Here is a 105924-nt window from a genome sequence, read left to right on the forward strand (position 1 = left end):
TCTAGCGACTTCTTGGACAAACCTTAGCAAGTCTCTGTGATCGCTGGTACTGCCTCAAGAGTGTGATGTCAGCACGCACGTACTTTTCTCACTCTCTTTAGCCTGTGTTATACTTTCTGCATGTCTTCCGGTTCCCAACAGAAGTGAGGAAAAAAGTGTTTATTATGTTTGAAATCTGGATATTTATCTTACATAAACACATGGATACGCTACAGGGGGCCTTTATTCACCCCCCACCGAAGCCATGTGAGGGACGTTTTATTACAGATGTGCGCACTTTATTTCAAGTGTTCTGAACTGTTGACAACAAACACCTGATTACCCCATTGAAAGGATTAGAAGACCAAGGACAATTTTTAATATAACTTCGATTGGATTATTCTGAAAGAAAATCACATACATCTATGATGCTTCGAAGGGAAGATAATGCATGGTTTTTCCTTCTGGAGCATCAGTGAGCGTTTGAACATTCTGTAATAGTTGCATATGAGTCCCTCAGTTGTCCGCAGTATAAAAGCAGGCATCTCAAAATCGAGGTCACTTTTGGAAAAGTTTCAAATACCAAAACCCAAACAGTGTGCAGTTGAACTGTTTAGGACCAACGCAGGACTTATGAACCACTATCACAAAATACAAAAACAGTTGTTTTAACACACAGTATTAAAGGGTTAGCTCACCCAAATAGCAAACTTATGTCATTAATAACTTACCCTCATGTTGTTCCAAACCCGTAAGACCTCCGTTTATCTTTGAAACACAGTTTAAGATATTTTAGATTTAGTCTGAGGGCTCTCAGTCCCTCCATTGAAGCTGTGTGAATGGTATACTGTCCATGTCCAGAAAGGTAAGAAAAACATCATCAAAGTAGTCCATGTGACATCAGAGGGTCAGTTAGAATTTTTTGAAGCATCGGAAATACATTTTGGTTTGTGAAATCCGGTTCGTGAATTAATCATTCGATGTAACCCGATCTTTTTGAACCAGTTCACCAAATCAAACTGAATCATTTTAAACGGTTCGCGTCTCCAATATGTATTAATCCACAAATGACTTAAGTTGTTAACTTTTTTAATGTGGCAGACACTCCCTCTGAGTTCAAACAAACCAATATCCCGGAGTAATTCATGTACTCAAACAGTACACTGACTGAACTGCTGTGAAGAGAGAACTGAAGATGAACACTGAGCCGAGCCAGATAACAAACAAAAGATTGACTTGTTCACGAGTCAAGAACCAGTTGAATTGGTTTTCGGATCACCAGTACTTCTTTCGGACAGTTCAATTCAATAAACCGGTTGAAGAAAACGGCTCACCGGTTCTTTTGCGCTCAACATAATAGCGTTATTGGCGATGATTGCCCTCGATTCAAGCCTTTGGTTTACCTGCGCTCATAACATTAGCAGAGAATCAGTTCAGAATCAATCACCAAAAGAATCAGTTCAGTTCAGACGCACTGTGTGTCAGTCTGCTTCACGCTGAATCACACATGCGCAGTATCATCAGCTCCTCGGTTTTCGAATCGGACGCGTCCGACAGAAATGGTTCTTGACTTGAGAATGAATCAGTCTGTTGTTCGTTATCTGGCTCGGCTCAGTGTTCATCTTCAGTTCTCTCTTCACATCAGTTCAGTCAGTGTACTGTTTGAGTAAATGAATTACTATGGGAAATTGGTTTGTTTGAACTCAGAGGGAGTGTCAGCCACATTAAAAAAGTTAACAGCTTAAGTCATTTGTGGATTAATGCGTATTGGAGACGCGAACCGTTTAAAAATCGAATCGAAATCGCGATTTGAGACGTTCCGATTTGCAAATCTCAAAAGCCTGCGATGTGGACGGGATATTACTCAGTTCCAGAGCATATGCATGACTGTCAGCCTTCAGTGACAGTCTTAATAACCAATAGAGTGAGCGCACCTCCGTTCTCCCCAATCAGCACTGCTCTAGCAAGCTGTGTAAATGGCCACCATTAAAAAAAAAACAAAAAAAACAAACGGAAAGCAGGAGCGAGACAGAGTGGGATTATGGCGTCTACAGGGTCAGGTCAATAGTTAGGCAAATTAAAACTAAAGAAAATTTTTCGTTAACTTAAGCTTTGAAAAGACAGAAAACAAATAAAAAATATAATTTACAAGAGCTGCGTCACAATGCATATCAAGAGCATCTCTTATTGCATGTTCGCTATTCCCAGTTCAGAAGACCGCACACACATCTTGTCTCTCTGAATGCTTCTCATACTCGCTCATCTCTTCCCGACGCGGCGTGAATCCCATATATTAAATTGCAGATAGAACAGCCGGCACTTAATAATCAAACTCCACCAGGGGTGAGCAGTTTTTGCAGATCACAACAGTATCATGGCACCACGCGTCACTGATGTAAACACAAAGCTCGCTGCCGCGGGTTTTTCCTCCCGCGATGAGAGCTCTGTCCGCTCGATAGCACGTCAGCTGGTCATGCTGAATAGCGCCGTCTGGAACGCTGTTGCTGAACCATGTTTCCGTGAACACAAAAACACAACAGTCTGTTGTGTTTTACATGTTACACTGTATTTTGGATTTTAAGAACAAGTGGAAAATGTGCTGAATGTTTCATTTCATCCAAGTAAAATTAGCAAGCAGCACTAAATGAACTGCACCAGCACATCAATGAGCAGCAGACAGCACACCCCGATGCTTTTCTCATCATAGCTGGGGATTTCAACCATGCTGACCTAAAGAGTGTGTTTCCAAAAATACACCAACACATTAACTTTCCAACACGAGGTAATAACATTTTGGACTTTGTTTACACCACACAGAGAGGAGTTTAAAAAGAAAAACCATCACTGTCCGGGCCAACCAGAAGCCATGGATGACAGGGGAGGTCTACAGACTCCTGAAGACACGGAACGCTGCCTTCAGAGCTGGAGATGAGGTGGGCCTGAGAACAGCAAGGGCCAACCTGTCCCGCGGCATCAGAGAGGCTAAGAGACAGCACTCCAGGAGGATAGCCCATCAATTTAGCAACAGCAGAGACACTAGGGACCTGTGGCAGGGGATACAGACCATTACGGACTACAAGCCCCCATCACGGACCTGTGACAACAACATCTCTCTGCTGAATGAGCTGAACACCTTCTTCGCTTGCTTTGAGCAACAAAACAGCACCACTGCACAGAAGACTCGACCTCCTCCTGGCGACCAGGTGATGACGCTGACCCCAGACAGCGTGAGGAGATCCTTCAGCAGGATCAATGCAAGCAAAGCTCTGGGTCCTGACAACATCCCTGGGCATGTACTGAGAGACTGTGCAGCAGAACTCACTGATGTCTTCACAGACATTTTCAACATCTCACTGAGTCAGGCTGTTGTTCCCACATGTTTCAAAACTACCACCATCATTCCAGTTCCGAAGAAGCCATCTCCATCCTGCTTCAATGACTACCGTCCTGTTGCACTTACCCCCATCCTCATGAAGTGTTTTGAACGGCTAGTCATGCACCACATCAAGTCTGCCCCCCCCCCTCCCTGGACCCCTTCCAGTTTGCATATCGGTCCAACCGGTTGACCAATGATGCCATCTCCACTACCATCCACTCAGCACTCACACATCTGGACAAAAAGGACTCATATGTCAGAATGCTGTTCATAGACTTCAGTTCAGCATTCAACACAATCAACCCTCAACAGCTCATTTACAAACTGATCCAGTTGGGGCTCAACACTTCGCTGTGCAACCGGCTGTTGGACTTTCTGACTGGAAGACCTCAGGCAGTACGGGTTCGGCAGCAACACATCCAGCACCATCACCCCCCAAGGCTGTGTGCTGAGCCCCCTCCTCTTCACTCTGCTGACCCATGACTGCACACTGTCACATAACTCCAACCTCTTTATTAAGTTTGCAGATGACACGACTGTGGTGGGTCTCATTAGCAACAAAGATGAGACAAACTACAGGAGTGAGGTGAGCCGCCTGGCCAAGTGGTGCAGTGACAACAATCTCTCTCTGAACGTGGAGAAGACAAAGGAGATTGTTGTAGACTTCAGGAGAGCACACACTCAGCACGTTCGTCTGACCATCAATGGTGCGACTGTGGAGAGAGTGAGCATCACCAAGTTCCTGGGTGTGCACATCACAGAGGACCTCTCCTGGACTGAAAACACTGCAGCACTGGCCAAGAAATCACAACAGCGTCTCTACTTCCTCCGCAAACTGAGGAGAGCCAGAGCCCCACCCCCCATCATGTACACCTTCTACAGAGGCACCATCGAGAGCATCCTGTCGAGCTGCATCACTGTGAGGTATGGCGCCTGCAACACGTCCTGCCAAAAGACTCTGCAACGCATAGTGAGAGCAGCTGGGAAGATCATTGGTGTCTCTCTCCCCTCCCTTCAGGACATTTACGGAACCCATCTCACCCGCAAAGCCCTCTGCATCACAGGTGATCACACTCACCCATCACACAGCTTCTTCAGTCTGCTACCATCAGGGAGGAGACTGCGAAGTCTCCAGGCCAGGACCAGCAGACTGATGGACAGCTTTATCCACCAGGCTGTCAGGAAGCTGAACTCCCTCCCGAACTTGCCCCACCTCCCCTCTTCTGCCCCAGGCACCACTGAACTATGAAACCACCCCCCAGATCCCACATCCCCAGCCCCGAAGTGTTGTTCACTTCATTGATTTGCGCTCTATCTGCCATTTGCCTTGCGCTGCTTTATTTAACTTTATTTTTAATTTTATTATATGTCTTTTTTTACATTCCCTTATTGTATAGTTGTTTACATTTTATATTTGATCTAGATTTTTAGGCTTTAATGTTAATGTTATCTGTATGCACCGGTGTCTGAGAGTAATGCAATTTCGATTCTCTGTATTTATGTACTGTACATGTGGAAATTGACAATAAAGCAGACTTGACTTGACATGTAATACTTTAATGATTGACTAAAGAAATACAGTTCTTCATTTATATAGAAAATAAATATTTCCAGTGAAATTCAGTAACTAAGTTAATTCTATAAAATTAGTTATACCATAATAATCTTGTCTGCTGAAAAAAAAAAAAAAAAAAAAAATATATATATATATATATATATATATTTTTTTTTTTTTTTTCTAATTGGATAGAACAACAGTAATTCAACAGTAGAACAACATTAACAAGAGAAAAAAAAAGAAAAGAAAAATATATATATATATTTTTTTTGTTACTGTTGTTCTACTGTTGAATTACTGTTGTTATATCCAATTTTATATATATATATATATAGTATTGGATAGAACAACAGTAATTCCTATTGGATTACTAATTTTGTAATGGTTTCATGGAAACTAAGAATTTTTTAATTTTTTTAATTTTTTATTTTTTTCAGCAGGGTAATGATAATCATACTGTGTAATCATACGGTGCTGCACACTATTGATAATATTAAGCTGAAGCTTGACTTTGCCAATTTTAAAATTGCTAATCAAATAGCAATCGCAATATCTGTCAAAAAAATCACAATTAGATCTTTTCCCCATATCGCACTGCCCTAATGGACAGTATACCATTCACACAGCTTCAATGGAGGGACTGAGAGCTCTCGGACTAAATCTAAAATATCTTAAACTGTGTTCCGAAGATAAACGGAGGTCTTACGGGTTTGGAACAACATGAGGGTAAGTTATTAATGACATAATTTTGCTATTTGGGTGAACTAATCCTTTAAGATTTGAGTGTACAGTATGTATACTTTTGAATGGGGTAATCTTTATAAATTCAGTTATTATTTTTCTTGTGGAGTATATATATACATATGTTATGTAAAATAGCTTATTCAGGACAGTACTAAATAAAAAAATTACATTAAGTTTTTATGAGGTCTCTTATTTTGTTAAAATGATTGACATATTTGTATCCTGCAGTAAACTTATGAGTACAACTGTGTGTATATGTGTGTAATATATATATATATATATATATATATATATATATATATATATATATATATATATATAATTTATTTTTTTACTTTATTAAGTACAACTAAATATAATTAAATGTAATTTGGGGGAGTTGCACCATATGACATTTTTCATTCTGAACTAACATTGCAATGCCTTAAAAAGTAAAAAGTCAAACCCGGATACTATGTGGTGGAAGTCTAAAATTACATAAATTCTAACCAAATATAATTACGTTTTTAGGGAGACATTACCACATTTTAGAACCTGAACTAATGTTGCTATGTTATAAATAAGTCAAATTATCTTACTGACGTTTAGTGGAAATACTGTTAAAAAAAATAAAAAGAAAAGAAAATTTCAGAAACTTACCCATCTAGAAAAACTAGACTTTTCTGTAATTAATGTAATAATAATAAAATAATTATACTGACTCTGACATGCAATCATGATGGTCTGCAGACTTTCTTATCATGATGTGCGGGACAAATGTTTTCATACAGTAATAAACAGCAATGAAAAAGTGTTGTATACAATTGAATGTATTAACTGAATTTCTAATGCACTTTTTAATAATTAAAATTACATTTGTTTTGTGCATGGGAAGTATTTCAACAGTTTTTGTTGCTATATGTTTAATCCTCACAAAAACACACAACAGAAATGCCACACACACACACACACACACACACAGTCTGTGCCCTCTGAACTCCCAAGGCCGTAGTCAATCAGCAGGACTTCCTGTTTCCAAGGAACCCAGCATAACCTCTACTCATCGTTCTGCCATCTGCCCTGATAGCACCAATGCCTTAGATCCTCTGAGCCAGCATTCACTTTCAACACACACACAACAACACCGCTACCACTTGAGCTGCCTCAATTAAATAATACTCAAACCCAGGAAACACTCAAAGCAGATAGCTGCAGCATGTTGTTTATTTCTCCTTTCGCACAGTTAAAAGAGTTCTAATATTCTTTACAAATGAGTATGATTGTGATTACCAGCTGTTTGTTTTGATCAAACTCTGCTATGTGGTATACGTGGAAAAGAAATTAAAATCAGAATGATGGAACATCAACAAACTTAAATTGTAACAGAATGTAAAATAAATTGCCAAGATCAGTAATGCCAAAGAAAAACCACAACATCAAAGAGATGACATTTAGCTCTTTGGATAAGGCAGATTACTGAATCCATGACTAATAACAATGAGCTCTGGAGATAAATCTCAATTCTTCATGGCTAGAGTATTTACAATGGCCCTAAGAGTACATGGACAGTTCACTTCAAGGAACAGTTCACTACATAATGGAAATGTGCTGAAAATGTACTCACTCTCAGGCGACACGACATGCAGATGATTTTATTTCTTCAGGTAAGTTTACACAACAATAATGCACTTTTCTTTTCTTTTTTCTTTCTTTGTGCTTTTGAAGAATTTTGCATACAGAAAACAACGTTGTCCAAATGTTGCACACACACACACACACATACTGTATATACATAGACTGAACACATATGCGATTGACATAATTTTCAAAACTTGCAATTTTGTAAGTTTATACAGAGACAATAAAACACATGCACTTTGAAAGTCCCAAAACCGCAACAATGCATAAAAATGTAACCATTTTAAGTTGTAAATGGTGTTGTGTAAACACCGACTCAACCTTAACAGTTTTGGAGAAATTAAGCATTACAGTACATCAGTTGCTCACTGAAGGATCCTCTGCAGTGAATGGGTGCCGTCAGAACATATTCCATAACCAAAAATAACATTGTTTTATTTGGTGTTTGAAATCTGTTCTGAAAATCTTTAGTAAATTTAATTTTTTTTGTGTGTGAACTACTTTAGGACCCATTTAGGATGTAAAATATCAAACCGAACACATTTAAAAAATATATATATATATTTTTTTTTTTCAATTTATCACAAGCAGATTTTTCAACAAAACGCTGCACAAAAAGATGCTTGTTAAGTTTTAAAATGTTAAAACAGTAGATATTCTGTTCAGTATTTGGTCACTTTGGTTGTCTAACTTTAAGTGGAACATAATGTGATGGACTGCACCTGCTCTGACACCTGCGTGAACTTGAGGTGAACTGACTTCATACATCCACCAAAAATGACATTGACACCAGTTGGATAAAAATCAATGCAAAAATGTGAAGTCAGTTCAGAGAAGAACACTTGCCACTTAGTTTGATATTTAATTAAATAACATTCAAACATTTCTAAATGTGACTGAAGTGGCCAAATATTTTGGGGGCCACTTTGGTTACTTTCTTAGCTAAATATGTTTATAGTGAATGTGTCATTTGTCAGATATTTCCATGTTTTTTAACAGCAGTAAATGAGAAACTTGGTTTCCTTCCTTTACTTTACATAAATAATTATGTCATTTCCTAAGGTGAGAGCTTATGCATGCATACTACCATCTCAGTCCTCATGGTAAACCCTGTTCTGACAGCCCTCTTCCAGACATTTACATTTAGACGGGAAGGGAGAGAGCTGAAATTAGTGTTTCCATAGCAATAGTTTTATTTACACTGTTCAGTGCAGCTGTAGGTCTCACCAACACTTTGTATGGGTTGCTTTATTTTTCTGGTGATCTTAAATTGTATCTGTCATGTGTGTGTGCTGTACATATGTGTAATTTACCACAGGTGTGGATTTTAAAATAGTTGGACATTCTATATGGACAAAAACACATCAATGTACACTTCGCAATTCTCCTTCATCAACCAAAACACTCCCTCACTCATCAGTGCAAAACTCTGCCATAATGTCTTGCAGGTGTCACACTTTAATACCTTGTTCACTAAAACATTTGCACATGGTGACTGAGCAGAAGACTCCAGCTCATTCTAATTGTAAAACATCATCATCACGCACACACACACACACACACACACACACACACACACACACACACACACACACAACACTGCTGTCTGCCTCAAGCACCTATTCAGTGATTACAGCTTTCATGTTCACAATATGATTCATGATTTTCCAGGAAAGCAGGAGCATTTTCCAGGACTTTTTCAAGAAAGGCTAATACTTTGATGTATGATCACAGTTAACAATTTTGTTGTAGTAAGAATGTTTTCATCAGGTTATGAAATTGTTATTTGCAAAAGTTCTTGGAACGTTTAACATTCTTTTAAATGCATTTTAATGCTTTAAAATTAAGATTTTTTTTTTCTTGATTGTGCACACATTTTGTTTACTTAGTGTGAGAACACTTGTTTTAGAATAGCCTTTACAGAACACTAGCCAAAGTTACTTCAGTGGACAAATAGAAGAAATTGTTTGGCAAATGTAAATCAATTTTAGTTATGTTTAGTGTTTAATTCAGATACATTTTACAGGAGTTCAAGGAACATTCAAAACTTTTTTTTTTATCATTTCACCATGACTGAATGACAGTTTTATCAACATGCATCTATTTTTTTATAAATAGCATGCAATAATATCAAAGGTTGTTTGCTTTTCAGATGCATGCAAATGCAATAAAACCAATTCTGGAAACGTTTTAAACTTCTTTTTTTATGTTTTAAGATCATTCTTGTCATGATTTTTGTCATGTCACAACGTTGAGAAAACATTTACAGATCTTTAGTTGAAGAAAGTTACTTAAATATACAAATAGCAGAAATGTTACAAATACATCTACAAATTGTTTAAAACATTCCCAAAAAAATGTCAATAATAAAAAAAAGCAAAATAATTTCAGTGTTGTTTAAATGTAAATTATATTCTGATATGTGCAAATGCAATAAACAGAAGTTATATTAGAGTTATGAAGACATTATTTGCAAAGGTTCTGGGAACATTCAAAAGATTGTTTTTTTCTTCTTTTTTTTTTAAGCTCATTTTGGTCTTGATTATATAAATATATAGTTCAGCCATGAAACTCTAGATGGCGCAGGCTGACGGGGTGTTAATGTAACTAATGATATTCAGAGCGTTAAATGACTTGGCATAAGCTGATTGGTTCATGCTGCATATGCAGCCAATGAGCTTACTGCCTTGCATTTATATGGCTGGCTAGCTTTCACTTGAAATACTTGCAATGCACTTTAAGTTTAATAACCAACAGCAATAGCAATTCAGTGCGGGAATGTTTTGGTTATAACTTTGGAATAACATTTATAGAACAAAGTAAAGAAACTCACTGAAAATTTCTTGAATGAAAAATCGCAGAAATGTTACAAATGCAATGTACCAAAACAAGTTTACAGATTCATCAACATGATAATCAAGTTTTCCAAAAAAAAACAAAAAAAAAACCTTTTGGTCAAATGTAAATGAATTTTTGTATTGTTTGATGTAAATGAAAATTATATACATGCAAATACCATAAACATTCATAATTAAAGTCATAATAACAGCACAATGCATCTTTAAATAGCTTTAATGGAACATATAGAGCATTTAATATGCGATGCCAGGATGTCATGTGATGACATCAACATGTGAAAGAACTGTTGAATCATTTTCAAAGCAGATAATTCAAACGAACTGTTAAAAATAACGGATTCGTAGGTCAAATCTCCCATCATTACCTTATAAAGTGAAGACAGAAATGTTGCCTACAGAGAAACAGCTTCAATGCTACCATGTACAATTTGTGATAGAGTCTGGACTGTTTGATATTACATGTGGCATGAATTCATCTAATGGTCTCCAAAAGCCTCCAATGTCACTGAAATATCCATTTTGTTGTTTGTGCAGCTGAATTGTGTTGATGAGACCGCCATGCTTTGCCTCTGCTTGTTTTGATCACCACTGGCAGTCTTGTACAAGATGTTCCTGAATGTTACAAGACCATGTTTACACTGTGGTAAACAGCTGGGTCTTATGAATGGAAGATGCAACGGCTTCTCAGACCAAGACAGATTCATGGAGAGGAACCGAGATGATCAATTATCCAATAAGGAGCATTGCATGTACATTATGACTACAGATGTCAGCAGACATATCTAGAGCAGCAAAACTTCTCATAAATGCTACTTATCCCCAACTTTATTTTCACAAGATGCTAGGTCTTTTGCACAACAATGGCTTAGAGTCTGTGGTGAAATCACAAACATAAATTATGCTTCAAACTTAGGTTGTTAAATTGGTTCTCCAAAAAAAGAGAGCTGTCAGACATGATGGATTTTAAGTACATATTTATCATGCAACTGTTTTTGTAGCTGCTTGTGAAATTGAGCGTATTCAGGGGGAGAAAAAAAATGGGCCTAATCATACTAGTAAGAAAAATAAACAAAGTTGAAATCTGAAATCATTTAGAATTTTAAAGGGCCAAAAATTAGTACGAAGTTGATTTAAAACTTCGTAAAAATGAGAGAGTGTGTATATATATATATATATATATAATAAATTCTTAGCAGTAAACATACTATACACTATATACATACTATATAAGAATTTTAATGCATTAATCATGTATGTAATGCAGTTTGTATTTACTGTATGATCTTGTTGGCAATTGTAATTACAAAGATGACTTAGTATTTAACTGTTCATTGTTACACCTTTAAAATGCATTTTAACATTGGTTACAGTTATTTATAAAATATATAATCCATCACAATTTACATTATATGTCAATTAAGGCTTCAATTAAGGTGTTACTAAAAATAAAATAAATAAATAAACATTTAATTTCATTATAACTTGAAATTATTTTGCGATTACTTGTGAAATTTTAAATATTTTGGTCGCTATTTTCATTCAGGGCAGTTGAAAAGTTGTGTGCTTTTTCTTGTGTGTGTTGTCCTGTTTCTAAATCCATTCCTTGGGTATTTCATTATAAAGAGCCAACACTGAACAGAACGTTCTACCACAACAGCCGAGATGCCAAAAATACATCTTAAATCTTTCCTCATACTATTATTGTTCATGCATTGAACCTTAACCTTCATTAGACCTTCTTTAAACTCTCGCTAGACCCACGACCCACCCTCATCCTACAGCCACAGGAAACCCTTTGCACACTGCCATTCATCAACCATAACCTCATACAACCATTTTCAACCCAAAACACTCCAATCCCGTCTGATTCCAAAACATTATCTGATTTGGCCAGCTCTCAGACAATTAAAAGAGCAGAACTAAACAGATTTTGGCTTCTTAGACCTACAGGAATGGGAGTTTCCATGACAGATAGTGACAGAGCAGTTGGTTTTCTGACAGGATGCTTCAGTCACTCTGTGGCTCTGTGGTTAAACCCTCATAACCACTAACTGGAGGGTAGATGGTTCGAATTCTCAGTGTAACACCACGGATGTGGAAGTCATGGCTGAATGATCTCATGTCTATGACCAATATGTCAAACAGAGTGAGGTATTAAGCATGTAGTAAGCTGGCATTTGGTGATCATTTCAACACAGTTTATTTTTATTTTATTTTTTTTACAGTTTATGTGACGAAAATATCTTTTATATTTAGTTTTTTTGTCATGTTATATTCAATTAAATCAGTTTACACTGAGAAAATCTAAACTACATATTCTAAGATTTTAATTAAAATGATCAATTTAAATGGGGGGGGGTGTACTGTATATTCAAGGACTAGTTAACCTAAAAATGTACATTTCCTTCACTTGCTCTGCAACACTTATAAATCATTTGCAGTGAATGGGTGCCGTCGGAATGAGAGTCCAAACAGCTGATAAAAAGCATCACAATAATCCACAAGTAATCCACACATCTCCAGTCCATCAATTAATGTCTTGTGAAGAGAAAAGCAGAATCCACAATTCATAAAAATCTTTCCTCTATGGTGAAAAAGTCCATCCCCTTTTTTCTTGTAAACGCTGCTTGATCTGTGCATATTTATACATGAGCAATGGTTTAAGGTTAAAATGTCTTAGTGGTGGATTTGCTTCTTACAGACAGGCAGTGTTTCACTTTACAGGAAGTGAATTGTTGGACTGAAGTCGTCTGGATTACTTGAGGATTATTGTGATGTTTTTGAGATTGAGATTTGTTTTTTACAAACACAAAGCTTTTCCCTTCAAAATATGTTAATTGATGGACTGGATTACTTGTGGATTATTGGGATGTTTATATCAGCTGTTTGGACTCTCGTTCTGATGGCACCCATTCACTGCAGAGGATCCAGTGGTGAGCAAGTGATGTAATGCTACATTTCTCTAAACCTGATCCAATGAAGATACAAACTCATCTATATCTTGGATGGCCATTTTTTGGTGAACTACTACTTTAAACTTTAGGTTAGGGGGTCGTTTTTGTAGGCAATCAGCATTGTGATCGACATTGCCAATTAAGTGTTGGAATTGACTTCATGGTGGGGTTTGAAAAAAACACAAACCATTTTAGTTCATTGATAATATCTTGCAGTGTTATTTTTTTAAAAACATATTTACATTATCAGTTTGTTTTAATTAAAATTATTGAATTATCATTTTAACGAAAACCTTATTTTTGTTTTATTTTATGAAACAACTTCTGTGCTTTCATTTCATGTATCTCTGAATATCAACAACAATCATTATCCTATTAATATACATGAAATGACTTACGGCTATGATCAGTTTCTCTGAGTGATCACTCTTGATTGCATGTTTTTTTGACATATGGGCTGGACATTTGGCAACCTCAGCACCTCGAAGAGCCAGAAACACCCATATTTTGACGTAAAAGAACTAGTGAAGTAATCGGAGTGTAGGGATAAATATTTGCCAGACATTTTGAAAGGTTGGGCAATGATGTTTATTTCCCAAACTAGTGGGGTGTGGAGACATTTGAGTTACCAAACTGATTGCAGTACACTCATCTAGACAGACCAAACTATGTGCTTCGCTTAATTTAATTTGAATCTGAAACTGTAGCAGAAAGACAGATCCCCACAAGAACTGCCAAAGCCCGGAAACAAAGAGCAAGCTTTTCATGTGAGTAAAGTACAATCATCTTTCAAGAATGTGAACCGTACTGATTGCAGATTTTTCTTCCATCTCCATTTAACATGCAAATAGAACAATTTTAAGGGAAATAAGCATACAAATTGGCTTACTTGAAGTGTAAACACTGGTAGTTTTATAGCTGTCTCTGATAGTTTTGATCTCCTCAGCAATGCTGAGTCTGGCTGGTGTCCCATCGCCTACTCCTCTATCTCTGCCATTAACACATTCTCACATTACCATCTTCCCTTTGGCTGTCTTTAGCAGGTTTACAGTAAGGGCCTTTGATCCAGGAGGAGACCTGAGCTAAAAGAGCCATTGCTATGACACAGGAGCAACCCACATGTGGCACAGGTATCAGTTATAGAGCGAAGAGGAATAATATTAGTTTGCACCTGTCAGAGCAGAGAGAGTTTTTTCATAGTCACCAAGGAGCCATCTATCATACCCTAGTCACTGAGTCTAGTCCACTGACAGAAAGGCAGAAAAGAGTTAACGGAGACAGCGAGGGTGGGCTGATTACGCTGACCTCATGTGTATGAGCATGTTGAAGCTACACTGGCCTCGTAAAAATCATTTGTGTTTATCCCCTTCCCTGGCTGGCATGTAGAAACTGGGCCTCTTGTATTACCAAGTATGATCAAACTGACTTATGCAGGATGAAAAGTAGGAGGGAAACTGCTGTTTTTCTTACAAAAACAAACAAACACTTAATAATACACCTATGCCGCATTTACACCGAAATTTCCCGGAACAATTGTACCAGGAACTTTTTTTCCCCAGGAACTATTTCCCCCCCAGACCTGTTGCTTTCTGTGTTTCCACCGCAGTCTAAAGAACCGGGAAGATTATGTAAATAGTCTGGTGATGTAGGTCTGCGCGCGTTTCTAAATATAAATTACACAAATTTAAGACTTTCATCCTCGGTAGTTCAGACTTTGTGCATTCGACTCGGGAGTGTGATGTCCGCGACGACATAAATCTGGTAATTCTGCAAACAGCAGCATACAGCTCGCCTTGACTACTGCAATTTTCCTCACTGTATAATTACAATAAAACGAAAAAGAATATGAAATACCACTGCCTCCTTTTGTTTTTCATTTAAACATAATAATAGCAGCATAAATGTACTTAGTTCAGTGAAATGTGTATATATACAGCCATAACAATGAAACTAAATATTATATCAATTGCCTTTTTTTATTTAAATTTTTACATATAAATTGAAATTGAATAAATTTAATACAGACCAAAGATGACCTGTTAGATTTACCCAAAACAAATTATATGTTATGTTTAACCACTAAAGAGACATCAGAGCCAGCGGCACACATCAGATGGTCTAGCCGAGGTGAGGCTGCTTCTCGGCGGATACATGATCACTGAGCTTTCGCTAATCGCGTGGAGCTCACCGTCTCCGAAATCAGCCCAACATTTTTAAATAGGCACTGTCTTTATAAAAAAAGCAAAGATTTGAGTTTAAACAACTACATTCTCGCCTGAAATACTTTTAAAATTACATTTCATGACACAATAAAAGTAATATTTTGAAAATGATCCGAATAAATGGTGGTTGAACTCAACCAATGCTACGTGAACTCAACCAATCAGGATGTTTAATGCCCAAGTCCCGCCCCCGAAAGTTCCGGAACTTTGAAAAAGTACCACCTCGCCAGCAGGGACTTTCTGAAGGGCATTTTTTTACCCGGAACTTTATTTAGTTCCTGGTTCCTGGTTGGTCCTGGTTCTGCGGTGGAAACACACAGAGTACCAGCTCAAAGTCGCTAGTTCCTGGGTAAAGTTCCTGTGGTGGAAACACGGCTCTAGTGATTTGATAAATCATCTTAAAATGTTACTAGTTTCAGTCGTAAAACTTTCTGAATTAATGTATATTCTATGTTAATTTAATCCTCCATCACCAATAGGCTCATTTTCACCAATTTTAAAATATTGGACTTTTAAGTGATAGTTCTCCCAAAAAAACAAAAAACAAACATGATTTACTCACCCTTGATCCATCCTAGGTGTATATGACTTTCTTCTTTCAGACAAATAAAATTTAAGTTAAGTTAATTAACTTGGCCCTTTTATAATGGTAGTGAATAGCTGTTGAAATTTTGAAGCCCAAAAAAGTGCATCTATCCATTATAAAAAGTGCTCCACATATCTCTGGGGGTTAATAAAGGCCTTCTGAAGTGAATCGATTAGTTTGTGTTAGAAAAATATCAATATTTCAAACTTTATGAACCAAACTTTATGGCCCTTTTATAATGGTAGTGAATAGCTGTTGAAATTTTGAAGCCCAAAAAAAGTGCATCTATCCATTATAAAAAGTGCTCCACATATCTCTGGGGGTTAATAAAGGCCTTCTGAAGTGAATCGATTAGTTTGTGTTAGAAATATATCAATATTTCAAACTTTATGAACCATAATCTCTAGCTTTTGCTAGCTGTTGTATGCCTTTTCACGAGTCCGAAGACCGAAGTTGTAAACAGGGAAGTGCAAGAGAGAGAACAAAAACAAAACACTGGACACAAATTAGAAGCACAAAACAAGGATTTGTAAAGAAAAATGTCAGAGGAGAGGAGACTGGTTTTCCTTTGCTTTAAACAATACTTGTTTCTCTTGAGACTAGCATATTCTCATGAGCTTACACTACATCTACATCCGACATTATCCGCTAGAATGCCACTCTCTCGTGTTAGCAAAAAAAAAAAAAAAAAAAAAAAGTTAGCAAAAGCTAGATATTACGGTTTATAAAGTTTTAAATATGGATTTTTTTTGTACACAAATGCATCTCTTTGCTTCAGAAGGCCTATATTAACCCGCCGGAGGCAGGTGGAACACTTTTTATGATGGATGGAGACAAATTTTTTGGACCCACATTCACTGCCATTATAAAGCTTGGAAAAAAACAGAACATTTTAAATATAACTCTGATTGTATTCATCTGAAAAAAGAAAGTCATATACACCTAGGATGTCTTGAGGGTAAGTAAACCTGACTTCATTTATTCTGCAGAACACAAAAGAGGATATTTTGAAAAATGTTTCAGTTTTGATGCTGATGAATATGAATCTATTTGCTAATGTAATTGTAAAAAAATAAATCAGCTAAATTTTCTGACAATGAGTGTATGAATATGCTGCAAGAAGCACTGATGCAAAATATATCATAGATTGGCAGAAGGCAGTGCTAACTCTGGTTGTAATATTTTTGTACATTTAAGAATAATACATAATTATGAATCTCAAAATAGGAAGCTTTGTTTTTATGTCCAAAATAATTTGATAAGTTACCAGAACTTTCAGGGACTTTAGCTGCTTGAAGAACTGAACCACTCCAAAAGTGTTTGCCTCACTAGTTGCCTCATCAGTTTCCAAAGCCAAATGAAAATCTCAATATACTCCCGAGCTGGTGACCCAGAAATCCAAGCAGCGAACAAAATTTAAAACAATACTCTACAGGGTTCATCTTAGTCCACTGCGCACAGGAGGAAATGCCATGTTTGTTGATTCATTTACTCAGCGGAAAAAAACAATAAATCTCCATAACAAGAAAAGACCTCCTCGTTGGTCATCCAATTTCTGTGCACCCCTGGAGTCTGAGGGGCCAGAACAACCCTCAGGCACATGTTGTGGTCCAGCTACTCTAAACTTACATTGTGAATTATGAGAAAGGAGTGTGGCCGGGATTGGCAAGTACAGAAACAGATCCAGTTTGAAGACAAACTTCTTTGTTTTTTTGTTGCAAGGTTCATGGCATTAAATCTTTTAAGCCGAAGTGTGACATTTTTTAATGTGAAATATTTCTCTTGCCACCCAGATGACCCATTGGCTCAACCAATAGCAGGAAGCTGTCTGTTTGTCTTACCAATGCATTACTTTAGTCATTGGGTGCAGCTAATGGAGCAGAAATGGCTTTAAAATATAGTTTGATTTGAGCCAGAGTTTAAAAGCCCAGGCTGATAAATGAAAGGTTGTGGGTTCAAACCCTGCAAGGGGGGTTGATTCGTGAACAATCTTCATTGAGGCCTTTAGCAAGACACCAAGCAGAATTAACCTGAAATAACTGTAAATCATTTTGGATAAAATAGTTTAATATAATGGCGAATTAGTATTTATGTACTGTAGCATATCTTACGGTGGCCGAGAGAGCTCGACACACTGCAACTTAAGAGAACACATGCAAATTGAAAAAACACCAGCAAATGAGGAAAACATCTTCATCAGTTTGACAACACAAGTGTTGCAAATCATCACGACACATGCATAACAAAACATGCAGCAAATCCTCACAACACATGCACATTAAGAAACAATTAATGAAGCATTGCAAATTTACTTTCATTTACCTTGAAATTATATTTAGCTGGTTATATTAAAGTTTAAGTAACGTTTTACATTTAATCATGTGTTTAAAAAAAAAAAAACCCTTTCCGTTCACCAACAACTTCACTGACGAGTAGCCACTGCACGGTAAGCAAATCCCAGCAGGATCCGACACTTTTTGGGGTCTCCTTGAAACATTTCCATTGTGGCCAGTGCTATTTGAAGCACGTTTGTTAATTTGCATGTGTTGTGAGGATTTGCAGCGTTTCTTAATTTGCATGTGTTGTGAGGATTTGCAGCGCGTTTCATTATATGCATGTGTTGTGAGGATTTACTGTGCGTTTTGTTATATGCATGTGTTGTGAGGATTTGCAACACTTGTGTTGCCAAACTGATGAAGAAGTTTTTTTTTAATTGCTGGTGTTTTTTCAATTTGCATGCGTTTTCTTAAATTGCAGCGCGTTGAGCTCTCTCGGCCACCGTAATATCTGCTGGAAAGGGGAATTTTAGGAATATAGTAATATTTTTTTCATGTATTAAAAGTTGAAAAAAAAAATCTAAAAAAAGTGCAGCAATTACAAAATGTTACACTTTTTTACTGTGTTTTTTTAATCACATACATGCATCCTTGGTGAGCATAAGAAACTTCTTAAAGGTTATTTAAGGGTATAATGCAATATAATTATTCATAATGTGCAATGTAATACACTATATCTTGTCACAAATAATTAAAACCAAATTTAAAATGCATAGTGTAACAATGAATTGATAAGTGTTATAATGTTACTGTGGTTACAATTATTCATGAGACTGTACTGTACAATGCATTATAAGGTGCATTACAAGGAATACTTAATGCATTAAAACTACCTTTATAATGCATTATACATACAGGCTTCAAGTAAAGTGTTAACAAAACTTATTTTGAAATCATCAAAAAAAATCTTGCTGTATGATTCATTTAATTCACACTCCCCTATAAGTCATTAAAACTTGAATGTTGAACATTGTCATTGTTGTCAAATTTGACGCTTCCCATCCAGAAAAGGCTACAGTATGCACCAGATATTATGGTAAAGTTCAAATGTCTGGTTTAAGAGACGTGTTGTCACTGATACAGAACTGCTGAGTCTTAAACCAAGAGTGCATTATACTCAATAAGCCATCTTTACAGGATCTACTGTATCCATCAGCCGAGACAAAAACAAAAACTGAAATCGATCCTCAAGAAGCCCAAATCAGAACCTCTCCTAAGCATCAAGGCCATTTTCATAATCTTGAGACTACAAGCATTATCTGGTGTTATTTCAAAGGGGTCAAAAGTACAATGTAGGCTGAGAACCAAAGCCCAACTAATACCTGGTGTGCTTAAGAAATCCATCACCTGCTGACAAAAATTCTGTATGTTACTCTGGGTATTTTCTATGACTGGTGAAAAAAAAACACCATCTGAGGCTCTAAAAAGACCTTAACATGTCAAATCACAAATCTACTGCCTCAAGGCTTCAAAATCATCTTAAACTCCCTCAAAGTCTCCCTGCTTTGCATCACAAGATGAGTATTCCCAAAACAGCACATCATTTGTTCATCAGCACATTGGAAACACAGGCCTATCTGAAAAACTATTGTTTTGGATATCTCCGGTGGGGCATTTGCTTCACCAAGTCTTGAAACATGTGCTCCTCAAACGTGAACCATATGTCCCGAATGGCTGTATTTATCCAAAATGAGAAACAGGGGTGTCATGGAACCTACTGGCATGTTGGTGCCTTCGGGGCAGGTCCAGTCTTATGTTTTTACTTTAAAAGCATCTCAAATACAGCTAAGTATGCACAGTGAGGAGAGTAAGGCCTTTTTGGGGAGAGCGTAAAGAATCTAAATGTGCTGAAGAATTGGATTTCTAGCTTTTGGTCATTCGAGGTACATGCATTTTGCATTAAACATTATATACTTTTAAACTGGATTTAATGTGATTTATAGTTCAGTGACCAAAGCGGCTTTTAATCTCCACCATCAGAAATGTCACATGGTGTCATATTGAACTTATTTTGGAGGATTCCATTACCGTATTCAAGACTGAACTTTTTGATTTCATCATATACTCATTGTCACGCTGTGCTGCATGCAAAAAAGAAGCCACAATATCAATACATATAAATATATGTATTTGTATTACTCAAGTGTATGTATAATACCAATATATTTGAAGCACTTCATTTGCATTCACATACTGCCATGCTGCTCAGTCATCATCTACATGCTGTATGGAAAAATCATCACGTGAAAGTCAGTTGATTGCCCGCGATGAACCAGTGAAACTGCCATCCACAGAATCAGCACACAAGTCAAGCACTGCCTCCCCGACTGCAGCACAGGTTAACTGAGTCCCTCTGTTGAGTCAAAATCACTTTACACAGGGAAATGAGTTTCCACTTTCTGTGGATGTGTTTGCTGTAATCAAAGGCAGTGCAGTTCCCATAAAAAGGAGCGAGCGTATGTTTCACCTAATCACTGTTTCTCTCCAACTGGCTTAGTGAATAATTGGACCACTGTTTACAGTTTATTTGGCCCGTCTCGAGTGTGGATTATACGACCTCCACAGCTGTATACTCAGAAATATGGATCTATAGATTGAGACCAAGAATAATAATCACGGAGCATAAAATTCCAGTTGGCTCTAGCATACAAGAATGTAAAGTTCATTATTGTAAACAGTTTTTGGCCTAAACACATTAACCCACATTCAAAACGAACACACATCCATGTGTATACTATATTCCAACCATCATAAACATAAACATGGCACGCTAACCATAATCAGCATATTACACATTCTAATCAAGCCAAATTAGTTTTAAAGGAATAATTTTAATTTGCCAAAAATTGTCTCACCCTCAAGTCATCCAAGATGTAGGTACGTTTTTTAACAGATTTGGATAAATTTAGCATTCCGTCACTTGCTCATCAAAGGATTCTCTGCAGTGAATGGGTTCCATCAGAATGAGAGTCCAAACAGCTGATAAAAACATCACAATAATCCACAAGTAATCCACACATCTCCAGTCCATCAGTTAATGTACTGTAAAGCGCAAAGCGGCTTTTTTGCAAAACAAATCCAACATTAAAATGTTTTAACTTTTTAAACCGTAACTTTAGGACAAAATCTATAATCAATAATAACGCTTCCTCCAATGATAAAGCCCATCCCCTGTTGTCCTCTTACATACAAATGCACAGACATACTTGTACACTGCTTGTAAACAGGGCTTGATCTGTGCATATTTCTCTCCTGATTCAGACAAGATGGCTGTTTCACTGTAGAAAGCAATATTATGGATTACTTACTGGTATTTTGCTCAGAAATAACATTAGAAATGTCTTAGTGGTGGATTTGTTTATTACAAACTCACAGCTTTTTGCTTCACAAACAGGCCATCTAAGGGAGAATTCCGAGATCTTAATACATTGTCAACCAAATGGCTTTTATTATTCTGTTAAGTGTACACATTTAATAACAGATGATTTCCATTTTTCCATTTCTTTATTGATTCCACACACAAGCCTTTTTTTGGCGAGGACGTCTTTTGTAAACAACAAGCATCTAATGGAATAACGATGGTGCAATTAAGAGTGTGAGAAAGCAAAGAGCAGAAAGAGCATGAGAAAGAAATGTGTGTCGACGAGCGTGAATTTTCCCTGTGCATGATGGGTAGTTTCATGAGACAGCACGTCTGGAGCACAAGTTCAAAGTTCTACATGATAGACCAAGTGGGGCAAAAGGAGTGGATGGCATAACGTAATGGCCTAGATAATTCCTCCCATCCATCATGGTCTGTCGCTCTACTGCAGTAATGGAAGGCTGGTGTATGGTAGTTGGGAGCAATATCACTTAAACGTCTACATATGCTTCTGGGCCTCCAGCGATACGCTAGATTTCATCATTTATAGCAAAAACACTGATGTTGGGCAGGTCAGTTACACATTCAACATGCATGTCACTTCTTATAGTAAACAAGACAAGGTAGCATTCTTAAAGCAACAGTTGACTCAGAAATGAAGTAAAACTATCATTAAGCCATTGTAAAACATTTTTTCAAATTTGAAAGCAATATTTTTGGATTGGGGACTCCTTAATTAAAGATTTGTTTATTACAAACTTGTTTATATCAGCTGTTTGGACTCCCATTCTGATGGCACCCATTCACTGCAGAGGATCCATTGGTGAGCAAAGGATGTAATACTAGATTTCTCCAAATCTTTTCTGATGAAACAACAAAACTTAGTTAAGTGTCAATCAGCATAATTACTTATAAATACAATGTAACAAGAACAAAGAAATACAAAAATGTGAGCCAGATGTTTAGTACAACTACTGAATTTGTTTATGTTGCAGTAAATGTCTAAAACTGTAGAACTTGTGTAGCCTAGCTCTAACCCTAAACATATACATCATAGTGGGAAGTTCACTGAAAAATAAACATCCGACAATCACAAATATAAACCATCAACGGTACAAAGCATCCATGCTAATGAACTGCACTGAAATAATAAAATCCTTTTGTTTAGAACAGCTGAAATTCATTATGAGTCACTTATTTACATTATTTCTGTCAAAGTCTTTGCCATTTTAAAATTAAATATGACTTTGGCATTCCGTGTACAAGAATAATGACGTTTAAATGTTACACAACAAACACAAGTGCTTTAATATCCACTTGATTTAAACATTCAGATTAAAAAGCACTTGCAGTTGAGATGTGTTAGAACTTTCCTGAATAACTGTAGCAACGGCATTCATCGAACAACAGTTTTACTGTATCTGATTCATGGTTTGTATAGTCTAAATCTCTCTTAATCATTCACTCTGTGTGTTAGTTAAGGGATTTGTGACGGTTGGAAGACAAGATTTCATACTTGTACACACACATATAGATTTATTATTATGTTTAGCTTCAATCTGAAAAGGCACTTCATTTTTTTTCAGCTAAAGTTAAATATAATTACCACAGACTAACTCAAACCATAATCCTAGCACTCAAAGTAATCCTAGCACTTTTTTTTTTCCAAAACCGTGGTACAGCAATACAAGACATAATCAAAACTATAAGGGCTCTTGCAGAGTTGCAATTTAAAGAACACATCAAATGTAAAACTGTAAATAAATAACAAATAAATGTAGATTATAACATGTTCTATGGAGCTTCATCATGCAGTCCAGCTCAGAATCTCTGGGTGTCTGACGCAAACATTAGGTAAACCACATTAAAAGCCTTACCTCACTCTTCATGTTTACAGGACCATGAGGGTTTGAATGATTTTTCTCTGTAAACAGCATAAATTTTCCCCAAAGAAAAAGGACAATGGCTGGGGAAATCTCATGGACATCTCATAAAATACAACCACAACAGCATAAATATTGCAGAATGAACAGAATGGGCTACATACCACAGTAAACCAATGATTGTTGAGTGGTGAGAGAGTATTCATTGTAAAACATAAAAAAAAATGTGACCATGGACCACAAAACCAGTCTTAAGTCGCTGGGGTATATTTTTAGCAATAGCCAAAAAAACATGGTATGGGTCAAAATTATCGATTTTTCTTTTATGCCAAAAAACATTAGGATATTAAGTAAAGATCATGTTTCATTAAGCCATTTTGTCAATTTCCTACCGTAAATGTCAAAACTTAATTTTTGATTAGTAACATGCATTGTTAAGAATTCATTTGGACAACTTTAAAGGTTGATTTTCAAATAGCTGTATCTCAGACAAATGTTGTCTGATCCTAATAAATCATACATCAACGGAAAGTTTATTTATTCAGCTTTCAGATGATGCATAATTCTCAATTTAAAAAAATTGACACTTAAGACTGGTTTTCAAAATGAAATACTAACAAAATGTGTAATAAAGCTATATGTAGAGAGGATGTGCATTACTGTGGTTTTCCTGTAGGGTTTTATTCAGAATATCCAGGGATGGACAAATAAATATCCGTAGCTTCTATGCTAAAAAAAGTCCAAAGCAAATAATATCTCACTATATTTGCCACTTATCACATTATAATGATTATGTAGATTATGACATTTCAATAAAATAAAATAAAATAAAATAAAATAAAAAAGGCAGTCGTTGCCTGGAAAAAAAGTTTTTATTTATGATTATATTTATTTGTCCATTTACATGTACAAATGGGGGGATTGTGTATAAAAAGTGTTATAATTCCTAAGCTTTTCATGTATATATATACTTTTTTTAAAGGCTTCAAGTCATAGTACATTCTATTCACAATTCATTCACAATAATAATAATAATAATTATTATTATTCAGTTTTCATTATATTAAAGCTTTCCAGATGCTGTAGTATTACTCTTCATTGTAAAAATGAAGAGTATGATAGACTTATATGGTTGGAGTATGATAGACTTTTAATGTTCTCATCTTCATATAAGCCCTGCAGTTCTACTGATCTATGAACATCTCAATCTGTGGAATGCACAAGTAAGCCAAACTCCGTAGCCTTTACGATCATTCTGTCTTTCATCATCTTACATTCTAACATCTAGTCCAACAATTCCTTTCACATTTCGTGTGACCTACTGATTGTCTGTGAGTGTTGAAGGCCTTTAACCCTGTTTTATAAAGTGCGGTGTTAAAAAAATAGACTATGAAACTGTTTTCCTACTCTGTGCCAGCAAACACTAGTCATTAGAGCCGATAGGGTTTTTTTTTTTATTCTTTACTGGAGCTCTGCCAGTTTGGCTACAGAAACCACAGCAATTAATGCCCTGGTGATGTAATCTGTAGGGAGCCTCTCCCTGTTGGCTGGTGTTAAATCACAGATAGCGTGGTGATGCTGTGGTTTGGCCCTGAACCTCTGTGGGCCTTGTGTACTCCCTGTACATAATCCACACACACAAGTTTTCTCACACACAAACACTCACACAAGACTAGGCCTTTGCAGCAAAAAATGTGTAATGCTTAAACTTCTGTAATACTCCACAGAGTCTCGGATTATGGAGATTTGTGCTGATGGAACTGTGAGTTGCAGCTGCTGAGAGGAAGAGATGAATGGATGGAAAGAAAAGCATAGTAATTTGCATTTAGACATTTGGATATTTCAGAATTTGTATGAATAGGTGAAAACAAATATATAAATATACAGCTGAAGTCGAAAGTTTTCATAAACCTTGCAGAATCTGCAAAATGTTAATTATAATTTTACTAAAATGAGAGGGATCATACAAAATGCATGTTCTTGTTTATTTAGTACTGACCTGTATAAGATATTTCACATAAAAAAAAAATGTTGAAGGACAACTGAGTGACTCATATGCAACTATTACAGAAGGTTAAAATGCTCACTGATGCTCCAGAAGGAAAAGAACATGCAATAAGAGCAGGGGGTGAAAACTTTTTGAATTTGAAGATCAGGGCAAATTTAACTTCTGTTGTCTTCTGGGACACATGTAATCTTCTGTAGCATCTGAAGGACAGTACTGAAAAAACAATTAAAAATTTCACCCCGGTTTTCACCCCGATCTCTCAAGATCATTATTCAGGTCAGTGTGCTAAATTAACAATAACATGCATTTTTGTATGATCCCTCTTATTTTGGTAAAATAATTAACATGGCAGATTCAGGTGTATGCAAAATTTTGACTTCAACTGTATAAAAAACTGATAAAATAGCACTGCTTAAAAGAAGACTTACCGGTAATTTTAATTATCACAAAAAGTGAATTAACCCATAATTCTGGTTTACAACAACACTATTTCAATGGAAGCAAATGGCACCAATCTTCAAACTTGACTCACTGTCTCAGTAGTACAGCCACAACAAATAAGTTAGCATTATTTTAGCACAAAACATATTTATATCAAGTTTAACAAGTTTTTTTTACCATTGATGAAAAACTGGTGAGAACAACTTTTCAGCTCAAATAACATCTCTGTTACGTATGGTAACCTTCGTAAGGAGAGAACAGATACGCCATGTTGGTGACCGACGAATTGGGATATCGTTTAGATAGACTAATCTACTTTGAGTGTAAACTAGATGAGCCAATGCACATTGGCATGCAATTATTGCATCCAGCTGCCACTAATCACAGCGTGAGTAAAATAAGGCAATGCAGGTGCAATGCATACCAGGTTTTCACTGAGGAGCCAAGCCGGTGACCCGGCAGCTCAGCAGTGGTACAGCAACTGTGGCGATGGGACGTGACGTCTCCGTTTCCTCCTTCAGGGAACGAGGGTTACCATACATAACAGAGACGTTCCCTTTCAGTTGGTCACTCTCGATGTCACGTCAGTGACCGAAGAATTGGGATCCCTACCAAGGCACCATGGGTGCTGCACCTTCCAGTGCCCTGTGCGATAACACTGGGAAAACGTACCCATTCCACTGGGTACAGGGACACTGCAGAAGCCTCATCCTTCCTGGAGGAGTTTTCGGAAGCAAAAACACATATAGCATCTGTTTAGGTGTATATGGAGAAAGTGGAGGTGATTATAACCCACTGTGGAAGGCAGAAGTCGGCTGGGGAAACATGGGCTCTAAGGCTATACCGTGGACTATGCACATATGAGTACCACTTAGGTCGCAATATGGGACCCAGCCTTATGGTTCTAATGGATTTATCGTGAAGGACTGGCGCCGGACATTCCTCCACGTCTGGCTGCCAAGGGTGCTTTTTTTTTCTCAACACCTGGCGAACTGAATCACATATCAGCTGATGGTCCGTATAAGCCAACGAGATGGGCTGGCTAGCGCTGACCAGGCACCCAGAAGCCGCGCAAGGGGGACCAACTGAACCACAGCCATACCCACAGTGGGGCAGCGAAGTGGAACACAGGGACCCAACTCGAGCGGCTTGTGAGTGGGCCGGAGAGGGGTGTGAGTGTGGGGTGCAAGGCTCACCTGTTTCCACAGGTTGGCAGAGGTTGCGTGAGTAGGGCCTTTATTGACGCCAGGTTTGTTGGGGGCCTGGGCAGGCTGGTCATTCTGGCTCCACGATGCTACTTAGCTGGAGGATGCTGTGGATGAGGCACAGGAAGCGGGGGTGAACGTGGGGGCCCGCCCTCGGCGACGAGCAGGGTGGAGGCAGCAGCTGCCCACCAGGGCAGAATGTGTCAGATCGCCTCAGTGGGAACATGACTCATCCATGAAGGCAACCTCAGCATGTCTGATGCCCAGACATATGAGGCAGCGATCGTGACCATCACCCAGTGCAAGGTGACGACCGCACCCAGAAACGCACGGGTGAAAGAGCATTCTTATAAGGATGATCCATCGGCTTTATAAAGATACACCCCTGGAGCTCTTTTAAAGAAATTTGCTCTTTAGGAAATGCTCTTTTAGTGCTGAGGCAGACAGGGGAGATGGCCTCTTACAACACGACAGGGGGTAATGCAGCCTGAAGTGAGCAACCCACTCGACTCTGGAATGACCACCGCTGAAGCGCCGTCTCGCCAACATAGGAAGCTCCCGAGAGCGTGCTGAACTTGTAGTTCACAACTGGTATACAGTTGAGCAGAACAATACTGTCACTTGGCTCCAAAGCAAAACGCTGGTATGCATTGCACCTGCTGCCTTATTATACTCACAGGGCTCTAGACTTGACTCTTGTAGTTTGGCTTTCTTGATCTTTGGCCTTGGCTAAACCAGCTGGCCACCCTCTCTCCAGCATCAAAATCTTCCAGACTTGGCCCCTCTACACTGATTCTCATCTGATCTTCCACTGTGTCTGAATGAAAGGATGCTCTAGTGTCTGACTCATACTACTGTTTCAGCTATTAAAATAGTTCAGTTTTGTGTGTAATAGCAAAGTGATTATATTTCATTATAAGTTCATTTAGAAAAATGTTTGGAGCATTTTTTGTTTGTTTAATATAAGTTTTAATTTTTTTTTTTTTTTTTTTAAGTAACGACCAAGCTGCCAGCAGCAGACAGTGAGCCTATGTTTGATCAATTAAGCCTTCTCAAACCATCACGACTTGCCTAAAATAAAATCTATAGATATAAAACAGTTCAAGCATATAACAATGTTTAAACGTTAGACCCAGATAAATGTGCTCTTGCATTTCTTTTCAGTTGATACACTGTCATTTTTGCTCATAAGAGTAATACATCATTCGTAACTGCAAAGGGTCTAATTTTATTTGTGTGCACTCACAATATCAACAAAACATTGCTCTTTCTGCCATGTCATCTTTAACAGGAGTATAAAAATTAACCGAAACTGCCTCACAGACATGATAATCATATCTACAAAAAGCTTTAAATGACTACTTAGCAAGAACAAAAAACTCTTTCATTATAATCATAATCCATAAAGATGCACTTCTTTCTAAAGGTAAAGATTGCAAGTCAGGATCGACAACTTCATCCTTGCGACAGACTCAGAAAACATTAGTTTATTAGTAAATAATTAAAATATCTCCTTCCTATTTCCCCCTGTCACATTTATTGTAATTACTTTTTTTTCCATCACTAATCGATGGATGTCTAAAATATAAAAGTAAGGAGAAGTCTAAAATACGCTGGAGGCCCGGCCCACGTCTGAACATGAAGCCTGGCTCGAGGGGCGTAAAGAAGGTTGGGGGCCGTCGTGCTCTGGCTGAAATGCAGGGCTCTAGTGTCTGTTGTTGAACCACAGGGAGACTTTCAGCATCACAGAGACTCCCCGGAATTAATGCATGTACTTTTATGAAGTTATAAGCTTAAAAATGTATTTATTTATTTTATATCTTCCAAAAAAAAAATGGCCCCATTCATTTCAATTGTAAGTGACTCAACATTATGCCAGAAATGTTTTAGTTGATGGTATCTGTAAGTGTTTTAGCAATATTGACAGAATCAACTATTTTATTTATTTTATTTTTTTTTCATTCAATAATGTTAATGTTATAGTCAGGTATATTCTGTAAACCCCACCGTAAGAAAACAAAATGTAGAAAAACAGAAAAGGTACTGGTAATTTTCTGCCAGGATTTTATATGTTTAAGGGATATATCATCCAAAAATTAAAATACATACCCTCAAACACAGTTAATGTTACCATTGACTTTCATAAAGTTTTTTTTGTTTGTTTTCTTCCATACTATGGATTTCAATGGAGACTAGCAAATGTTGAACCCTATATTACTGACTTTCTTAGAGTGCACAATAAAGAAGAAATTTCTGTTTCATGTTTACTTAAACGTATTAAATTACAATCTTTACCACAAATATACCATAACTGTCCTTTTCTGCCACATTGCTATTAGTTCATTTAAACATGATCATTAATCAAAAGCTTTTGGTTGCTGGCCAGACTCACTGGCATAATTACAGAATGAATGCCTAATGAAAACTTCACTGTATTAACATTTACAGTCGCTCTATTTACACTGCATCAATAAGACACACTGGGCCGCCTCATGTGCGGCTGACCGTCCTTGTGTGTCTGTGTGTGTTCTATGCTAATATTGACTCTGTCAGTTTGCTGTGAGCTCTGCTAATGGACTCTTCACATTGCAATGTAAGCCACATGGATGGAGAGGAAATGCTTGGATGGCAGTCCTCCACATGGCCTTCATTTCTTCATGAATATGGCGCCCTCTCTATTTAGGTGATCCTAGTTATTTCTTTGGTCTGCAATGCCAAAATTTCACTTGTCATGACTTGTCAAATCTGATGCATGCATCAAGCAGATTTCATATCATCGCCCAAACATCCATCCAGTCATCCAATTATTCTTTCAACCATCCATCCTCCAAAATAAGATAAGATACAGGTTTGAAATGACATGAGGGTGATTAATGTATGTTGGAACTTCATTTTTTGGTGAAATATCCCTCAGACTCTGAGACTAGATTAAAAACTGAAAATGTGTGACATCTGCAACATCCGAACCTTTTTTCCACTGTGCGTTTGTGCGTGTTTGTTACTGGAGAGGTCATGGCAGAATTAAAGACAGTCTAGACAGGAGGACATCATCCCCATCTCAGGGGCATTGTGTCAGACTGACACTGTCAGCTAGCCTCTTTTTGACACAGACAGTATGTAAAAGTGTGCAACACTGAACTAGACGTGCCCTGTGTAATCCTGCATGAAGAAACATGGTCCGTTCGGCACTGCAGGATTTCAGGAGTGAGTTAAGATCATATCATAGCCATGGAGAATTTCCAGAGGCACAACAATGGAACAGGAAAGCCTGCCACAGCTTACTTTTTCTCACATAGACTCACTCTAGAGAGCAAACTCAAATCCGCCTCTGGATCCATCCAATAACCCATAAACAGCGTTTTATGTTACTCTGAGACTGACACTTTTATGGGTTTTATTGAGGGCCTCTGTTCTACAATAATGCTGTAACTGAATCACAAAACAATAAATACAGACAGAGTGAGACGTTTGGCTGATCCTCTCGGGGGAATTCACTAAGAACAACATGCAGTTGTTGTTTGTGTCGTTTTACGTCTAGTTCTCTAAAGATCATATGCCACGTTATGGTGCAAATATGTTTACAGACTCTGTGCTGTATGGAATCCCATTTTCAAGAAAAAAATAAAAAGAAATCATGCTATAGTAAATCATAATTATGATAATTATAATACAATTATGAGATAATGAGGCAATTATGGGTGAGTTTTGAGGTTAAAAGGCTGAATTATGAAGTAAATTTTGAATTTTCAAAGAAATCAATACTTTTTAAATCAACATTTTTAAATTATGGGTGTGTCAAAATTGCACAGTTGAAATCATCTCCTAAAAATTCAAAATTATGAGATAGTCATAATTATAAGATTTTACATTTTGATATCGTTAATAATGTTACACAATTTAGAGTTTTTGTCTCAATTTCAGCTTATCCTACTTTTCATCTTTATCTCATAATTGTTAATAGTATCTCCTAATTTGACTTTTTAATCTTGCAATTATGACTTTTGTGTGATAATTACGATTACCAAAGCATAGGTTTTGTCTTGTGTGGCACAAAAAAAGGGCTTTTATGGTGCTGAGCACCGTTCCAGATCCTGCAGGTCGATTCAGATTGCAATATCTGACTTTTTTTTTATTTTTTTATCAGTTCTAAAAGTGAGATTTTCTACAGTATGTCTGCATACGTGGTTCTGTTGCTTTTCTCCATCATCTGATCATCATTTGCTGAACAACTGTTGGCATGATTAACAGAAAATGTAAACAAGCATTAAAATTCCTTTCTGCTTTTTATGGGCAGCAAAAGAGCTGAATTAACTGTGCCAGCCAAATACTCCAATTTGGATAAAAATAGAAAAGAAAAAGAAAAAAGGTGTTTGTGTAGAGACAACAACAACCAAATGTAAATACAAAATATGAATTCAAGTATGTTGCAAAAACATACTTACATACTCAAAAACAAAGTAGGCTATGTTGCAACAACATGATTTTGTGTTGAAAAACTGTGTGCAAAGATGACGCAACTGTTTAGTGAATATGCTCTTTGTTTTTTTACCTCTTCTTGCTCAGATGCATCCAGGGCTTGGGATATTTCCTCATCAATACCTCTTGGAATATTATATGCACTTTTTCCATTACAACACTCGTCATTGTAATAGCCACTGTATTTACTACATTTCCAGGGATTGGCATGTACAATGTATCTGTACAGTTTCTCTCTGCGTCCCACCCTTTATGTAATTTCCAGTGACAAAATACAAGATACAACAGTCAAAACATTTTCCCATAAAAAGGGAGTACAAACATGGAATGTAGTCCCTTGCACATTTCTCCAGTTTGTAAAGAAACCACAAACTTTTGAGCAAAATGGAAAATGAAGTGTTTGTTAGTTAAACGAATTTGAGATGACTGGAATTTGTAATGCTTTCTAACACATACAAATATCCCAAAAAGATGTAGAGGTTTGCTGCCAAACTCTGCTCAGAGATGGTTTGGACAGTGGTGTTTGGCTGTGGCTTAGTGGTTAAGCCCCAGATTAAGCATGCTAGGTTATAAGTTAGAACCCCAGAAGGGGTAATTGATGAGTTACCACCATTAAGCCCTAAGTCAAGGCTCTTTACCCAAAGTTGATCAGGGGAATGCTCCTCATTGTGTAAAAAAACAACAACAACAAAAAACACAATTCTCTTTGAGTTCAAGCGTCTGATAAATGAATCAAAGTGAACGTAAACAGACCTGTATTTCACCAATATAATATAACCAATTTGGTCTCTAGCATTCAGTTCCGACGGGCAGTCCTTTTCCTTGCCAAGATTGGAAAAAGTAAACATTTCACATCCTAGACAGCAATGCAGACCTCTGAGACGTCAAGACAAGGCACGGTGGAGGAAGTGGAGAAGGATGCTGGACATCCATTCTCTTTCCATCAGGTTACCAGCGACGCAAAATGACACTGAAACTAAGTTTAATTTCCTATTTAAACAAAAAAAGCAACAGTGACACATTGTACTGTCCTGTTATTTTTAAATGTGTGGATGAGTGTTTTGTTCCTGTGTTTACAGTGAGATCGACGCTAGATGAACGTTTGCACTCTGAAAAGGAAGTGGATCTCTGATAGCATCAGAGTCTGTGGCTCACATGGCATGAGAGGAGAAAGATGTGTCTCCTGCATTTCTTCAGAGGAAGAGAGATGCAGTACAGTACAAATTGATTAATAAATAAACACACACACACACACACAATATAGAGAGAGTAATGAACAGAGCCCTAGAATAATGAATATCGCATTGTACATATTATAGCGGCCAATTGCAGTACCCATAACAGCCACATGGCGGATCAATACATTGAAAACGTTTACAGCCAAAACTCACTTATACTGAGAGCTTGCCATTCCTCATCCATCTTATATTCCTTAAAATATAGTCATGTCGTCCAACTGTCACCTGGAAAAAAAAGTGAATGATAAAAACACAATTAGGCATCCAAATATTTGCATTATTTGTAAGCAGTAGAAACACAGCAGTGAAACTGTTTATGAGAAAACAGAGAAAGCTGTAATTTGACCTGAAGCTGTTTTGACTGAGAAACTGTTTTTGTTTTGTTTCTCAGTGAGCTCAGTAGAGAAAAAGAAAAAGACAAGCCTTAATTTGTTTTAAAATCTGCACTCAAGAGTTTCAGTATGTTGTCTTTGAACAATGATGTTTCTGAAGTATTACTGGGGGAGATTATGACGGATGCCAAAGACACAAATGTGAAACATATGCAACATGTGAATCTGGTTATATGTAAATTATGTGTGTGTTTGTTTGCTGAACGTCATTACTCTATGACACTATGGGAAATTCACAAGCTTCTTACCAAAGGCGTTATATAACAGCAAGCCACAAAGAAATGACAATCCAATTTTGAGACTGAAAACACTTTAAATCCTGCACACATAAGCATCTAAGATGAATTGAGTTTGTATAATAAAAAAATAAAATAAAATAAAAAAAATAAAATAAAAAACGAAACTGCATGCAAGATGTAAAACTTTCAGCATTGACTTATGACTTTTTGTTTCAATGGAGCAAACAGAAAAATGTTTATCAGAATGTTCATGCTGCTATTCTCCATACAATGAAAGCATATAGAGAATGTCGACTATAAAAGTACACTCTTAGGAAAAATGGTTCTTTGGCTTGTAACAATAGCAGAATAAAATAGAACCCGGTTTTATAAAGTTCCATAAAGAACCATGCTTTGAAAGTGCCATTTAAGAACTTAATGGTGTTATGAATGACCATTTTCATAAACGTTGTCCATCTAATTGATGTGCTATAGCAGGTCTCCAAAGAGAATTCTGAGAACACATTGTTCTTTCAAGTCAGATCTTTTCAGTGAACTGTTTACATCAGTCACAAATGATTCATTCTTAAATCAGAGTGATCCAGTTTCCAAATTCAACTAATTGAATCAGCAAAACCAACCACTATAGTAAAAACTTTCAGTGAACAATGACATGAATTTTACTTCATAAAACTTTGAATAGAGTACATAGCAAGCTGTTATGGTCTTATTATACGGTACTCTTATGGCCCTGTCTACATTAAACATATGAAATTAGTCAATGATAAATAATCACAGAATATTAATTTTTGAGTGAACTATCACTTTAATAAAATCAGTGGTGTAAAAAAAATTCCTTGAACTCAAACTACTGTGTAAAAGTTGCATTGCCATCACTGGGAAAGCAACTTTCACTTACAAGGAAGCCCTCCATGAGTAATCTTGAGATAAAGAGGAAATTACTGCATCTGTACAAGTGTATCTGTTCACTTGAATTAAGACGTGTTCCTGGAAGGTTATATTGAGTTTGTCTGCTGTCTTCATGCAGCCCAGGTGTGTCGGTCTCTGTCTTTGGACAAGCTTCTAATAGCACCAATGTAGTCCAAATCGTTCAATGATCAGTGTGCTTGTGTCCTTATATGAACACAGTGGAAAAACAGTGGATCGACAAATTAACAGACAATGAGAAAGGGACAGATAGAAAAATTGTGTGCCAGACTAGCCTGTGGTTAGCAACACTCTGAGAGCACTCTCTCTACCTCTGAATCAACAGAAGTCAACTGTGACATGTGCTTGGAGTCTCCGAGCCAGAGAATGCGAACTGCCCGCCAATGAAAAGTGTGTATTCCTCACTGTGGAATGAATCAGACAGAATATCATTAGAGATCAGCAAAAATTCAACAAATCTCTTAATCTGATCTTTTGCTGACATTCATCACACTGTATTTGTCTAGTCGATCTAACGTTTCAGTCGATGACAGCTGCGTCCTTCAGTGTGACATGCTCAGAAAGTTTAGAAACAGAGATAAAGTAGGCAATATAAAAAATAAATATTATATAAAATATAATAATAATATAAAAAAAAGCTTATATAATTATTATCCATGCAGTTTTTTTGCGACCTTACACGCTTCTCAAAAAATAAAATAAAAAAAGAATTAAAGGAACACTTTTTGAGGAGTATAGCACCAAGTCAGTTAAACTCCTGTGATATTGATCTGGTCAGTTAAGTAGCAGAGGGGATTGATAATCAGTTTCAGCTGCTTTGGTGTTAATGAAATTAACAACAGGTGCACTAGATGGGCAACAATGAGACGACCCCCAAAACAGGAATGGTTTTAGGCTCGTGATTCGCTAGGGCGCCACGTGGGACTGGAGGAAGGACGGAGTAGGAAATGATGGAGGTAGAGGGTGCGGGTGTGAGTGGAAGTAAGCGGAAGAAAAAGAAATCATTGGAAATATCAGATGATTATACTGAGGTAAAAGATAGGGAAAAAGTAAAAGAGTTTAATGTGTTTATCACACTGGTGCAGGAGGGAGTGACTTTTGATGGATGGAGTCCAATACAACTTTCGAAAGCTATACATAAGGAAATAGGGGATGTAAATAGTGTGAAAAAATTAAGGAATGGATCATTATTGGTAAAGTGTAAGGATGAGGTGCAACAAAAGAAGGCAGTAAGGGCAAATGCATTAAATGGACAGAAAGTAAAAGGGGAGAAAGTTCAAAGCCGAATCAGAGGAGTAATAACAGGAATCCCTGAGAAGGAATCAATGGAAGGAATGTGTACAAATATAAAGAATGTAAAGGTGAGTGAGGCAAAAAGATTAAAAACAAAAAGAGATGGTGTAGTATGTGATAGTCTCTCAGTACTGCTAACCTTTGAAGAAGAAAGACTTCCAGAGAATGTTTTTATAGGGTACATGAGCTACGATGTTAGGATGTACATACCACCCCCTTTGAGGTGTTTCAACTGCCAACGATATGGGCATGTGGCAGCAGCATGTAAAGGAAAAATAAGATGCAGTAAATGTGGCGGTGAACACAAATATGATGAATGTGAGGAAGGGGGAAGGAAAAAATGTTGCAATTGTGGTGGAGAGCACAGTGCTGCATATGGAGGGTGTGAAGTGTACAAGCGAATGCAAGAAGTTCAGAAGGTTAAAGTGAATCAGGAAATCACGTATGCTGAAGCAGCCAGAAGAGTACCAAAGATACCACAAAATGCAGTGAACAAGAGTAAAGGCAATGACGGATGTGTAAAGTGTAACAGGATTCAGGAAGAAACATTGATAGTGAGCAAAATAGGCTTTGTGCTTTTCATGGCAGAAATCATTAACTGCACAGCCCAGACGACTAGCAGGACTGAAAGGATTAAGATTATAGTAAAAACTGCTGAGAAGTATTTGGATGTAAAAGGGTTACAGTGGGAAAATATTAGAGAAACCCTTGAGGAAACTCAACAATCTCAGTCATGGGCTGGATCCTCTTAATGGTGTTGATAATACTCCAATGGAATGCCAGGAGCTTAATTGCGAATGGCCAGGAGTTTAAGAAGTATGTGGAAGATGTTAAGGAAAAACCCAATGTTATATGTGTCCAAGAAACGTGGTTAATTCCCAGGCTAGATTTTATCATAAAAGGGTATAATGCAGTAAGAAGGGATAGAGAGAATGGGAAAGGTGGAGGGATCATGACTTTTATACAGAAAGGGCTGCAGTACAAGGAAATTAAGAAAGGAGAGGAATTGGAATATGTCACTGTGGAAGTGTGGGCAAAAGAGGGTAATATTAAAATTATAAATTTTTACAACCCATGTAATCAGTTAAAAAGCAGCCAGCTTGAGGAAATTTGGAAAGATTTGGAGGGCAGAGTTATTTGGTGTGGGGATTTTAATGCACATAGCACTTTATGGGGTGATAAAGATGATGTAAATGGGAATGTGTTGGAAGAATTTATAGAAGAGAAGGAACTAGTATGTCTTAATGATGGAACTTGGACAAGGATAGATGTATCTAGGGGAAAAGAGTCAGCAATAGATTTAACCTTGGGCACAAGAAATGTGGCAGACAAATGTGAATGGGAGGTGTTAAGAGGAAATACAGTGGGTAGCGATCACTACCCTATAAAGGTACACATAGGTGTGGAGATGGAGAAAGAGAAAGAAGTGAAAGTAGAGAAGTGGTTTGTGGAGAAAGCTGATTGGAATAAGTTTGAAGAGCTAAGTGAGGAATGGCTATCATGTATTGATGGTAGTGAAAGTATTGAAGTGTTAACTAGAGAAATAAGGTCAAGCATTATAGCAGCAGCAGATGCCACTATTCCAAAATCCAAACCCAAACGCTTGAATAAAATAGTGCCATGGTAACATTATGCCAAATCTTATAAAAACAGACCAGACAGGGTTTATTCGACAGAGGCAGACCCAGGACAGTATTAGACGGACTCTGCATGTCATACAACACATCCAAAATAATAACATAGAAGCAATGTTGATAGGATTGGACGCAGAGAAAGCTTTTGACTCCGTGAGGTGGTCATTTCTTTATCAAGTTTTAGCTAAGTTTGGTTTTCATGAAACCATTATAAAGGCAACCCAATCAATTTACAATAAACCAACAGCTAGGATTAAAACAAATGGCAGCTTGTCAAAGCCATTTACATTAGAAAGATCCTGCAGACAGGGGTGTCCTCTCTCCCCAACCTTATTTGCTCTGTTTATAGAACCTCTCGCCCAGTGTATAAGACAAGATGATCTAATTAAAGGAATAAATATGCAAGGAGGGGACCAAAAACTATCTTTATTTGCAGATGATATCTTGATTTATTTAGGCCAGCCAAAGGAATCGATACAGAGGCTGATGTCAACACTTGAAGAATTTGGGCTATTCTCAGGATATAAATTAAATATTCAAAAAACTCAGGTTTTGACTTTCAACTTTGAACCTCCTAGAGAATTACAAAACAAATATAATCTTAAATGGGGCCAGAATTCTATTAAATATCTTGGGGTAATTTTATGTAGAGACACTACAACACTATTCAAACTTAACTATGAACCATTAAATTCAAAAATTAAGTCAGATCTATCAAGATGGAGTCTTATCCCTTCTCTAGGGCTAACAAACAGAATTGAATCAGTAAAGATTGGCATATTGCCACGTCTCTTGTACCTTTTCCAAACCCTCCCTATTGAAGTTAATAAACAACAATTTGCTGAATGGGATAAAATAATATCTCGCTTTATATGGCAGGGGAAAAAGCCAAGGATAAAATACAACACGTTACAAATCACAAAAGATGGGGGAGGCCTGGCACTGCCATGTCTAAGAGATTATTATTACGCTGCTCAGTTAAGACCCCTTGTATGCCTATGTAACCCAACTTTTACAGCAAGGTGGAAAGACATAGAGGAGGCTACCACAAATGGCCCCCCAATACAAGCCATGGTAGCAGATAAGAGATTACTCCCTCACCTGACAAATAAAGATAATCCATGGATAAAACTAACTTTTAATATCTGGCATCAAGTTTGTAAAAATAATAAACTAACCAAGGAAGTTGCGATGTTAAGATGGTGTGCCTATGACACAGATTTTACACCCAATAAACATGATAAAAGATTCAGAGAATGGACAGAGAAAGGCCTCACCTCTTACTTCACATTTACACATAAAGGACAACTAATAGACTTTCAAACTCTCAAGGGAAAACATGGCCTAGTAAATCGGGACTTCTATCGGTATTTGCAAATGAGAAATAGATATGAGGAAATTACAAGGAGAATCACAGACAGAAGGGACAACATCATTCTGAATATATTTCGGTTAGCTTATAATGTGAATACCATTACAAAAATCATATCAAGGCTGTACCAAGGTCTCCAAGCAAGCAAACCAATAAACACGCAATACGTCAAAAGGAAATGGGAAAAGGAAATTGGCACAGCAATAGATGAGAATGACTGGGAAGTAATGTGTAAAATACAGTGGAAGACAACTTGTTCGTTAACTTGGAGAGAATTTGGATGGAAAAACATAATGAGATTTTTTATTACCCCCGCCCAGAAATCTCACCAAAACATAGGAACAGGGTGCTGGAGACTGTGTGGCGTCAATGACGCTAATCATTATCATATATTCTGGGCCTGCCCAAAGGCTGTACCCTTTTGGCAAGAGGTACATAGATGCTTGGAGAATATTTTTCAAATTAATATTCCTTTTGATTTCTTACATATGTACCTAGGTATGGAAACCCCAAATCTGACTTTGGCAGCAGATAAGTACCTGCTTAGGATTCTTTTACTGTCAGCCAGGAAGGCAGTGACAAGAAAATGGCTTCAACCAGACCTACCAGGTTCTGATGAATGGTACAACATTATAAACCAAATATATATAATGGAGAGACTCACTATGACCTTAAGATTAGAAAAGGAGAAATTTATAGGTTTATGGTCTAAGTGGATTGCATATATAAGTGCAATAAGACTGGATCTTGTCTGAGGTCTGAGCAGCGTGGGCAGACGACACAGGGTTGGGAAGGGGGTGGTCAACAGGAGAGAGAGGATTGAAATAAACTGTAGTTCGGTTAGGTAGTCTGTTTGTAGTTTTGTGTAAATGAAACAAAACCTTATCCACTTGCACCTTTTGTATATAGTTTTTTTTTCTTTTTTTTTTTTTTACGTTTTGGTTTACATGTAATCACAAAAAGGTCAATATATATATATATGTGAGGCAATTATAATCTTTTGTTTTCGAACCAAATGTCTCATTTGGAAAAGTGCATAACTAATAATATAAGTATAATTCACTTTTTTTTTTTTTTTTTTGCCTCCAATGTAAACTGTGAAATGTGAAAGATCCTTATAATAAAAAGAAAGTGAAAAAAAAAAAAAAAATAGTGCCATGGTGGTCAAGAGAGTGCAAGGAAGCTGTTAAAGAAAGAAATAAGGCATTTAGATTACTTAAGAGGACACACAATTTCCAACATTTGATAGAATACAAGAGAACGCAAGCAATGGTAAGACAAAATGTCAGGAAAGCAAAAAGGGAGTACTGGAGGACGTTTTGTGACTCTTTAGGACGAACTACTCCAATAGAGAAGGTTTGGGGGATGATTAGGAAAATGAAAGGAAACGGTAGGGAATATGGATATCCTGTGATAATTGATGGAGATGGCAGTATAACTTCTAGTAAGGAGAAAGCAGAAGTTATAGGAAAAACACTAGCTAAAGTACACAGTTCAGAAAACCTTAGTTATGAAGAGAGAAAAGGGAGAGAAGAAACTGTGTCTAAATATCAAAGGGTGTTTGAGAATGGGAATGGGGAAAATGATAGTTTGAATGAGAAATTCACAAAAGGAGAATTGAATAGAGCACTGAAGAAGTTAGGAAAGTCAGCCCCAGGAAAAGACACTATATGCTACTCAATGTTAGAGAATCTGAGTGATAGTGGTAAGGATGTCTTGTTGAAGTTGTATAATAAGATATGGATGGAGGGAGTTATCCCTAAAGAGTGGAAGGAATCTATCATTGTACCAATTAAGAAGCCAGGGAAAGACCCTCATAGTCCAAGCAGTTATAGACCTATAGCATTGACATCGCAGATGGGTAAGACAATGGAGAAAATGATAAATGATAGGCTGATGTATTGGGTGGAGTCAAAAGGATTGTTGCAATGTTACCAGAGTGGTTTTAGAAGGGGAAGGGGTACTATGGATCCAGTGGTATGCCTGGAGGAAGCCATTAGAAAGGCCCAAGTGAATAAAGAGACTGTAGTGGCAGTGTTTTTTGACATCGAGAAAGCCTATGACATGATGTGGACAGAAGGACTATTAATTAAATTAAATCAGATGGGAGTTAGGGGAAGGATGTATCAGTGGGTCAGAGACTTCTTATCTGAAAGAACAGTGAGAGTTAAAATTGATGGGGAAATAAGTGAGAGTTTTAGAGTAGAAAATGGAACCCCTCAAGGAAGCATTGTGAGTCCTTTATTATTTGTAATTATGATAGACCAGATATTTAAAGACTTGCATGGCCTAGATGGAGTAGCGTTATTTGCGGATGATGGTGCAATGTGGAAGAAGGGAAGGAACATTGAGTTTATTGTGCGTAAGATGCAAGATGCTGTGAATGTAGTTCAGCAATGGGGAGTGAAATGGGGATTTAGAATCTCAATAGAGAAGACAAAGGTTATGTTCTTTACAAGGAAAAACATTTGCAGAGAATTAAAAATAATGGTGTCAGGTAAAGAGTTGGAGAGGGTTGAGATCTTTAAATATCTGGGAGTCTGGTTTGATAAGAGGTTAACATGGGCATGTCACATCCAAAAGATGGTAGAAAAATGTAAAAGGATACTAAATGTCATGAGGTGTCTATGCGGGATAGATTGGGGTGCTACAAGGTCAGCATTGAAAACCATCTATACAGGTCTAATGAGATCAGTGTTTGACTACGGCTGTATAGCATATGGATCAGCCTCCAAGACAAGCTTGAGCAAACTTGATGGTATGCAAAATCAAGCAATGAGGATAATTAGTGGTGCAATAAAAACTTCTGCAGTAGCTGCAATTCAAGTAGAGGTGGGTGAGATGCCACTGCATTTGAGGAGGGACCAGCTAGCACTGGTATACTGGGCAAACATCAGGGGTCATAAAGAGAACCACATGTCTCAGACAGTATTAAGAGAATGTCAGGAAAAAGAAAGTATGAAAGTTAAAAGTTATGGGTGGGTTATAAAAGATAAGGTGAATAACCTTATTGGGTCACTGAACATCAGCCCTACAGTGGCATATCCAGTAGTGCCTCCTTGGATGTTGGAAGAATTGAGGGTTGATTTAGGACTGTTGGAGGAAAGAAAGAAAGATGGAGTGGATAAGTATGGGGTAAGAAATTATATAACAGGAAAATACAAAGAGTGTGTAAAGGTTGTTACAGATGCGTCTAAAAATATTGAAAAGAGAGTAGGGGTAGCTTAGGTAATCCCTGAGATGGGAATAGCAAAGGCAAAAAGGATAAATGATGACCTATCAGTGTATACTGCTGAACTGGTTGACATATGGTTAGCACTTGTGTGGATAGAGTCTAACAATTGTCTGCAGGCAGTGATTGCCTCTGATTCAAATTCAGCAATGTTTAGTGTTCAGAATTATCGGTCTGATTCAAGGGAAGATATTTTAATCGAAATTTTACAGCTGGCAAGTGGAATACAAGCATCAGGAAGGAGGGTGACATTCTTATGGGTTCCAGCCCATATAGGAGTAGAGGGTAACGAACTGGCCGATGAGCATGCAAAGAGAGCTACAGACAAAAGCAATATAGATGTAGATGTAAAGTACAGTAAAACAGAAATAAAAAGTATAGTAAAGGCGAAAACGATTAAAAAGTGGCAGCATATTTGGGATAATGGGTACACAGGAAGACATCTTTATAGGATACAAGGGAAAGTGGGAAAAGACACACAAATAACCAGATCAAGACAGGAAGAAATTATACTAACAAGGATGAGGTTGGGTCATACAAAGTTGAATAGTACAATGTTCTTAATAAAAAAGCATGGAGATGGAAATTGTGAGTATTGCCAGAACAATATACCTGAAACAGTAGAGCATGTAATAATGCACTGTCATAAATACAATGAGGCAAGGCAGAGGCTTGTTAATGAGTTGAAAACAAAGAAAATGTCGTTAGAAATTAAAACACTATTGAAAAGAAGCTCAAGGGAAAATTTTGATTTATTACTTCTTTTTTTGAAAAGTACAGGCCTGTTAAAAAGGATATAAGTGTTTTTTTTTTTTTTTTTTTTTTTTTTTATTATTATTATATTAGTTTAACGTGCTGGTATATTTAGTTTGGGAATAGTTAGTAACTCCCGTGCCTACTTCAGTCCAGTGGTGGCGGTAATGCACAAGAAATAGTTGCAAACCGCCAATCAAAAAGAAGAAGAAGAAGAAGAAGAAGAAGGAATGGTTTTACATGTGGAGGCCAGTAACACATTTTTCTCTACGCACAGGATGTCCAAAGCCAGAAGATTTGCTGTGTCTCCCAGCACAGTCCATGTAGGAGATTCCAGGAGACAGACAGTTACTCTACAAGAGCTGGACAGGGCTGTAGAAGGTCCTTAACCCATCAACAGGACCAGTATCTGCTCCTTTGTGCAAGGAGGAACAAGATGAGCACTGCCAGAACCCTGCAAAATGACCTCCAGCAGGCCAATGTTAAGGAATGTCTCTGACCAAACAATCAGAAACAGACTTCATGAGGGTGGCCTGAGGGCCTGAGGGCCTGATGTCCTCTATTATTGGGCCCTCTGCTCACTAACCAGCACTGTGGAGCTTGATTGGCATTTGCCATTGAACACCAGAATTGGCAGGTCTGCCACTGGTGCCCTGTGTTTTTTACAGATGAGAGCAGGTTCACCCTGAGCACGTGACAGCTTCTGCAGAACACTAAACAACACATCTGAAAGAATCTTGGGAACCAGACAATATTGGAGTCCATTGACTTCTCGTGGACAAAAGACATTTCTCAAAATTCTTCTTTTGTGTTTGGAATGACATGAGGGTGAGTAAATGATGACAGAAGAACAATAACTAAGTATTTACATACTGTAAACTACAAAAAGGGATACATATTTATACATTATACATTTTATCCTCAAATTAATGCTTTTACGTACTCTGTGTGTCATGTGGAATATCTATGGATATAGTCTATGGAAGCCCACTTCTGCAGCACAAGTTATTCATAATTTATAACATAAAATGTAGAAAGTATAAGATACAAAGTTGTAATTATGACAATAAATATTACCCCAAAAGCACTTCTCACAATTTTAACATCAATTTTGACTATTAGGACACTTCAAATTATGACTTACTATCTTATAGTTTTGACTTTTTGTTATAATTTTGACTTTTGTGGCATAATTTGGGCTTTTTTGTCAAAATATAATCTTACAGACTCAGTATTAAGGATGAAAAGATTGACAGATCCGCAAAGTTAACGATGTGACGCATTGATCAAATTAAAAAACTGTGAACTGGATACAAGTTGGCATTTGTATCGCTATGCATTGTTTCTAACATATTTGCATCACTAAAGAAATATTTATTTATACATAATTATTAGTAGATGCACTATATTTTTATAATTAAGAAACTGGCCAATAATTTGTGACCAATATTTTACAGTAGATTGATTTGTAAAGCATATCATCGGTAGCAGCTTCAGATGTATAATGTATCGTATCAATGGCAATATGCACGAGATGGGCATCGCATTGGCCTCAGTTATGGAGATGCACATGATTTACTAAAGTATTACTTTTTTCCCTTATTTGGAGGTAATGAGCTCAAATCAACGTAAACTTACATTGTATGTGGTATCACGGTCTTATTTTTGTTCGATAAGCTCACATTATATATATGGTAAAGAGGAAACAAACAATTGAGTCACTAAAGTGTTTTTAGTGTAAGAGAAATGAGAATATTACAGATGTGGTGATTAACTTTCTTTTATACAGTTAATGACTACAAATGTCTTTCCCGGCATTTGAAATTCCAAAATGAGTTTAGTGGAAACATCAAGTCAGGTTAGCCAAAACATCTGCGGTTTAGAAGTATAATCATGAGTCAATGAATCACTGCACTTACATAACACAGGTGCTCCTTTCTTCTCTAAGCAAAAACTAGCTTGAGACTCAACAACAGCTGATGTCAGCACTATATTCACCATATATTTAAAAATATTCTACCCTTGATCCAATACATGTTTCAATCTGTGAAGTGTAGTATAATACAAAATATTCGTAACAAATATTTAAGAATATATTTTTAACGAAACTCTCTCACACACCAAGTTCTGGCTTTACACAGCTAAAAAACAACGGCTCTAATGAGAACCCAGGCTGTTCTTTCATAGTTGACCTCTATCTGTGAATCATTAAAATAACTTCCAGAGTTATCATTCAGCTTCCCTAAAGGACAGCTGTGAAAATGTAGACTTAGATGAGGCACATCTCAAAAAACCCCTTACCTACAGTGACATCTGGTCAAGTAATACTGTAGAACTGCTTTTCATTTGTGCAGATTTGACAACTTTTTGAAATACAAAAAAAAAGAAAATGGGTCAAAATACTAGCAAATACTTCTAAAATGTATTTCAGTCTGGAACAGAACTTTAAGTTTGTTCGAAAGCAGCAAAACTAATATTTGACTCATGAAAATCTCACAAAATTAAACAAATGATGTTTCTGAGCTATGAAAGGGGTTTGCAGATCACCAAAAGAGCAAAGGTTGAAGGGGTAGTTCGTCCAAAAATGAAAATTCTGTCATCATTTACTCAATCTCAAGCTGTTCCAATCCTGTTTGATTTTTTTTTTCTTCTGTTGAACACAAAAGACGATATTTTGAAGAATGTTGGTAACCTAACAGATAACAATAGCAACTGACTTCTGCAGTATTTTTCCCCCGCAGAATGAAAGTCAATGGGGATCATCAGCTGTTTGTTTCCCAACATTATTTTAAATATCTCCTTTTATGTTTAAAAGAAGAAAGAAACTCAAAGGTTTGAAGCAACTTGAGGGTGAGTAAATGATGACATTTTTACTTTTTGGGTGACAGCCAGGACATCAATCCAAAAAAATCACGGGACATTAAACATGTCTCTACAAGACTAGACTGTTCCGCATTGCAAAGATCATACCTGACTCAAGGCTAACATTTACAACCTAAATGGACCTCAAATTTCAGATGATAAACTACCATTGAGATTAAATGTAAATCCAAACAGACAGCTTTCTCCGGGAATCACAGACCAAGTCTAAACAGACTTTTCAAAATGAAAGTCATGAACGGTATCATCATAACACCCAAACAGGTGACAATATAAAATGCAGCACCGCCAGCAGGATTTAAAAAGAGGTTAAACTTTGTTGTGGGATATTCTGGGTAAATCTTTTCCGGCGCTTTCCGTTTTATTGACTTATCTGAGGGCTCATCCTCCCACACACTTCCAGCGAGTCAGGATGAGCTCAGTGCATGAAATCAGTCTGCGTCTGAGGCGTTATGAAATTACTGACTGGAAATCATGTATTCTGGAATCATTTATAGATGAGACGACATGCATGACACATTTCATTTTGATATCTTTTGTGGGGCACAGTCAAAACGTCTACTATACGTGAAGTAGAGATGACTCTTAATGAATCAAATAAAATGATAACAAAGACATTTGTCAAATGGCAAACCCAACTTCAAAATTGATAATATTTGTAATAATTTATAATAGATTCATTTCAAACAACGAAAGTAATGACCATTGAAAAATTAGCTTTGCCATCACAAGAAAAAAAAAGATTTTACAATATACTATATAACACAGAAAACAGTTTTTTTTTTATTATTATAACTATATTTCATATTCCTGTGTTACCTTGTTTTTGACTTAAAACTAAAAATGCAGCCATGGTGATATATCTTATAGGACTATGTCATTTAAACTCTGTCATTCTCTCCTCACATTCAAGTAAAACATAAGGTTATCAGTTAAATACTGTGACATGAGGCTGACATGGAAGGGTGGTCTAGATATCTCCCGCATTGTACTCCTTAGTCTCTGAAGATGACAAATGATCTTTTTGTGTAAGTGATTGCCCGTTCTTTACTTATTTTTCAGCCACATTTCCCTTTGAAAAAACCCTCTCCAGATTCTACAAACAGATCCTGATATTTTTCCAGATGGACAGAAGGTTGACATTTTACATAAATCACAGTAATTAGACTGGAATTTTCCATAGATATTTGCCATGGATGAAAAAAAAAAGACTGAGCGAGTGAGTGAGTGAAAGAGAGAGAGAGAGAGAGAGAGAGAGAGAGAGAGAGAGAGAGAGAGGGAAATAATCTCATGATGCACAGTTGGGTAGGGCAGTGGGGCCAACCAATCTTTCAAATAAAAATGATTGATGAATTTCCGATGGCTTCAAGAAGGTTGTTCGACCACACTCGGGAACACAGCACATTCATAAACTCTCTGACAAGAGTTGTTAAAAACAAAGACTATAATTTGTAAAAACACCCATGAAAAGTCTACTAGTTAAACAATAAAAGACTCACACAAAGCCAAATATGATGTCACAAAAGAAACCCAAATGTTTTCACAGCCAAAAGATGGTTTGTTCAGTTTCTTTTTCTAATGCCCTCACCATCCATGGTCCTTTACTACATCCAGGCACACTGTTGCCTCCACAAACAGGACCCCTAAAGAGCACTTACCCTCAAGACTTCAAAGATGCAGGGGACGGCAGGACCCCTAGGAGGGTTCTAACCAGCGTTTAATGTGGACGTACCCCTGCCCTGACTAGGGATGTAACGATATTGACGATATCGCGCTATCGCGGTGGTAAACGTGTCTCGATATCGTCGTAGTTGGGTTACAATATTAAAAGGACAGGTGTCCGTCAAAAAGCAAGAGGAATAAACACAGTCCTGTGGAACAAATCATTGTTAACTACATAGACCATGATCCTTTGCGCTGCATCGTCACAACAACCGTTGTTAAGCCAATAGGATTGCACGCTGTCCACACAAGCTCACAGCAAGCCAACATGGCCGACAGCGATACTTGTAAGGATGAAAAAAACAAAACCAAAGTTGAGATTGTGCCTGCCCCTGCAGCTTTTAAATCAGATGTCTGGAAACATTTTGGTTTCGCCGTGTCAAAAAACGCAAATTCTCTCACAAAGAAAGTCCTGTCCGGTCAAAAAACCCTGAAGGAGGCATTTTCAACAACTATGCCACACAACAGCGCAAGGGCTCAAGAAATCACGAGGTACATCGCGGAATACATAGCGTGTGATTTACGTCCCTTTTCTGCAGTAAATCTTTTGATCTTTCTAAAGAAAAACTTGAACATTAGCTAAAGGATAGTTCAGTGTTTTTCAGAAGGCTTTTTGCCAGACTATTTAAGCATTTTTTTACTGTTTTTTTTTCTTCTCCCTTGCAATGTAGATATTTTGATCTTTCTGATGAAAAACGTGACCATAAGCTAAATGATAGGTCAGTGTTTTTTAAAAAGCTTTTTGACTGACTATTTTATTTAAATTTAAGTTATGTTCCTAAATACCAGTTTTAAAAGGCTGCTTTTATTTGCCTTGCACATTTAAACCTGACTTAACTTGATCTTTGTTTGCACTTAAAGGGAATTCCCTATTGTTTACAATTGTTCTAGTTGCTCCTTAACTTTGAACATTGCACAAAAGCATCAGTTATGCAACCAAATATTACTATACAGAATATTGATGTTCCTGACTACAACTTGCACTTTAAAAGCACTATGTGATCAGCTTTTATGTTGTCATGGATCCATAAATACAACAATAAATTGCCTGTTGACTGGCAAAAGCAGAATAAATGTCAGCATTTTTTCGCTATTATCATCACAAACACTATCGTGAGCTATTTAACAATACCGTGAGCTTTTCCACAATATCGCAATAAATATCGTACCGTGAGGTCAATATCGAAATTGTATTGTACCTTGAGATTTTGATATCGTTACATCCCTACTGACAACCCCTCCCCCTTCCTCTCTCACATTAATCACCTGGCATGTTCTCATCCATCACTCCTGCAGGTCTATCCACAGATGTCTGGCCACTGATCTGTTTTGCAGTTATTGTCTTTGCAACATTTCACATAGGAGAGAAAAAAAAACTGGTTTGTATTTTTTTGCTTGTAAGCAGTTCTTGCATATTTCTCTCCTGTTTCAGAAAAGGAAGCTATAATTTAGCTGGAAGCAACAATTTAAAGATTTGAAGAAAATGTTTGATGATGGATTTGTTCAATACAAACACACTGCTTTCCACTTCACAAGACTTTAACTGATGTACTGGAATGGTGTGGATTACTTGTAGATTATTCTATTGTTTTTTATCAGATGGTTGGACTCTCATTCTGACGGCACCCATTCACTGCAGAGGATCTATTGGTGAACAAGTGATATAATGCTACATTACTCCAAAACTGTTCATATGAAGAAACAAACTCAAAAACAAACAAACAAACAAATAAATAATCCCAGTCCATAAAGGGGCCAAACGGTACTTTGATGGATTATATACACAGGTGAGATGACATAAGGCAGTCTCTCTGGACTATGAACTCTTTCTTCTCCATCTCAACTAGCTCTATTCACAGCTGTGAGTTTGCTGTCAGTCACGTGTCTCTTCAGGACGCAGAGAGACAGTCCAGACTCATCTCTATTCCTCTAGGGCTGGATCTGGGAACCAAAACCTCAGTCACAGAGATAAATGTTTCAGAGAAGTGGGATTATCAGAGCCTCTTTCTGTGTCTCTGGGTTTGAGCTGCAAATGTCTCAGCCAGAGTAAATAGACCACACTTGCTCCCCTGGTATTTACAGCGCCTGGACAGCACACACAAAAAAAAAATCCCCATGGCCACAGTCCTCCAGCAAAACAACTCTGACTTAGCCTGAGCGTCTGGATGCGGCATAGCAAGCATCTGGATGCAAACCAAAGGAAGGAGGAGATGGCCATAGGTGAAGTGAATAAGAAAATGTTCTGACTCAGGTTTCCATAATCCAAACAGCATTTGCCCTGAAATCCTGTGATCCAAAGACATCATCAAGCAGTGATAATACACATCTGGTCTTTATACAGTGTGTGCATTAAGTGCTTGGATCCATGATAATGAAATCCAGAGAAATTTTATATTATATATATATATATATATATATATATATATATATTTATATATATATATTTATATACAGTACAGACCAAAAGTTTGGACACACCTTCTCATTCAAAGAGTTTTCTTTATTTTCATGACTATGAAAATTGTAGAGTCCCACTGAAGGCATCAAGGGCTATTTGAGCAAGAAGGAGAGTGATGGGGTGCTGCGCCAGATGACCTGGCCTCCACAGTCACCGGACTTTTTTTTTTTAAAGCAATGAAGCAATTTAGTTGAAAATTATTATATATACATATATTATAGATTATATAGATTATTATTGTTGTTGTTGTTGTATTACATAATTCATTTATTTATTCAATAATAATTAACAACAATAAATAATAATAATAATAAATAAAAAAAATTCTGCACATTGGTTAAGTGAAGTGACATTCAGCCAAGTATGGTGATAACCATACTCAGAATTCGTGCTCTGCGTTTAAACCATCCAAAGTGCACACACACACACACACACACACACGCGGAGCAGTGGGCAGCCATTTATGCTGCGGCGCCCGGGGAGCAGTTGGGGGTTCAGTGCCTTGCTCAAGGGCACCTCAGTCGTGGTATTGCCGGCCCGAGACTCGAACTCACAACCTTAGGATTAGGAGTCAAACTCTCTAACCACTAGGCCACAACTTCCCCCACAAATGAATCACGTTCATAAGCAATGAAGCAATTTAGTCATAATAAATAAACCAGATAAATAAACAAAATACACCATTACTTATGTATTATTATTATTATTATTTAAAAGAAGAAGATGACGAAGAAAAAGGAAGTTGAAGGTCAAAAAAAAGTTTTCTTTTTTTCCTGCTAGTGGGTTAGCCTACATCAACATAAACAATGAAGGTATTTTTAAACCAATATTTTTTCAATATTATTATTGTTGTTGTAAAAATTATTAATAAAAGATTATTAACTAAAATCAGGACTGTATTACTGTATTGCATTTTTTGTACTTTGTGCCACCAAATAATATCAAAATAAAAAAGTAGTTATAAAGTAGGTGTATCAGGGCTCCATACAAAAAAATCGAGTAAGGAGCCATTGGCTCCTATAAGAAAAAAACTTAGGTGCCAAATGATTTTTTTAGGTGCCACAGAATAAACACGTTTTATGCGTTTTATTTAAATTATTTATTTTACATTTTAATCATACTGACGTGTTTATGTCTCATCTTTTCTTGTCTTTATCAGCATTTTAATCCATCTTGTAGATGACCTGGGAATGAAGGTTCACTTAAAGTGGGAGCTAAATGTCTTTTCCAACTTGAAACATAGTCATGCGTTGTTTATTACACAAAATCTGTACCAATATCATGGACCATAAGCATCACTTGGCCCCTGAGTATAGTTTGGGGTCCTCCTCAATGCATCCTGTAAATGTTGTCATACTCTCTTAAAAATAAAGGTGCTTCATGATACCATAGAAGAACCTTTTTTCCTGTCTAAATGGTTTCATAAAGAACCTTTAACATTTGAAGACAATAACAGATTATGAAAAGGTCAGAAAGAGATTGTTCTTCAAAGAGCCTTTGACTGAATGGTTCTTTGTGGAACCAAAATTGTTCTGTGAAGAACCTTTTAAGCTCCTTTATTTTTAAGAGTCCATGTCTTTCACACTTTCAGTCTGTTTTTCTTAATTAGTAAAATTAAATTTTATAGGAGTTGAATCATGTAACAGGTTAAGAAAAAAATATTAAATTTCAATAGCTCATAATAGCAAAATGCTCCTCTTTATAGTTATTTTTCTAGCTGACTGATGAGCTTATGGACACCGAAAAGTTACTGAGGTTAATATTACGTTGCAATGTTTACAAGCTTTACACGTTTTCCGCAGTTTGAAAGTGTTTTACTGTAGAATCTCTTATAAAATATCCTACCTTTTGATGTTAATTCATGTTCATTATGTACTCTAGTAGTAAAGAGCGAGGTATGATAGGTTCACGTGCTGCTTGAACTGAGGCGCTCGTTTTTTTCCAGGCGCGCCCGCACCGCATCGAGTTAAAAACATCTCAACTTTTCAGAATCCCGCAAGTGCACCGCAGGTCATGTGAAAAGAAGCAATCAATCAGCTTCAACCTTTCCAGTACCAACGTTGAAAGCTCAGCCAAGATGAAGGAACAGCTGATCATAGCTGTATATGGATAGCCATTTTTAAATAAATTTAGTAGCAGAGCTACTGCAAGCGATTTTTAGTGCTGCAAATTCATTTATCCTTTGCTGAAATTTACGTGTCTTCATGGAGAGAGCACGTCATGGTTGCAAGAGCCCGAGGGCTTTTGGAAAAAAAATCAGAAAGCGGCGCGCCTAGCGTTTTCCACGCGTTTTTAGGAGCGATATGTGAACGGCCCCTTAAAGAGCACCAAAACTGTATTTATTGTTTGAATTTTGTTATGATTTGGAATAATTTTAAAGCTGATACTTTGTAAATTAAAAAGTAACAAAGCACAAAGCTTTTTGCGATTACTGGACGGCAAGTGCACTTCAAATAATGAAGTTCATGCATTAACAGAACACAGCATGGACTAAGATCTTGTTAAGAAGAAGCCTTATGATTATAAACGAGAACTGTTAACGATATTGCCAATATCCACACAGATGACAGCTTTACCTGTTGTCGTTGGTTCAAGTTATGAACGAAATAGATGCTGTTTTTCTGCACTTACTCTTCAAGTCTCCATCATTTCTCTCTCTCGCGCGCGTTTATCAAGCTACAGGTAGTCCAAAATGCAGCAGCTAGAGTCCTTACGAGGTCAAGAAAATATGATCATATTACCCCAATTTTACAGTCTCTGCACTGGCTACCTATTAAGTTCCGAATCAGTTACAAATTATCATTACTTACCTATAAGGCCCTAAATGGTCTAGCTCCTGCGTACCTAACTAGCCTTCTACCACGCTACAATCCATCACGCACCCTAAGGTCACAAAACGCTGGACTTTTGGTAGTTCCTAGGATAGCAAAGTCCACTAAAGGAGGTAGAGCTTTCTCACATTTGGCTCCCAAACTCTGGAATAGCCTTCCTGATAATGTTCGGGGTTCAGACACACTCTCTCTGTTTAAATCTAGATTAAAAACACATCTCTTTCGCCAAGCATATGAAAAATGTATCTTTTAAATTGTGAGTGTAGTTGCATCTGATCAAATGTGCATTTTTATTCTTTAGCTTGTGTTAAACTAATTTTACTTTGTTGGAACATCAGCTATGCTAATGATGTCTCTATTTTGTTTCTATGTTTTGCCACGGGATGTAACTAGGATTTACACAAGCTCCAGTCTGGATCCAGAACACCTGAGAAGAGATGATGCTGACCCTCAGAGGACCCCAGATGATGCTAACCCTGAATCAACAACAGAACTAAATAATTATTGCTACATGTGTGACTGCATCATATGATAACTATTAATTAATAATATTGATAGTCCATCATCTAGCTGACTACGTCTTGTATTATTATTATTTTTTTTTATTTTTTCTAAAATCCTGTCAAACGTGCACAAACTACTAGCTACTACTAAATATTGTAGAAACATAATTTTCTGTAAAGTTGCTTTGTAACGATTTGTATTGTAAAAAACGCTATACAAATAAACTTGAATTGAATTGAATTGAATCAGGTGTGTGTCAGTACTGCTGCGCGGCAGATGAGGACTGTTTAAAACTCTTTTTCCCACTAAAACTTCGATGCGCATTCTCTCAATGCGCGAACATAACAAAAGATGTGAATGCAAAACAATCAGGAAAAAAGGCATTACATTCAATTTTTTAAGAGATAGCATGTAAATACACAGGCCTAGTCGCCAGTGGCGACCTCAGCAAAAACTTCACTCGCATTTTAATATTTATGGTCGCAAATGCGACCGTTTTAGTCGCAGTTTGGAGCCCTGTGTATATAAGTCATTACATGCAAGAACTGTTGTGGATACATACAAACAAACAAATTAATTAATTAATAGTCACTGAACTGTTCTAGACTGAGATGAAAATGTCTTTCTGTAATAGGACACAACAGTGTAAAAAGAATGAGGAACAAATGCTGGCATCTTAATTGGTGTTACCCTATAGCCTGCCAGCCTGCTGCTCACTCATGCCAACTTAAACCAAACCTACTGACCGACTTCACATTTTCAGCATCTGACAAAGTACAGCAGCTCCATTTCGCCACCTCTTTCACTCTGTTACTATTACAAATTTTCCATTAATCTCCCTTGTCTTTCCGTTCACACTTTCTCTCAGTAAAGTCCTGCCTTTCCTCACTCCTTCCCACAATCCCTCTCTCCGTCTGTCTGAGGCCTCCTGGTGGTATGTGTGAAATGTGAATTAGCAGACGGACTCTACCAGTCCTGCTGAGCTCAAAGAAAAACCCAGACAGACGAAAGCAGGGGGAAAACGATCCCTCCCGTCTGTCTCCCTCACTTTCTCTCTCTATTAGATATAACCTAGATCCCCCCCACCTGCTGAGGCCACCATATTTCACCTATTTAACTGTGCATCCATGCCTCTAGAAAAACACTCCACTGGTTTCTATCATCTCTTATTGTTTCCTTTAACCTATGTTCTGACCTGCCTGTCAGTGGAAAAATACCCTGCTGTAGCTGTATGCTGAGAAACACTGTTTGGTCAACATTACATGCTTCTGGGATTACTTTCCACACCACACAGAGTCTCCTAAACCACTTCATTTTGTCCCAGTGCTTTGATTTAATGTGTTTCAATACCGTTAAATCCTAGAATTTAATCATTTTAAATGAACAGTTCATCCATCCAAACAGACAAAAACAACTGTCATCATCACATTTACATACAAACCTCACAACTTTCTATCTGATAATTGTTATTTGTTACTTCCCCCCTCAGTTTCAACTAATAATAACTATGACTTTATAGACTACAGTTCAAAAGTTAGGTAATCTGTTTAAAAAAATAATAATTCTAACCATCACTGAATAATGGAAAATGATTTTCACAAAAATTTTAAAGGGGTCATTGTAATGTGGGAGCTGATGAGACATGAGATATGCAAGTTTTTATTGCACAGAGACATGGTCATAACAGGCATGGGTCAAACACTGGCAAATAGGTATATAGAGGTAAAGACACGAGATTAATTCTAGGGTGAGCGTGGGTCTTCGATGAGCGAACAATATCCAAATGGCTAAGCAAGAGGGGTAATCCAGAATCTAGAGCAAAGGGTCAAAACAGGGCAAAACAAGCTCGATGAGCGAACAATATCCAAATGGCTAAGCAAGAGGGGTCAAAACAGGGCAAAACAAGAAAAAGACTAAACTATGAAAACTATAACCTGAAACAAGACTATGAAAACTATAAACTATAAACTGAAACTAGACTATGAAAACGAATACAGAATGGCTTAGAATCGCAGCTTTCACTAGGAGAGGGATATGCAGAACAATACTCGGCAGTGTGTGAGAGGAAGTCCAATGCTTATAAAGCGTGTCTGATGATTGTGCTGAGTGTGTGTGATTGATCTCGGGTGTATGGTGTGATTGTTATCAGATGAATGTGTTTGGTGCAATGGAGCATGGGAAATGTAGTCCAGGGTCTATTGTGTAGTTTGAGAGTCTGTGTTGTGGATGATGACCTCTGGTAGTGAATAAACGGAAGTTCAGTGACCGGATCATGACAGTTCTAAGGACTGTCAGGTACAGTTACAGTTGTATTTCCATGTGAGCCTGCACGGCGCGGCACGATTACAAACCGTTCTCGGCACGGTTAGACTACTGTGCTGTTAGAGTGCGTGACATCATAACTCTGTTGCCTGGCTACCAGTTTCTCCATAGCTGCCTAAGTGGGAGCACGCTATTTGATCAAACAGCCAAGTCGCTTTGGATAAAAGCATCTGCAAAATGACTAAATGTAAATGTAAACGGCTATGCTATGTTCAACATAAAAAATAAAAAAATGTCTGAGACATTGGTCTGTGGAGGAAACATTTGCGCTTATCAATATTATACCGTCGTTGCTTTCTGTTCATTTTTCACATCAGGAGTTGTCTTTTTTTCCGTTATTGCACAAAGAAAATATCAGATAAAAAAAGGAGTCCCAAAAACAGAAATATCTGATCATTGTCCATATTATATTACACTTGCGTTTCCGATGCAATGACTGATGCATTTGTATTGCATTCCAAAGAGCTCCATTGTAAGCACCACAGTGGAAAGTGAAACCGTGCCTGGCCCGGATCAGCACGGAATGAAGCGGTTACGCAAAGAGAACTGTTGGGCATGATAGTGGAAAATCGGCTTATGAATCGGCCATGAATGAACGTCATGAATTCATGATTCAGTTCATCTGGAAGAGAGGATAAAAATGCAGAATACCTCAGCTGTGTAGGAGCACTTTAAATAGAGTGAGGACAAGACAAAGGCAGTGTGCCAGATATGCGATTTGAAACTGGCCTACCACAACAGCACATCAGGTCTGAAAAATCACCCAAGTTCTGTTAAGTAGTACGTACTACGTAGTATATTGTATTGTAAAAATGAGCTACTTTTATCCTCCATGTTAATAAGTAATTTTATACATGATAAAAACATGCCCTTAACTTGCTTCAAAAATACTTGCAAACACGGCAGTCACAAAAAAACGTACAGTAACCCAGCCTAATAATAATTTGTCTATATTAAAAGTATTGCTCTCAACAGACCTGTGTGTTTTGTATCACTTGTGCAATGTCCGTTCTCGGAGCATATAAACCCTGCCCACATGAGGAGCACCGCTTCTGGCTCGAGCTGTTCTGTAGTTTATTAAAAGTTGATTTAATTCTGAACGTGTCACGTGTCAATATTGCATCATGCAACACTGCACTCCCTTGAGTCCAGAGCAACACACCCGCCATGACTAAAGTCAGTTGGATGAACAATTCTCAACATAATAAAAATGCAAACAGACAGACACACAAACACAGATTCCTGCCTCTATTAGAGAGAAGTATATGTTCAGCCCAATAATTGGTGTTGATTCCTACAGAAGCTTCAAAGCTCAAAAATTGGTATTCGGACCAATCCTATTATAAAGACATTTCTGAGGCTATGGGACTCAAATGAACCATGGTCAGAGCCATTATCCACAAAAGGAGAAAACTTGAAACAGTGGTGAACCTTCCCAGGAGTGGATGGCCTACCAAAATTACTCCAAAAGCTTAACAACAAATCATCCAGGAGGTCATAAAAGAACCCAGAACAACATCTAAAGAACTGCAGCAGTGTTTAGTTTCTGATTGAATATGTTTTGAACGAATAGGGTGAATCAATGATTTAATGGAACACTTATAAAGAGAGCAGTTTACTTAATTCCTGAGTGAATCAGCCGTTTGAACAAATTGAATGAACTATTTGTAATGTCTATTTGGTAGTTTCTCATTTAACACAAAAATAGTTTAAAATAATCTTTTTTTATTTTTAACAGCCAAATGTTATTTGCAATTAATTAGATTAAGTAATCAACACAACATGTAATTGTAAGTAATCAACACATCATTGAAAATTTTAATTGACTGATAGCCCTAATATATATGTAAAATGCAGACTTGATGAGAGACTTCTTTCTAAAATGTTTAAAAAAGTAAAGAAAAAATATTAATTACCGTATTTTCCAGACTATAAGTTGCACTTTTTCTTCATAGTTTGGCTGGTCCTGCGACTTATAGTCAGGTGCGACTTATTTATCAAAATTAATTTAACATTGAACCGAGAGAAATTAACCAAGAGAAAACATTACCGTCTACAGCCGTGAGAGGGCGCTCTGTGCTGCTCAGTGCTCCTGTAGTCTACACTGAAAACATAGAGCGCCCTCTCGCAGCTGTAGACTGTAATGTTTTCTCTTGGTTCTTGGTTCTAAATAAATGCAACTTAGAGTCCAGTGTGACTTATATATGTTTTTTTCCTCGACATGACGTATTTTTGAACTGATGCAACTTATACTTAGGTGCGACTTATAGTCAAGTCAAGTCACCTTTATTTATATAGCGCTTTAAACAAAATACATTGCGTCAAAGCATCTGAACAACATTCATTAGGAAAACAGTGTGTCAATAATGCAAAATGATAGTTAAAGGCAGTTCATCATTGAATTCAGTGATGTCATCTCTGTTCAGTTAATAGTGTCTGTGCATTTATTTGCAATCAAGTCAACGATATCGCTGTAGATGAAGTGACCCCAACTAAGCAAGCCAGAGGCGACAGCGGCAAGGAACCGAAACTCCATCGTTGACAGAATGGAGAAAGAAACCTTGGGAGAAACCAGGCTCAGTTGGGGGACCAGTTCTCCTCTGACTAGGGATGTAACGATATTGACGATATCGCGCTATCGCGGTGGTAAACGTGTCTCGATATCGTCGTAGTTGGGTTACAATATTAAAAGGACAGGTGTCCGTCAAAAAGCAAGAGGAATAAACACAGTCCTGTGGAACAAATCATTGTTAACTACATAGACCATGATCCTTTGCGCTGCATCGTCACAACAACCGTTGTTAAGCCAATAGGATTGCACGCTGTCCACACAAGCTCACAGCAAGCCAACATGGCCGACAGCGATACTTGTAAGGATGAAAAAAACAAAACCAAATTTGAGATTGTGCCTGCCCCTGCAGCTTTTAAATCAGATGTCTGGAAACATTTTGGTTTCGCCGTGTCAAAAAACGCAAATTCTCTCACAAAGAAAGTCCTGTCCGGTCAAAAAACCCTGAAGGAGGCATTTTCAACAACTATGCCACACAACAGCGCAAGGGCTCAAGAAATCACGAGGTACATCGCGGAATACATAGCGTGTGATTTACGTCCCTTTTCTGCAGTAAATCTTTTGATCTTTCTAAAGAAAAACTTGAACATTAGCTAAAGGATAGTTCAGTGTTTTTCAGAAGGCTTTTTGCCAGACTATTTAAGCATTTTTTTACTGTTTTTTTTTCTTCTCCCTTGCAATGTAGATATTTTGATCTTTCTGATGAAAAACGTGACCATAAGCTAAATGATAGGTCAGTGTTTTTTAAAAAGCTTTTTGACTGACTATTTTATTTAAATTTAAGTTATGTTCCTAAATACCAGTTTTAAAAGGCTGCTTTTATTTGCCTTGCACATTTAAACCTGACTTAACTTGATCTTTGTTTGCACTTAAAGGGAATTCCCTATTGTTTACAATTGTTCTAGTTGCTCCTTAACTTTGAACATTGCACAGAAGCATCAGTTATGCAACCAAATATTACTATACAGAATATTGATGTTCCTGACTACAACTTGCACTTTAAAAGCACTATGTGATCAGCGTTTTATGTTGTCATGGATCCATAAATACAACAATAAATTGCCTGTTGACTGGCAAAAGCAGAATAAATGTCAGCATTTTTTCGCTATTATCATCACAAACACTATCATGAGCTATTTAACAATACCGTGAGCTTTTCCACAATATCGCAATAAATATCGTACCGTGAGGTCAATATCGAAATTGTATTGTACCGTGAGATTTTGATATCGTTACATCCCTACCTCTGACCAGACGAAACCAGTAGTTCAATTCCAGGCTGCAGCAAAGTCAGATTGTGCAGAAGAATCATCCGTTTCCTGTGGTCTTGTCCTGGTGGTCCTCTGAGACAAGGTCTTTACAGGGGATCTGTATCTAGGGCTCTAGTTGTCCTGGTCTCGGCTGTCTTTCAGGGCAGTAGAGGTCCTTTCTAGGTGCTGATCCACCATCTGGTCTGGATACGTACTGGATCCGGGTGACTGCAGTGACCCTCTGATCTGGATACAGACTGAATCTGGTGGCTACGGTGACCTCGGAATAAGAGAGAAACAGACAAATATTAGCGTAGATGCCATTCTTCTAATGATGTAGCAAGTACATAGGGTGTTATGGGAAGTGTTTCCGGTTTCGGTTTACCTAATTAATGCAGCCTAAAAATCCTTTAACAGATTTGGATATTAAAAGCATATTAGTATGTTATGTGTAAGCCAGGTTAAAGAGATGGGTCTTAAATCTAGATTTAAGCTGCAAGAGTGTGTCTGCCTCCCGAACAATGTTAGGTAGGTTATTCCAGAGTTTAGGCGCCAAATAGGAAAAGGATCTGCCGCCCGCAGTTGATTTTGATATTCTAGGTATTATCAAATTGCCTGAGTTCTGAGAACGTAGCGGACGTAGAGGATTATAATGTAAAAGGAGCTCATTCAAATACTGAGGTGCAGAACCATTCAGGGCTTTATAAGTAATAAGCAATATTTTAAAATCTATACGATGTTTGATAGGGAGCCAGTGCAGTGTTGACAGGACCGGGCTAATATGGTCATACTTCCTGGTTCTAGTAAGAACTCTTGCTGCTGCATTTTGGACTAGCTGTAGTTTGTTTACTAAGCGTGCAGAACAACCACCCAATAAAGCATTACAATAATCTAACCTTGAGGTCATAAATGCATGGATTAACATTTCTGCATTTGACATAGAGAGCATAGGCCGTAATTTAGATATATTTTTGAGATGGAAAAATGCAGTTTTCCATCTCCATGATTTAAACCATGCTAATGCACTTCCATTGATGCCAACAAAGTGTTCAAGTCTATGCAAAAAAATTTTGTGGTCAATTGTGTCAAACGCAGCACTAAGATCCAATAAAACTAATAGAGAGATACACCCACGATCAGATGATAAGAGAAGATCATTTGTAACTCTAAGGAGAGCAGTCTCAGTACTATGATACAGTCTAAATACTGACTGGAAATTCTCACATATACCATTTTTCTCTAAGAAGGAATATAATTGTGAGGATTGTGAGGATCTAGTATCTTGGACAGAAAAGGTAGATTCGAGATTGGTCTATAATTAACTAGTTCTTTGGGGTCAAGTTGTGGTTTTTTGATGAGAGGCTTAATAACAGCCAGTTTGAAGGTTTTGGGGACATATCCTAATGACAATGAGGAATTAATAATAGTCAGAAGAGGATCTATGACTTCTGGAAGCACCTCTTTTAGGAGCTTAGATGGTATAGGGTCTAACATACATGTTGTTGGTTTAGATGATTTAACAAGTTTATACAATTCTTCCTCCCCTATAGTAGAGAATGAGTGGAACTGTTCCTCAGGGGGTCTATAGTGCACTGTCTGATGCGATACTGTAGCTGACGGCTGAATGGTTGCAATTTTATCTCTAATATTATCGATTTTAGAAGTAAAGTAGTTCATAAAGTCATTACTGCTGTGGTGTTGGGAAATGTCAACACTTGTTGAGGCTTTATTTTTTGTTAATTTAGCCACTGTATTGAATAAATACCTGGGGTTATGTTAGTTTTCTTCTAAAAGAGAAGAAAAGTAATCAGATCTAGCAGTTTTTAATGCTTTTCTGTAGGATAGATTACTTTCCCGCCAAGCAATACGAAATACCTCTAGTTTTGTTTTCCTCCAGCTGCGCTCCATTTTTCGGGCTGCTCTCTTTAGGGTGCGAGTATGCTCATTATACCATGGTGTCAAACTGTTTTCCTTAACCTTCCTTAAGCATAAAGGAGCAACTGTATTTAAAGTGCTAGAAAAGAGAGAGTCCATAGTTTCTGTTACATCATCAAGTTGTTCTGAGGTTTTGGATATGCTAAGGAATTTGGATACATCAGGAAGATAACTTAAAAAGCAGTCTTTTGTGTTAGAAGTGATGGTTCTTCCATACTTGTAACAAGAAGTAGAATTTACAATTTTGGCTATATGAAGTTTGCACAGAACTAACTATAACGATCTATAACGAACTATAATGATCTGAGATATCATCACTTGGCTGAATAATTTCAACACTATCAACATCAATTCCATGTGACAGTATTAAATCTAGAGTATGATTTCGACAATGAGTAGGTCCTGAAACATGTTGTCTAACCCCAACAGAGTTCAGAATGTCTATAAATGCTGATCCCAATGCATCTTTTTCATTTTAAACATTTTAAATCCAATTTAAAATTGGATATTAAAATCACCAACTATTAAAATTTTATCTGCAGCCAGAACTAACTCGGATGTAAAATCACCAAACTCTTTAATAAAGTCTGTATGGTGCCCTGGTGGCCTGTATACAGTAGCCAGTACAAACATAACAGGGGATTTATCATTAACATTTGTTTCTTTGGATAATGTTATATGAAGCACCATTAGGCCTAAAAAAAAAAAAAAAGTTTGGTTCTGGTTGGTTGTCAGTTGAGGTCATTGGTCGGTAGGGATTTATTATTATTTTTTTTTTTTTTCTCCAGTGGCAGTTTTACACACACACACACACACGCGCGCACGCTGATTTTAAATGTGTGTACCGATACTTTTACGACAGTGATTCTGTATTCCCGTTTAAAGTCTGTTGTTGCCATAGACACGCAAAACGCACACACACACACAAAAAGCCTTCGCGGGAGTTTGACAGGCGATCTCATAGTAGAATAACATGGAGGATTTGAACTTGAAAAACGGAGTGTACAGACATCTTTTTGTAGTCAAACAACATTCTTTGTTATGTTCATTTATGTGGTTTATTTGATTTTGATGCTATAAATTAACTAGAAGCAAGAGACGATCAGTTAGTTTTAACTGATGATCTAACTTACAGCGATCTGTTCGACACATTCAAGAGCCACAAAACGGTATTTATTGTTTACATTTCTTTAAAAAATGACCACATTTGAAAGGTGAAATAACCAAATGAGACTTTGTTTCATATTAAAAGTAAGCTGGTAATGTTAATGTCCTGTCTGTCAGCATGTTGTCAGTGCCCTCTCTGTTCCGCGATGTATTGTTTACTCCCCCCTCCCCCCGTGTTTCTCTTAATGTTACGATTTCCAAACCTTAAGTTATAGCTCACTTTAGGAATTGACAGTTAAAGGGTTTTGATGCAATACTTAATGGTTTTTAACGGATTACTTAAGTGTAAAACAGCATTTAAAGGAAACTGTAATTTAATTAACGATGTGTGAAAGACCGTTCTTCCCCAGTCTCATAAAATAAATTTGGGTCGCACATAAATTGACAGGGTCGGTCGGAAACCGGAACCGAACAAATTTTTTTTTTAGGCCTTACTTCAAACGAGTTATACTTGAAGCCTGCCCTCTGAGAAATCCTGAAAACGTTATAAATTGAAGCAACACCTCCCCCTTTGCCTTTTAGACGCGGCTCATGTTTATAACAGTAATCTTGGGGGGTGGACTCATTTAAAATAATGTAATCATCAGGTTTTAGCCAGGTTTCTGTCAAACAGAGTACCTCTATAATATGATCAGTGATCATATTATTTACAAAAAGTGTTTTCGTAGAAAGGGATCTGATATTCAATAAGCCAAGCTTTATCATTTGTTTATCCGTATTGCATCTGTTTTTTATTTGTTGAACCTCAATTAAATTGTTAATCTTAACTTGGTTTGGCTTAACAGACACAGTCTCTATAGTGTGATATCTAGGTGAAAGAGTCTCTATGTGCTGAGAATTAACTGTGACGGGAGGCAGCTAGCAGACGGTCGGTTTAGCCAGTCTGTCTGCTTCCTGACCTGGGCCCCAGTTAGTCAAGTATAAACTCTAAGACTATTTGCCATATTTCTAGAGAGAAGAGTGGCGCCACCCCAGGAGGGATGAAGACCATCTCTTTTTAAACAGGTCAGGTCTGCCCCAAAAAGCTCGTCCAATTGTCTATGAAACCTATGTTATTCTGTGGGCACCACTTAGACATCCAGCCATTGAGTGATGACAATCTGCTATGCATTTCATCACCACGGTAAGCAGGGAGGGGACCAGAGCATATTACAGTGTCTGACATCGTGCTTGCAAGTACACACACCTCTTTAATGTTATTTTTAGTGATCTCCGACTGGCGAAGTCGAACATCATTAGCGCCGGCATGAATAACAATCTTACTGTATTTACGTTTAGCATTAGCCAGCACTTTTAAATTTGCCAAGATGTCAGGCGCTCTGGCTCCCGGTAAAGATTTGACTATGGTGGCTGGTGTCTCTATATTCACGTTCCGTACAATAGAATCACCAATAACTAGAGCACTTTCATCAGGTTTCTCAGGGGGTGCATCACTGAGTGGGGAGAACCTGTTTAATGTTTTGATCGGAACAGACGAGCGGTGTTTTGACCCACGACTACGCTGCCTCACTGTCACCCAGTTGCCCTGCTGCAGGGGCTCTGTTGCCGGAACCGAACAATGTACAGGAATCCCTGAGCTAGACGCACCCAAAGCCGTATCTAGAGCCCTAACATTCTTACTGTCCTCAATTAAAGTTTGGATGCATGTCTCTAATTCTGAAATCTTCTCTGTCAGCCTGACTATTTCCCTGCATTTATCACATGTGAATCCCTCATCTGCGACAGAGATAGATAAACTGTACATGTGGCAAGAGGTGCAAATAACAATAGCAGGAGAAGCCATTACTCACCGTGCTTGATGAAATATTCTTACTGCTGTTGTTTGATGAACTTGTGAAAAACTGGAGCAAGGGAGAGGAGAAAAAAAAAAAACAGCGATAGGTTCGAATGAAAACGCTAATGACAAGCTAACGAGTGTTAACGCTTTGCAGGTGTACTGCACTCACGGATATAAAATAAAAGTGAACAATCAAAATTAATCTGATAAGATTGATCGATAACATCAGAAATATGGTGTGAATTAAGTTATATTTTATCACTTTAAAAAACAGAGTGATTATAGTCCGAAAAATACGGTACCCCAGATTTTTAACAGTATTGTAACTCGTAATTGTGACTTAAAGAATGTGAATTTCTCAATTTATTTTTCAATTACTAATTTTAAAACATTATTCCTAATATTAAAAGAGAAACTGAGGCTTTTACTTGAAAAAATTACAGAATGTTGGCAAGTAAACTCAAAATTATAATATGATTGCATATTTATGACCAACTGCAATTATTCTGTGGAAAAAGGTGCCTACATTCATGAGCAAGTAATAATAATTTGGGGATTTCCAACAAGTTTGGCTAAAGTAAATCAAGAAATGTCAAAAACACCACCTGTAGGCTAAACTAAATTTTCCCATCTGAGATCCACTCAACACATACTTCATAATGGTTAAATCAGATGTTCCCTTTTGGTTCAGAAAAGCACACAAAAAAAAACAATAATAATAAAATAACAACCGACAAGAGAAAATAAAAAGACAAGCCGATTTCAAAATGCTTGACCATATATTTCTGAGCCACAGTATAAACCTCCAGTGACCTCCAAAGGGGCCACAACATCAGTAACCCCTGGAGGACACTCTCATTCACAACATCTGCTTCTAATATTGATTATCTTGTCCTTTCATTCACTCGCTTGTTTTCTTAGAGGTCCACATGGACACTTGTGGTGTTAAAAAGTCCCCTCCTCCATTTCACTCACACATTTTTAAGCTTAGCCTTTTCTAAACCACTATGAATAGTATAAACAAGACCACCATAGGGACTTTTCTGGACATGGGGGGGGGGGGGGGGGATAAAGAGAACTATCAAAGAAAACATTACTTGCATATGAGAATGTGTGTTTGAATGAAATCAGCAGGACAGAGTTCATCAGTAGTTTTCAAATCATGTGAAAACCCTATGTACAATTAGTCATATATTGCACTGTTGAAACATGGAAATTAAGCATATTGTAGGGTCATCAGGTGGTCTAAATAGAAAGTGGATTTCTCGTAAGAGGCCAATCTAATAGTGACCCCCCTGCAGGTCTATCCATATAGCCACATGACTTTGATTTGACATGATTGTAGAGGTTACTTTGCTCAGACACTCCACTGAACATCTTTGTGACACTGCTAGAGGCATTCTTGAAAAAGCAAGAGCAGATTGTCTTTCACCTCTAACCTTTGACTTGTTGCTTTGAGGTAAAAGGTCAAACGCTTTATTGCTCTATAGATGACTAAAATGAAGCGAGATCTTGTTCAGGAAATGATTCACATTTATTCAGTTGCCCACATAGTATTTTGCATCGTCTTGTTTGGAAAGATAAACAAAATGTCATTTTGTAGCGTAACAAATTACTGTAGCCTAATTATACTATTTCCTAGTCATTTCCTGAAGAAAAAGTACTTAGTTTTGAGTGTGGAACAGAAGAGTTAGCAAGTTTTGGGGCATATTACTATGTCATAATTGTGTCATTAACAGTCCATGCAGTCACATTCTTACATGCATCCAGTAACCATATATTGGCCTGTCAAATCCTCCTCCAAAGAGGAATGGGTTGTAGGCTATACCAGCTGTTAGAGTGTGCATGTGCAGTTTGCTGCTTTGTTTAAAAACAGGATAAATCCCCCTTAAAAGGGCACTTCCGAGAGGGGTCATTCCAAACCAAAGTGCTCAAAACTGGCCACTTTAAAGGACCCTTCAGAATGCAGTATTTCAAAGAGTAGTGGTGTTCACTTGGCGGTCTCTTCGCCGCAAGTTAAATTATGTGACCAGTGGTTCAGCAGTTCCAAGGAACTGTTTAAAGAAAACAGTTTTGGCCCCTACACCATTCATCACTTCGAAGCACTGGAGGGTAAACCTTTGGAAAGGATTTAGGGCAGCGGTTCCCAATTCCAGTCATCAGTTTGTTAGAAGACAGCTATGTGCTCTGAATTTTACCCATCTAAGTGAACACAAACAGCAGTGAGCAGCAAACACACACATCTGGAGCAGTGGGCAGCCATTTTGGGGGTTAGGTGCCTAGGAGCACTGTTCATTCACTCCCCCCACTCATATTACCAGCTGGTACTAAGAATCAAACCTGCAACCTTCGGGTTACAAGTCCGACACTAACCATTAGGCCACAACTGCCTTGTCTGTAGCTCTAATCCCTGGTTCACACTGCACGATTTTAACCCTAAATTTTTTCACCAACAGTTTTGCAGAAATTGCAGACAAATGTGTTAGATCGGGGGTAAACTCAGTAAAGATCGATTGAGTGACAATTGCATAGTGTGTGTTATTAAAGACGCAATCTGAGAGAAGCACAGATGTGTTGCCAATGCCTGTGAGATACAGTATTATGCAAATATCTGGACCTGGTGTAGGGCTGTGCGAACTGGACAAAAAAAACCTATCACGATTTTTTGATAAATTTTTTGATTTCGATTTTAATCACTATTTTGACACACACAGACATGCTTTACAGTCATAAATGCATTCAGTATAAATTTTAAACATATTTCCAAAAGAAAACCAATGAGAGCTTTATCAAATGTCTCTAGAACAGACATAAGTCAAAATAATCACTAAGTAAAGATGTCAAACAAAAAGTCTAGACATATGAAAAAAAAAAAAAAAAAAAAAAAAAACGTTTAGGAATTTTTTTCTTCCTTTTTTTTTGCCATGCATTGGTCATAAAGCTCACTGTAGCGGTGCCTCAGGTGTTATATGTTTTGCACAATATATTTATTTATACACGTACTCCGTCTGCAGTGCGTATACAGTAAGTTATGTGTACGCGGTTCAGAAGCAGCAACGAGAGCCCATTATTGTAACGCGAAAGCACATTAAAGTAATGCGCGAGCGCGAATCTACCCACTCGCACCAGTGATGCGCGGGTCAATGTATTATTAACCCACATCCGACCGACGTTTTCAACTAACCCGCCCGTAACTCGGACCGAAAAAATTTTAAAAATTAAATATTGTACCCGACCCGCTTCCTGACCCGCATTTTTAAAAAGCAGGAAATGCTCATCGTAGCGTCATTGGGCCATAGGAACCTAGGAAAAACTAACTAGGCAAAAAACAACAACAACAAAACTTAATATATTCTAATTTTGTCAAGAATTATAAAAAATCATCAGTAAGCTCATAATTTGTACTAAAATAGTCTATACTGGCTATGTGTATTTGTATGTTTCTGCAAGGTCAGCAGACATTGAGGCTAGGGATTGTTCCGATCAGAGCTCTTGAGTGGAGAGCGCATTTCTGAATATCCCGATCCGCCCGCTCATTCCGTGGGGTCTCACTCAACCCAGAATGGCCTGCTGGTTCGAAAATATGAGTCATTTTATTGTTTAGTAATAAACTGGTGTTTTCTGTGTTGCTGCAAAGATGAAGTTGACGATGCAGACTCGCCATGAATGCCAGAGAGAAAGGCACATTTCATATGGATTACATCATCAGAGAGTAGCCCATTTATTTTGGTTTGAATATTTTAGTTTAAAAGAAGACATTTCAAGCTTTCTGTAATATATAGCCTATATTTCTCAAATCTGTGAGGCACACTCTGAGTTTAGTTCACATGCAATGCAAGTGATCCTGCCGGCGCCTTATTACATTGTCTGCTAGGCTATATATCTGCTTTTTATTTATTAAATATGGGCAACTGATTGATAAAACATTAAGATACAATTTATACAAAACTAAAATCTTTTAAAAAGAGTTTTCTATAAAACAAAACTTAATGAAGTCGTCAAAATCATGTTTTACCAAAAACAGCGATGTTGCTGCAGTCTTCTTTGCTGCCTCCATCTCTACGTGCAGACTGAGCTCGTGCGTCATCTTCATGCCAGTTATTCAGCCAATAAAGTGTAGGCCTATGTATTTCAAAAAAATTTATTTCAAAGGACCCGACCGACCGCGCGACCCGAATATCATTAAAAATATTTTTGGATGACTCGTAACCGCAGGCAACCGCGTGCGACCGCAGGCACCCGCTCATTTTGGATCAGCCGTGCATCACTGACTCGCACGCAGATTTCCTTTGCTCTGTTAACAAAACCTGATGCGCGTGCTTAAATCATAGACTGTATAAGGCTCAGATATATGCTGCCTTACAACGGGTCTCCTCTCGCTCAACCTGTGTCCTGTGCACTCACAACTCGCTCACGCGCAAGATATTAAATCTTTTCGCACCTTTCTATTTATTACCTTTTCTGTTCTCATCTTTTTACTGCGTGCAGTGTGAACGTCCTGTTCCATTAACATGGGCTCGAAAATAAAGTCTACGGATCACAGACAGAGTGTGTGAACCTGGAGTTAGGCATATGCCCAGTCTGCTCTGTTCTCGCGCTCCACTTAGGTGCGCTGCATCCGGATTGGTTCAGATAACATACTGCGGGAGGTCAGGGCCGCGGAAAAAAGTGCTATGAAGCGATTTAGAAATCGCGCACACTCAAATCGCGATTTTATTTCGATTAATCGCACAGCCCTAACCTGGTGGCGACTTACAGTCCTGCAGTGTGAAATGTGCTTTGACTGGAAATGACAACTCATGATCAATTCGTATTATACGAGATGGCTAATTTGTACGAATTCTTAGGACCTCAGTTTTTCTGACAGGTGTAGGTTTAGGGGAGGTCATTCGTACAAACTCCTACGAATTTGTCACCTCGTAAAATACGTATGATTTTTCACAAAACGTATGAATTCGTACAAGCGAGGTTGTATGAATTCCTATGAATTAGCCACCTCATAAAATATAAATTAACTAACGTGAGGTCAGGTTGGAAATGACAACGGTGATGAGCTACAGGCAATGACAGAGAATGATACAGGACAAGGGAAAGTTCCTACCCAGGCTCAGTGGAAATATGTAACGTGCCTCTAAAAGCATTTTAATGGCTGGTTAACATCCACTTGAGCATTTTGCAGCATGCTTTCAGCGTTCCTCTGAAACCCTCCACCTTCCCCAGCTCCACATTTCTAGATCTGCTACAGAATAATTTATATGCTATTTGTGCAGAAGCAGAATGTCTTAAATACTCACAGCACCATATCGCCGTATGCATTGGTGGTAGCAAGTCCCTGTAGTTGCTTGCAGCAGCACCAGTGCATCAGATCTATTCCAGCAAGACCTAATACATAAACACTGTTATGACCATTACCATGCAGAAATCTTTTGAGAGTTGTCATGATTGAAATACCTATACATACTGTACGAATTGCTGCAGTTATGAGTTGAAACAAAGACTAGAGGCATTAAAACTCCAACAACTTTTATTCCTTTTCACACAAAATTTGATTCAAACAGTCCACAGCTTGGATTAATAAATACCAATTTTTGCACAATTACTTAAGAATTATTATGTTATGACTTCAAAAAATTTCAACATGCTGCAAGATTTGAAAACTGATACTTTTGAACATAAGAATCACATATCCAGCTTCATACTGTATGTATGGGTTTTCATATTCAGTAGTTTTGCTTGGTAGCTCATGCAGTATGAAGTTGCACTTGACAGGTAAAGAGCTATCGTACAGATTAGGTGAAACTACGGTTCGACAAAAATGGTTAAAACCTGCATAAGGAAGTTAAAATGGCATGGTTGCATCAACAAACACGTTTTTGTATCAGTTTTGCATTTCTTAACACTAGAGGTCGACCGATGTATCGGTTTTGCCAATTAATCAGAAACAATCGGTTATCGGCAAAAATCCATGCCGATATCCGGGTTGAGTCTGTTGCTGGAGTCTGTTTTCATTATACAGTGCGAGGGCGGCCTCTAGTGGTTGAAATCACTGAAAGCATGTGCTATTTGTTTAGATATGTGATGCTGCACGCTGAACAGAGTGAGAAAGTTCAGACCCGGATTTAAATGCAGTTGACAGAAAATCCTTCCACGCCACAGAGCACCGTTCACATAGTTTTCCATTAAATTATATTATATTCACCCCAAATCATTGTTAATGTAAATAATGAATTGTATATTATGCATTTTCATCGAAACATTTGTCTTTCTGTGGCTCTAATAAAGTCTGTATGCTTCATCTATAGAGCTGTAATATAGATCGCTCTTTCAGTTTGTTCCGTTTTTTAAACACTAAACTTCAAACTTGTCTATGCCTCATTGTTCATACTGGAAGTAAACTTAGGGCCATTTGGTGATTAAATAAACAGTTTTAGACCGCTGCTCGTGTGATACCGGTGAGTTCTCCTAGACTCAGCGCCGCTCTTTTATTTTGTTTAGATAATCATTAGGTGTTCAAGAATAGAAGCAGTTAAAGTGTGAGAATATACATTGTGCTGGTATAATTGTAATGGTATGGTCTTTCTGTATATATTTAAAGATTTTAATAAAATAAGAGTCCATTTGTAACACTAAAATTAATAGCCACATTTTCACTGTCGGGCCAGTGTGAGCCAGTACTTCAAATGGGCCGGGGGGGGGGGGGGGGGGGGGGGCGCTAATAGCCTCGAACCAGTAGCACCCAGGCCAGTATAGCGCTGCATTTCCACTGTCGGGCCAGAAGCTCCGCTTTGCTTCACGAAAACCCGCCCTTTACACGCCTCTCAGGAACAACATCATAAATAAAGCACTATTTTAGTTAATTATTCGTTATTGGCCAGTGTGGTCCAAAATCCACAAAATCCACAAAGACCTCTAGTTAACACTATTGTGAGTTGGGTTTGGTGAAGGGTATATTTCTAACATGATAGAGCATAATCTTTTAGTGGCACTCCCTGACACCCTGGACCCGAAGCAACGTAATAAAAACACAGCAATGTGTGCCTTTATAAACATAATAAAAATGTGCCAGGATACATATTGAACCAGTGTTTTTGCGCCACCCATGGGACATTTAACTTTAAAACTGCCGTTAACCATGCAACAAAGTATATCAAAATGGTTTTTCAAAGGCACACATAATTCCAATGATCCTCGTTTGGAAAGTTCAGTGATGAGTCATAATAGGCTAGACCTGCAAAAGAACAACAGCAAGCAATCATTCTCTTCTTTATTTTCTTCGGTTTACTTTTTATTTTTCACTTCCAATCATTGTACAAACTTGGATTGCAAGCTTTTTGCAGGCTACAATTTTTGACAGGAATAAATCCATTCTCACATGACGATGCCTGTATCTTGCCTGATGTTATGTTATTTCACAGCCAAACACACACAAAATTTGGTTTGGGAAACATAGACATGGCAGAGTTGTTGCGATTCTTCTTATTGAGAAGTTGTGTAATGTGTGATCCTCTGTTGCCGATCTAGCAGTCGTTCAATGTAAGAACAGCAGCAATCCAATGACTTTGAAAATCGTGGAGTGTAAACCTGGCATTACACGCCTGATTCAGGTCATCAGCGTGTTAGAAAAGAGCTTCATGAACTCCCAAGTTCACTTCATTTGACAAAATGTGATAATTCGCAATTGCAGCACCCTGCAACATCATCAAACATGTCAATTATAATATTCAGTTGGATCTGTCAAATACAAAAGCCTTACAGATGACTTGTAAGTGTCGCATCTCAATCATTTTACACCCCTGAACTGTCAAATGCAAACACACCTGCTTCGGCTTGGAATCTCCCCTAAGATAGTGGAATACCCTTTGAAGTCCACTTCACAGCGCACTTGTGCTCAAATAGAACACTCGCTTCAAATGAGCCTGTCAGATAAAAGAGAGACATACAAGATGTGCAGATTGATGAGGCGCCAGGACTGGAACTGGAAACCCCTGGATTAGGGCATAGGGATTAGCCCTTCAGAAGGCTGACTTCTGGTATTCTGAGAAAGATAAATAGTTTGAGATTCAAAACGGTTGATAAAGAGTTCAACTTTATGCAAATAAGAAGCAATGGGGCGACAATGGGAAGACAGACAGAGACCTGTCATCTGATAAGGTCAGACACAGCAGTAGAGTAGGAACGTCTACTAGAAACCAGCCGCACAGCAAGTTTGGATTAAAATCCCCGACTTTCCCATCAATGCATGTACAGTGTCCTTTCGCAAGTATTTACTCCATTTTTTATTTTAATAACCTCAAACTGCCTACTCAGCACTGCTTGATCTGGCTGCATGTCTCTCGCCCACACTGGAAAGACAGCACACATTTACTAACTCAAAAATGTTTGAGATGGCCGACTAACAGGGAAACCAGAGATGGGGAACTCTGGGTTACACTAACACTCAAAATGCAGAAAGACACTGGGGCAGAGACTCAAATGAAAGAGGGAACTTTAATATTCTGTGACTCCTTTAGATGACGAGTGACAGGTATCAGAAATTTCACATTACCCATGAACACTCGGCTCTCCCTTATGAAAATTAACCATGGTTTTACTACAAATAAAACCAAAAAACCATGGTTACTATAGTTAAACCATGGTAACCACAAATTAACCATGGTTTTGCTAAATTAACCATAGTTTAACCATGGTATTTGTAGTAAATCTGTGGTTATACAAATGGTAGTCAACACGCCAAAAAACCATAGTTTTACTATAATAAAACCATGGTTATTTTTCGTAAGGGCTGCCACAACAGAGCAGATGGAATCAGCATCTAACTACTCCTGCTCAAGGATTTATGACAGGCTCGTACAGCCAGATACTACCTGGAGATTTCTGGAGTTTTAATCATGTTGCTAACATTTCTAATGTACTCCATTCTGTTTATCATTCCCTTATACATAAACTAGCTCATTTTCTCAAGAGAAAAAAAGTAGCAAGGTATTTAAAAGCAATTAAGGTTCATTTTTGCTATGTTCAACTATTTTTTTTTTATTAATTGTAATGTTATTAGATTAAGGTTAGGCCATCCTTAAAAATATTCTTGTTTGCCGTAACCCGACCGACCCTGTCAATTTAGCACCGACTCAATTTATTTTTTTTTTTTTGCTTTTAGTCCGACCGACTTGCCGATTGTAAATTTGCGTTAAGACCGACCAATTATTTTTTTACTCTTCAAACAACTAATACAAACGCAATAAAATACTATTAATTATATTTAAGTAAGTATTGTAAATATATAAATTGCCTTGGCCTACATACAAATGAAGGCTATCTTCTTTAATAAAAAAAAAAAACCCTTGACGTCATCTGTGTTTACACGGATGTCACACTGTGGCCTGTGCGTTCGCTTCGTCTCATACTCTCAATCACTGGCAGAGTCAACGGTTCGCGCTTGGTAATGATGGCTGCTGCTGCAGTAAACTAAATGTTCGCGGTCACTGTTCAAAGTCATACGGGTTCGGGCACCAGAATACATCTAAAAAAAAAAATCATTAAAACAGCTCGACACCGCTTTAACTTGGCACACAGTTCTGGAAAAACTGTGCCCAGATCTTTTCCCATCCCTTCTCCTCTCTAGTCTAAAACCGTGACCGTGTCGACTGTCACTTTATGTTCGAAAATCTATTGCACGAATCAAGTACGAATCAACCAACACAAGTTTTGAAAACGAAAATAAGAAAATGATTTTAACGACCTCTTCTCAGAGCGCGTCCAGGTTTTTTTTTTTTTTTTTTTTTGAACAGGCGTCACACAGCAACTGCAGCTTCGGACAAACACGCATAACAGCAAATAATACTTCTGCACAATGTTTCTCTTTTTACAACAGAAATGTGAATTCAGCCGGTATTCAGTCTCATACAGTTTAGGGCTTGAATCGCCTAGGGCTGTCAAAATAGCTGAAAAAACTAAATTCGAATTTTTTACTTAAATATGATCAAAATTCGAATTGTATTCGAATTTTAAATGCATCATTTCAGTTAGGGTGAAGAAAAGCTTTTTGCTCCTCTTCTGAGGCTCAAGATAGCGCATCGAGCAAAATATTACTGCATGTTTATTCAAAGCATTAGAATACATGACTGTGAAAAAAACATAATATTTAAAATAATGTTTATGGACTGACTGACTGATTGATTGATTGATTGATTGATTGATTGATTGATTGATTGATATGCTGATAATATAAATTGTGCTGGACAAAATCAGACATTTTCAAAAGTGGTGTTGTTGTATTATAAATACTTTGAAACTCAGACTTTCAATGTGGTTTTGAACTGGATCCCACTGTGTATATATATAAGCATCACTTTTTCTATTACAGAATTATTTATGTAAGATGTATGCTGTCAGCATGTGGAGGAGAGCACCCTGACTCACTCAGTAGGAAATAAACACTGTGTGTGTGTGTGTGTGTGTGTGTGTGTGAGATCTGGCAGTAAGGGAGAGTCCAGGCATAATGTGAGGAGCAACATCACGGCGAGTGCAGTTTGTGAATGTAAGCTTGTCTCGCAGCAGTCTGTCTCCCTCTGCAAATTACAGGGTTCAGCAGTGTGAACACAAACACACAGACACACCACAACCCTGGCACACACACACACACACACACACACACAGGTCACTTTGCAGTCAATTTTAACTCCTCTTTTTTCCCTGGAACTCCGTGTCTGTATTTTTTGTGTTTTGTTTTCGTTTTGCTTTAGATGGGTTCCAAAAGCTACAAAATTCTACAAAAGACTTATACTCTAAATAAATGCTGTTCTTTTGTTTGATGTAATGAAACTGAAAAGTAATGATGCTGAAAATTCAGCTTTGCATCACAGGAATAATTTACATTGTAATACATATAAAAAAAATATTGGAGACGTGAACCGTTTTAAACGATTCAGTTCGATTTGGTGAACTGGTTCAAGAAGATCCGGTTACATCGAATGATTTGTTCGCGAACCGGATATCACTACACTGTTGTGTTTTGAACTCTCTCAAAACAGACACGGAAGAGAAGACAATGATGAAAGTCGTAGTTTTCGCAATTTTTGGACCAAAATTTATTTTCGATGCTTTAAAAAATTCTAACTGACCCTCTGATGTCACATGGACTACTTTGATGATGTTTTTCTTACCTTTCTGTACATGGACAGTATACTGTACACACAGCTTCAATGGAGGGACTGAGAGCTCTCGGACTAAATCTAAAATATCTTAAACTGTGTTCCGAAGATGAACGGAGGTCAACGGGTTTGAAACGACATGAGGGTGAGTTATTAATGACATAATTTTGATTATTGGGTGAACTAAGCCTTTAAGCCCTGTTCACACCAAGAACAATAACTATAAAGATAACTATAATGATAACGATTAGCATCCACACCAGTGGACGATATCATCTGTTTATTCTAAGCTCATGCACATCTGCCACTTCAAATTCTCAAGTTCGTTATAGCAGGATAGCTTCTGATTGGGTGTCAATGATTTTATCATTCATCAGCAGGAAAAATCATTCTGAAAATGATTCCAATGATGTTTCTCTGTGCCTTTATCATTATAGTTGTGGTGCGGACTATTCTTTAATATTGAGAACAGTTTTTAGAACTACATATGTATCGTTATCTGTATAGTTATCATCCTTGGTGTGACTAATGCCTTTACCCTCGTAAAACAGAATAGAAAACTTTTAAAAAGAACATTTATAATGGAAATAATATATTTACTGTACATTCAGTTTGCACCAAAGTATATTCTTGTAGTGTTTTCTGTTTCTTAAAAGCAAATTATTTGTAACTAAATGAAAACTACTCAAGTTTATATTTTATACAGCTGAATTTCAAAATGCTTTTTTGACCCACTTAAGTACTTAAGTACAACTTTTTTGTAATTTATAACTAAAATATGAGTGAAGTATACTGCCAAATTTAGTGACAAGCAATGAAAATTCACTTAATTTCTATTAAAACTTGTACGTCATGTATTTCAGTAAATGTATTTATTACACATTTATACTGATGAATTTGCAGCGTACTATACAGTATACTGCAGTTAAAAAAGTAATCAAGGACTTTATATGTAATTTATTATGTTATTAAGTCAAAACATCAAAATAAGTACTTATTTAAACCATGACAAAGATTTTTTTTTAACCAATTAAAATGCACTTTGCAATAAAGTTCCCTGCAATTATAGTTTTTGATTCTTTTTAAAAATATACTAATACAATTTGAAGTATAATTAAAATGCACATTCAATAAAATTTAGCAAGTTTATTTTTTTAAAAAGGGGACATTTTATGGCATTAACATCACACATTATAGTCTTGAGACTGAAAGACTATTCTGGAAGTTCCACAAAGGTCTTATAATGTCACCTTAAACATATTTTATGTTGGGTGTCTGACACCTTAAAATCCTGCCTAAATAGGTTTTTAAGAGACCAGAGGCTTAGAGATTGATCCAATTGGACAGCATTTTTGGACATGTGCCACTCAAAATGTACCCATGATGTCCAAAAATGCTGTCTAGCTCACTACATTTTAAGATGCAGCCCATGTCTCCTCTATCACACCTAAACAAACATGCACATGCTCACATTTTTGCTTCAGTTTAAACATAAAAGCCTTACAAGAAACCACAGCTGCACAAGTAGAACATTTACACCTTTATACCTGCAATGTGCAGATGTAAGTCTTCGTGCTTTGAGCCTGGTAATCGCACTAATCACTCAGACTACATTTGACATTTTTACTCATTGTACATTTGGTACTATATGAAAGCAAATGTGGTCTTCACATCTCTAATGAACGATAGTGCAAAACCACAGTCAGCACGAACGCCTGCCGTTTTCACACACGCTACATTCTCAGACACGACCTCAACTACAAAGCTAACGTGACATGTGAAAGCACACGAACACCTGGAAAACTAAGGGGCCACAAGTCAGAAACAAAGTAAATCAAAATGACTTTGCATGTGTAAGAGTGTGAAAAGCATGAGGGGAATATTGATGTGGGGGACAAAGTTTCTACCCACGAAAATATCAATGCAGTTTTGCACCTTTAGTGCAAAAAAAAAAAACATTTCTACAAGGTCAGTACACTGACTGGTGATCTATACACACAAACGATGCCAAAGTTAAGCAAAGTCCGACAGAAGCACTTTTCTAATGCACTTATTTAAATGTAAACTTGCATTTACAGTAAGTGCCAGAACGGTTTAAAAATAATACAGCATTGGCAACTGTATAGATGCGGCTCTCTGATGGTTTCTATTCAACATCCAGCTCAACTAACCACAGTGTAAACTGGTGAAAACTCATTATAGAGTCTAACTTTCCTCACAGTCCTGGCATTTCATTTGAATGTTCCTCAGCAGGAAACATTTTAAGGTAAAACTGTAATATGGTGCCTTTAAAACCCTGAATGAGCTAAACTGTTCAATTGTCTAATTATAGTACAAGTACACCGTAAAAACTAAGTAAACATTGAAACTCAGAATATTGTGCCTCTTCTTGAGTTTATTATTCAGGAGTATTTATCGTTTCTGCTCAATAGTGCGTACATTGACATGCCTATTTTTTTTCTTTTTTTATCATCTTATTTATTTAGAAATAACCCACATGAAACACACCAACATGTGTATAAATTTACCACTCAGGATTTGTTCCTGCCATTAATATCCAGATGAGAAAACAGATAACAGATGATTGACAGAAGAGGGATTCTAGAGGAACACGAACGCCAGAGTTGTGGTTTACCAAGTGACTAGGCCCTGTTTGGCACAACAGGAGGTCGAACCAGAGACCTGTTCCTGCTCACACTCCCTCTCTCAGCTCTCCCTCTTCTTCTCCATTTTCCCAATTCTCACCCGCTGACATAAACCCACTCCAAACACAAGTGGACATTCACATGCTTTTAAAAATGTTATAATGATACCAAAAAAAGAGCAAGTCACATACAGTACTCAAGTGGCACTGACCCTTCAATTAACATACTGCATAATACTGGAAAATTGGGAGTAGCAAAGGTTCAGGATAAAGTCAGCCAAAGCACATTAAACAGCTCTTAATACTCTCATATAGATCTATCCATCTATATAAAAATACATATTTATTGCTATACATCTAAATCTATCAGCAAAACTAAAACATAACATAACTGACCCATTTACTACACCTACGGAGGGCTTATATACCTACTATAGGTTAGACTAACTGTTAAAAAAGCCAGACTAGGCAATTAGCATTCTTCTGGCTCCAGTGTGGATGTGGTTTAAGAGCCAGAGAGCCAATAGAAGAAATGTGGTAGAGATCTGTGCAGTTGGAGGTTACAGTGTCTCAGTGAAAACTGGAGGAAATGGACTCATTTAGAAGAAACTGTGTGTGCTGTAAAACCACTTGGCCTTGAGAACATTCAACCTCACAATATGGGACCCCTACACACACAGTCTTACACAACAACAACAGAATTTATTTTCACATGGACGTTAGCCGCACTCCAAACATCTCTCACACACAGGAATTACTAAAAGCGACTAGAGTCCAACTAAAGATTTCAACACCGTTGTTTATGGAGGCTAAAGTATTCTGCCTGTAAACAGTGGTTTGTCTTTCAGGAACCACAATTATGGCTAGGATAGCTTAACAGCAATTGTGTAATGTTAAAACGGATGTTACATGAAGATATACCTATGTGAAAATCCTTACACAATCTCCCAGAACCACAAATCTCAGATTTAGCATTGGTTATTAAGAAGTATATATATGTGAAGTGAAGTGAAGTGAAGTGAAGTGAAGTGAAGTGACATTCAGCCAAGTATGGTGACCCATACTCAGAATTTGTGCTCTGCATTTAACCTGTCCAAAGTGCACACACACAGAGCAGTGAACACACACACACACTGTGAGCACACACCCGGAGCAGTGGGCAGCCATTTATGCTGCGGTGCCCGGGGAGCAGTTGAGGGTTCGATGCCTTGGGCACCGAAGTCGTGGTATTGAGGGTGGAGAGAGCACTGTACATGCACTCCCCCCACCCACAATTCCTGCCGGCCCGGGACTCGAACCCACAACCTTTCGATTGGGAGTCCGACTCTCTAACCATTAGGCCACGACTTCCCGTAATATATATATATATAGAAACTATAGACACACACACACAGTATATATAAGACCACAAATCTCAGATTTAGCATTGGTTATTGAGAAGTGTATATATATATATATATATATATATATATATATATATATATATATATATATGGAGAGAGACAGAGAAACTATAGACAGACACACACACACAGTATATATAAGACCACAAATCTCAGATTTAGCATTGGTTATTGAGAAGTGTATATATATATATATATATATAGACTATAGACACAGTATATATAAGACCACAAATCACACAAAGCGATTATTCCATATACGTAGTAAGGTTTCACAGAATAAAACAGAGCAAACAAAATGTAATGATATAAATAAAAACAGTATTCTTCCACAAAACAATGTAGTTTCTCAGAAACAATTGTGGTTCCAACAAAGTGGTTGCCGAGAAAAACACACAGAAGTAAACAAAGTTGTATGTCTCTAGTTTAATTTATCACAGCTTTGAACGGAATCAGAATCAAGGACCAGAACTATCTGTTTAAAAAAAAAATAATAATAATAATAATATATATATATATCAAGATCACTGCAACAAAATTGTCATAGATTATGGTGCCTTCATTTCTACAAACACACACACACAGAGTTATGTTCAGTTAGGTTTGTGAATCATTCAGAATTTGAGTTTGATTCCGAAATTAGAATTTTTAGTTTTAATTGAGGACAGGACATAAAGCAGCAGAAATTAAATTAACTGAAATTCAATTGTACACAGCTAGGAAGTTTTAACTTTGAATGTTTTATACTTTAGGCCTTACAGATAACAATGCTTGAAACAACACAATTTAAAACCAGTTTTACGAGTCATTATACAAGCAAGTTGTAGGGCTGGGTGATATGAATATATAAAACATTGATGCAAGTAGGCAAATTCTCCAGACTTTAGATTAGGGCTGGGCGATATATCGAATATACTCGATATGTCGCGGCTTGTAGTGCGTGCGATGTAGAAAATTACTATATCGTCAAACTCGTGGACATTTTTTTTCCTGTTTTTTCCCCTCTTGTCCTGTCCAGAATCGAAGCGTGAGCATACTGATCACATTGATAACCTAAGTTAAGAAGCTTATTTTATTTTTGATGCTTGTTTGTAGATTAACTTTTACATACTCGCGGTCTTTCCCTCTCACAGAGAGACAAAACAAACGCATAGTTACAAACGTCAGTCTGTCGCGCATGCAACGTCATACGCCCTCGACCAGCAGAAAGATAGCGGCAGCAGGTGCTAACGGTTACACATGGAGGACGATGAATTAATAAAAAAAAGAAACAGCACAGAATCCATCGTCTGGCGGTGGTTTGGTTTCAAGAAGGAAGATGTTGAACAAACAACGGTGATATGCAAAATCTGTCGCAAAAGCATCGCTTCGAAATGTAGCAGTACATCAAATTTATATCACCATTTGAAAACCCACCCGCTAGAAAATGAAGAGTGCTTGAAACTCCGCACGACAACATCTCAAAGCGGTGCAATATCAAAGAAAGTGCCTAAGCAACCAGCACTCACGCAACTGAGTCTGGCCTCTTCTATTTCCAGATCAACGCCGTACGACAAAAACAGTCAAAAACAGAAGGAGATAACGTGTGCAGTAACCCACCACATCGCGAAAGACATGGCCCCGGTTAATATTGTTGAAAAGCCCGGGTTCAGAAAGCTCATCAACACACTTGACCCAAGATATAATCTGCCGGGTCGCAAATATTTTGCAGAGAAAGCGCTGCCTGAGTTGTATATTAAAGTGAGGGAAGAGCTGGACAGTCAGCTTGTAAATGTGACCCACTACTCAACAACTGCTGACATATGGAGCAGCCGAACATGTGAGCCATACCTCAGTTTGACGGTCCACTATATAGACAATTGGGAGTTGAAAAGCAAGTGCCTTCAGACGAGCTTTCTTCCTGAGGATCACACTGGCGGGATCATCGCACAAGGCCTGCAAGATGCTCTCATGTCATGGAATTTAAATGAAGCTCGTCAGGTGTGCATCACCACCGATAACGGCGCTAACATCGTCAAAGCTGTGAGCCTGAACCACTGGACACGTCTACAGTGTTTTGGCCATCGCCTGCATCTTGCAATTGGTGAGTGTTTTTTACCACTGTAATAAAATAGTAATTATCTTTATTGATATATGATTCCGCGATAATTAATGCGATGGCTCAGCTTGTCATAACATACGTTTCCCATGCCAATAAAGCTGTATTGAATATTATTAGAGAGAGAGAGAGAGAGAGAATGAATGCGAGTGATTTTTCAAAAAAAAGTACATACTGTACTATACTAGCTTAGGCACCTTTATTGTGCATTTTTTTATATTTTGAAACTTATATTTTTTGATAGCAGCTTCACTTTTACACAGTACTATATAAATAAATAATTACAAAGAATTAGTTTAGTGTTAGGCTGAGTGGATTTCTTCACAATTACTATACCCTTTTAAATTATTATAACATTTTAAATGTTTGTTTTCATTCTCAGAAAGAAGCATGAAGGACCCCCGTATTGACCGTGCTGTTGCTGTGTGCAAGAAGGTAGTGAGCAGCTTCTCTTTCAGTTGGAAGAGGAGGAGAGACCTGGCCACAGCGCAGCAAGAGCTAAATCTCCCGGCACACCAGCTCATCAGTGAGTCTCCTACCAGGTGGGGATCCCGAGAGAAGATGATTGAGCGGGTACTGGAGCAGGAGCAAGCTATTTCTCAAGACTTGGCTGCAGACAAGAAAATCCGGCATCTCGTTCTCACCTGGCAAGACCTGGAAGTTCTAGAGTCAGTGCACAAGGCTCTCAAACCTCTCCTGGAATTCACCGACGCTCTATCCGGTGAGAGCTATGTCACAGTGTCCTATGTCAAGCCTGTTCTCCATCACTTCCAGTCCAGCCTCTTGGCACGTCAGGAGAATGACACCCCACTGACCCAGTCTATCAAAGCCTCCATCCTGGATTACCTGAGGGAGAAGTATTCTGATCCTTCCACTAACGACCTGCTGGACATGGCAGGCTTAGTGGATCCCAGGTTCAAGATAACATACTGTACAGAAAAAAAGGTGGATGCCATCAAGAGCAGAGCCATAACCGAGATGGAGGCAATGCTCTATGAGACTGACCAGGGCACAGCTGAGTTGGCTGCTTAACTGCCTCAAGATGCAACAACGGTATCACAGCCAGAAGAGCCACTAAGGAAGAAATCCCTGGGCAGCTTCTTTAAAACTGCAGCAACATCTTCCGCCACACTGTCGCAGAGAGAGCTTATTGAAAAACAGTTGTCTGCCTACTTGCAGTCTGTTAATGTTGACAGTGAAGCAAATCCATTGCAGTGGTGGAACAACCATGAGGAAATGTTCCCAAACCTGAAAAATGTGGCAAAAAAATATCTGTGTGTGCCCGCCACCAGTTCCCCATCGGAAATGGTATTTAGTACCAGTGGTAATATAGTTACATGCCATCGAGCATCTCTCAAACCAGACGCCGTTGATAGGCTTGTGTTTTTGGCACAAAACCTCTAAACAACCTGGTATTCCCTGGTTGTTGTTACAAAGGGACAACATAGTATGCACGAAATACAACTACATATTTTTTTACTTTTTATTTGTGCCATATATTTCATGCAGAAGAAACCAAAACTAAAGCTGCAAACTTTTCCATAATGGACCAGATTCACCTTTTGTGAATTGTTTTAGGTTTAGGTATTGTGTTTGAAACCATAGGATTGTTTATTAAAAAAACTAAAAGGAGGGTCATTTTTATAAATACACTTTCTTTTCCAACATTTCCTATTATGCAGCTATTTTTTATTTTACTGATTTTGAAATTACCTGTGACACCCTGCACAAAAGCGCATTATATTTGTTTTAAATATCCCAGTGGCATTATGCACAAAAGGTGCACTTAAATTTAGTGTTGTTTTGAAATGTCATCTTAATGACAACATGCACAAAAGGGAACTTTTTTATTTGTTTTAAATTATTGTAGTGGCATTATGTACAAGAAGTGCACTTTAATTTTGTGTTTTGAAATGCCATGTGAGTTACAGCATGCACAAGCGTGCCCTAATGTCTTGTTTTGAAATGTTGTCTCTGACAATTTTGCACAAAACATGCACTTTCTGTTGACAATTTTATGTTTGCACCACTCACTGTTTAATAAATACTATTGTTAACTTTGACTTAGTTGTGATATCCCCCTTTTTGCATGAAAGTTTAAAATTAGCATATATTAATGCAGTATGAACAAGAATGTTTTGATGTAGACGTATAGAATCATCATACTGGTGTGCATCAAAGTTTTAATTCAAGGCTACGGCAAAATATCGAGATATATATCGCATATCGTGACATGGCCTAAAAATATTGCGGTATTTATAAAAGGCCATATCGCCCAGCCCTACTTTAGATCTAGATATATTGTATAGTGGTATCATTGGCAAAGTGACTCGGGCACAAGTCTGAGAATTTAAAGACAATTATGAGAGTCTAATATTGGTCTGTTTTAGAGCTGAAACAACTAATCGATTTAATCGATTAAAATCAATTATTAAAATAGTTGTCAACTAATTTAGTCATCGATTAGTTGCTAAAAAAAACTTTTATTTGCAGTAAGCGGCTCATTTTGTGCACATTTTAAATCTGCGGTGACCAAAGTGTGGCAGTAATCAGCCACATCAGGTTTTACTCAGCCAGTTCAGCAGGAGAAGTAGCGAATAGCCAATAGCTGGCCCCGTTTTATGTCACGTGCTTCCCGAACTGCGTCTGCTGCATTCAGCGAGATGGTGGAGACAGACGGCAGTGGAGTAAGCTTGAGAAAGAAAGAGAAAGAAAAAGAAAAAAATTGGAAGATAAAACTAATCGAACGAAGTCGAATATTCGTTCTGCTCTAATTATTCGATAAATAAAAATGATATTCGAATTTCGCAAAAAAAAAAAAAAAAAAAGTTCACAAAACCTAATTTGGTCACTTTCTGTGATTCTCCACGGCATATTTGAAGGTGTATGCAAGCAAAAAATAATTAATGAATGAATAAGGGGGCCATTCACATATCGCGCCTAATAACGCATGGAAAAGGCTATGCGCGCCGCTTTCTCCTTCTTTCCAAAGCGCTCGGGCAGAAGCGCTGCTGAGGCTAAGCAACAGTGACGCGCTCTCTCCATGAAGACGTGGAAATTTCAGCAAAGGATAAATGGATTTGCAGCACAAAAAAAAAATCGCTTTCAGTAGCTCTGCTACTAAATTTATTTCAAAATGGCAATCCATATACAGCTATGATCAGCTGTTCCTTCATCTTGGCTGAGCTTTCAACGTTGTTACGGGAAAGGATGAAGCTGAATGTTTAGTTCTTGTCACATGACCTGCGGTGCGCTTGTGGCATTCAGAAAGTTGAGATGTTTTTAACTCGATGCAGTGCGGACGGGCCTGGAAAAAACAGGCGCATCGCACCGCGTCGCTTCCATTATGAGCGCGCATACCGCGCGCCTACATTGGAAATAATGAACTTGAGCATGCAAAAGACGCGATATGTGAATGGCCCATAAGAACTGTGGTCTTCTACAGTACTTCAAATATGCCGTGGAGAATCACAGAAAGTGATCCAAGAACATTGTTGCGGCATCTCTCAAGCAACGAATAAACACCGCTAACTTGGAGAATGCAGTGAAAACTCCTCTTCTCGCGTCTGCCCTAGACCCTCGGCACAAACATCTCAGGTTTCTCGATGAAAACATGAGAGAAGTAAGAAAAAAAAACTTTTTTGAACATTATCAGAACATTTTCCTTGATGCGAGTGGTGTGGATGCAGCCGCCGCCACCAAAAATGAAGAGGATGCAATGTGATGCAAAAGTGGGAACAGTTCTTGCTGGAGCCATGTATTCCATCAGATGAGGATCCCATTCAGTGGTGAAACGAAAACACAAAGCGGTTCACAAAACGTATTCTCTTAGCACACCGTTATTTGTGAGTCCTGCCAACGTCTGTGCAGTCAGAGCACGTTTTTCTCCGCGGCCGGCCTTATTGTTAACAGACTAAGGAGCCGACTTTCCTCCGATCATGTTTACATGCCCGTATTTCTTAACAAGAACATGTGAAACAATAGAAAAAAATATTTGCTGACAGTTTAAAAGTTAAGTGTAAGCTACATTCTGTACAATAGCCTATAATTGCTGCAGGCTGCTTTACGTTTTTTCTTTGTTCACTTTTTTTTTTTTTTTGCTTTTAATCTGTACTTTTGTTTGTTTGCACGCATTGTTAAAGGTTTTCAGCTACAAAACACGATGTGTAATGTTCAAGCTTATTGTGTGTATGCTTGTTCAAAATGACGGAAACAAATGTTGCTGAAAAATAACGTCTGACTCATTAAACGTAATTTAAATAAACGAATATTCGAATATTCGCTTTTTGTGAGCTCAAATATTCGAATGTGATATTTGTGGAAAACGCCCATCCCTAATGGATTTTACTTTAAAATGTGAGTTCCATTCATGTTTCATGCTGCTGGCACTTTATTCGAAGGATTGTTTACAATTTCACAGCATACGCTATAAAGCTGTTTCCCAGGTATAAGTTGTGTGTTTACAGGAAAAAAAGAATAAAATGCAATGTACTGCAAATTTATTCTTCGTGAAAATATTTTCTGAAAGATTCCTTAAACTTTGTACGAGATGTTAAACTACTTTAGGGGCCCTAAGGACTGCCATGGTGAAAACATTATTTGAAATCTCCTTGTGAAATTTGCAAGAGTATTGGTCAGTGTTTTGATTGCAGAAGAGTTTGACAAAGGACTACTAACACATAATAAAACAAAACTCCAGGTATATTTTTGATGAGGATATGACCATGCAAAATGGTTAAAATCTCTAAAAAGTCTATGTTGAATGATAAAGAAAGACCCTTTGTTAATAATTTAATTGGAAAAAATGGGCAAAACTAAAATATAAATATAGTACATAAAGATTAATCGATTAATCGTAAAAATAATCGACAGATAATCGACAGTTAGTTGCAGCCCTCGTCTAGTTTTGTTCCAAGCAAAAGTAAGCCATTCTCAAAAAGCATCAATAAAAATATGACTAGACCCCAAGGTGGAAGACTACTTCATTTCCCAAAATGCATTAACTGGCACCAATTCAGTTCAAATTTACTCCTTAATTTGAAGATCCAGAGGTCCACAGTGGGGAAGAAAAAAATATATTAAAAATCTCATTTAAACCTTTAACACACAAATCTTAAAGTTGAAAAAATTGAAATGGCAAATTAAAATAAAAGCATTTTCATTGGTGAACTTTTGGGCCCCATTTTACGTCAATATTCAAACCGTCTCTCAATTTGAGATTCTGACTGTATTTTTGAGCTACCAAGTGCAAACAGATCTCCACAAAGCCTGTTATGTCTCTTACTCTTTCTATGTCCTTCATTCTTCCTCCCATACATGGACAGGAATACACATTAAATACCCTAATGCACACACACACACACACACACACACACACACTGCTGTCTATATTTGGCTCTGTCTTTAGTTCTGCTTGAGGTAGTGATGGGTCTTTCAGGCAGGCTGGTGGAGTAAATGACCCCTGTTCAGCCCCAGTGGGAGGTAGAGATGTCCAGCGAGCATACTTAATGTGGAAAAAAAATCACTCAGTTAAGAGTGTGATTGAACACATGGACAAAAATCAAAAGACAAGGCTTTGGAAATTGGTCTTAATGAGCACTCCAGAAAGTAAAACTAAAGCCCAAACTGCCATGCTAACATGAGGAACCTGCTCGAACTGAACATAATCACACATTTTATACAGAAACATCAATGAAGGCACATGTAACAAGTAGGGGACCAGACAGACCAATTCTTTGCAAAATATTTATTTTAATGCAAAAAGAATCAACATAAGTATATCATAAATAAGGTAATGCTTTAGGGCTGGGCAGAACACTCAGCATAACATACAGTAGGCCATCAAACACCATGCTGAAGATGATCGTTCAAAACAATGCTACCCTACGAACAGTCTTAGCTGTATTTAACGCTGCATCCAACAAGTCAGGCGTGACCATGCCCCCTCCAGACGGCACCTAAAATCACACACAACCAAACACACACGTACAATGTAGACTCAGACGTCAAACCCCGCCCACCCCCACGAAAATTCCCAAATCCATAAGACAAAAAAAGAAAAATTCATCAAACACACCCGATTACTTTCTAGACACTTATGCTAAAAATATAACATCCATGCAGAAAGAAGAACAATAGATTGAGAAAAACCAATTGGTCCCACTACCATACCTATAAATTATCTCCATCTTAGCAGCCCGGATCCTGAAAATAATTTTAAGTGATAGAGAAAATAGTAGAGAGCAAAGGAAAAGTAGACCCAACCGTAAAGGAATCAACCATTACGCAACCACATTAAAAGCACAATATAAAGCGTCGACCATAATCTCAAACCTCTCAAATCAGATCTCAGATCTCAAATCTTTGGCATGTTAACTATATTTTGGGGCAGGTGTTTAAATTAATTATAATTTGTTTGGACACTAGCATATATGGTTAATTGAGTATTTAACAGATGCATAAAAAATAAAATAAAATGACACTTGGTACTAGTGTTGTCACGGTACCAAAATTTCAGTATTCGGTACCGATACCAGTGAAAATCCACGGTTCTCGGTACCAATTTCGGTACCAAAGCAAAACACAAAAATATGCTAATTAAAAACTTTTTAGCACTAAAAATAAAACCAATGCCATTCTTTATACTTATTTACAACTGTGTTTAAAGTTTTTCTACAAGTTATATAATTATGAAAAACAGTAAAAAAAAACATGAAACAAGTTTCACCCAAATTTAATTTGTCTTTTAATTTATGAAATATAATTTATTATTGTTGGTAAATAAAGGGGATTTGCTATTAAATTTAAAACATGGAAGAAATATTGTGATTTATTTCTTTAAAAAATAAAGTTTTATAAATTTTTTCAACAGTAGTAGCACTATCACATACATTTTACTAAATAATAGTAATATTTCTAGCACAATGCCTTTATGTAAAAATTAACTTTTAGGCCTAATGAATGCATATTTGTCATTTTAACTGAACTTAAGACTGGTGGTGATGCTTAAGATAATTTTGGTCATTGAGGGTTTCTGTAAAAAAATAGTAATAGATCATATCAATTATTATTAAAAGATAATACTACTACTAATTCTACTATCATACTAATGTATATACAATGCACTATGAATTGATGAGCTGCTGGGTTCATGAATATTAATCACGTTGTCTGTGTTCGGTCAAACTGATTTGCTGTAATCAAAACAGGCAAGGTACTAGATCAGCGACAGCCAATGAAATTGCCATTTGCGCATTAGCTCCGCCCACTACCGGAGAAACCGGTATGTCTTCTGCTTGTTCAAAAATGAATATGAATAATTCTAAATGAACTCCATTATTTTGACAGGAGAAGACAACAAAGAATAGGTTACATATATCGTGTCGATTCAGCGTGGTAAGACTCTTGCTCTCTCTCTCTTTGCATGTGTGAGAAACAGCGCTATCAGTAAAGCGACGATGAGTCGTGCACCTTCACAAAGAGTTTACAGAGCATCAAATACAGGTGCGCTGTGCGTCCATTGAGATGAACTGAAAAGTTAGAGAGAACTCTGAAGCTCAGATGCGGAAATTAATGCAAGCGTCATGCGCTTCGGTCTATGTAGTAAACAAACCCGCACGTCTCTGCCATTCATTAATTCACACAGAGACGCGCAGAACACGGATTCATATTTCAAACAACTTTTGCGGCTTAACATTTACAGATACTGGTCCATATGGAGATTTGATTTGATTAATTTATGCTAACTTTGACAAATTCCATGACTGTCCATATTAAAATGTAAGTTTCATTTTCATGACTCGATTTTGAAATTCTGTCCTCGTTTTCTGCTTCGCGGAAATAATAGCGCTGAACCGGGTTTGAACGGGACCTCGGTACTACCGGTACTTAAAGAAACCTGGTACCGTCACATTTAAAAAATTTTAGTACCGACTTGGTACCGAAGAATCGGGTCTTTTGACAACACTACTTGGTACAATATTTCATTTTATTTAAAGGATAGCACGAATGCCCTCCTTAAGCAAAACGTTTTGTTTCAAATTATAAACCCATAGATTCTGAATTGAGGCAAAAGCTGTGTCTGAATCCACACACTACCAGATAATGTGTTGCCTGTGATCATACATGTGAACATCTGCCATGTTGAAATTGTCATTTGACCTACAGTACAACGTCAAGTGCTTTTTACTGGCATTCACAAATATGACACTTCCCTCTTTTTTACTTTCATGGGAAAGTAAAGACATTCAGACAAATGTGAATACATTGCCCATATGTGTTTTAGAGCAACTGTATATCGATGTGCAATGAGTTATCATCTGACACTATCACTGTACTACAAAGCTATTCAACTCCAGTCCTGCAGGATCATTGTCCTGCTGAGTTTAGCTCTAACCCTAACCAAACACACCCCAAACCATTAATCAAGAGGTTTAGAATAACTTGCAAATTACAGGCATTCATTTTAAATTGGGATAGGTACTGCAGGACATTGGGCTTCCAGGTCTGAAACTGAAGAGGACTGTTGACTTTTTTTTGTAAGTATAGGGTCGTGGACTCTACTTGAAACTCCCTGGATCAGGGCCGGGCAACTCTGACCAAGCTAATCAAGTCTTGAGGATTACTAGAAAGCTACAGGCAGGCAAATTGGATCAGGGTTGGAGCTGAACTTTGAGGGAAAGTGGATTTCAAGGGACAGAGTAGCCTCAGCTTCAGACATCATGCAAATGGACCGTTGGCTGAATGTCTGATCTGCATAAGGCACACAAAATTGATAAAACTTTAGGAGTTTCAAAGGTGTCGTCTGATTGATTGGATTACTAGAGATCTTGTATAACAGAGAAATTGTGCCTCAGTGTTTGGTAAACAGCATAGTATAGTGTGAAGTTTTCACATCTGGAAGTAGCATGTGTCCTAGTGCCATATGTCCACAAGAATGTAAAACTGCAGATGTTTCTATGGCGGTGGGGCAAAGCACAAGTACTGCATGTTCCCTCAGGCAGTGAAATCATGCATTATTGCGCAAAGTATTAATGTTGGAAGTGACATCAGACGTTTGAGACCATCAGAAACAGATGACCTCATTGGTACAGTAGGATCTCAATGGGAACAGTGGCGTTCTGAGATGATTCAGAACCTAAACTACACTATTAAGTTAACACATTTCTAACAATTCCATATGGACACCACTTGCCCCTCTGCTGAAAAACAGAAAGAGAGATGAAAAGCGAAAGCGCGTTCCTTTTACACATAGATATATGACAGCCGTGGAGACGACAGTAAAGCACCATCTGTCTTTCATCCTCCATATCCCCCTGTAACCTGGGGACTTTCGACCTCCGCCCCGACCCCTGACTTTTGGCATCACACAACCGTGTCTAAACTCTGAAGCCTGCCATGTGGAGTATCTGGCAGAAGTATGGCTTCTCTGAGTGAGTCAGAGAATAAATTAGAAATTGGAGGCCGATGTGCAGATTTAAACTGTCATTGAATTAAAATATTGATTCAAATGCTGACTGACAAAGGAACAATGCAATTTTATTTTACAATGAAATTTCTCCAATCTCAAGGAAATTTCTGTGAGGAACTATGACTAAAACAAAACACGGAGTAAAAGCACTGCTAATGTCTTTCTTATGAATCACGAGGAATGAGGTTAACAAACGTTCAGCTGGATACTAGAGCACTGAGGTTAGAAGAAGGACCGGACTGTCGTGCTTGCGTGAGTGAGATGACAATGAGATGAGAAGCAGATGTTTGTAGACGCGAGCTTGAGAAACGTGACGTCCATATGAGACCAGACTTCCCCATAATCAAACTCTGACATACAGAAGACCCTGCAGACTACATCATAAAGCTGTCCTATGAGTATCACTTGTCCACAGCTCCCAGTGTGTGACGCAAGAACTGGGACAAATCCCAGGCTCACACAAAGAAACTGATCAGGTCTTCTGAGAAACTCTGGGTTGGTGCTGGTCTAGTAGTGGTCAGATAAAACAATTGTGCTTTTATTTTTTTATCAACCTTGGATGACTTCCTCCTCTGTTGATGAGTGCAGCTGTTAATGGTGACAAATGCAGTAAAGGTCAAGTTCGCAACACAAGATTCAAGTTTGTTGTTTACTGGAGATGATTCTGAACAAGTACTTTAAAGTTCAGGGGCTGCAATATGTCTAAACATTCAAGCAAATATTCTACTTGTGTGGTCTTGAGTGTATGCAGTCATTATCATATATTAGGATAATCTAGCAGCAGGAGATCCAATAATGTGATTTTGAACCCAGCCCAAGAGTTTTTCAGAGTTCATGAGAACGTCCTCCATCTTTTTATTTACCCTAAATGGACCTCAAAAAAGGAATCAACTGACAAGTCATATCATTTTCTGTTTTTTACTTTGGAAATTGTTCTTATTTGTGTGAGGCCCAAATCAGTGTGTGGGAAGACGAGAGAATAGCCTTGTCAAACCAGGGTGACTTTTCACCTCTATTCTGAGCTGAAGCAGAGGGACTGCTGGGAAATTTTGCAAGCAGAAAACGTGTTTTGTTCGGGGCCACCCTGAAAACAGCCGTGAAATTTAGTGTGAAGAGTATAAGCGACCCTTCACAGTCCACAATGACTCACTCACTATCACAGAGAGAGGCCTGATGGCACTACCACAATATCAAGTAAACGTAGTCACAACAGGACAAGTATACAACTAATGTGTCTAAACTGAAATCTGACACGGGGGTCTTATTTCTACTAATTTACTCTGAGAAGCTACAAAACATGAGTGAAAAGAATTAGCTGTGTTTAATAGTATTATGTACAGCAAGATCCAACCTCACTTCAGTTGAATGAATAGGACAAAATATCAGTTGAAATCAAAATGCTATAGCAACAAGTTTGGAAATTTAATTGAAAATGCTTTGAAAATTCAAATTACATTTCTGAATTGGAACTAAATTTAAATGGAGGTAGCACACTGAAACCAGTGTTATTAATGTTCATTAAAACTGTAACTTGCTTCAGTAATTGAAATAAATTAGATGAAATCCTTATTTCAGTTACTTTACGAGGCAAGATTTCAATTATTTTCATAATTTGTTAGTTAATAAGTTACTACAATCAGTGACTAAAACTAATAAAGCAAAATATAATCTGATATATATATATCATCTATATATATATATAAAAAATATATATATAGATGAATTTAAATGATTTATAATTACAATAATGGCATATTTAAAAAAACTGCTATGACCTACAATTAAAGTTTAATTTAAGAAAGTAGATTTCAAATTAGTTGAAATTTAGAGAAAGTAATTATTCAGAAATAACTGCTGAACACTGCAACTGACCAATCAGGATCAGATATTTAAGACACATACAGTAATTACACAAATTAGCTGAGAAAGTATCAATTTGGCATCTTGAGGGGCTATTTTCACAAAACCAGTCTTAAGTAGCACTGTATATTTGTAGCAATAGCCAAAAATACACTGTAACGGTCAAAATTAACCTTTTTTTATGGCAGAAATCATTAGAATATTAAAGTAAAATCTTGTTCCATGAAGATATTTTGTAAATTTCCTACCGTATATGTATCAAAACTTATTTTTAGATTAGTAATATGCATTGCTAAGGATTTCATTTGGACAACTTTAAAGGCGATTTTCTCAATATTTTGATTTCCTCGCACCCTCAGATTCCAGATTTTCATATAGTTTTATCTCAGATAAATATTGTCCAATCTTAACAAACCATACATAAAATGGAGAGCTTATTTATTCAGATGGTTTATTCAGATTATGTATAAATATCAATTTCCAAAAATTGTCCCTTACGACAGGTTTTGTTGTCTAGGGTCACATTTAATCTGAGATGCACTATAGTCCCATTCTTAGTACTTAACCCTCTGGAGTCGATTAACGTATATACGCGTTATGAGGCATTTTCTCCTGATAACCCTGAAAAGAACTTAACATATTCGAAATAAACTAGGATCATAAAATTCAGAGGTGGGTAGTAACGAGTTACATTTACTTCGTTACATTTACTTGAGTAATTTTTTGGGGTAACGAATACTTTTCGGAGTATATTTAAAGATGGGTACTTTATACTCTTACTTGAGTAAATTTTGGGGGAAAAATCTGTACTTTTACTTCGTTACTGTGGGCGACGCTGCTCTCGTTACTTTATCTTAATGCAATAAATGTTATAAATGCTTCAGTTTATTCCAAACGCGTCGTCTACTTTTCTCTGGACAATGAGCGATGCCCATTCGCGAATGATTCATTCTTTTGAGTCAATTCTGTTCAAAGGCTTGATCAAACCAATTGGCAAACGAGTGAATTGGTTCATGAATCAGTTTGAATGAGTCGTTCAGTTCCCTGCCGCACGCGCTGAGCGACTGAAGTGGTTCACTCGGAGTTGTAACGTTTAACATCAGCAGCGTTGAAAACGGGACTATGGAACTGCACTGAATTGAAAGCAAATCTGCAAAGGCTGTTATTTGCTTGCGATGGAGATCCTTATTAGATGAACGCGTGTGCTGTCTACTGTTTAACAGGTAATAACTTGGGCTACACTCGATTACAGTACACGATACCACTGTGACATTAGTTTGTTGTACGTGTGTGGCTTATAACAGAGGGGAGTCAAGTTGAATGCAGCTTCCAAAAGACAAAAAATAGCCGATTAAGATTTTATTAATTTTAATACAATCACACCTGTGCGAGTATGTTCAGCAAGTCATATCATCAGCTGCTAAATTCAGATCTGTGATTGCTTGCTGGCGCTGAGCCAGAGACAGATGTGTTTTTACAGCGCTGCACATTATAACCAATCACACATGATTCTTTTGAGCTTATTAAAGCATTGGCCAATCAAAGGTGTTCCGATGAGTCATCGCTAAAATGCCGGTGCTTCCTTCACTCACTCACTGACTGAATACCTCTTTCTGGCGAATTCTCTCGCAGGAACAACAAAGTGCAGATGTGTGTACGAATCTTTAATTAAGATATTGATTTCACAGTGTTAACAGTTTCAGTGATTTTAATGGGAGTTTCTGAGAGATTGAAATCTAGACTGTCAGTGAAAATGATCTTTAATAATGTGAATGTTATTTGCTCTCTTTCTGAACAATGAAAGATAAGTAGCAATATTGATATCACATGAACTTTCAATGTTAAATTCACATTTAATATAAAGTCAGTCGTATTAAAAATATGTTATGGCATGACACCTATATCTGTTACTTAAGTAAACAGACAGGGTTTTATAATAAATTACATAAATTGGAGTAAAGGCTGATGAAATATATACATTTATACACACACACATACATTACATACATTTTATCTATATATCTAAATAAAAATAGGCTCAGTATATATGACCCAAAGTAACTAGTAACTAACTACTTGAGTAGATTTTTTATCTGATACTCTTTTACTCTTACTCAAGTAACAATTCAAGACTAGTACTTTTACTTTTACTTGAGTAGATATTTCTAGAAGTACTTTTACTTTTACTTGAGTACAGTTTTTGGGTACTCTACCCACCTCTGATAAAATTATATACATTTATTTTGTCCTCACATTCTTTCTTGTAACTCTTCCCTCTCAGTGACACACAGCTGACTGAAAGGCTCATTATGCAGCTCATTATGCAGCTCATTATGCAGGCCTTTGTCTTCTCAGGTGTAAATCACAATGATATTCATGATAGTTGACGCCTACTCTCATATGACTTTTACCAACAAAAAGTGTCTTAGAAAATTTAAATCAATATATTGTTTTCTGTAAGTGAGTAAACAAGATGATTTTCACATAATTTAGAAAGAAAAATTCTAGGCTACAAGCTCCAGTTCTCAAAAATCCCGGGAACCAATGTTCTTTATGTGTTTTATGGCCTTATTCAAGTGATTTAACATTTTTAGTTTTTCACTAACCACGCATAACATTTTTTTTTCTCAAAAACACAATCATGTACATACATGCTGCTCACTTATTATTATAGCCCAGTTTGTGCTGATTACAGTGAGATTAGACTTTACCCATTTAGATGTGTATAAGAAACTGAAAAAAGCACAAATGTCAGGGCATGACAAAACTTCTCCAGGCCCCAAAAATACCCTTAGACTCCAGAGGGTTAATATTACTCATTAGTACTCATTTAAATACTAATAGTATTTAATGGATAAGTGAATTGGGATTCAGTCAGTGACTTGCACCTTTGTGCACATCTGGTAACTGGCTGATATACTTCAGTGTCGAATAGTGAACAACGCCAGATGACTCAGCAATTTTCATTGCTTTGTGGCCATAGAAAATAACATTTGCAGCACTCTGTAATGGATCTGCACTACAAATGAACACACACTCTTTCAAATAATTTTCAGGAATGATGGGATGGTTTTGGTCTAGTGGGACTACGGTTCCTGTAAACGGATCTGCCGTAACTGATCTGTTTCATCCATCGTCTTGCTCAACAGCATGAACCCCAGATATCAAAACTATTGTATCCAGCAGATTTTCCTCGCTGAAAATGTTTTGACAGAATATTTAGCTGTTCACCAGCTCTTTTCATTCAAAATGGCATGTGTCTGATTTATTCACATCTACATCCAGCCAGAACAATGAGATCAACTTTGGCCAGCTTGGACCAGAGAGAGAAACAGAGAATAATCACCAGTAAACCTTCAGAATTTCAGATTGATATAACTCTTCACTGAACCATTACATCAGCTGGATGGTGTTGTAGACCAGTGGTTCCCAAACTTTTCCATTCCACGACCCACCTAGACAAGTGTAATATATTTCACGACCCACCAAAATATTAAAAAAAAAAAAAAAACAACGAGTGAAATTACTTTAAACCTAATCTTACTTAAAATTTTTATGACAGAAATTAAGTATTTAAGAAAAATAACCATTTTATTTTAGAGTACAACTGAAAATTTCACTACAAATTTACAAGTTTTAATTTTTGTTTACTGGCGTTAAAATATGTAGTGTCCATAAAAACGTGAAGCAGGCTCACTCCAGTGAAGTGTGATCTGCGCTGCTGTGTTTTGTTGCATTCATGATCCTTCCGTGTGTGTCGGCGAGAACGGAGCACAATCCAACACTTTTTTAGAAAAGCATAAGAAGCAAAGCAGAACTATCTAAAACAGTTTGGAGATTAAAATAATTGTGAAATAGGTAAAAAAAGACCGATTGAACCTTTTAATGACATTGCTCTGAGACCTTCAAAACACGCAACGCACACGGACTTAATTGCAATTTGAAAATCACACTAAGGATATTGCAGTTCATTATTAATGTTGGTGGGCTATATCGTTGTGATGAGTGGGTTCCCAGTTCCCGCCTCCTTCTTCCTGTGATTGTGAAGATTTTAATGTTTTACACTGGTGCCGAAGCCAGGGAGGAAGGAGGGGCGCGCTGCCGAAGATCCTTCGCCGCTGGGGTGAATCCGCAGTGCCATCGAGCAGGGCGAAGGAGTCTGCCGCCGAGGGTGCTCGATGTGGTGGGCTGGAGTGAGTTGCCGGGGGGGGGGGGGGGGGGGCGAACTCACTCCAGCCCACCGCCTCGATGACTCCTTCGTGGAAAGAGGTGGGAACCGGCGGACAATCAAACAAAGTTTTAATAACCAAATAAACACAAAACAGCGCGACAGCCCCTCTCGGATGACTGCCGTGCACAAATAAAAAACAAACACAAAATAAAACCCAGGCCTGGTCCTCTCTCGTCCTTCACTGTCATCGCTCCTCTTTTGTATCTTTCCGATCTCCTCCGTGGTTCTTGAGACCGGTGAGTGTTGCTCATTTCCCAATCACTCCACCGGCCTAGCTCTGTTCCCATGGCACTAGGCCCCGCCCCACTCGTCACATTCGTGCAGCCCTAGACTGAACTGTGTTAGTGTCTGTGTGTCATTGAAACGCAAAATTAGCTGCAGCCAAGTGACTTTGTGCGACCCACCTTGTTCCATTCCGTGACCCACGAGTGGGTCGCGACCCACAGTTTGAAAACCCCTGTTGTAGACAACCGAGATACAGAGGAAACAAAACATACACTGGTTCTGACAGCGTCCTTACTAGACATGACCAGATAAAATGACGAGTTGTAAAAGCATGCATTTCCCCCATAACCAGCAACAGCTTATATGCTAAAATCCTTGCATATTTGTCTGTACATTTTGTGAAAGAAAACATATCTGACGCCAGTGTGGGAGAGTGAGCTTGCTTAGTAGTAAATCGCAGGTTTTAACTTTATCTACTGTACGTGAGAAACTACCTACTCAGAAGTTTCAGATAAAAAGCACGCAGCACATTAATAAATCATGATTCAAAGGGTAACCATCATCAATCTGTTGGGCAACATCCAAAAGCAAAACATTAACACTTTTGTAATGAATTTGGTCTATATGTGGAAAGGCTCTACTGTATGTGTGTATACATTACCAGCAGCGTAATGATAAAAAGCAGTTTTCTGTGTTTACATAATAGCACAATAATTCATGAGAATTGAAGTTTTGCTTTGATATGACGACAGAAAAGCTTTTTTACTCAAGTGAAGCTGAAATATTATTCATAATGAAAGTGTTGTGTTAATAATAAAATAAAAAATGCGAAATAGAAGCATTAAAAGGAAAGGTTTGAGAATCCACTCTGTAGAGTTGGGGACAATTCAATTTATTTGAATCTACGTAATAAAAATACCAAAAATCTTGCTGTTTTTTTACAGGTTCACAAGCTCTGTTTTTTTACTGTGGAAGAGAGTATGATGATGAAAAAGGTGACTGACAGATAAATCTGGGGAGTGACTTCACAAGAGATAATGTGCAAGAGAGAGGCCAGGAGGTCTCAGAGGGCGAGAGAAAGAGCAAACGAGGAGTGACAGGATAACAGCAGACGAGGAAGGAGGGAAGAGCGTGAATGTGAGTGTCAGTGAGGAGTTCAGTTCCTCTGATGCCATCTGACCTCTAATACCATCGACATGTGTTCACTGTGTTCATGCTAATGCTGGGAGCAGTTACTCAGCAATGCATAGGCATCCATGTCTCTCTTTCTAACATGCACATACTCTGGATTCAGATATTCATAATGTAAATTAAACAAACATTTTTAATTCAATTATCTAATTGTAATTAAATATTTGTAAAAAGTTATTACATTTACATTAAATGTTCATTTAAATCAGGAAATATCATTAGCACATCAAATGTTCTCATTTATAATGCAAATTAAATACATAGTTTAAATTCATTTAATTGCAATTAAATATTTACTAAAATAAAGAAATGGCATATAAATGCAATTTAAAAATTAAAATTAGTTTTACAGGGACAATGCTAATAAGGACATGCTAATATAGAGGACCAACACTTCAAAAACACATAAATAAAGGACTATTACATAGACTTACTATCCAAATAAATAATAAATGCATAAATACAATTAATAAATACATGATACAATTGTATTTTAGTTTTGATTTATTCATAAATGTATCTTATTAATGTATTTATTTGTTCATTAAAATACTGTGGATTCAGAGATTCATAATGAAAACTAAATAAATATTTTAAAAATTATATTATTATATAGTATTTTTTAATAAAGTGATTACATTTAAATGTTAATTTAAATAAGAAGAAATATCTGTAGGACACATAAATATATGATTAAATAAACATACATCAAGCCATTAGAATCCCTAATAATAATGTATTACATTCACTTTTTCACTTAAAAAGCATAATTGTTGAATACAATTTTTAAAAAATGTAATATATTTTCCCATTTGACTATGTATTTATTAACTTTGTGCAGTATACGCCTATCTATCTATCTATCTATCTATCTATCTATCTATCATTTACTCATTTATTTAATATTTTTGCAGATTTGGTTCTATAAAAGGACCAAAATGGTTGATACGAAATTAACGCTAATATGTAAAAGAAAAAGAAAATGCCAGTCTTAGTCTCAGACTTCTGAACCCCATAGAGAACATGAACACAAGACTTTATAACGTACTTATCTGGCACACAGTTACATATGACCTCACCTTGATGTAATTTTACTAGTGACAGCTAGATATACCCAAACAGACAATTTGTCTTTTTTGACATTAAAATATGCTGTTTCGGGAAAAAGGCAAACGAGACAGGGGAGAGCTAGAGAACCTCCCTAATCGTCTGCCGCTGATGAGTTCCAGAACATTTCTGTGTGATTCTGACTACATGAGACCAGCGTGTATTTATGTGTGTTAAGTTGTGCACATCACGCAAAGACTCATCTTTACACCATCATTAGTCACAGATTCCAAACATGCTTCGTCTCATTACTGGAAAACGACACATGTTGTGTCCATGACAGTACCAGACCCAGTACAGAGATGGATTTGGAGCTCCTCACTAATGACTATAACACTAATGTAGCATGAATGAGGACTCTTGACCAGCTGGACAAAGCCCATTTCATTCCTCACAAAGCAGCAACATCTCCTGAATGACATTTTGCAACAAACAAAGCAAGCTGAAGATATATCGAAAAACAGCTGAGCATGGACAACATTTCTAGCAACACAGAAACAAATTCTGAAATATTTAAAAAGGCCCAGGCTAAGACAAACCATGTGCTTGACTCATTCAAACTAATGGCTTTCAAGGCTCAAAAACAGCTATAATAATCTGTCCATTAATGAGATATTAGCTTATTTCAACTTGGCAATGATTATCAAACATAAGCCGCTTACATCTTTTCCAGTTGCAGAGAAAAGGTCGCGTGGCTTTATCGATTATTAGCATTAGCAAGATCCAGCATTTGTTGTTGTTTGTCGTGTTTAGAATGTATCATAATATTACATGCTTACCTTCATTTCGCTCCTGGAGCATCCTTATATATTCCTATCATTCATCCAGACTTTAGACTTAGAGTTAGGCCTAAGGTAAAACCTTGCTGCTCATAGGTTACTCTTTCAGAGCTCAAGAGATTTAAAGGGAAAGTTCACCTAAAATAAACTAATAGGTTACTAATAATAATAATAATAGATTTTTTTTTTTTAAATCCACTCTTGTGTATTTTGTGAATTTTGAGTGTATGTAAAATAGGTCATATTATGTAACCACACTGTGACATATAGTTACACTATAAAAGCATAAAGCTGCAACACCAATGTAACATATATTGTAAAGCAGCAACTTAGGATTACTTATTGTATATGAACATTTATTGAACGTACAGATGAAATTATTAAAAAATATACAGACACAATTTAAAGTAAAATATTTTGTTCCATTGACATAGGCATTTATTATTATTATTATTATTATTATTATTATTATTATTATAAGATAACAATTAAGGAGAATAAAAAACAAAATTGTTTAGAATAAAGTTGCAATTATGAAAAAATATTATAAATTATAAAAGTATTTATGAGCTATAAGATTACAATTCTTAAAATAAATATGCAGTCACAATTAAAAACAAAAACAAAATGTAAAATATTAAGACACAAGCATGTGATTTAAAAGCCTTACAAAAAAATAAATAAATAAAAATTACAAAAAAAAATAAAGCTGTATAAAGTTGGCAAATCAAGTTTCAAACTTGAGACAAAGGGAAAATGTATAAAAATAAATACAAATAAATGTATTTTACAATTAAGAAAAATTAAATTAAATTCTAATTAGGAAAATAAAGACATAATTATGAGAAATAGTCACAATAAAAATACAGTTGCAATTTAGAAAAATAAAGATGGAGTTGAGATATAAAGTCACAATTAAGAAAAATTAAATCAAAACTGTGACAAATAAAATCATAACTATGAGATATAAAGCTGCAAAAATAATAAAATGAAATTATGAAAAATAAACTTGCTAGTATGAGAAATAGTCATAAATCTGAAAAATAAAGTTGCAATTTTGAGATATAAAGTTACAATTCAGAAAAAATAAATACAAAATTGACAAAAAGTCAGAAATATGATATCAAGCTGCAATACTGAAAAAAAATGAAATTATTAAAAATAAATTCACTATTATGTGCAATAGGATCACTATTATTTAAGATATATCATCACAATTAATAAAAAAATAACAACAAAATTGTATAAAATGTAATTACGAGACAAAGTTGCAATTATGAAAATAAAGTCATAATTATAAGACAGGGGTAGCTACTTTTTGCAGACTGCTTTAACACAGCTGTAATTTTCAAGTGACCCTGAACACTTTGATTAGCCAGTTCAGGTGTGTTTGACTGGGGCTGGAGCTGAGCAGGTTTGCGTACCCATGCCATAAGATATATAGTGGTAAATCATTTTTTTTGAAGAATATTCTGCACATTCTTCTTAATAGTGAAAAAACACAAAAGTACCATAAAAGTTCAAATAAATGGGGTCCATACGATACTTTACATGCTCTATATTGAGTCCTCTGAAGCCTTTGTGTGATGCACAGACTGACATTTAAATCAGATGAACATTCCCTTCCATTCTTATCTACAATTTCCGTTTTCACTTTTCTGGCTTTAATCAAACAGAGAAGGGCTTCGGCTGAGAGGTCTCTGCAGTATCTGTCTCTGTATCGGCCTCAGGTATGTGAGAGCGTCTTCATGCATGCTGCGTCCATCTAATGATCAGATAAACCCCAGACAGAACAGGAAAACCTTCCTTCAAAGCCTCAGACTGCAGTCCTCATGTGGAGCCGGAGCCTGCGGCGCAGAACCATGGGAGACACCAACACACAACAACTGCAACTAATTGAACTCAGTTTACATTCATCAGAGGAAAACTAACGTCATTGTTATGCCATTGGCAGTAATATCCAGAGAGTTATAGTAAATCTTGTCATCTCTAATGGTGTGGCGTAAACAGCGAGACCACTAAAAGCCAGTCGATTGAAAACTGGTCACAAATCTGAAGTCAGCTTCGGGTTTAAATATGTATTGTTGATTTGCCATACTTGTCACTATTAAAGCATGTCTTTCATAATCTGAGGATACGTCTATTTTTTTTTCGGAAGGGGTGGGGGGATAATGAGCCCAGCTCTCCCATATTTCTGTGTGGTTTTATTCAGACTCCAGCATTTAGACCTCCAGGATCTACTCTTGCACAATAATGACCCATGTGCAGATGTTCCATGGCATAAAGTTTGGGAAATCAGCTCCACAAATTCAAACAAGGTTTACTTATGGACTGGATGATAACAGGATGTTTTCAAATGTAGTAATCAAGCTGCACAGAAACATGCTGTTGCGGGATGCACTTGAGTAGTTAGTGAAACACAAAGCTAAACTGAACGCAGTCGTTGATGACCCTGTCAGACCCTGGGAGATGGGGCAACTGGATTCAAAACATTCTACGTTTGATTTTATATATATATAAAAAATACTAAAACATATGCAACATTCAGTGTGAAGGGCAAAATTACAATCAAACCTATAACTTATGTTTACTTTGAGTATATGAACCATTACTTTTCTCATTACCCAGTTCAAACAGGCCATGTTTGCATTAGCCAGAAAACCATTTGGAGTGTTTTCAGCTCATATGATAAACTGTATAAACCAACTTTAATTAAATCAAAACGAAACATGTTAACTTTAATTACAAAATAACTCGTACATGAGCAATGTGATCCTCATTATCTGCATCCTCATTTTTATTTTTTTAAGTAAATGTGATATAAAGCAAAATTTCCCAGCAATATTCCTAGTAAGACTTGACATAGCCCTGAATGACAAAAATGAGAGCAGCTTAAAGTGGGCCAATCCTGTCTTTGACAATTAAGAGGATGTTCTTTGGATGGCTTTCTTATTATGTTTAAAGCCAACCGGAAATTCTGGGATATTGTTTTAATACTGTAAATCTGAGAAAATTCAATTGAGCTGCAGGATAATCCCTCAGAAATCAGAGTTTGATTAATTCCTGTGAGACCCACCTACACATGTGCCTTCATAAAAATGGAAAAGGCACAAAAAAAAACAAACAAAAAAAAAAAACTACTGTAAATGCAGATGTGTGTGGATTAGTGTCTGGAAATGTTGCCACCACACATAATGGATTTACCATGAAAATTGTGCTGTGCGTCAAACACCGATAACTCATTTCTTTCACCATAAAAACCTTTTCATCTTTTTGGGGGGAGACTAGGGTTGTCACATTTCATACTCCTGTGAATGTTTTTCTGAGTAGCTTTATTTCTGAAAGTTAGTTTCAGTCTGTATATACTCATAAAGGTGTGTGTATGTATATATAAAATTTCATTTTTATTGTCAGGAACAAAAAAATACAGAAAAAACAATACAGTTCATTGAGCAAGTTGTCACAATGGATCCTGCCATTAACCAGACTATTATAAGCTTTTCAGGTAAATTTAAAAAGTAAAACATCACAAAACATCATAAAATGACTAAAACTGAAATAAAAATAAATTATAACCAAGTACAAATATATATATATATATAAAAAAAATCATAATAAAAAAGGCAAAAGTACATATCAAAAAATTACTAAAAGCCTAAACTAAAATGAATAAATGAAGTCTGAAAATCTAATTCAAAATACTATAATAGTTTATGAATAATAGTAAAATAACACTGTGACAACTAGCCTCAACCTGATTTTTCTTTTACTAATTTGTCCTAAAAATGAGCTCAAGCTTTCAGTTAAAGTGTGCCTTCATTTTACAGTTAACAGTCTGCTTGTTATATACCATCACATTTAACCCTTGCATGAACTTTGACAATGTTTGAGTGGTTGTGCAGATGACATCCACCTCCCTTTCTCTCTTCCTTTCCTCTTTGTTATTATTTTTTGTGCATTTGTAGGTTGGATTGAGGAATGTGCTCCATTTCCCTAAAGGAAGTGGAGAGCTGAGCCCAGCCCTGTCGCCCCTCCTCATGCGGGCCGTTGAGTGAAAGACCATCAGACCCTGGACGTCCTTCCTGCTGTGCCCGCCCTCATCACAGCCTGATCCCCGTCCCTGCCACAGCAGCTGCTGCTGGACCGCTCCTCTGTGGGTCACAGTGCTCTTCTTGTACCTGGAGTAAATCTGGCTAGGATTTCAAGCTACAGCTTGAAAATCCCCAGGAGAAACCCATTCACTAAGTGTACAGGGGAGGCTTTACGGGGGCCATGCACAATTATAACATTGAAAAAATACAATTATATTACCCTACTTTTCACTCAGATAATCCCGTAATATTGCATCAATACTTATACATATTACTGAATATCATCTTTAATATGGTATTAGTGTGAATATAGAAAAAATGGGACACTGTCTGATATTTTAAAGTATGATGTCAAATGGCTTAACCGCTCAAACAATACTAGTTTACATAGTTAAAAATCTACACTGTAAATTATAATATAGGACTAAACAAACAAATGCAGAAGCTACAAAAATACAAAATATTGTCCATTTTTACCTGCATTCACTCTAATAATGTGAATTTAAAGCACAAGTCTGAGATTTACATTAAATCTACTAATGTAATTTGACAATATATATACATACATATATATATATATATATATATATATATATATATATATATATATATATACATTCTTTTTACATTTATATCAGAAAGTAATGTGTAATTGCTGCTTTTGGCTACAGAAATGTTCTTGAATTTTTGCACTGAAGTTCATTCACAAAAAACATTTACATGACCTATTAATGCATTTGAAGCGTGTTCAGATTATCTGCAGTATGCATGAAAAGGAAGTTACATTTAATCATCTGCAGGATTGCGGCAGTTGACTGCAATCAACATTTAGCATAATCTGCCTTATACAAACACATACAAATTCAGGTTAATTAAATTCCAACCTGAGGCAGGACTATTTTGGTGGCTTACTGTAGATGTCAGTGCAAAACCAGTGTAATACAAAGTCCAAAACCCCAGGCGTGCCGAGGCTCATGGCAGTAAGAGTAACACAACTTCACTGGTTTTCTTCAGTGCTGGCATACAGGCCTCCCCAGCTCTCATCCCACAGCCAAACATGACCACAGAACCAGAACAGCTCTCAATGCCATCGCTGCGATCCATCAGACCTCACAAACCTGGCCTGAACCCAACCCACTGATGTAACATACCCACAATTCAATGCACCGACCTTTACCGCCATCATTTTCCCCTATTAATATGTTCAATTAGATTGGTTTAGTTGCATTTTACAGTAATTTGTAGAGATGTTTCAGCTATACATTGAAGTTTCAAGGCTTAACAGTGGAGAATACGAGAGTGTGCCACCGTCAACATTAGAAATGATGATCTACGCCAAAATATGAAGTCACAGTTTTGGTCCTAGGAAAACAAGAACGCCCGGCCCTGATTGAAACATGCTGACAGTATTAAAAACTTATTTCATTCCAAGACAATTCATTTGGATTCTTCTTCAAACTTTTTATAACGGGTACTTGAGTAACAAGTAAAATGGAACATAAAAATGTTCTATTTGAAACTTTAATGCAGTTTACTCATTGAACATTAGAACAATTTCACATTTACGGTAATACAGTGTA

At 37.3% G+C, this 105924-nt stretch overlaps 1 long non-coding RNA gene across 1 annotated transcript; it reads right to left on the minus strand.

The window, feature by feature from the left end:
• Nucleotides 1–20433: 20433 nt before the first annotated feature.
• Nucleotides 20434–100354, minus strand: LOC132106970 (uncharacterized). The gene is made up of 3 exons (XR_009424213.1): nt 100254–100354; nt 32996–33067; nt 20434–20583 (listed from the first exon to the last, which is right to left on the minus strand). It is a non-coding gene; the product is annotated as an uncharacterized LOC132106970 (long non-coding RNA).
• Between the last annotated feature and the right edge of the window lie 5570 nt (nt 100355–105924).

Source organism: Carassius carassius, chromosome 27 (assembly GCF_963082965.1).
Source record: "Carassius carassius chromosome 27, fCarCar2.1, whole genome shotgun sequence".
Taxonomy (NCBI): Eukaryota; Metazoa; Chordata; class Actinopteri; order Cypriniformes; family Cyprinidae; genus Carassius; species Carassius carassius.